This window comes from Chlorocebus sabaeus, chromosome 13 (genome assembly GCF_047675955.1).
Source record: "Chlorocebus sabaeus isolate Y175 chromosome 13, mChlSab1.0.hap1, whole genome shotgun sequence".
Taxonomy (NCBI): Eukaryota; Metazoa; Chordata; class Mammalia; order Primates; family Cercopithecidae; genus Chlorocebus; species Chlorocebus sabaeus.
The window spans coordinates 28,846,776-28,968,671 of record NC_132916.1 but is presented as its reverse complement, the minus strand read 5'-3'; the positions used below and the strand labels follow the sequence as shown (position 1 = coordinate 28,968,671).

General features: G+C 37.9%; 1 long non-coding RNA gene across 1 annotated transcript; it reads left to right on the top strand.

Annotated features, from left to right (window-relative positions):
- Positions 1 to 11,136: 11,136 nt before the first annotated feature.
- On the top strand, positions 11,137 to 66,066 carry LOC103240661 (uncharacterized). The gene is made up of 3 exons (XR_500072.3): positions 11,137 to 11,334; positions 21,807 to 21,884; positions 38,674 to 66,066. It is a non-coding gene; the product is annotated as an uncharacterized lncRNA (long non-coding RNA).
- The last annotated feature ends 55,830 nt before the right edge of the window (positions 66,067 to 121,896 follow it).

The window sequence follows — 121,896 nt, the reverse complement described above, 5'->3', positions numbered from 1 at the left end:
CATCTTCATGGATTTATTTACCTTTGGTCTTTGCTGTTGGTGACATTCGGATGGAGTCTTTGTGTGGTCGTCCTTTTTGTTGATGTTGATGCTATTGCTTTCTGTTTGTTAGTTTTCCTTCCAACAGTCAGGCCGCTCTTCTGTAGGTCTCCTGGAGATTGCTGGGTGTCCACTCCAGACCCTGTTTGCCTGGGTATCACCAGCAGAGCCTGCAGAACAGCAAAGATTGCTGCCTGCTCCTTTGTCTGGAAACTTGGTCCTGCCAGATGCCAGTGGGAACTCTCCTGTATGACATGTCTGTCGACCCCCCCTGGGACGTGTCTCCCCATCAGGAGGCACAGGGGTCAGGGACCCACTTGAGGAGGCAGTCTGTCTCTTAGCAGAGCTCGAGCCCTGTGCTGGGAGATCCACTGCTCTCTTCAGAGCCAGCAGGCAGGAATGTTTAAGTCTGCTGAAGCTGTGCCCACAGTTACCCCTTCCCCCAGGTGCTCTGTCCCAGGGAGATGGGAGTTTTATCTATAAGCCCCTGGCTGGGGCTGCTGCCTTTCTTTCAGAGATGTCCTGCCCAGAGAGGTGGAATCTGGAGAGGCAGTCTGGCTACAGCAACTTTGTGGCGCTGCAGTGGGCTCAGTCCAAATTTCCTGGTGGCTTTGTTTACACTGTGAGGGGAAAACTGCCTATTCAAGCCTCAGTAATGATGAATTTCCCTCTCCCCACCAATCTTGAACATTCCAGGTTGACTTCAGACTGCTGTGCTGGCAGTGAGAATTTCAAGCCAGTGGATCTTAACTTGCTGGGCTCCGTGGGGTCAGATCTGCTGAGTCAGACCATTTGGCTCCCTGGTTTCAGGCTCCTTTCCAGGGGAGTGAATGGCTCTGTCTCGCTGGTGTTCCAGGTGCCACTGGGATATGTTAAAAAAAAACAAAAAAAAAAAACAAAAAAAAACAAAAAAAAACTGCAGCTAACTCAGTGTCTGTCCAAACTGTCACCCAGTTTTGTGCTTGAAACCCAGGACCCTGGTGGTGTAGGTACCCGAGGGAATCTCCTGGTCTGTGGGTTTCAAAGATTGTGGGAAAAGCATAGTAACTGGGCCGGGTTGCACCATTCCTCATGGCACAGTCCCTCATGGCTTCCCTTGGGTTGGGGAGGGAGTTCCCCAACCCCTTGCACTTCCTGGGTGAGGCGATGCGCCACCCTGCTTCTGCTTGCCTTCTGTGGGCTGCACCCACTGTCTAACCAGTCCCAATGAGATGAGCTGGGTACCTCAGTTGGAAATGCAGAAATCACCTGCCTTCTGCATTGGTCTCTTTGGGAGCTGCAGACTGGAGCTCTTCCTATTTGGCCATCTTGCCCGGGAATCCCTGATTTATTTATTTACTTATTTATTTAGACAGAATCTCATTCTGTTGCCCAGGCTGAATCATGGCTCACTGCAGCCTCAAGTTTTCAGGCTCAGATGGTGATCCTCCTGCCTCGGCCTCCCGGGAAGCTGGGACTACAGGTCATACCACCATGTCTAGCAACTTTTTTTTTTTTTCCACAGAGATGGGGTCTCACCATGTTGCCAGGCTGGTCTTAAACTCCCAGGCTCAAGTGATCTGCCCACCTTGGCCTCCTGAAGTATTAGAATTACAGGCAAGAGTCACTGCTCCCAGCCTGTGATTTATTTTTTAAGGAATCATAGATGTTGAAATGTTATGCAGTAATTTGACAGGAATTGATAAACTACCAAGTAAAAGAGCAATGTATTAAATAAGATTCCAAATAACCAAACTCAGGCTTATCTCCATGGGATTTTTAAATATTTCTTTTAGGTGGAACTCAGCTATATGAAAATAAAAATATATCTATTTATTGATGTCTTTAAAGACTACAGAGAATCAAGAAGAGAATTGAGGCCACCACTTGCGGAAGCTTTTTCTCCAGCACACTAACCATTTTAACTATATTATGACCCTGTTGAGAAAATAAAATTTTTTTTAGGCAATTGAATTGATTTCTCATGCTAAAATAATAATTTTTTTTTTTTTTTTTTTTTTTTTTTTTTTTAGCTAAAAATTCTCTCTCTCTCTCTCTTTTTTTCTTAAAAGTCCAGCTTTTAAGTTCAGGGTTACCTGTGCAGGATGTGCAGATTTGTTATATAGGTAAATGTGTGCCATGGTGGTTTGCTGCACAGATCATCCCATCACCCAGGTATTAAGCCCAGCATTCATTAACTATTCTTCCTGATGCTCTCCCTCCTCCCACACACAACCGTCTGATAGTCCCCAGTGTGTGTTTTTCCCCGCCATGTGTCCACGTGTTCTCATCATTCAGAGGAATATGGAAGGACTAGACTGGCTAAGTCTTCTGGCCTCCATCTTTCTGCATTATTGGATGCTACCTGCTCTCAAACATTGGACTCCAGGTCTTCAGCTTTTGGACTCTTGGACCTACACCAGGGGTCTCAGGCCTTCAGCCACAGGTGGAAGGCTGCACTGTCGGCTTCCCTACTTTTGAGATTTTGGGACTCAAACTGGCTTCCTTGCTCTTCAGCTTGCAGACAGCTTACTGTGGAACTTCACCTTCTGATCATATGAGTCAATATTCCTTAAGAAACTCCATTTCATACATATTTCTTTCTCTTGTCTAATTGTCCTGACTGGAACTTCCAATACTATGTTGGATAGGAGTGGTGAGAGAGGGGATCCTTGTCTTGTGCTGGTTTTCAAGGGGAGTACTTCCAGCTTTTGCCCATTCAGTATGATATTGGCTATGGGTTGTCACAGATGGCTCTTATTATTTTGAGGTATGTTCCTTCAATACCTAGTTTATTGAGAGTTGTTAACATGAAGCGATGTTGAATTTTATCAAAGGCCTTTTCTGCATGTATTGAGATAATCATGTGGTTTTTGTCTTTAGTTCTGTTTATGTGGTGAATCATATTTATTGATTTGCATATGTTGAATCAGACTTGCATTCCAGGGATGAAGCCTACTTGATCGTGGTGGATAGGCTTTTTTATGTGCCGCTGGATTCGGTTTGCCAGCATATTGTTGAGGATTTTTGCATCAATGTACATCAAGGATATTGGCCTGAAGTTTTCGTTTTTTCATTGTATCTTTGCCAGGTTTCAGAATCAGGGTGGTGCTGGCCTCATAGAATGAATTAATGAGGAGTCCCTTCTCCTTGATTTTTTGGAATAGTTTCAGTAGGAATGGTAGCAGCTTTTCTTTGTACCTCTGGTAGAATTCAGTTGTGAATTCATCTTGTCCTGGGCTTTTTTTTGGCTGGTAGGCTGTTTATTGCTGCCTCATTTCAGAACTTGTTGTTGGCCTATTGAGGGGTATGATTTCTTTCTGCTTCAGTCTTGAGAGGGTGTATGTGTCCAGGAATTTATTAATTTCTTCTAGATTTTCTACTTTATGTGCATAGAGTTGTTTATAGTATTCTCTGATGGTTGTTTGTATTTTTATGGGGTCAGTGGTGATATCCCCCTTATCATTTTTGATTGTGTTTGTTTGAATCTTTTCTTTTTTCTTTTATGTTGGTCTAGTTAGCAGTCTATCTATTTTATTATTTTTTTCAAAAGTCCAGCTCCTGGATTTGTTAATTTTTTGATGGGGTTTTCATGTCCTTACCTCCTTCAATTCAGCTCTGATCTTGGCTATTTCTTGTCTTCTGTTACCTTTGGCATTTGTTTGCTCTTGGTTCTCTAGTTCTTTTAATTGTGATGTTAGGTTGTTCATTTGAGATCTTTCTAACTTTTTGATGTGGGCATTTAGTACTGTAAATTTCCCTCTTAATGTTGCTTTAGCTGTGTCCCAGATTCTGGTACATTGTATCATTGTTCTCATTAGTTTCAAATAACTTACTGATTTCTGCCTTAATTTTATTATTTACCTAAAAGTCATTCAGGAGCAGGTTGTTCAATTTCCATGTGGTTGTATGGTTTTGAGTGAATTTCTTAATCCTGAGTTCTAATTTGCTTGCTGTGGTCTGAGAACTGTTATGATTTCAGTTCTTTTGCATTTGCTGAGGAGTGTTTTACTTCCGATTATGTGATCAGTTTTAGAATAAATGACATTTAGTGATGAGAAGAATATATATTCTGTTGAATTTGGGTAGAGAGTTCTGTAGATATCTATCAGGTCCACTTGATCCAGCACTGAGTTCAGGTCCAGATTATCTTTGTTAATTTTCCGTCTCAATGATCTGTCTAATATTGTCAGTGGGGTGTTAAAATCTCCCACTATCATTGTGTGGGAGTCTAAGTCTCTTTGTAGGTCTCTAAGCCCTGGTTTTATGAATCTGGGTGCTCCTGTGTTGGGTAAATACATATTTATGATAGTTAGCTCTTCTTATTGAATTGAGCCCTTTATCACTTTGTAATGCCCTTTGTCTTTTTTAATCTTTGTTGGTTTAAAGTCTGTTTGGTCAGAAACTAGGATTGCAACCCCTGCTTTTTTTGTTTTTGGTTTGCTTGGTAAACTTTCCTCCTTTTCTTTATTTTGAGCCCATGTGTGCCTTTGCATGTGAGATGGGTTGCTTGAAGACAACATACCAATGGGCCTTGACTCTTTATCCAGCTTGCCATCCTGTGTCTTTTTTTATATTTTATTTTATTATTTCAATAGTTTCTCAGGAAGAGGTGGTGTTTGTTTTACATGAATAAGTTTTTAGTGGTGATTTTTGAGATTTTGGTGTTCTTATCACTTGAGCATGGTACACTGCACTTAATGTGTAGTCTTTTATCCCTGACCCCCTCCCACACTTCCCCCTGAGTCCCCAGAGTCCATTATATTATTCTTATGCCTTTGTTTTCTCATAGCTTAGCTTCCACTTATAAGTGAGAACATAGGATGTTTGGTTTTCCATTTTTGAGTTACTTCAGTTAGAATAATGGTCTCCACCCCCATCCAGGTTGCTGTTAATGCCATTATTTAATTCCTTTTTATGTCTGAGTAGAATTCCATGATGAATATATGCCACATTCTGTATCCACTCATTGGTTGACAGGCATTAAAGCTGGTTCCATAGTTTTGCAATTGCAAATTGTGCTGCTATAAATATGCATGTACAAGTTTCTTTTTCACATAATGATTTATTTTCCTCTGGGTAGATACCCAGTAGTGGGATTGCTGGATCAAATGATAGTCCTACTTTTAATTCTTTAAGGAACCTCCATACTCTTTTCCACAGTGGTTGTACTAGTTTACATCCCCACCAGCAGTGTAAAAGTGTTCTCTTTTCACCACATTCATGCCAACAGTTGTTATTTTTTGATTTTCTAATTATAGCCATTCTTGCAAGAGTAAGGTGGTATTACATTGTGGTTTTGATTTGCATTTCCCTGATAATTAGTGATGTTGCATATTTTTTCATATGTTTGTTTGCCATTTGTATATCTTCTTTTGTGAATTGTCTGTTCTTGTCTTAGTCCACTTTTTGATGGGATTTTCTGTTTTTTATTCTTGCTGATTTGTTTGAGTTCCTTGAGATTCTAGATATTAGTCCTTGTTTGGATGCATAGTTTGTGAATATTTTCTCGCACTCTTTGGGTTGTCTGTGTACTCCACTGATTATTTCTTTTGCTGTGCAGAAGCTTTTTAGATTAATTAAGTCTCATCTATTATATTTATCTTTGTTTCTGTTGCATTTGCTTTTGGGTTCTTGGTCATAAACTCTGCCTAAATCAGTGTCTACAAGAGTTTTCCTGATGTTATCTTCTAGAATTGTTATGGTTTCAGGTCTTAGATGTAAGTTTTTGATCCATCTCAAGTTGATGTTTTTATAAGATGAGAGATGAGAATCCAGTTTCATTCTTCTCTGTGCTTGCCAATTATCCCAGCACCATTTGTTGAGTAGGGTGCCCTTTTCCCACTTTATGGTTTTTGTTTGCTTTCTTAAAGATCAGTTGGCTGTATTTGGCTCTATTTCTGTGTTCTCTAATCTGTTCCATTGGTCTACGTGCCTGTTTTCATACCAGTGCCATGCTGTTTTGATAAATATAGCCTTGTAGTATAGTTTGAAGTGTGGTAATTTGATGCCTCCAGATTTGTACCTTTTTCTCAGTCTTGTTTTGGATATGTGGGCTCTTTTTTTGTTCTATATGAATTTTAGGATTGATTTTTCTAGCTCTGTGAAGAACAATGATGTTATTTTGATGAAAATTGCATTGAAATTATAGGTTGCTTTTGGCAATATGGTCATTTCCCCAAGTGATTCTACCCATCCATGAGCATGAACATGGGATGTGTTTCCATTTGTTTGTGTCTTCTATGATTTCTTTCAGCAGTGTTTTATAGTTCTTATAGAGGTCTTTCACCTCCTTGGTTAGGTGTATTCCTAAGTATTTTATTATTATTATTTTTTGCAGCTGTTGTAAAAGGGGTTGAGTTCTTGATTTGATTCTCAGCTTGGTCACTGTTAGAGAATAGCAATACTACTGGTTTGTGTACATTGATTTTGTATCTTCAAACTTTATTGAATTTGTTTTTCAGATCTAGGAGCTTTTTGGATGAGTCTTTAGGGTTTTCTAGGTATACAATCATATTACCAGTGAGCAGAGGACGGTTTGACTTCCTTTTTACTGATTTAATGCCTTTGTTTCTTTCTGTTGTTGATTGCTCTGGCTAGGACTTCCAGTACTATGTTGATGGAAGTGGTGAAAGTGGGTATCCTTGGCTTGTTTCAATTCTCAGGGGGAATGCTTTCAACTTTTCCCCTTTCAGCATAATGTTGGCTGTGTGTTTGTCATAGATGGCTTTTATTACTTCAAGGTATGCCCCTTCTATGCCAATTTAACTGAGGGTTTTAATCATAAAGATGCTGGATTTTGTCAAATGCTTTTCCTGCATATATTAAGATGATAATGTAATTTTTGTTTTTAATTGTTTATGTGGTGTATCACATTTATTGACTTGGATATGTTAAACCAATCCTGAGTCCCTGTTTGACCATGGTGTATTACCTTTTTGATATGATTTTGGATTTGGTTAACTAGTATTTTGTTGAGGATTTTTGCGTCTATGTTCATCAGGGAAATTGGCCTATAATTTTCTTTTATTTGTTATGTCCTTTCTTCATTTTGGTATTACGGTAATACACGCTTCATAGAATAATTTAGGGAGGATTCCCTATTTCTCTATCTTTTGGAATAGTATCAGTAGGATTGGAACAAATGCTTCTTTGAATGTCTGGTAGAATTCAGCTTTGAATCCATCTGGTCCTGGATATTTTTTTGTTGGCAATTTAAAAATTACTGCTTCAATCTTGCTGCTTGTCATTGGTCTGTTCAGGGTTTCTGTTGCTTCCTGGTTTAATCTAGAAGGGTTGTATATTTCCATGAATTTATCTGTCTCCTCTAGGTTTTCTCGTTTGTGCACATAAAGGTGTTTGTAGTAGCTTTGAATGATCTTTTGTATTTCTGTGGTATTGGTTGTAATATCTCCTGTTTCATTTCTAATTGAGGTTAATTGGACCTTTTCTCTTCTTTTTTTTTTTTTTTTGGTTAATCTTACTAATGGTCTACTGATATATTTATCTTTTCAAAGAATCAGCTTTTTGTTTCATTTATCTTTTATGTATTTTTTCCAATTTCATTTAGTTGTGCTCTGGCCTTGGTTATTTCTTTTCTTCTGCTGGGTTTGGATTTTATTTGTTCTTATTTCTCTAGTTCCTTGAGGTTGGAGCTCAGATTGTCTGTTTGTGCTCTTTAAGACTTTTTGATGTAGTCATTTAATGCTATGAGCTTTCCTTTTAGTATTGCTTTTACTGTATCCCAGTGGTTTTGGTAGGTTGTGCCACTATTAGCATTCATCTCAAAGAATTTTTTTTTTTTTTTTGAGACGGAGTCTCGCTCTGTAGCCCAGGCTGGAGTGCGGTGGCCGGATCTCAGCTCACTGCAAGCTCCGCCTCCCGGGCTTACACCATTCTCCAGCCTCAGCCTCCCAAGTAGCTGGGACTACAGGCGCCCGCCACCTTGCCCGGCTAGGTTTTTTTTGTATTTTTTAGTAGAGACGGGGTTTCACCGTATTATCCAGGATGGTCTCGATCTCTTGACCTCGTGATCCGCCCATCTCGGCCTCCCAAAGTGCTGGGATTACAGGCTTGAGCCACCGAGCCCGGCCCATCTCAAATAATTTTTAAATTTCCATCTTGATTTCACTGTTGACCCAAAGTTCATTCAGGAGCAGATTATTTAATTTCCATGTATTTGTATAGTTTTGAGGATTCCTTTTGGAGTTAATTTCCAATTTTATTCCACTATGATTTGAGAGAGTATTTGATAAAATTTTGATTTTTTAAAATTTATTGCCTAGTTTTGTGGCCTATCATATGGTCTGTCTTGGCGAGTATCCCATGTGCTGATGAAAAGAATGTATATTCTGCAGTTGTTGGATAGATTGTTCTATAAATATCTGTTAAGTCCATTTCTTCTAGGGGATAGTTTAAATTCATAGTTTCTTTGTTGGCTTTCTGTTTTGATGACCTCTCAAGTGCTGTCAGTGAAGTATTGAGGTCCGCCACTATTATTGTTGTGCTGTCTATCTTATTTCTTAGTTCTAATAGTAATTGTTTTATGAATTTGGGAGCTCCAATACTAGTTATATGTATATTTAGGATTATGATATTTTCCTGTTGGACTACTCCTTTTATCATTATATAACATCCCTCTTTGTCTTTTTAAACTGTTGTTGCTTTGAAGTCTGTTTAGTCTGACATAAGTATAGCTACATCTGCTCACTTTTGGTTTACATTTGCATAGACTATCTTTTTTCACCCCTTTATCTTAAATTTATGTGTGTCCTTATGTGTTAGGTGAGTCTCTTGAAGAATGCAGATACTTGGTTGGTGGGTTTTTATCCATTCTGCCATTCTGTATCTTTTAAGTGGAGCATTTAGGTCATTTACATTCAATATTAGTATTGAGGTGTGAGGTACTGTTCTATTCATCATGCTAGTTGTTGTTGTCTTTTTAAAATCTTGTGTTGTTGTTTTATAGGCCCTGTGAGATTTATGCTTTGAGTAGGTTTGAATTTAGTGTATTTCAAGATTTTGTTTCGATATTTAAAACCCCTTTTAGCATTTCTTGTAGTGCTGGCTTGGTAGTAACGAATTCTGTCAGCATTCGTTTGTCTGAAAAAGATTTTTATCTTTCCTTCATTTATGAAGCTTAGTTTCATTGGATAGAAAATTCTTGGCTGGTAATTATTTTGTTTCAGGAGGCTAAAAATAGGACCCCAATCCCTTCTGGCTTGTAGGGTTTCTGCTGAGAAATCTGCTGTTAATCTGATAGGTTTTCCTTTATAGGTTACCTGTTGCATTTGCCCCACAGTTCTTAAGATTCTTTTATTCATCTTGACTTTAGATAACCTGATGATTATGTGCCTAAGTGATGATCTTTTTGCAATGAATTTCCTGAGTGTTCTTTGAGCATTTTGTATTTGGATGTCTGGATCTCTAGCCAGATCAGAAAATTTTTCCTTGAATATTCCCTCAAATATTTTTTCCAAACTTTTATATTTCTCTTCTTCCTCAGGAACACCAATTATTCTTGTGTTTGGTAACTTAACATAATCCCAAATTTCTTGGAGGCTTTGTTCATTTTTTTACATTCTTTTTTCTTTGTCTTTGTCAGGTTGGGTTGATTCAAAAGCCTTGTCTTTGAGCTAGGAAGTTATTGTTTGATTCTATTAACTTTCCATTGTATTTTGCATTTCTCTAAGTGTGTCTTTCATTTCCAGAACTTGCAGTTGTCTTCTTTATGACATCTATTTCTCTGGAGACTTTTTAATGCATATCTTGTATTGTTTTTAAATTTTCTTTAAGTTGTTTTTCATCTTTCTCTGGTACCTCCTTGAATAGCTTAATAGTCAACCTTCTGAATCTTTTATCTGGCAATTCAGAGATTTTTTTCTTGGTTTGGATCCATTGCTGGAGAGCTAGTATGATCTTTTGCAGAGTTACAGAATCTTGTTTTCTCATATTACCAGAATTACTTTTCTGGTTCCATCTCATTTGGGTGGACTGTTTCAGTAGAAAGATATGGAACTCAAGGGCTGCTGTTCAGATTCTTTTGTCCTACAGAGTGATCCTTTGATGGGGTGCTCTCCCCCTTACCCCAGAGATAAGGCTTCCTGAGAGCCAGACTGCAGTGAGGGGGTTTGCTATTGCCCTTCTGGGTCTAGCCATTCATCGGGGCTACTAGGCTCCAGGCTGGTGCCAGGGCATGTATGCAAAGAATCCTGTGATATGATCTGTCTTTAGGTTTTTCAGCCATGGATACCAGCACCTGCTCCAGTGGAGGTTGTAAGGGAGTGAAGTGGAATCTGTGGAAGTCCTCGGTTGTAGTTTTGTTTAGTGCACTGGTTTTCTTGAATGCTGGTTATGCTAGCAGTGAAGTCACATGGACAGATTCAGGACCTCTGGTTAGTCAGGATGTTGCAGATGATGGAATTAGCTATTGTTTTCTCCTTTGGAGCAGGGTTGTTCTGTTATGAGTTGTCTGAGTTTGTTGACCTCCAGCCAGGAGTTGATGCTTTCAGGACACCAGCTGCAGTAGTTGAAGGGCGATATATTCTTGCCCTACATTAACCAGGTTAAATACTTGGGTTTCTCAGGTGATGGGTGGGGCCATAGAGCTCCCAAGAGTTTATGTCTTTTGTCTTTGGCTACCAGGGTTGGTAGCAAAAACCCATAGTGGGGGCAGAGTTAGGCAGGTCTGAGCTCTGACTCTCCTTGGGTGCGGCTTGCTGTGGCTACTGTGGGGGATAGGAGGTGGTTCTCGGGCCAGTAGAGTTATGTTTCCAGGGGATTATGGCTGGCTCTGCTATGTCATGCGGGTCACCAGGGAAGTAAGGGAAAGCTGGCAGTGAGAGGCCTCACTCAGCTGCCATGAAGCCAGCAAGGCGTCTCAGTCCCACCGTGCCCTATGAACAGCACAAAGTTCATACCCAGGCAGCTGGTCAGCACGGCTGAGATCTTGCCCTAGGTTATAAGCCTCCTGGCTGAGAAAGGAAGCAGAGCTCTCAGCCCCCACCCCTCTCCACCTGCCTGCACCTTTGGCTGTGGCTTCTGTGCTCATATCTGCACTTCCTGTTTGCCTCCTGAGTCCTGCTCAGAAAAATTCATGCTTAGTTGAAGTTATTATAAAGTTCAGCTAGAAGCTTCCTTCACCCTGTGGCCCCTCCCCAGTTCTACTGGTGGCCTTTCCTGAGGGTCCCTGTGAGATAAGGCAAGGGATGGCTTCGCTGGGTTCGAGCTGGGGACCAGGACTGCCTGCAGGGCTCTTGCCACTACTTCTTCTACTTTTATATTTTGCTTGGCTCCCTAAATCCATGTCAGCTCTAGGTAAGGTTAAATTCTTCTCTTGTGGTCTGGATTTTTAGGTTCCTCAGTGGGGACTGTGTTTGGAAGCAAACGTTTTCCCTCTCATACTTTGGGAACTCACAGTTTTTTGTGTAACGGAGTTTGCAGCAGCAAGTCACTGCTTTCAAAGGGGCCGTGAATTTTTTCCGTTTCCCTGGTATGTTCCTGCAGTGTTTCTTGGAGCAAAAGTTCACAGTGTGAGTCTCCACATGACCCTCCACAGTTCTATCTGTCCAAGTGGGAGCTGCAGGTTAGTCCTGTCTCCTATCTGCCATTTTTCTGGCTGTGATTTCTTCCATTCTGTGTCTTTTTATTGGGGGATTAAACCCATTTAGATTTAAGATTATAATTGTTATGTGTGGATTTGATCCTGTCATCACAATGCTAATTGGTTATTTTGCAAACTTTTTTATGTGGTTGCTTCATAGTGTCACTGGTCTGTGTACTTCATTGTCTTTTTGTAGTGGTTGGGAAAGGTTTTTCCTTTCCATATTTAGTGCTTCCTTCAGGAGCTCTTGTAAGGCAGGTCTAGTGGTAATGAATTCCCTCAGCATTTGCTTGTCTGAAAAGGATCTTATTTCTCCTTCACTTATGAAGCTTAGTTTGGCCAGATATGAAATTCTAGGTTGGAAAATCTTTTCTTTAAGAATGTTGAATATTGGCCCTCAATCTCTTTTGGCTTGTAGGGTTTCTGCTGAGAGGTCCACTGTTAGTCTGATGGACTCCCCTTTGTGGGTGACCTGGCCGTTCTCTGTGGCTGCCCTTAACAGTTATTCTTTCATTTTGACCTTGGAGAATGTGATGATTATGTGTCTTGGGAATGATATTGTGGTGCATCTTACTGGGGTTCTCTGCATTTCCTAAATTTGAATGTTGGCCTGCTTTGCTAGGTTGGGGAAGTTATCCTGGATGATATCCTGAAGTATGTTTTACAACTTGGTTCTGTTCTCCCTGTCTCTTTTAGGTACTACAATCAGTCATAGTTTCGGTCTCTTTACATGATCCCATATTTCTTGCAGGTTTTGTTCATTTCTTTTCATTCTTTTTTTTTTTTTTGAGACAGAGTCTCGCTCTGTCGCCTGAGCTTGAGTCTCGCTCTGTCACCCAGGCTGGAATGCAGTGGCGTGATCTCGGCTCACTGCAAGCTCCACCTCCTGGGTTCCCACCATTCTCCTGCCTCAGCCTCCTGACTAGCTGGGACTACAGGTGCCTGCCACCACGTCCGGCTAATTTTTTTTGTATTTTTAGTAGAGATGGGGTTTCACCATGTTAGCCAGTTTGCTCTCGATCTCCTGATCTCGTGATCCACCCACCTCAGCCTCCCAAAGTGCTGGGATTACAGGCATGAGTCACAACTCCTAGCCTCTTTTCATTCTTTTTTTGCCTATTGTTGTCTGCCTGTCTTATTTCAGAAAGATAGTCTTCAAGCTCTGAGGTTCTTTCCTCTGCTTGGTCTATTCTGCTATTAATACTTGTGATTGCATTGAAAGGTTCTTGTAGTATGTTTTTCAGCTCTATCAGGTCAGTTCTTTTCCTGTCTAAACTGGCATTTGACTGTCAGCTCCTGCATTGTTTATCTTAATTCTTAGCTTCTTTGCATTGGGTTACATCGTGTTCCTTTAGCTCAGGAAAGTTCATTTTTATCCACATTCCGAAGCCTACTTCTGTCATTTCAGCCTAGTTCTGAGCCCTTGCTGGAGAGGTATTGCAGTCATTTGGGGGAAAGGGAGCAGTCTGACGTTTTGAATTTTCAGGTTTTTGAGTTGATTCTTTTGTGGCCTTATCATCTAGCTTTGATCTTTGAAGTTGCTGACTTTTGGATGGAGTTTTTTTATTTTTTATTTTGGGTGTGTGTGTGTGTGTGTGTGTTTTGTTGTTGTTTTCTGTTTGTTTGCTTTTCTTTTAACAGTCTGGCCACTCTTCTGTAGGGCTGCTGTGGTTTGCTGGGAGTCCGCTCCAGACTGTAGTCACCTTGGTTTTTCCCACACCTGGAGGTATCACCAGTGAAGGCTGTGAAACAGCAAATATGGCAGCCTGCCACTTCCTCTGGAAGCTCTGTCCCGGGGGGGTACTGACCTGTTGCTGGCCCACACACACCTGTAGGAGGTATCTGGAGACCCTGGTTGGGAGGTCTCACCCAGTCAGGAGGAACTGGATTAGGGACCTGCCCAAAGACGCAATCTGGCTGCTTTTTTATAGAGCAACTGTGCTGTTTTCAGGGTCCATTCAGACCCTGATTAGTTTGAGCTCTCCAAGGCCCACAGGGTGGACTGGCTAAGATGCTCAAACAGCTAAGGTGGTGGCCTGCCCTGCTTTCTGGGCATTCCATCCCAGGGAGAAATTAGACATCTGTCGGCCATAGAACATGGGTGGAGGTGGCTGGAGGTCCCAACTGGGAGGACCTGCCCTGTGAGGAGGAGTGGATCAGAGTCCCATTCAAAGAAGCAGTCTGGCCACACCTTGACAAAACAGCTGGGGAACTGCCTCAGCTGTCATGCTGGGGAACTGCCTCTGCCTCTGTTGGCTTGGACTCTCCAAAGCCTGCAGACTGGAAAGCCTGAGTCCTCCAAACAACCAAGGTGGCAGCACCTCCTCCTGCACTCTGTCCCAGGGAGAGATCAGAGCTCTGACAATAGAATACTGGTGGGGCGGTGGCTGGAGGTCAGGGCTGGGAGGTCCTGCCCAGTGAGGAGAAATGAACCCGGGTCCCACTTAAAGAAGCAGTCTGGTCATGTTCTGGCAAAGTAGTGGTTCTGCTGAACTTGGTTTGCTCATATTTTTTTGTTGTTGTTGTTTTGTTTTTTGGGGACAGGGTCTCACTCTGTCACCCAGGCTAGAGTGCAGTGGTGTGATCATGACTCACTCCAGGCTCAGCCAACCTTTTTCTCTCAGCCTCCTGAGTAGCTGGGACTACAGGCACACACCATCACACCCAGCTAATTTTTTTATTTTTTGTAGAAACGGGGTTTAGCCACATTGCCCAGGCTGATCTCAAAATCCTGGGCTCAAGCAATCCTCCTGCCTTGGCCTCCCAAAGGGCTGGGATTATAGGCATGAGCCACTGTGCCTAGTCAGTTTGCTATTTTGTTGAGAGTTTTTGCACTGATGTTCATCAAGGATATTGGCCTGAAGTTTTCTTGTTTTGTTGTGTCTCTGCCAGATTTTGGTATCAGGATGATGCTGACCTCATATCATGAGTTAGGAAGGAGTGCCTCCTCCTCAGTTTTTTGAAATAGTTTCAGTAGGAATGATACCAGCTCTTCCTTAAACAACTGGTAGAATTTGGCTGTGAATCTATCTGATCCTGGGCTTTTTCTGTTTTTTATGATTGCTTATGTACCCTCCACCTGGACCCTCCAGATGTTTACATTTTGCATAGCTAAAGTACATTTATCAAAAGTCATTCAAATTGTCCTTAAAGAAAATAGTTTCTTTTTTAACTTAAGGAATAGCTCCATTCAGTTTCATATTAGGCTGTCTGCTAATCTTGTACTTTAGAGATCTCATGCCCACTTTCTAGCCTGTGTAAGACTGTTCTTTATCATATCTTCATAGTTATCTCTAAAAGTTCTAATCTCATCTCCCAAATTCTTCATTACAAGGAGCTAGAAAGACACTAAAAACATGAGAGGGTGGGTTCTGAGTAATTTGCTTTTGGATTAAGCTTAAGGTTTTGTTCTGGAGAACTCCCCTTAGAGCATAACACAGGGACAAAAAAATTAGTAAGGCACTTGTGTGACAAAATTGGCTCTAAACTTCAGAAATGAATGTTGACATCTCAGCTTTTTCACAGTTCGAATTTTTAAAAATAGCTATTGCCCAGGGATGCTTAAGAGATTATGGCCTTTACTTTTTCATTTAGGAGCTAAAAAGTCCTTAGAATAATTTATATTCAAACTGCTTATTTTTGTTACTTTTGACAGGAATATGTAATGTTTAAATAGTGTTGGGTAGTGGTGTCCCCTAAACTCCCTGCAACTATACTATACTGTTATATATTTCCTACATAAGCATTTCATTTTTATTTTAATATGATCCAGACTAAATAAGTCTAACGTCCTCAAGCAAAACATTTAAAGTCTAATTGTAATTAACCTTGACTTGTGTTATGATTTGTAATTAACACAGGCCTTTCAATTACTCTAGTTGATTTTATGAATTCTGACACTTGTCTTGATAAAGTTCACACAGAGAGACATTTGGAAGTGGTATTGATGAAAAGATGGCAGAAAATGTAGAAATTTTGGTAGGAAGTTATATAAATTCAATGTCATTCCTTTTTATTTTTATGTATACAATTTAATCATTTCAAAATTTAATAGAATATTTTTATATGAAGTTCACCATTATGTTCATCTTCCTTAGGGGATTAGTGAGATTTAGGGAATAATGTTAACTTAAAGCTAAGAAATTAAACTGTGAAAGCCAAACAGTCAGGCTTCGAGGAGTTGCTGTAATGAAAGTTTATGGAAAAAAAATTGAGATAAGAATTAGAAGGCTTCCACCTATAACTCATTTTTTTTCTTTCTCTTTATTTTAAATAGGGGAAAAGGATCTTTGGTTAAAATGAATGTGTTTGGCGATCAAAAAACACCACTGATTTTTCTATGGCCTTAGAAATATAATTTGTTCCCTATAGGTATAGTAATCACATATCTTTGATAAGGATACTTTCTTATAGTAGATTCCCAAGGTAAAATATAAAACATGAAGATAAATTTACGTCTACCACTGAGGAAAACTAACCTCTACCTATAAAAAAAAAGTCAGTAACAATGAAATTATGTTAAGAATATTTAAAATGTTGGCTGGGTGGAAGAAGAAAGGGGTAACAGAGAGAACTAATCTATATGTACCAGTTTGAATGAGTTTAGCTTATTCAAGCTTATTTTACCCTGACTCAAAATAACTTCAGCAATGAGGAAGATTTATTATCTAACGCAACAGGAAGTCTGAATGTGGAACAGCCCCAGATTGATTCAGTTGCTCATTACTAGCAGACCCCTAAATTCTTTGCATCTTCCTGTTTTGCCATGCTAGACCTGTTGACTTAGTTTCCCCACGTGGTTGCAAGATGGCTGCCACAGCTCTGGGAATCATATGGGCACAATGACATCATCAGCAGAGGATATTGATCTTCAATTATCCCTTTTTTTTGTTAGTAAAAGAGCCTTTCTTATATCTCCTATACAGTATCCAGAATTAAATCACATGCCCACATCCGAACAAATCCTTGGCAGTAGGAACAGGAAATCAGGGCATGGGAAGTGTGCCCCCCATCCCTGAGCACCAGGATATATGGAAGAGTGGGGACATCCAAACAGCACGGCCACTCTTAGCAAGAGGGAAGAGAGAACTTTTTGGGTTAGTAGTGTCTCTTCTGTTATGGGTAACTTCATTTTTCCCATCTCTAACAAAACGAATATTTGATATGAAGGAATTAGGAAGAACTATCAAATGAATTGGCCATATATGGGCCTACAGGTTAATGTTCTCAAATGAACTCAGCTTAAAGACATTGATGGAAAGAAAGAAATGGGAACTGATTCAGTCAGTGATTTTTAAAAGTTCAGCTGTGCTCTGAGGCTGAAGCACATCAGTGCTATGACCCACAAAAGAACGGTTAACCTTGTTCATCTCAAAATCTTTCTTTAGTTATCTCTAGAAGACATTTTCTATTTTAAGCTGCAAAGCCTTCTGCAAAATATCTGGCCATGGAGTTTATGAAAAGGACTCAGACAAAATGATGTGTTTGGTCTTATCTTAATAATACATACTATCCTGAGGCTCATTTGAAGTTGGTAAATAGAAATATGTATTTCCAAAAGAGATTTTGGTATATATACCTATATGAGAAATGTGGAAATTTTAAATACTTCTGAAGTATAAAATTATAGCTCATTACTTATCAAAGTATACTGAAGACAAGAAATGTGACTGATGCTTTTTACCCTTTACTTTGAAACTATATTGCATGGCTTGGCCCATACTTCTTGTTCTTCCACTTAATATAACAGTAACATAAATAATCTGATAGGACTCTTGACTTCACTGCCCATTCATGTATAATGAATCACATAATTTTGCTTAATTGCTTTTCCATCCCCACTAGACTCTAAGCTCTAATGATAGTTTCTGAATTTTTATATAGATGGGCTTGGGGACAGCAATCCATTTGAAGGGAAGGGGTGTGTACAGGCTTGAAGTTTTGTTTTCCCAATGCTAAAATAATTATGAAAAATCAAAATAATGAGAGGGTAGGTATGGGGTTAGTTGAGATTGGGGTTTAAAGTACCCCTCAAACTACACCTTAGCTTATGGTGAGCTCCTGAAAGGCAGGGTCTGTGTCAGCCTTGTTATCCCCAGTGCCAGGCAGTGTGATTCAGCTGTATTCTCTAAACACTTGCCGAATGACAGAATTACCAGAATCCATTCATATTTGCCAAAAGTAGACACTTAGTAACTTGCTACATGAAGAAGTGAGTGCTAATCTTTGTTTTCCTGATTGTAAACTTCCTAAAAGAGGAATGACAGATTTTTTTTTTCAACTTGAGAGACCCAATTGTGTAGACAGTCCCATTTCCCCCCTTTCTGGCATAAGCTTCATGCAGTTTTTTGTTGTTGTTGTTGTTGTTGTTATGTTTTTTTTTGAATCAATTTCCTCTCTGATTTTTTTATTTTTATTTTTTTTTGAGATGGAGTCTTGCTTTGTTGCCCAGGCTGGAGTGCATTGGCATGGTCTCTGCTCACTGCAACCTCAGCCTACCAAGTTCAAGCGATTCTCCTGCCTCAGCCTCCCGAGTAGCTTGGATTACAGGTGCTGACATAGTCGATGGAGACAAGAGTCTTCATAATGCAGGTTCAAAATCACAGGATAGAACAGGCAGTAGAGTTTAGTGGTTGTGAACATGACCTTTGGAGTCAGACAGACCTAGGTTTGGGCCTTAGTGTCCCTACTTCTTACTCACTGTGTTACCTTAGGAAATTACTTAATCTGTAAGTCTCAATGTCCTCATGCATAAAATGTAGGCGATAATTGTATCTATATCATAATCGTTGTGACAATTCAATGGGAGTGCTCAATAAGCCTTTAGCACATAAAAAACCCGCAGTAAAATGTAGCCATTATTCGTTGTTACTGTTATAATTAATAATGAGAATACTTACATAAATATCTTGATTAGAATTTATGAAGCAGCCCACCTATACAAGGAGCACATTTCTTTTTAAATTCTAAAAATGCATATGAACATTGAAGTAAAAATTCAGGCAGTATGAATGTGAATAAAATAAAAAGACTTTGTTGCCCTACAAACTTAACCAGAGGAAGCCACTAAAACTTGTTTTAAGATTAATTTTTATGCAAAGTATGTGCCAACATTCATTGAGATGATTTATCAACTTTAAGCATCAAGTGTTTTTATGGCTAGAGTCAGTTGACTTCATGCCATAAAAATTGGTGAATGTCACCTGCTTATACATATTCTTCTTTACCCTCACCCACACCCATTAGGGCTATTATATTTTAGCTTTTCAATTGATTACTTTTGTAGCTTTAAATTATTTACATAAGTCCTATTTATTTGTCTGTCAAACATTAGGCAAAAATCCTCTATCCCCGCTATACTAAGAGGAAATTAGCACTTCTGTCCTTCTTTCCGATTCCCCTTCCCCTACACCCAACTCCCAACTATCGTCAGCTATGTTATTACTTTTCTATTGTCAAGATATGTCAGATTTATATTCTGTCTGGTAATTCTCTTTATATCTTCTCTCTTTTATGGGTTGATTCTGAAAAAGGAAAATCAATAAATAATTTTTATAATGTTATGATTATATAAATATTCTCTGCAGTACCAAATTGTATGCTCGAACCTATAGAGAAGACAAAATCTTAATGTGGCAAAGCTTGTGTTGTTCAAAAAAACCATTCTAAGTATAAAACCCAAATAGATTTTAATGTTTAAAAATCTTATCAATTTTTCAAAATCATGCCACTGTTTCTTTGGTCAACAAACTTTTCTACATTTGTTTGTTTCTCCTGTTATTTCTAATTCTTTTTCTTTTCTTTTTTTTTTAAACATGAGAAAGACATCATATCTTAAGTGTGTTTAGCTGCTTAATCACAATATTTAATGTACACTAATCATATTAGGTACATATTAGGGCACAGGGGAAATAAGCTTTGTCAGTTATTTTATGTCTGAAAATATCTGTCTTCCCCCCACATTTTGTAGGATGCCTTAGTATTGGATTTCAGATTTAAAATTAATTCCTCTGAATTTGAGGCTATTGCTGGCTATCTTATAGTGTTGAGTGCAATAGATAATGGATCTGATGCCATTGTGGTTCTCATTCCTGTGTAAGAAATCTGTTTTTTGTTGGTTTGTTTTATCCCGAGGAAGGACTTTTGGAACTTTTGCTTTGTCTTTGGGATTTTTAATTTCCCAAGGATTTGTTCATGTCTTCTGTGTGGTTCTCTCTGGGACTCTCAGTATGAGGGCCCAGGTCTTTCTTCAGTTCTGGGAGATATTCTTCAGTTATTTATTTGATTATTTCATCTGCATTTCTTTTTCTGGTCTTTCTTCTCAGAACTTTTATTTGATGAAAGTGTGTTATTGAAGATTTATCTCCTATGTTTCAACTTTTCTTTCATATTTTTGGTATCTTTTTGTTTTGATTCTGCAATATGTATATATTTATTAAACATATTTTTACTTTTCAAGAGCACTTTGTTTTCTCTTTCCTTAGTGTTTTGGAGGGTGTGCTATCATCTATCATCTCAAATATCACTGGGAATATTAAGTAGTCTTCTTTCATATTGGGTAGATTGTTTTCCTTGCTCACGTTGGTCCTTCTCTTTTGGATTGTTGAGGCTCCACAGACACTGTTAATGCTTGATTGTTCAGATTTATGGATAAAGAGCAAAGTTGATCAGTATAGGTAGCCGATGTGGGTTTTCTTTATCACTGTGATGAGACACTGATTTTAAAAAAATCTTAAATTAAAAATTTTTTTTAGAGACAAGGATTTGCTCTGTTGCCAAGGCTGGAGTGCAGTGGTGCAATCATAGCTCACTGCAACTTCAGACTCCTGGGCTCAAGCATCCTCTTGTTTCAGCCTTCCAAGTAGTTGGGGCTACAGACATGTGCCACCATGTCTGACTAATTTTTATTTTACTTTATTGTGGAGATGGGGTCTTGCTATATTGCCCAGGCTGGTCTCAGATGCCTGGCCTCCAGTTATCCTCCTGCCTCAAACTCCCAAAATGTTGAGATTACATATATGAGCCACCACACCTGGCCAAAAAAATCTTTCTGTAATTAAAAAATTAATGTGAACCAAGATAAGAAAACTAAAAGTAAAAAGGATATATAATAAAAAGTAAATTTTTGTCTTATCCAAAATTACCAATTTGTCAGAAATCCAACTAAACCACTGTTACTAGTTTCCTTTGTCTTCTAGAATATCTCTAAGTAAATAGAGAAATATACATTTTCTTGTCTGTCTGCCTGCCTATCTATCTATAGCTATCTATCTATCTATCTATCTATCTATCTATCTATCTATCCATCCATCCATCCATCCATCTAAGTACGTACACATTTTGCAAAAAGTGGTAACATGCTGTATATATATTTTAATTTTTTTGTAAAACAGTTTATCTTGCAGAGCATTTTGTTTGTGGCTATATTATTCTTTATCATGGTTGCAGAGTTTTACACTGAGTGGATGTGCTAGAATTTATTGAACCATTCTCCTATTGGAGAGAAATTAGATCCCATCTAATCTTTTGTATTACAGACGTTACTGCACCAAATATCCTTATACAGACTTGTTGGCATTTATTTGTACATATATTTGAAAGAGAAATATCTGAGTCACAGGGTATGCATATTTGAAGAATAGGTTAAAAAACCTGCAATTCATATTATATTTAACTTCTTGAATATGTAATGCACACTTATTGGACAAAAACCTTGAATGTACAAAAGAATATAGTAAAAATTAAATATCCTTTTGAACACTTCTTTGACTATTTGCCCCCTCTGCTGCTCTTCTCAGTCTCAACTATTGTTATGTGTGTGAGTCTATGTGTGTGTGTGTGTGTGTGTGTTTGTGTGTGTGTCTATGTCTGTGTATTTCCTTTTTGGGTTAAATTCTTATAGCTGAGTGAAAGCCTTGGGAAGTGTTCCTTTTTAAAAGTGAGTACATATTTTCTGTGAAGGGTTTTCAAATTTGACTACTTTTAAATTGAGCTGTTTGACCTGCCAAGAGTGTGCCATGAGACGGGTCCTGAGAGTTCCTTCTATGCCTCCTTCCTTCACTGCAGCTGACTGAGCCCCACATTCTATCTGTATGCCAAGGATTTTTCCAGGGACACACTTTGTCCTTACCAGTATCAGAACAGAGCAGATACTTATGATTTTATAATCTCTACTTCTTCCTTCTAGTGTTGGAATCCATGGCACATGACAATAATAAAGAGATGACGCTTGGCTTCTTTGGTCCTCTCTTCAGCATTATAGAAGGTAAATAGTGCAGTTAGGTTTTTGCATGACAATATAAAGAGGCCAATGTTTGATGTTGGGCAGCTTTCTGTGCAGAACATTGTAATTGCTGAAAGCTGTTTGTCTTCCTACTTTTTCATTACTATCATTTTTGTTCAGTTCCAGTGCCTTTTACAAGCTTTCATTTCTCCGTCTTCAAATAGTCTTGGTATATCAAGTTTATAATAACACTGATCTACAGAGAGGCATATGCCCCTTATTATAGCTCTAAAAGAGAATGATGTCACCAAGGAAGCATAGCTTTTGCACTGAAATCCTCAAAGACGGGTAGTTTATTTTATTAATTTCCATTGTGAGCTTTGGTGAACAATGTGGAGGTTTACATTAGTAAATAAAGCATGACTGGGTAGTAAAATGTTATTGGGATTTTAAAATCAGAAGATCTGGGAGTGAAAACCATCTGTATTTGTGAAAAGTAGTTGAAAGAGATTTAGTTTTGATGGTATGATATGTGTGACCTTGGGAAAGTCAAAATAATATCCTTGGGCTTTGATTTCCTAATTTGCAAATGTTCACAGGATTGTTATATGGATTAAAGAGATAATATAAGCAAAGTACTTTGTCAAGTGCTATGAAGTGTTATGTAATATTATAATCATAATGTTAAAGTGAGAAATGGGCAGGCTTATTCAACTCAACAGGAATAATTTTCATTAAAGCTTCCAACATTGCACATCATACTGGAGTTGCAGCTTCAGAAATGTTGTGTTTTTATAACTCAGTAAGTGGAGAATAAGAAAGGCCGTACTCTTTTTTTCTGGATGGGGCATCTCAGTGATTCAGATTCTTCTTGGTCTTAATAAATGTTGCAAGCTGCCCATTAGGATTAGAGCATAGGGTAATGTATTGGTCTGTTCTCACACTGCTTATAAAGACATACTGGAGATTGGGCAATTTATAAAGGAAAGAGGTTTAATGGACTCACAGTTCCACATGGCTGGGGAGGTCTCACAATCATGGTGGAAAGCAAAGGAGAAGCTAAGGCACATCTTACATGGCAGCAGGCATGAGAGCTTGTGTAGGGGAAATTCCCTTTGTAAAACCATCAGATCTTGTGAGACTTAATCACTATTATGAGAGCAGCATGAGAAAGACCTGTCCCCATGATTCAGTTACCTCCCACCAGTTCCCTCCCATGACACGTGGGAATTATAGGAGCTTGAATTCAAAATAAGATTTAGGTGGGGACACAGCCAAACCATATCAGGTAGGTATACAGGTATAGAGGGAGACAAGGCCAGAAGGACTTATGAAGCCAAACTAGAAAGGTCTGGAATGCCAACCCAAAGGAGTGTGGGTCTTAATTGTTGGGTACTGCAGATCTATGGGGCTGTCACTTTGGGAGAGTGTTGTAGCATATAGAAAGATGACAGCAGATGTGGTGAGATGATAAAAAGTCCTTCAGAGGCAAAGGATCCACAAACATATCCATCTGGAAGTATAGTTCTCCTCAGTATCCATGGAGAATTGGTTCTAGGACCCCTGCAGACTCCAGAATCCACAGATGTACAAGTCCCTTGTATAAAATGGCATAATATTTGCATATAACCTACCAACATTCTTTCATATACTGTAAATCATCTCTAAATTACTTATAATACCTAATACAATGTAAATACTATGTACATAGCTGTTATACTGTAGTTTAAAATTGGTATTTTTTTAATTTTTAAAAATTATGTTTGATCCATGGTTGGTTGGATCTGTAGGTTCTGCATCCTAGGTACAGAGGGCTGATGATAGCTATGAAAGCAGGAGACTGTTTGGTGTGTTCCCCAGGTGGGGACATGGGTCTCCCTAAATTCATACAAAAGACACTTTGGATTCTCCTGGCTGAATTCTCACTCACAGAAATAGATTCAGCAGCAGCAGAGCCACTTCTGTGGGTGAGAATTCGGCCAGGAGGTAGAAGCTTACCCTTGCATTCTCAGGGGATTTTATAGCCTCCTGGCCACCTGCCTGACTGTTCAGAAGACTCTGGCTGTAGCCCCACTTGCTCAGCAGGCTCAAGAAACTATTGCCAAACAATCTCAGCACATCCCTGATTCTTTAATGGAGACACTGGGTGGTAGAGTGAGGTACCTCAGCAGACTCAGGCTGTAGGTCTCTAAGTCTATTCCTGTAGGGTGTGAGAAAGTTTGTAAGAATGAAAACAGACAATCCCAGAGCGCAATGCACTGATTGAGGAGGAGGCTGGGAGCAGGGAGATTGCTGAGAACCACTGCCATGGGCCAAGCATGAAGCAGCAATGTCTTAAGTTGGAAGGTGGTAGTGGACATAGGAAGACACAGGCAGATGGCAGAAACAGTGTGAGCACGAAGACCCACTATTATCTATAAAGGAGAAACTAGAGGGAGGAGTCAAGGATTGTGTCAGGATTTCCTACTTTAATGGGTGGGAGAATGAAAACATTGTTATACAGTAATGGAAAATGAGGGCAGTTGGACACACAGAAGTAAAGTTCGCAGGGTATGCAGAGTTAGGGAGATAGGAAACAGATTCGCAAGGTTTCCATTTAGAAGCCATAAGAAAAGTCTTGGTGGTAGGAAGTTCTTCACGTTATACTACAGTGAAATAAACATTTTACTTTCATGGAAAAGTTTATTTAAATGATCCAAGATACAATCTGAGAGAGGAACTTCAGCAACCTGTGCTGGCTCAGCCAGTTCCCATTCCTTCCTGTAGTCCCACCGCAAGCATACATCAGAGCACTCAACAATACTCGTTGAATGAGTCAGTGGAGCTGCCCTGGCTGGCAGACCTGGAAAGCAGCAATTCGCGTTAGGTGGAACACATCAATTTTGAGTAGTCACTTAGACAACATCTATACCAGTGGCACTCATCTTTGCTGCATGTTAAGAGTCACCTAAAGCCGGGCGCGGTGGCTCACACCTGTAATCCCGGCACTTTGAGAGGCCGAGGCGGGTGGATCACGAGGTCAGGAGATCGAGACCATCCTGGCTAACACGGTGAAACCCCGTCTCTACTAAAAAAAATGCAAAAAAATTAGCCAGGCGTGGTGGCGGGCGCCTGTAGTCCCAGCTACTCGGGAGGCTGAGGCAGGAGAATGGCGTGAACCTGGGAGGCGGAGCTTGCAGTGAGCCGAGATGGCGCCACTGCACTCCAGCCTAGGTGACAGAGTGAGACTCCACCTCAAAAAAAAAAAAAAAAAAAAAAAAAAAAAGTCACCTGAGGGGCTTTTAAATAATCCTGAGGCTAGGATATAGCTCAGACCAATTAAAACCCGACCCCTTTCCCAGATGATTTTATTGTGCATTCAAGGATCAGAAACACTGCCACATCTCTTCCTTTGCATGCAAAGTACTGTTGGTGCTTATCTTAAACAACATTGTCCTCTGAAAAGGTGCCCCCGTGGAGTTCGTTTTCCAGGCTTTCTCTCCATATGAACCTCCCACACGTGTGGCTGACTGCATCACCAAGGTAGTGTAGAAAGGTGCAGGAAGTAAAGAGGAGGAAGAGGAACTGGTGAAGGAATAGTCAACGAGGGAAGAAGAGAAACAGGAAAACACCATGTCCTGGAAACCAAGAGAGGGGACTTCTAGGAGTGTCAGTCACTGATGTGAAGTGCTATGGCAATTTGGGGATGGTAAGGACTGAGAAGGAGCCAGAGAGGGCTGCAGTGAGTTTCAGCATGGTGGTGTGACTGGAAGCTGGACTGCAAAGCAAGTAAGGAGTAGGACTCTGAGGACACGGAGGTAGCAAGGGTAGGCAGAGGCAACAGACTGGGTGACCACGGGCCTCACAGATGTGCTTTGATTGAGGTCCACAGAGTGTTCAAAGATTTTTAAAAATTAGTTATCAACATTTACAAATTGGGAGGTTTTATATAAACCACAACTTCCGATTTCTCTTGAAAAACTGGGAGATCTGACAAAACTAGGACTTTGTTCTGTCTTGGCACCAAAAGGAATTGGTTGTCCACCTTAGGAATGACATCCTTTCTCCCCACTCATCACACAATCTCCATGCCCGGAAGTTATCCTTTAAACCCAGTTCACGTATCTCACTTGCATGACCTCCATGGCTTCGGTAGGCAAGTGAATTTGAGACTTGGACTTGATCCAAATAGCTGTTAGGTGGTTTGTGAGAAAGGAAAAGAGAAGTCCTGATCACCTTTGTATGATGGGGGGAATAGGCAGAAGGGAAGATGGAATAAAGGAAAAGCTTCTCAAGGTTAATTTGGAACAGGAAGGACCCATAACTGGGGAAGAAGTAGAGAATGCATGAAGACATAAAGAGATTTTGGGGAGGAGAGAATGGAAATGAAAGCCTGTTAGTGGCAGTAAAATGAGTGAATCACTGCAAGTTAGGTGGGAGATAGCACTGAAGTCTGAGCAATATGAAAAATATTTGGAACAATCAGAATAGGAACTAATGAAAAGAAAAACTTGGGGGCAGTTGGTGGGGTGGAAGGAACTGAGTACTGAAGAGAACTGAGTACATAAAGATTTCAGATGACTTATTTAGAAGCAGATTTTTCTTATTTATTTGGAGACAAGAATTTTAAAGTAGAAAATTTTCTAGCTTTTGGAGTTATGTTATTTTTAAAACCAATCTTTTTCAAATATATAATTTCAAGGGCACTAAGGAATAAATCCCATATAAATCATTCATAGTATAATGAAGCTTAATTATCACTCAATTGTATGTTGCAAAGTTTTCTGTTTCATTATTTTTCCAATGGTAGTACAATTTTTATTAAATCATGCAAAGGAATGGTTTAAAAACACTTGTGCCAAAGTATTCAAGTGTTGTGGTTCAATGCCAGTATTTATGTTTGACTGACCCCTTTCAGATAACAGAAAAGCAATTTGTTTTTATTGAATGGAACAAATGTTTGTTTGTTTCTTAGAGAATTTTTTTTGTTGTTATTCAGGTCTACTTATTTTTAGAGATGGAAGGCATTATATATAGTTGAAATGGTGTTGCATTAAAATTATCCTTCATCAATTTGTTTTACATCACTTGTTTTTAATTGATGCTAGCAGCGCCTGGGTTGCTCCTGGGTAAATTTGTTTTGCTGATTTAAGTATTTGGAGATTGTTACATGGAGTCTGGAGAGCATTACAAATGCTAAGTCTGTAGTCAAGGAGGCTATCGTTTATAGAAAAACAGGATGGTCAAAAATTATATTGTTTTATCGAAGACTTTATAAGTTAGGGAGAAAACTGACTTTCATAGTATAAGTTTACATATCTACTTTTTTCTTCCCCTCAGAATGGTGTTACAAAGTGTACCATTTAACTTGCTTCATAAGGAGAGAGATTTTTCTATGATTTACAAGGCAGTCTCATAAATAGTTAGCTAAATTAAGTAATTTAAGGGATGTTGGGTTTGGGGATTTTGGGGGGTCAATTAGTCCATTCCATCTTTCCTGTGAGTTCTGAACCAGTTGACACAGGAAATAGATGTAGGAAATAGACACTGAGACTAGAACACAGAAATAGACATAGGAATTTTATGAAGACTAAAACTGAAGAATGTGGCTTTGATATGGGGCCAAAATGGGCTTCCTATTCCCCTTCCCCATAAGTTTAGTTGGTGGGATCCTCATGGGAGATGGGTTGGGTCTGCAGAGTGATATTCCTCTAGCCATCTTCTTGAAGGACTATGGCCTGACTCACACCCATTGTGCTCAGAGAACCTAAGTGAGAGGCCATTCATGGATAACCATCATGAGCCCCCAATTCACCTAACAGAGAAAAGTCGAACAATGGATGTCAGATTCTCAGCACAACACAGAAAAATTGCTCCTCCTGTGAGGAGGACCCAGGTAGTCGCAGTGTCCATGTAATCTTTCTGTTAGAGCAGAAGTTCTTAGCTTCTGAGCCAGCAGCAATGTGAGGATGTGAAAGGAAGTTTCACCTTACATTCTAGGAAACTCATCTACTTACCTCCAAACTAAGTACCTCCAAACTAACTGTGCCACACCGCACAGTTTTCCATTTAGACATGAATACCTTTGGGCTAAATATTGCCATTTTTATCCCTGTGATTCATTTAACATGAATGAATGGAGAGAAGGGCAGTCACAGATAAGAGTGAGAATCACCATACTGTGTGTTTGGTAGCTTTTTCACATGTTGGGAGAAGATAGTGTAGCGGGAGATATGGATTGTTTGCTCTTTTCTTTCCTTCCTATTTCCCACTCTTCTACTGCTCTTCTGGCTGTATTGCTGAGGCAGGTGCAAATCCACTACCTTCTGGGTCCCCTAGCCCTAATTCAAAACTCATTTCTGTGACCTGGTTATTGGGTCTTGTTATGGTGAGGCTTTTGATTCTTGCCCTGATTGAATAGTTGCCCATGATTTTAAAAAACAAAGAGGCGAAGACACTGGAAAAAACAAACAAAACAAAACTGTGATGAAAAAGTCATTTTATCAACTTATCTGTTGCCAACATTTTATTTAATGAAACACAATCTGGTGGCTACACAAAGCACTTATTCATGATAATGAGTCAAACTCAGACTTATCCTGTGTTTCCTAGCTGGTCCCCTGGCCCCCTTCAAATCTTCTTCCACAATCCACCAGGAAAAGCTACCAAATGATATGGGAAAGCAATCATAAAGTTCAGAATAGTGGTTACTTTGGGGTAGGTGAGTGAGTGTGGGCATTTGTAGAATTTGGGGAAGTCTTATGGGGACATCAGAGGCACTGGTAGATTTTTAAAAAAATTGGGTGGTGTATTAGGCCGTTCTTGGGCTGCTATAAAGAAATACATGAGACTGGGTAATTTATAAAGAAAAGACGCTTAATTGACTCATGGTTCTGCAGGCTGTCTAGGAAACATGGCTTCTGGTGAGGCTTCAGGAAGCTTTTACTCATGGCAGAAGGTGAGGTGGGAGCTTCTATGTCACATGGCAAAATCAGGAGCAAGAGATGGTGAGGGGGAGGTGCCACATACCTTTAAATGACCAGATCTTGTGTAAACTCAGAGGGAGAATTTTACTTGCACTAAGGGGATGGCCCAAACCATTCATGAGGAATCTGTTCCCATGATCCAAATCCTTCCCACCAGGCCCCACCTCCAACATTGGAGATTAAAATTCAGTATGAGATCTGGAGGGGACAAACGTCTAAACTATATTAGATAGTTAAGTATATACATTCATTCTACTGGTACTTTTCTACATTTCACAAGTATTATTTATATCTTTTATACATATTTTAAAATAAAAAAATTTATAATTTAAAATTATGAAAATGATTTTAGAAATAATCCAGATTGCTTTTCTTCTTGGCTCTCTGAAGCCTCTGTTCACCAGCCTCTGGAAGTATGAATTTAAAAACTTCCTTATTAATCCACATATGCCTAGCATATGAGGCTGTACCATTCAGTACTCTGGTTGCAAGTGACAGAAATCCAACTCAAATTATTTAAGCTCTCCGCCAACTCAAAGAGAAAAAGGAAAAAAGGAGAAATTGTTGACTTACGTAACAAAGAAGGACAGGTGTGTGGTTAATTTTGGATCTTGCCGCACTCAGGAGCTCAACAACAATGTTAGTTCTCTCTTTCTTTCTCTCAGCTATGTTTCTCTTTGCATGTTGGCTTTGATTTCTCTTACTATAGATGACTTAATCCATCTGGCTGGGCAAGATAGTCACATGCAACTCCAGCTCACATTATCCTTATAACTCGGGGTCCTAGAAGTAAATAAAGGATCTTTCATGACAGCCAGAGCCTTAGCAACATAAGTTGTGGGGTCCCATGTTCAAAAAGCAGGAAAATAGTGTGCTAAATATACTAAACTGGAAAGTTTTTTCTTTTGTTCTGTATTCTTTTAGTTTGTCACGGTGTTTAAAAAATTTCCCATTGAATGTCTATGTAAAGAAAAATTAAAAATTTAAATTATGAACATGAATCTTACCATTTATATTGTGCAGTGCCAGTTTCCAATGCAAATATAAGAGCCTTTAATTCATATATGGAATCACTGAAATTACACAATTTATATTTGGCATATGTATTTTGTTCTTATTAGAACAGTGGAAATGATTGCAAAACTAACTTAACTGTTTATATTTCAGTTCCTGATGCACTTACATCTACCTGTTCTCTTCAGCTTACTGATGAGTAAGGAAGGACTGAAAGGGAAAGGAACTATGGGTGGCCCTATCTTTCTCTCTTCTTCTATGCCATCATTTTCAGTGAGCTTGTCTAATAAAGAGAACTAACACAAGTGAGAAAAGGATATGATAAAGTTATTTGTAGTTGTTTCTGAAAACACCATTGCTTGTCTTCTGCATTGGAAGCAAGTTCTGGTTTGAATGGAAGACATGACCCTCTTGGGGCTGTCTGCACCACCATTTATTCAGTTTTAAATATAACATACTTATTTGCACTCACTTAGCATCTTGTGGTACTTCCATGCAAAGCGAGTCTACTGCTCTGCTGCACTCACAGGGTGTCATAAATGCTATATTACAAGTGAAGTGTGTATTTCCTTGCTCATGTGCCTTCCCTATTGTCCCATTGGACATCACTTACAAAACATAAGACCAAAGCTGAAATTATTGAGAATTTCAAAATGGCAACAGCAGAGCAGTAAACCAAGCGGAAGACTCTTCTAAGCATGGGGGCTTTGCAACTAACAGGTCACATGCATGAAACTGGACCTGCTGATAACACTGATGGGGATTCTGATTGTCCCAGTTTGGGTCATGCATCTATGCGTGATCCTATTACTTGATCTAAGTGTATATGGAGCACTCAGATTGGCCAGGCCTGGCTCACTTGCCCGCAGCTGGAGCTGAAAGGAGGGTGTTATCAGCCTCCTAACTAGGAGGAGTAGGGGAGTGCTTCCTCAAAAAAGTTAACAATGGGCAGACAACATATGTTTACTGTAAGGGGCCTTACATCTGCCCCTTCCTGCCCTTCACTTTCATTTCCTGCCAGTATTTTAATCCTCAAACATTTCACATGATTGTTTCAGGGACTCTTTCTTGATTGTTCCTAAGACAACCGGGTTCTTGTGTAACTGTGCTGTTGTACATGCTATTCCTTCTTGGAACATATTTCCTCATCTCCTGGAAGACTAACAATTCTCTGGCACTCAGTTCAAATTCAGTTCCTTTCTGGGGTCGTCTCTGACTTCCTCAGGCATAATAGTTACTCAGACCTTAAATACTTACAGTTAAAAATTTTTTTTTTGAGTTACAGCATTTATTGCTTCTATTTCAAAGTATCTGTTTTCTTGTCTACACCCCGGACCACCCCCCACTCCCACCACCACTGGTCTCTGGGCTCCTTGAGAGCAGGAACTGTGTCTTATCCTTTTTTAAAATCAATGCCCAGGGTAAAGCAAATGCCTGTTGCATGACAGGTACATGTCTGTTGAATAAAGAAATGAAAGAGTGTCATCCAATAGTGTTTTCGAGTTACCGTCTCTAACATTAATCCCGTACCTTAGATGAATTGCACATTTAGAATATCACTGGGAGCATCAGAGAATTTTCAGATTCTTCTTTCTCAAACACTGGACTGTCTTCTGATTAAACTGAAGTATTTCTTGGTTAAAACACTGAAAGGAAACTAATTAAATGTACAACTCAGAGAAGTAATATTTTGAATTCAAATAAATCTCCAAGAGTCTGTTTCCTAAGATGAAGCACACTGTCTAAGGGTTGGTCCTTGCATACTGGATGAGACGTCAGGATGTGTACTCTCTGCAGACAGGCAGACGAGGTTGTTTCCCACCTTGCCCACTGAGCAGATCAGCCTGGGCTTTCGGGAGCTCAGCAGCTACACTGTCATGAATATGAGACCTGCCATGTATCACTTTCTGTCTTGATGTTCATTCTCACATAATATGCTTTTTTTTTTTTTTTTTTTTTTTTTTTTTTTAATGGATCAGTGCCATCTAGGGGGTGTGAGAAAACACACATGAACTTGTGTTTACCTTGAGACCCTCTTTCCAGACACTGTATAGTTAGAAGCTCCAGTCCAGCACGTGCCAACATGAAAGAACTGCTCCTCAAAATTCTGCCTTTGGAAAATGTTCTTTAGGGAAGGAGCAGCCATTGGAACTATGGGAGCAATTTTCTTATGTGAGAAACGGGGTTAAGCTGGGAGTCTGGAAGATCTTCTGAAACTGACTGTATAATTCCTGGGTTCTAATAGAAAGGATTAAAACATGGATCTAAGGTGTGCAAGAAGAAAGAGGCAAAAAACAGAATGACATAAGAAATATGAATTGATTAGCCATAAGATAATGGTATATGTGTGAATTAGGCCGAAGAGTGAAAACAACAAAAAGAAATATGACAATTCAGAATTGTGGAAAGGAAGAAAAAATTTTTATTGTCACAGTATCTGTTCTGCTTCGCAAAATCTTGATCTATTTCTTTCTACTGTACTTTAGGTTTAATCTTTAAATCTTGACTGTTTTCTGAGGAAATGAAACATACAGATCATTTTATACAGTTCTACTTAAAATATTGTTTTCTCTGGATAAATCACACTACTAGCTATTGTTTGCAGTTTGACATCACGTTAAAGTGCAGAAAAAGCTCCACATTTTCAACTTATTTTTCAGTGCATAATAATGGTAAAAACAAGCTGATAAAAGAAACCCTTAAATATAAACTAAACCATGGAGTTCATAATTAAAAGATTGCCGGAATTTTAAAAACATTAAAATCAAGCTGGTCTTGTCTCTGCTCCCATATCTCTAGTCCTGAATACTTTTTTTTTTTTTTGCCAGTTTATTGATTCATAAACGGTTCACTATCCATCATACCTATAAGAAAACTGTAAACCATGATTAATGCATCCTGTAAACATTCCATTTGATTGGCCAGGATACTGTACCCTCATAGAAAAATTAATCACTTAAATCAATATCGAATTGAGATATATGGTTGGGATATTTTAAAAACCGCTGCCTCTAATCATTATTTGGTGATTTTTCTAGTCCTGAAAGAAGATGAATGTTGTATCAGCTAATGACATCTGATTCAGGGCATCTTGTAAATAACAGCCCCAAGGAGAGAAAGTCCACTAAAGGATGTTGTTTTAAAGGGAAAGGAATGAATATGACAAAAAAAATTTAGAGGTGCCAAAAAAAAAAAAAAAAAAGGCTGTAAATTGATAGTAATGAATGTAAAGTTTTCCTCTTACTTGGCAACAATAATCTATCACCTCCCAGACCCTTCTCAGATGAAAAGCCTAATTGGCCTTGGAGGTAACTTCCACTAAATGTAGTGTCAGAATAACAGGTGGTTAGAAATGTGTTAAATAGCACACTACTTCAATTGGTGCCCATTCATTTTCAAAAATTTAAAACTTACTATGAAATGAATGATTGCATACATTTGAAGAAATGCGTGGCTTTTTTTTTTTTTTTTTTTTTTTTTTTTTTTGAGACGGAGTTTTGCTCTGTCGCCCAGGCTGAAGTGCAGTGGCGTGATCTCAGTTCATTGCAACCTCTGCCTCTTGGGTTCAAGCAATTCTCCTGCCTCAGTCTCCTAAGCAGCTGGGACTACAGGCATGTGCCACTATGCCCGACTAATTTTGATATAGTAGAGATGGGGCTTCTCCATACTGGTTAGTCTGGTATTGAACTCCCGACCTCAAGTGATCTGCCTTCCTCAGCCTTCCAAAGTGTTGGGATTACAGGCATGAGCCACTGTGCCTGGCCTTTTTTTTTTCTTTTGTGTAAAATGGAGACACCCTAAATTCAAATACAATAAAAAATTCTCCATTCCTGACTTTATGCTGTTCAGAATACCTATCTGTATTCTTAAGTTGGTAATTAAAGTAAAACTCACTTTTTAACCTTTTGATACTTTATGACAATAAAAAGAATTCTTGGGTGAAAAAAAGTTGAGTTGAACCACTGAACACTCAAAGGCTTTGTGTATCCATGTGAATGTTGAGTACATACAATCAAGTTAATATTACGACATTGTCCTACTATGATTACATTTAGCATATACATGAACACCAGGCATGAGTAAACATTTTTTACTTTCAAGTTTGGCCATCATTTAGCCTGGTCTTTATGTTTTGGAATTCTATATTTCAAGTAATTCCTTCATTAATACAATAAAATGTGAGACCCTGCTGTGTATAAGACTATTCTTTTTCTAGAAAATATGTTTCAGAGGAGGATGAATTACCTAATTCCACTTGACTCTGAATGTAGAATTCTGGTTCCCAGGTATATTGATACTAACAGGAAAAAGGGTTCTGTCTGTACTGATTTTGCAAAAATACCTGGTAAAAACTAAGGTGAGATAAACATGTTTCTCTAACATATCACTTCTTAGAGGCTACAGTATGACTGGGGCACATTTTGACTCTCTGAGAAGGAGATATGGTACTTAGCATTGCCCTAAGTGTTTTGAACATGAAACTCTGCACAGTGGAATCCTTGACTGCAGGATGGAGGAACGTATTACCCAAAACCAATTTTCCTATTTGTCTCCCTCAGAGGAGGGTAAAACCTGAATTGTGAGTGAGGAAAGGGACACCTGCCTATTAAGCCAGCACCCCAGGCTGGACTCCAAAGTGTTTTCCTTACACATAGGATGATACACATGGATGATACAGATGGGTATTCTGAACAGCGCGAAGTCAGGAACAGAAGAGGCTGGGTGAGGTGGAAGGAGACCCTTCCTCCATGTTACAGTTTGAGCTGTCCTTTCAGTTTCATATAATTTATTCTGTAGTATTTACATTGTATCAATTCTTTATATTTATCTATCAACGATGATTAATACATAAAAGAAAGAATGGTGAGCACAAACCAGGGCCTGATCCTAATGGACGAGCTGATGGCCAATTCTTTGGTCTGAGGAGGTTGAAGAGCTGCCCCTAGAACAGTCTTCTCTTCATTCTGTGGGACTTCGATGCACCATCTACTCGGGGCTCCCTCGGCCAACTATATCACTCAGAAATACTTTGAACTGCTTTTCATTCATTGCTACCCATTTTTGTATCCCTTGTTAAGATCTCAAATGTTTTCCTATATTTCTCCAGTATTATTTCTACCTCCAGTGACACTATTTGTGGCAGTGATTTGTGTCATAGGATTATTTCTTAGTACATCTCCCACATTGGCCCCTAAAAGTGGCCCACCAAGGGCAGTGGTGGGAGCTGTTGGCCTCCGGTACAGTCAGTTAGCGGGTGCATTGTCTGCAGAAAATTTAAAAACAATAATAAAACCAGGTTGGTCTGCTTTTTATTGTCATAATGCTCCAGTGATTCTAAACAATGCCAGTATAAAAATATTCCTACCTGCAGGGGCAGATGCCCCCTCCCCACAAATGGCTCTCTATTAGAAACTTGTGTTGGAGAAATTAAGCATAATTTATATTTTATGCTTTCCCTTTACCTATGTCAAGGACAATTTAGTTTATCTTACTTGGTAAAAATGGAATTATTTAAAATTAGGAATCTTAGCCACACAAATCTAAACCCAGTTCGTCATTATGTTGTGTCTCTCCTTGATTACTTTTCTGAAGGAAAAAGAACTGATGTAATTAAAAAAAAACTAGGCTTGAAATTCATTAAATCCTAGGCTTTTTTTTTTCTTTCAAAGAGGCAGGGCTGGCACAGTGGCTTAGCTCTGTAATCCCAACACTTTGGGAGGCTGAGGTAGGAGGATTGCTAGAGCCAGGAGTTCGAGACCAGCCTGAGTGCCACGGCAATACTCTCTCTGCAAAAAGTTAAAAAATTAAAAATAAAAAAAATTAGCTGGGTGTGGTGGTGTGAACCTGTAGTCCCAGCTGCTTGGGAGGCTGAAGTGGGAAGATCATTTGAGCCTGGGAGTTTGAGGCTGCAGGGAGTTGTGATTGTGCCATTGCACTCCAGCTAGGTGACAGAGTGAAACCCTATCTCATATAAATTAAATAAATAAATAAAATAAAAGAGGCAGCATTATATAGTAGGATTTACTCTTGAATGCAAAGACCTTACTGATCCAGGGGATGGCATTAGATCTCTGGGTCTTAGTTTCCCTCTTTTAAAGTTAGGCTGATGTACTTAAAGGTCATTAGTGAAGGAAATAGCCAGATTGTTTAACAACATGGTCAATCCAACTGATTATGCCAAATTAAGGTAATTTTTAAATATCTGGATTGAAGGAATAATTGATTATATAGCCATTACAGCCTTGTCCATTTTCAGAAATATAAATATGTAAGGCCTACCAATTCTCAAATACTAAACTCTTGGCATTTGAAGATGGTCTGTCAGATTTCTTAAACTCTTAAATGGGAAGTGATATGGTTTGGCTGTGTCTCCACCCAAATCTCATTTTGAATTGTATTTCCCATAATCCTCACCTGTTATGGGAGGGACCTGGTGTGAGGTAATTTAATCATGGGGGCAGTTACCCTCATGCTGTTCTCATGATAGCGAGTGAATTCTCATCAGATCTGATAGTGTTGTAAGTGGCTTTCCCCCTTTTGCTTGGCACTTCACCTTCCTGTGGCCATGCGAAGAAGTACATGTTGGCTTCCCCTTCTGCCATGATTGTAAGTTTCCTGAGGCCTCCCCAGCCATGCTGAACTGTGAGTCAATTAAACCTCTTTCCTTTATAAATTACCCAGTCTCAGGCATGTTTTTATTAGCAGTATGAGAAGGGACTAATACAGGGAGAGAAGGAATTCCTTTATGACCCAGAAATTCTCTTGTAGACTTTAGGAGGTAAAAGCCCTCAGAAAGGCATGTTGTTGGCAGGTGGCAGATGCATTATAATCAGGCTGAAATTGGGCCACCATAAAGATTTTGCTACTCTTGCTGCCTCCGTATTTTGCCGTGTTGCTTTCTTTAAAGTTTCTCCCAGATCACTTCTCTATTTTAGAACCCTCCAGAGTATACAAATGTATTCAGAATTCATGGTGGACATCACTGAATCTTTCTAGTTTTCACCTGGGGAATGGAAGCTTTAGACATGGTTCCCAAGGATCCGTGAATGGTGGCTGCTTTTTTTTTCAGTGATTGAAAAGACTGATGTTTATTCACTCATTAAAAAGGAAATTGTTTGCTTAGTTTGTGCCAACACCACTGTAGGGGCTGCAATACAACAGGGAGCAAGATCTCTGCCTTTGAGGAACTTGCCTTCTCCTTATGGGATGGGTAGAGCAAAAAACAGATGGAGCCAAGATGTGCAAAGGTAGTTTTTAGATTCATTTAGAGTCCTTACACAATAAACCATACCCGCCTCCCCACCCAAACATTGAGCATAGCAATGTAAAAGTAATGTAGTTTTAGGGGTCAAAGTCCCTACAAACATTTCCAGATGTCAGTTGTACCTTATAGTTTTGACTTAAACTGAGCAGCCTCCCTGCCTACCTTTCAGGTCAGGCCAGTCCAAATTCCCTAGGTCTGGCCTTCATCACTTTCCCTAAGTCAATATGGTCAGAAGCTTTGTTTCTTGTTCTGTATCAGTGCTTCCCAAACTTGGCTATGCCTCAGAATTACATATAAAGTCACTTAACGTACCAGTTTTAAAAATATGTATTATAAATATATATGTGTTATATATTTAAATAATATGCATATTATTAATTTTTTAGGCATGTGAATTGGAATTTCTAGGAAAGAGGGACCTGGGATCTGTATTAGCCACAGTGCTCCAGGTGATTCTGATTAATCCAGTTGGCTTTCTTTTTTCTTTTTTCTTTTTTTTTTTGAGATGGAGTCTTGCTGTGTCGCCAGGCTGGAGTATAGTGGCACAATCTTGGCTCACTGAAACCTCCCTCTCCCAGGTTCAAGCAGTTCTCCTGCCTCAGCCTCCCGAGTAGCTGGGACTATAGGCATGCACTACCATGCCCAGCTAATTTTTTTTTTTGTATTTTTAGTAGAGACGGAGTTTCACCATGTTAGCCAGGATGGTCTCAATCTCCTGACCTCGTGATTTGCCCACCTCAGCCTCCCAAAGGGCTGAAATTACAAGTGTGAGCCACCATGCCTGGCTGGCTTTATTTTTCAAACCAGATTTTAGGAGCCAGTCACTACCAGATTAGTTTTTTCAATGCAAGGTTCCTCCAATATTCTCTTCTGAATGCTCAGGACTTTACTATGTAATAAGGGATGGGGTATTTGAGGAGTTCTGCCTACCCTTCTAATGCCGTCTCTCGTTGCTTCATTACTGGTGCCCTCTGCTTCAGGGAAATCCACTTGTTGACTTTTTTTTGGATGCCATCTGCCCTCCTGCTTTCAGAAAGTCTTCTTCATGCCTTTCCTCACATCCTCAACATCCTCTTCCGTCTTCTCTAGTCTCATCCATTTTTCAAGACCCACTCAAGTCTGACCTCTGAAATGATAACCTTGCCACCCTGCCAACCTGCATATCATTATTTGTGGATTTCCCTAACCTTTATCCTATGGGTCACTCACTTGTCATTATATTGTAGAAATCATGATCATGAGTTTTAGTTCAACCTTGGGAAGGCTTCTAAGTGGCGTACACACAGCATATCATTTCTAGCATATCATTAATTATAAAGGAGTAAAGAACGTTTATCAATACTCTTTAGAAATGAGTGATTCTATTTTGTATTTCAAAAAGCATTTTATAAATTCAGCAAAGGCATGCACTATCCCTGTCTTATTCACTAGAACGGTCTATAATTATTTGTTGAACTAAGTTAGGAAAAAGCCTGTATTATTGTTTCAAAATCTTTGGGGTTGCTTTTTGTTAATTTTGTGGTGCCTGCCATAATGAGAGTTTGAAGCTTTTCTTTCCACTCTTGTGTCGTTGTTATTTCCTTTTTAGCACCCGGCAGGAGTTGAAGCTGCCCACTTGACTCTATGCCTGGTCCCTGTCCCGGAATGATGCTGTTTATCATGACTTCAGAAGGTACAGAGAGTAACCTAAATTATCCTGTTATTAAAGTAATAGATAAACCTAGAGGCTACTCCACAATGAACATTCCATTAGCTCAAAAAACCCACTGTGCTCCATAAAACTGATCTTGTTGGCTATCTGGGCTTGTTTATTGTTATGGGATTTAAGGCAACTTTGAAGATCTGACTTTGATTCACTAGAGAAATTTCTGTTTTATATTCTTTCCAAGTACACTAACTTAAATTCTTCTGATTTTGATTTTGTTCATGCCTTGTACTCTATCTTCATTGGATTTGATCTTTCTGATAACTATCAGAAATAGCCCCGGGTATATTTGAAAGCAGACATTCCATCAATTCTCACAGAAAATTGCATAAGAAAAAAAAAAAAAAACACTTGGGAAAGCAGTAGCCTACACATACCTGGGTTTAGAGGGCATCTTTTGCCGTCAACTTTGTAGTTCTAAGTATTCTTCTGTTATACACATACCTCCTGTGAATGGCAGCCAGACTTTCCTTACTTCGGTGTGCATATTTACTGGAAGCAGAAAAGCGGTTTCTTGACATATGTTGCCTATTTGCTAAACTACACAATGACCACCGTTTGGTTCTACATGGACCCTTGAGATTCAGGCTGGTTAATGCAGAGCTGAAAGCATATACCCTGATACTTTACCTGATAGCAACTGAAGGTATCATTCATTAATTTATTCAATATTTATTTATGGGGTGCCTTTTCTAGGTCGGATACCATGGGAGGACCTATGATGCAAAGATGAACTAGACAGGTACATGTTTGTTCCAAGGAAGTTATAGTTTATCCACATAGACATGAAGCAGGGGATTATACTAGTGATAATTTAGTTACTCTTGTGGTAGTGGTATGAAGTTAAAAAGCTAGTGCATAATGAGAAAATATAATAAGAAGCCCCAACCTCATTGGAGATGGTGAGTTGCAGGGAGGAGTGAGAGTGGGAAGTGTTCAGAACAGCTTCCCAGAATGGGTATTATTTACTCTAGGGGTTGAAAAATAAGTAGGAAACAGCAAGGCGGAGAGAGGAGTTAGCAGCTCCACAAATGTGAGAATAACGAATGCTCAGAAAACCTACATTGTTATGATAAAATCTCAGTTATGCTTATCTAATCCTATATTTATTCTGTCACTGATACTAAGTGAGAAGGACTGTATGATCTGTAAAATCTGTTTAACCTGGTCAGAATAAATTATGAAGAACGAGAGTGGTGTTAAGGAAACTCTGAAGGTCAGGAGATGAGGCAGAGATTATAAATGTTTGTAAGAAAAAACTTCCTGTTATAGATATCCCGTGAGGGTTCTAACCCATTCCAAACAGAATTATTTACACTAAACAAATGAATTTTTTTGGATATAGTTGTTGACATATGTGGATTATAATATAATTTAGCACTATAGATCAAATTGAACCTAATATATTATCCAACTATAACAAAATACGTAGCATTTTGGGTGTTTAATAATGTAACTATTGCATTCTCTATATGTCTAAAATAATATAAGAAAGAAAAACAGAAAGAAGGAAAGTCAGATACAAAGGAAAGTCAGACAGAAGGAAAGAAATAAGCAAGATGGGTAGATTTAACATTTTATGAAAAATGTGTTTTAAATCAAGTAACGTCATTTTTAATTCTCCCACTGAAAGTTAAATACTCATTAAGAACTGGAATCATTTTACATTGACAAGAACAATAAACATATATTAACTGGAAAATAATGTGTACTTTTCTCTAGCCCTCACTTTGTAGCTACTAACCCTTTAGGTGAATCCAAAATACAGTTCCTATGTAAAATTCACTTGTGTTGCCTCTCAATTATGGATGCCTTACCCGACTTAAGGGCCAAGAGAGTGAAAAGGAAAATAGTATTGTAGTTGCAGTCAAATGTCGGCTAGAGCTGCAGTCATCTGAGCTAACTACTTTACTTATGTTATTGAACTTCATGATAATGGCAACTTCTTTTTTTTTACATGTGGGAAAACCAAAGGTCAGAGAGATTAACTAATTTGCTGAACATTTGAGCTAGAATTCAAATGCAGTCCAAAGCCCATTTTATATCTTCTAAATTAAAGAAAAAAATGTTTTTCCCCCTGGAGAAAGACTGCCTGATTTTCTTTATTATTTGGGGATTAGTGGCTGTCTATAAAATTCTGGAAGGTCTCATAAAGGTAAACTTACATCTGGTGTGTGGTTCAAAGAGAATTTTCTTAACTAGACGGTAAAATGTTCCTTCAAAGGGCTGAGCATAGAAACATTGCTAATGACTTTTTGTTCATATTTCCTCTTAAATTTTTATTTTATTACAATTATAAATATGTTTATTCTAGAAAATTAGAAATACATAAGTGCACAAAGAAAACCTCAACATGTCAAAGATAACCATTAAAAAAATTGATAACATTTTATCCTATCCTATTTCCTTTGAATACATATTTCTAAAGATGTATTAGATACTAAATGTAAAAGTTTGTATTATCTTTCACTTAATACCACAAGACTTTTTATCTATTGCCAGAAACTGTTTATAAATATAACTTTTAATTTGTGCATATTGTTTCATTGTATAACTTAGAAATATGGGAAATACTTTATAAATCAATTCTTATGACTTATGTTTAGAACTATTAAAGGAAATATAAAGTATAATTAGATTTAATATTTTCTTTGAGTGAAACCCTTCTAAAAATAATTAACTTGTTTCAGATTAGGTCATTTGCCAAATGGGTTGAATTTGCAGCAAACCTCCTCAGTCAGGCTGTGTATCTTTCATCCATGTTTTTGGAGAAAATTTTGCCTTTCAATTCTTTTTTTTTTTGGAACGGAGTCTCGCTCTGTCGCCCAGGCTGGAGTGCAGTGCCTTGGTCTTGGCTCACTGCATGCTCTGCCTTCTGGGTTCACGCCATTCTCCTGCCTCAGCCTCCCGAGTAGCTGGGACTACAGGTGACCGACGCCACGCCCGGCTAATTTTTTTTTTGTATTTTTAGTAGAGACGGGGTTTCACCATGTTAGCCAGGATGGTCTTGATCTCCTGACCTCGCGATCCAACCGCCTTGGCCTCCCAAAGTGCTGGGATTACAGGTATGAGCCACTGCGCCTGGCCATAACTTTCAATTCTTTAAACTTTACTGTGATTTGGGACAAGGCATTGCTCATTTTTTTCTGCTTCTTAAGATATATTGGGAAGCAATGCTTTTTATTTTTTGCTTTTTGCTTCCATAAAGCAAATAATTCAGTGATTATATTAACGGAAAATAAGAAGCATATCGTTTTCTTGACTTATAATCAGCAAATATTTTATCCAGGAATACCTGAAGCATTAAGATCCATTTCATATATATAGTTCTACCTATAGTCTGACATTTCCTTAACTGGCTACTGAGTAAAAGCTTGGATTCTAGAATAAGACAGCCTGGTTCTACCACCTAGGCATTGTGTGAATTTGAGCAAGTTACTCAAACTCTGACCTTATCTCCTCGCCTGTAATGTAAGTATAACAACCATTAGCTACCTCTGAGGGATCCTGTGAGGATTAAGTTAATACATGGAAAGGATTTCAAATAGCACCTGGTATTCCATAAGTGCACAATAAATATCAACTATTATTATTGTATGATGCCCTTATCTTTCGTTTGGTAATGAAAATTTTGTTATACTGATCTTTGGTTAACACACCATTTTCAGATTAAAGCCTGAGCCAGTCTGTAATGCCTTTGAGGGCACAGAATTTATATCCCTCAGATGGGCTATTCGTTGTTTAGCTCAGTACCTGGTGTTGGGTGACTATTTCTAGATGTTTCTTTCTGAGATTACTCTTAGGCTGAGTTGCTAATTTGATTATCTACAATACGATTTTAGCTTCTGGGACTCACTGTAATGGTGCAGAGACATCCCTTGAGTAATGGAGCTGATTCTCTAGCAGAACTGATTCTCCAGCAAAACTTCTGCCGGGCCCTATCTCCACCTGGGGGGAAAGGGGAAAGCATGAACTAAGGACAAGGATTATGCTAGTCTGGTTGGGGTAAAGGCTTTGTTATGGGGAAGGTGCGGTAGGGATTACGACTAGATGATAGAGGACCTTGACACTGCATGGGCAAAGCCATTGGATTCTGTTCTTTACAGTATGGAGAAAAATAAGGGAAAAGAGGGGCATCTTTCCGTAGGACCCAGAGTCTGAGTCCAATCTGTTTATACTCACAAGTCTCCTGATTCTTGTATTTTTAAATTTGATTCATTTCTTTCTGAGTTGCAGTATGTTGGAGGGCATTGTTTTCACATTTCCGCTAATAACCAAGAGGCCTGGTCATTGAGGAAAAAATGTGGGGGGCAGATAGTTCTTCTACAGTCCTGAAGTCATCATATACAGATGGTGGCCTCTTTTGTTCCTGTAGTGTTGGCCTTGGCCCCCAATGATTTTTTGTAAAATTTCTGTTCTTTAGGAGCCCCCACAATTGAGACTTGACTGTTACAGACACATGATTATGTAGATGATCATTATTCAATCCTTTAAGGATAGAAAATGTTATTTTTATGAGTAGTTATTTGCTAGGCTATACATACTACATACACATGCAAAACAGGTGCTCTGTATTTTCTAAGTACTGTCGTCAGAATCCCTGAGAGTTGTGCCTAGCAGTAAGTGGCCATAGTAGTCTAAAAGGTTAATTATTTTATCAGCTAAAGAAGTTCTCAAGCATCTTCCAGAACAGACATGTCCATATGACAATCTTGTTGGATAATGACGGGAAACATTTCCATTAATAATATAGTGTGGGAACTGGGAGGCAACTGAAATGAGGTTAAAGGATAAGGACAAAATGCCAGAAGGACGTAGTTAATCGAAAGGCTATCTAATTTTTATTGTGTTTGCAACAAATTCTGTGGAGATTTTATAAACCATCTCAGACAGAAAATGGCAGAAATTAATTATATCCAGCTCTGTATTTTCACAGTTTGTTCATGCCCTCTTTTTAGCCCTTCCATGTCATGTTACAATTTCATATCATGTCAATCAAGTTATATCTGTCTTCCCTACTAGATTGCTGATCCTTTACCTTGGAGATGGACCACTTGTTTTGTGGTCCCCAGCACCTGACATAAGAATGGCACATAGTAAGTGCTAAAATGCCTGATTCTTGCTGATTGAGAATCTGTACTTATGAAAGTTGATATAAAATAATAGATGTTTGCCACCAGTCAGTAGTGGCAGCAGCTTAAAAGAAAACAATCCTCATAACAGAGAGTCTGCTTTAGAGACTGAGTATTCCACAGGGGCATGGTCAGCAGTGACGGGGGCTGAAACTGACATGTGATCTATTCTCTGTGACTAAGAAGTAGATCTACTAGGTTACATCCACAAATTATGTCATGTGGCATTTTGGTGAAAAGTATGTATAAATGACATAAGAGGCTGACACAGGCTTAGGAGTGGATCAGGACTGCTCTTCCCATGGAGACTGACTGAGTTCCTTCACGAGACAGCAAAGAGGCAGCAGTTGGAGTAGAAATCGGCTGCAGCTTTGTCCCATGTCCAGAATTCCTGGGGTCCCTAGAACTACTAAATACAGGGTAGCGCTCTGCTGTCGCTGGACTGGACTGGAGGTGGTCTGGGAAGCCCACGTGAAAATGCTCCCCCAGGAGTTCTTGCCTCAGCTCATTCCTGTCATTCCACACATACTCTCGGACTCAGACAGTCTTTGGGTCCTGCCCTGCTCCATGGCGTGAGAATACATGTCCTGCCTACAGTTGTGCCCTGGGGTTAGGTATAGAAAACCTGTTGCAGGCAATGATAGGCAAAGGAAAGGGAACTAATCATTATAGCATGCTCTAACAGACTCAAACTGAGATTCACTCACATTCTGTCCACCATTTCCATCTTCACCACCAGCTCTAGTCTTATCCACCATCACCCATATGTTAATGGTGCTTGCTATGTGCTTAGGTGCTGTGTGATGTTCTTGATGGAGATTGCTGCATTGAATCCCGACAGGGACCTTGTGGAGGAGAAGGACCCCATCCATACCTCTAGGATCATGGCAAAATTGGTCGAGTCCAGAGAGCAAGTGTTCTATCAAAGAATAAAAAATTAGGCTGGGCGTGGTGGCTTATGCCTGTAATCCCAGCACTTTGGGAGGCTGAGGCGGGTGGATCACTTGAGGCTAGGAGTTTGAGACCAGCTGGCTATCAAGGTGAAACCCTGTCTCTACTAAAACTACAAAAATTAGCATGGTGTGGTAGCACATACCTGTAATCCCAGCTACTTGGGAGGCTGAAGGATGAGAATCACTTGAACCCGGAGGCAGAGGTTGCAATGAGCCATAATTGCACCACTGCAGTCCAGCCTGGGCCACAGGGTGAGACTCTGTCTCAAAAAAACAAAAACAAAAACAAAAACAAAACAACAACAACAAAAAAACCCAAAACCCAAAATTAATTAATTAAGAAACAATCTAGAATGGCCTACTCTTTGTACAGCTGGATGCTAATGGCAGAGTGCACTCTCGAAGCTCACTTGAGGTTTAGAAAGCAATGTAGCAGTAAGGGACATTTAAGCAGGAGAAAAATCTTATGATTTATGTGTTTTCCTCTTTTCATTTAAAAAGTGCAGATGCTGATAAGGATAAAAACCACACAAGCAAACTCTGGTCCAAAATGTCATTTTACTTCAGTCTCTTTAGTGTTATACAGTGTGGTTGCAAGATATGCTGAAATGGAAATTTAATGCTACTGTATCCTGAGATGTATTTACATGGTATTTTTGTAGTCTGTGCATGTACCTTCTGCTTATTACCAAATAAGCTGTATATTCATCATTGTTGGTTCAATCTAAGACTGATACTGACATTGAAAAGATGAAGCAAGATTGTATCTCAGAGTAAAAACATGCAGGGAAGAAAATGGAAACTCAGAAGTAAATACTGATATCTGTGAATAAAGAAGCAATTTTCAGTTTGCTTTACATGATTCTTAAGGATTGTATCATGTTTATATCTGTGTATGTTATTTATCACTACAAAACTCGTGAATGCTTGTTTAATACCTTCAGATAAAGGTGCAGTTTTAGTGAGGACTTGATTCTTCCAGAAAAGCAAAGAATAATAAGAAAAAAACCCAAACAAACAAATGCATCAAATGACTGCCTGTATTGATTGCAAATAGCTTTTTTCCTCAAAAGAAGGTTTCTGGTTGTTGCAAACCTAGTATCAAAGGAGTGATTTGTTCAGAGCTGTCATTTGTGGAATTTGCCTCTAAATTATGGGCTAAAGATATGTCAGGACATGAATAGAAATATTCTCTTCCTGAGAAACACATATTCATGTTCCATGTGTGATTTGAAACATGCCTATTTGCCCCATAGGTTCTTAATTTTCCTCCATTAACCTCTTCAACTTTTTGTCTCAGATTTACAAAGAAATGAAATAGAACTGAATTTTATATGAAAATGGTAGGAATTTCTTTCTTTCTTTTTCAGAGGTGAATTTTTTTTTTTTTTTTTTTCCCCCAGAGAGCTTTGCTGCCATCTGTATCTTTGGGCTTCACCTAGCTGATAAACAGCTCATGGATTATACAAACGTCACTGCATTTCCATTACTTACCCTCGACAAATTACAGCCTGCCAATAGAACTGCCATAGCGGAGAGCAGGCATTTGGTTTTAAACTGTCTTCTTTTTCTTAAATCCTTAAAACAAGACCATGATTCTTCATATTCAGTGGAAATAGAAAATGCTCAGGCTCAATGCACACAAGGAAATTGCAACCTCGCTCTCTCCCTCCCCGCCCCCTTTCGTTTGAAAGCGACTCTTTACTGCATTGCAGTCCTGCAGAGCTCTCAGGGAGCCGGAACCACAGGCTGTGGGTGGAACTGCACGACGAGCCCAGCCGCCTCTTTTATAGGCAAACCACAGATTCTCGCTGGAGGTCATCTTTTACATTGTATTTCGATTTTATAGAGCCGCTTTCGATAAAGAGAATACAGACACATTGCTGAGATGTGTGCAGCATGACAGTTTTATAAAAAGAAAAGAAAAACCCAAAGGTTATTGAGTTACCTACCAGTCTCATTCAATGCTGCATTTTGGAAGAGGTAGTGGGACAAAGAAAAGTTCTCATTTCAATATGTGATGGTAGATACGAGAAGCTGTTTTGGCCTGATTGATTTGGTAATTTTTCTTGAAGAAAATATTTAATAAAAGAGAATGTGTTAGCTATTCTGCTCCCTTTCTTCCTCTCAAAATTTAATTTTTGTTTTTTACCTGGTCTGTTTCTGACAATGTGCATTAGTAAGATATTCTTCCACTCTGCTTGGGTTTTCAGGATTGTGGGGTGGGCTGTTTCTCCATCTGGACCCCAGAGGGAAGCCTAATATCACATTTTCCAGGCTATTGAAGGAGGAGAGGCTTATCCTGGTTATGGGGAAGTTTCCCTGGGTTGGTGTCTCCTGCACCCATGTCACCTAGGCAGCCCAGCAAACCCTTGTCACCTGGGTGAGGGTGTATGACTGCACTGGGCCCCCTTCAATGGGGCTGTGCAAAGAAGGATGAATTGCCTAGGTGCAGGGACCTTAGTTAAGTCCTTTTACTCTCTGAGCCTTAGTTTCCTTGACTAAATAATTTGGATATTAAATATGAACCCACTTATCACCCAAAGGTTATTGTGAAAATTAAAAGCGTGTGGGACAATGCACGTGAAATACCTTCTGTCACAGAATGATCTCATCGAATAGCATTTTTTGAGTTATTTTTGCTGTTATTTGAGGAAATGAATGTTCCTCTCCTTACTTACCACACTGAATATATGTGAACCTCTTGTGTAGGCTGGCTCTGCATTCTGAAATTCTTCTTTCTAGCAGGTATCAGAAGGGTAAATAAAATATGTGGTTTGTTGCCTGTCCCACCTGCTAGGTGTGAACTACAGGAGGTGAAGCACAGCATCATTTTGTTTAGCAGAACTGTTTTCTTGTAGCCCAATGCCAGCACATGCTAGGCATTCAGCAAGTATTTGTGGAGTGAACTCAGAAAGTTCGTGAATCGTGAGTGTCAGGATGCCTTCTGTTTTGTTCCTCCACTTTCCCTTTCCTGTAAAGGCTGCCTTACCTTTACTACGGTAAGGGATTGGGAAGATGTACAGATATTTTGGGCAAGTTTGAGATATTGTCTGAAATAGCCTAATGATTTTGCATTTCACCAAAATATTCCCCAGTTCCACTATGGTTTGATTTTCTTAGCACCGACTTTCCTTTCAGGAAAGCAGGCCAAATGTCTGTAGTAAATCATGTGATTTTAAAAAATGCTTCAAGGAATTAAATAATTGAGTGTTTTTATACTCGTTCATTGAAACTAGACCTCTGGCTAAAAACGCTTGTTTCCTTGCTGACTTCTCATCTGAAGCTAGTTCAAGTGAAGCCTAGATTGTTTTTGAAGGTTACAATTAACCTCAAGTCATGAATGTGAGAAGAAAATGATACAAATGTTCATTTAATTTCTGTGCAAGCTTAGAACTTCTGGGGACCTGTGTAATAGACTGTGGTCTATAAGTGTAGGACATTTATGATTTGACGGATTTAAAAAGTAATTGTTTTCACTAATATGAGATTATGTTGAAATCTTAATAAAGTATACAACTTTTATGAACTGTGGAACTGCTGTAATGTTTTGAAAGTTGTTCCTTTTTCTGCGTTTCACTGACTGTGTGATACTGTGGAGAGCCTTGTGAGTTTTATATTTGGATATATAAAACTCAGATAATATGTAACACTTTTTAGCTGCCTGTTTGAAGGGCTGTAGAGCGAAAAAGACATGATACTTTGCCGCTTTATTGCAAACGTTAAATGTAGCCAAATGAATGACATCTCCTTTGTAGCACCCAGAAACAAGGCGTGGTAGGGTAACATTCTGTGTTGAAGGATGGTTAATGGGTTGGCTAATAACCTGGGCCCCTCCAGGCACAGGGTGAACCCCACTGTTAGTGTGGTCACTCCATCCAGAGACCAGGAAGGATTTGAAGACCGGGAGAGTTTCTTTAACTCAGGTTTAAGCCAATAAAGGCATTGATTGAGAATGATTGAATGTATAATGTGGAATATGAGTTGCGTAGACTTTATTTTACTGTTGGCTTATGTGTAATCATATTAAACAAAAATAACAAATGGTATACCAGTGCACTTAGCTATTCATTCCTGGTTCTTCCTGATAAGAAATTGATGCCTCATAATTTTGTATCTCTAATGATGATGCGAATTGTTTCTGTTCTGGTCTGGTTCCAGTTTCTCCTGTTTGGTAGTTCAGCTTCTCTGCATTCTCTTCTCTCTGTGGCATTCTGTTCTTTTTCCATTCATTTGTGCTGGAATCAGAATTTTCTTGTTATTAGAACTCTTTTCACTAATTGCAAAGAATTTTCATCGTCTGTATCAGCAGTTACCCTAAGTCTAGATTTGATCTCTTGTGACTTCGTCATCTGTATTGCTTCCATGGGTTACTTCCTCTAACATACTACAAAGTGTTTGTACCCATTATTATTTGAATATAACTTTTCTAACTATTTTCCCAATTCTTCATTTTCTCCACTTCCATTTGAGTCATTCCCTTGTTTACCTTTGTGCTAAAGTGGAGAGGGGTTTATGAATTCTTAGACTTTTTGGTAGGAAGAGTAATTTCTACACTGAGTTTGAGCTGACAATGGGTTTCTTCATTGGGCAGACATATAGATACCATTACACTTTGGCATAATTATGTTTCACTGTTTATTAAGGGATTATATAACATGTCTGCCAGTCACAAAAGCTTCAAAAATCTCATCAGTCAAGATACATATATTCATTCTGTATATAATATTTCCATGGAAATAGTGAACATAGGTAAGTTCAATATTTTGCTTTGTCCATGAATATAGATTTTTCACAATGTGTGAAAATGTGTGGTTTTTAAAATGCTTTACTATTTTGGAGAATTTTGTTCAAGAAATAACTGCTTTTGCTGCCTTTCTGTGATCAAAAATAGATGTTGATATACAGAGACTTTGAAAGGCCGTGGTCTAAATGAGAATACAAATATGTTGTGCTCGTGTTAGAATCCTGACTCTTTTGCTTTAATATGGTCTCTAGAACTATAAAATAGGCTTAATGTCAGAAGTCAATTGAGAACACATGTTCTGTTAATTGTGTGTTTATGAATAGACTCTAAATTAAATGTTAGATTTTTTTCTCCAATTGCCCATCTTAAATTGAAAGTCAAAGAGCAGTTTTTAAAAAAAACTTTTATTTTGAAATAATTTTAGATTTACAGAAGCCTTGCAAATACAGTACAAAATTTTTGTATTCCCTTCACCCAGCTTCACCCAATGGTAACATCTTACATAATAATGGTGTATTTATCAAACAAAGAAATTAACATTGGTACAATACTGTTAATTAAATGACAGACTTTATTTGGATTTTACAAGTTTTTCCTTCTGTAAAGGACAGGCTTTAAAATCATTTTTACTGATAGAATATAGAAAGAATCATTTTATTAAAAAATTCAATAAAATTGTACCTTTAAGAGATTTGACAGTCTAATGTACATAAATTTTGAGTAGCTTCTCAGAGAATGTTAATGATGCATTTAAATAATTTTATAAGATGAAATATATAAAAATATTGACATCTTAATTTTGATGTACAGAATTGATTATTCTAACCAGTGTAATGAATACAGTATCATTTATATGAATATTTTTTCAAATGAATGCAGTTTTGCTTTTCTTAAAAATTTGGCAGTGAGGATACAAGGAAATTTCTATAGCAATTTCTCCTTTCATTCTGCAGTCTTTAAATTCAGTGACTCTCACAAGCTTTTTCTTGTAAACTTAATAAATTTTGCACATTGTGGAAAATACTGCCAGTTTTGAGAAAAGCTGAAATAATTTTTATTTTTAAGAGTACATAAAAGGAACAACCAACAATCTGATGAATAAAAAAAGATAAATTCAATAGTTGGGAGGGCCAAGCGTGGTGGCTCACAGTTGTAATCCCAGCACTTTGGAGGCTGAGGTGGGCAGATCACCTGAGTTCGAGACCAGCCTGGCCGACATGGCGAAACCCCCATCTGTACTAAAAATACAAAAAAATTAGCCGGGCATGGTGGGCACCTGTAATCCCAGCTACTTGGGAGGCTAGGAATCGCTTGAACCCAGGAAGCAGAGGTTGCAGTGAACCAAGATTGCACCACTGCACTCCAGCCTGGGCAACAAGAGCAAAACTCTGTTTCAAACAAAACAAAACAAAACAAAACAAAACAAAACAAAACAAAACAAAACAACCTTCTAAAAAACCAAAGGTCTGGGAGGAAATAATGTATTATTTAATTTCATTTTCTTCATAAAAAGTCATATGAGCCCTGGAACCCATCTTTTTAAAAATTGTATTTGATTGCTTAGTAGCATTAATACATATAAAAAGATCACCATCTCTGCCTCACTTTGCGCTTTGGTGCTCCTTTGTGCTTGGTACAGGCATGATACCTTGAGATCACTGACTTTTCAAATGTTCTGTTTTCATAAATACCTGAGCACTAGGCTCAGTAGAACATAAAGCAACTATGTAAAGCTTTAAAAAAAAAAAAGAAAAATGAATTTCTAACTCTAAAAATCTCCTAATGACTCAATATATGAGGGAGTTGGAGGTTTAGTGTTTGGGGCTTCTGGTAAAATTTGAGGCTTTGCTCTCACCTTTTAACTACAAAGCAAATGCTATATAGCAATGTTGATATTAAAGTGAAATTTATATATATATATGTGTGTGTGTATATATATATTTAAAATACTTCCCAAACTTTAACCCTAGGAGAAACATGGTGATTTTCAATAAGAGAGAGATTTAAAATGTAAATGCTCAAAAGGATTCTCAGCAAGGTAAAAGTGAGGGTTATCAGTGCAAATCTAATGGGCATAGATTAAAAAGTAAATGCCTGAACTTTTATTGAATCTGGCAAAGGAAACTTTAAAATTGAAATTAGATTTCTTCTTTTGTAGATAAAATATATCAAGGAGAAGTTTACAGGAAAAGCATGTTTTTCCATTGCTTCCCACAAAGTTTCATTTGTGAAGGTAAATTTTAAACGATGGCAAGGATGATCGGTGTTGTTAGAGCCAAATTCTAATTTAGGTATTCTTACTTGGCATTCAGTGATTTCACAGCAGAGAGTTTGGCCTTAAATCTATAGCTGTTCCCGGAATGGAAGCCTATTTACAAGAACTGTTGATTATGAAAGGTTGGCTTATATATTGATTTTTATGTAGGCCAGTGTTGTGGAAAGATTTAAACAAAGAGCTGGAAGCAGGGGAGTTCTCCAAGGCTTCTCTCCTTTGGATTGGCTCTGTTGGACTGGTTCCCCTCACAGTGAGGCCACGGGGCAAGGGAGGAATGCTTTCCAAGGTCTTTTAAATGTACTTTTTGTTTTTATATTTGGAAGTTCTCCGTGGTACAGAACTGCCTGTTTGAATTTACAAAGGCTGATATCACTGGTGTTGCTGTGGTCAAGAAGACCTACTGTGTAATGCCTTGTTGCTGATAGCCAGTGACAGGTGTTATATAGGGGCTGTCTCTTTTGATTAGTATTGTATTTATTTTGGGATGGTAGGAGCAACCTTGTACAGGTGCTGGAGAAATTCCTTAGCTTTTCAACAATAAGCAAGCAGGGTTGTCTTAGTCCATTTTCTGTTGCTTATAATAGAATACCTGAAACAGGGTAATTTATAAAGAGAAGGAATGTATTTCTTGCAGATATGGTGGCTAAGTGCAAGATCGAGGTGGGTACGCGTGGTGAGGGCCTTCTTGCTGGTGGGGACTCTCTGCAGAGTCCTGAGCCAGTGCAGGGCATCACATGGAGAGGGGGCTGAGTGTGCTCTTCATGTCTCTCTTCCTGTTCTTATAAAGGACGAGTCCCATTCCCACGATAACCCATTAATCCATTAATGCATTAACCCATGAATGGACTAATCCATTCTTGAGGGCTCTATTCACCTCTTAAAGGGCCACCTCTCAACCTGTCAATACTGCCACACTGGGGATTAAGTTTCAAGGTGGATTTTAGAGGGGGCGTTCAAACCACAGCAAGCATGTTATTCATTTACATGCTTATAAGAATAGCTCCTTTTTGGTTCACCTGAACTTAAATTTATATTACAAATATGATGGTGTTTAATCCAAAAGTAATTCAGTTTGAATTACAAACTCTTAATGATAGTAATTGGTTTCATTCTCTTTCCTGGTATTAGTTGGGAGCTTATCATATTTTATTTGCTTCTCTGAGTGGTAAAGTCAAGTTGGGAACTTCAGGGGACCACCAAGAAAGAGCTGCTGCTGGAGAGATTGGCTGTAACACTCTGGGGCAGTGGCAGGATGGGGATTTGGTTCCCTTCTTTAGGTGGAGAGGGTGTGGTATCCCTTGGTTGCTTGAGCTTAGCGATGCCCAAACTAACCCCAGAAAAGAAGATCATCAAGATCTGACTGGTTAAGCAAATAATTAAAATTATAGACAATAGTCAGTTTGCTAGGGTTTTACCATGTGATACTGTTATGGGATTATATTAGGAATGAAATAGAATTTAATGACCTACTATTGTTATTATTCTGTAACTTGCCACCTTTGTTCCCAGTCCCACCTTGGTCCCAACCTTCAGCAGATCCTCAAGGAAGCATGGGAGAGACAGAATTTTACCCTATCAGCAGGACCTGGGGGAAAGCATAAAACACCAAAAGGATGAAACCATAACTTGAAAGTACTTTCAAGTGTATATTAGTTGTCTGTTGCACTGTAACATGTTACTCCAAAACTTAGCAGCTTAAAGCAACAAACATCTGTTATCTCACTGCATGGGTCAGGAATCCAGATGTGGCTTAGTAGGTACACCTGCCTCAGTTTCTCTCATGAGGCTGCTATCAAAGTACTGACTGGAAATGCAGTGCCGTCTAAAGTTAAACTGGGAGAAGATTCACTTCCAAACTCACTTAAGTGGTTGTTTAATGGGATTCAGTCTGATGTGGTTTGGCTGTGTCCGCACTCATATCTCACCTTGAATTGTAATAATCCCTGTGTGTCAAGGGCGGGGCCAGGTGGAGATAATTGAATCCCGGGGGCAGTTTCCCTCATACTGTTCTTGTGATAGTGAATAAATCTCACGAGATCTGATGGTTTTATAGATGGGAGTTCCCTTGCACAAGCTCTCTTGCCTACTGCCATGTAAGATATGTCTTTGCTTCTCCTTTGCCTTTCACCATGATTGTGAGGCCTCCCCAGCCATGTGGAACTGTGAGTCCATTCAACTTCTTTCGTTTATAAATTACCCAGTCTTGGGTATGTCTTTATTAGCAGCATGAGAACAGACTCATACACAGTCATTCCTCAATTTCTTGCCACATGGGCCTCTCTGGAAGGCAGCTCATAGCATGGCATCTGACTTCTCTGAGAGAAGCCACATTTTCTGTCTTTTATTTATTGAATCTGTCTCTAGGTCTAACCCACCCTTAGGAAAGTCAATTATATAAGGGAATACCAGGAGGAGGGGATCCCTGGGGGTCATCTTAGGCTGAACACTGCAGTAATCTACAGCTTGTCCTATTTCAAAAGAAAATGGAACGATTAGTTTACATAAGTTATCTATGTAAAAGTCACTAATTAAGAAAGTGTCGTGTCTGAAGTAAGGTTATTGGGGGAAATATGGCTAAATCTAGTGGAGTATGTGCTTATAATTGTGCTTGAACTATTTCTATCCCTTTCAGTAAGCAGTTTTCCCTGTTTTCTCCTTCCCCAAGGTCTAGGGCCTGATCTTTAGTCTGAATTCTGGGTCTCCAACCCATTGTATTCTTCCTTCCCCCTTATAATCTATTTTCTCTTCTTTTTCTTTGTTTTACACAGTTCTATAAGGTATTGGGAAAAAAATCTGAGAAATTAATTTGGAATGAGATTTTAGCAAATTACAATTTTTAAAAATGCTTTCACTCCCCAGGTCATAATTATAATTTGGGATGAACTTTCCTTATGAGTACCTGATTGTTCAAGTTTTAATTACTTCAGTGTCACCTCCTCAGAGTGGTGTTTTTTAACCATCCTCCTCAAATAGTTCCCCTATCCCTCTCCCATTTCTCTCTACACCATTCAGTTTATTAACTTCCTAGTGCTTCCTATTATTTGAGATTGTCTAGTTCATTTCTGTTTATCTATTGTCTATCTCTGCTCAGTATAATTTAAGCTCCATAAAGGTAAGGATATAGTCTCTTTTGTTTGTATTATATCATCAGTGCTTAGAACAGTGCCAAGCCCATAGTAGAGAGTCAAGAAATATTTGTTATGTGAATAAATATGGAATTTCAAGAACTGAAGCAGGAATAGGGAGAACCATTTTTGGTTAGGAAAGCCTTTAGGTACTCTTATCACATCTGTCTCTTTCAACCTTGTACTGGGTTTGTTTGACTCAAATAGTTCAAGAGTGGACAATAACGTGGTTGGCTGATATCACTGGACCCTTGGGTCTGGCAAGGTCATCTGCAACATGGTGCTAATAATAGCTACTCTCTTTGTAATCAGGAGGCTCATAAAGGTATACTTAGAACACCTTTCAGTTTTAAAGGCTATGAACCTATGAATATTTTTTTTACCACCACCACCACCACCACCGCTGCCACCACCACCACCACCGCTGCCACCACCACCACCACTAACAACAACAAAAGGACAATCAAAAAGAAAATAAAAGGAAAAAAGGCAATGTATAGCTTTGGCAGAAGGAGCCACTTAACCTTTGCCATCTAAGTGTCTTCTGTTTGTACGGTGATGGCTCTGGCTCTCAGATGTGATGACAGTATTCTGGGGACCCTTGAATAATTGTGAGACAACATGGAAAATGTCAGAGAATACAAGCAAATCATAAAAAAACATATTTCAATAAATCTGTGGAAGACAATTGCTTAAGATTGAGATTAAAAAAAAAAAAATCAGTGAGGATGGTCCTGCCCTGAACAGAATGGCAATTAAAAAAAAAAAACCAACAACTTATTATTTTCTTGCTTTGGTTTCATTTTCACCCAATGTGGAGCGTGACTTGATTGTTGTGTATTGTGGTTTAATACAGCTCATCATCGTGCTTCTTTTCCATAGCAGCAAAGTGGGCTGAAAGCTTGAGGGATTTCTTCTGCATTAATTCCCCAGATCTCATTCCTGGTCAGCACCGTGCAGCTCATTTCCATTAAGCAGATAGTCCTCCTTTCTCTTCTTTGCTTCCAGACTCATAATTCTGTGCTTATCTGCACTGAACTTCATTTGCATTTATTAGCTGGGTAGGTACTTGAAATATCTAAAACCCTTTTATCTGCCTGCTTTGTTTCTCATTATTTGCTGTCTCTTCCAATTTAGTATTAACTGCAAACTTGAAATGTTTCTTCTGAAACTGTTGTTCAAATTCTTTGCATACCAATGTAGCGCCTGGAACTGATGTCTGCAGGGATCCCAGTCAATAACCTGGTTCTGTCTTGAAAAGCTGTAACTTCTCACATTTTACTTTTCTCACTTGACTGACTGAGTGAACTGTTTATGTAGATTCGTGTAGTTCTCTGTTGAACATTTGAACTCTTGAGCTTCCCTACTGTGGTAGACCGTGTGCTAAGGCACACAGCAATGAACAAGAGAGGGGCTTCTTGCCCTCATGGAGTGCATAGCCTCTTCAGTGTAGAGAACTGTGTATGTTGTCCGTATTATTTTGTCCTCCACTCAATTCCCCCAATTTTCTTGAATTGCACTTTGTTAATGCTTTGGGACTTCACTGAAGAATATTATACAGAATGACATTATGCAACTCAGGATTATTTAAAAGATACTGTTTATTTCATTTTTTTCTTCACAAAGACTTATGGGAGAAATTTCTTTCAGATTTCAGCATCAGGAATGTTTCTCCTGAACCACTCATTTGTTTTAATATTACACTGTAATTCAAGAATAAATTATACCTGTTTTCTGTGAGTTTAAAAACAAATTTGTAACCTGCTCCTAGAAAACACACCAGATCTCATTATGGAGCTTATAATACTAACTTCACAGGGGTTTTGGCCTGTCTCTTTTTGACTTTCCTATTTTTGCCCCACTTCACAATCTCCATCTTCCAACATTGTATGATTCCTTTATTGGCTTTAAGAAAACTAATGTCATTTTAAGTATTTATTCAAACTGTCTTAAACCCTTTCTGTAACAAAATAGGGTATAAGTAAATAGATGACTTATATGAACTTGGAGTGGGATGTGTTCAAGTTTGAGACCTGGGTTCACATTACTTACCCTTCCCAAACTGCTGTTCTGGGATGGGCCTGGACTGCATGAATAACTGTATAAAGTTGAACAAGTCATTTGACCTCCCTAAGTATTAGGGGTTTCGTGTGCAAATGGAAAGTATTTGCTTGATTAGACTTGTAGTGTTGTCCTCAGCATTAACATTTTGTGTTTGTACAACAGATTTGTAATTGTGCCATCAACATGCCTACTTTTCATCTTAGAATCTAGTTGCCTTCTTAGTGGAGTTTTAGTTGTTGGGTGCCTGATGCTGGGTTGCAGAGAGACTCAATTCAGGAATTTGAGCCTACTAAGTAATACTGAGCAGCAAACCAGCAGTGAGGCTTCTCAGTGATAAGGACTAAAGCAAGGGCAGGCTTCAAGGGCCACCCAAAGGAGGGACCAAACTCAGACTTCAGGAGTTAGGGAAGACATGGGAAGATGGAGAGATGAGTAGCATTTAGAAGGGCAGGAAGGAGTTAGGAAGACATTTTTGGCTCCTGGAAACTGCATTTTCCAGCATGCTGAGATATGAACAACTAGTTTATATTGATGGCAGAAGTAGAAATTTTGTTCCTTTAGAGATTGGAGATGGTGGGAGGTAAGACTGTAGAGTCAGTAGAGACTGGATGTTGAAGGGTTGTCTCTGCTGAGATATTTGGATCTCACTCTAAAGATTATGGTGATCCGCCAGAGAATTTTATATGAGGTGAGGAGTGGTAGGCAGATTTGAAATTTAGCAAGACATCCTCTTATATGAGTATAGATGATAGATTCTAGAGGTTTGAAGGGCTATAAGGTTACTTATGTTGGGCTAACCCAGGTAATTTGAAATATAACAATAATAACAATAATAATTGTAGTAGCTAATATTTATTGAATATATATTAAGTGCCAGTTGCCTTATAGGTATGGTCTTATTTAATCCTTGCATTATCTTTATTATTCCATTTACAGATAAGAAAACTGAAGCTGGAAAGTTTAAGTAACTTGTCCAAGGCCATATAGCTGGCAAAGGGTGGAGCCAGCATAATCATCTCTACATCTTACTTTTAACTACAACCATGTACTGATTTGAGTTTAGGAGAGAGGTCTGGGATGGACATGTGCATTTGGCCTATTATATTGGTTGATGACATGAATGAAGATGGAAGCCTGGTGATATGGTTTGACTCAGTGTCCCCACCCAAATCTCATCTCGAATTGCAATCCCCACATGTTGAGGGAGAGACCTGGTGGGAGTGATTGGATCATTGGGGTGGTTTTCCCCATGCTCTTCTCATGATAGTGAGGAAATTCTCACAAGATCTGATGGTTTTAAAATAGCAGTTTCCTGTGGACTTTCTCTCTTTCCTGCTGTCATGTAAGATGTGCCTTGCTTCCTCTTTGCCTTTCTACATGATTGTACGTTTCCTGAGGCCTCCCCAGCCATGTGGAGTCGTGAGTCAATTAAACCTCCTTTCTTTATAAATTACCCAGTCTCAGGTAGTATTTTTTTTTTTTTTTGAGATGGAGTCTCATTCTGTCTTCCAGGCTGGAGTGCAGTGGCACAATCTCGGCTCATTGCAACCTCCACTTCCTGGGTTCAAGTGATTCTTGTGTCTCAGCCTCCTGAGTAGCTGGTACTACAGATGCACACCACCATGCCTGGCTAATTTTTAGTATTTTTAGTACAGACGGGGTTTCGCTGTGTTGGCCAGGATGGTCTTGAATTCCCGACCTCAGTTGATCTGCCTGCCTCAAGCCTCCAAAAATGCCGGGATTACAAGCATGAGCCACTGCACCCAGCCAGGCAGTATCTTTATAGCAGTGTGAGAATGGACTAATACACCCAGGAATCACCAACATACTGGAACCCACTGGAGTAAGAGGGGGCTGTGAATGAGGTTAAGAAATAGAGGAGATATAGGAAGAAAGAAAACCAAGAGAGACAGTATCATGTAGTGCTCAGGGACACTGTTGCCACCAGATACTAGCTATGTCATTGATGGCAATCTGTTTATTGTGTCTGAGCCTTCTGTGTTTTTCCTTGTAAAATGGGGATAATATTACTTTTTTCCTTTTTTAAATAGTGGGTGTATATTTTATACGAGATGCTTTGATACAGGCATGCAATGTGTAATAATCACATCATGAAAAATTGGGTATCCATCCCCTCAACCATTTATCCTTTGCATTACCAACAATCCAATTGTACTTATTTAGTTATTTTAAAATGTGCAATTAAATTATTATCGACACATGTTGTGCTATCAAATGTTAGGTCTTATTCTTTCTAACTATATTTTTTGTACCAATTAACCATCCTTACTTCCCTCTACCTCCCCATTACTCTTCCCAGCCTCTGGCAACTGGGGATAATATTATTTTAAAAACTTCTCTGAAGTAATTAATACAGATATCATTTATCAATCTGTTCTATATCTCACAGGAAGTGTTCAGTAAATGGTGGCTGCTGTTATTACTTCAAAGCAGAAAACAACAAAAGAGAGAGTTTTAAGAAGAGAGTAGCCACCACTTTCAAATGCTGCAAGAAAGTAGGTAGGCACGGGGGACAGTATAGCATATGTGTTAGAAACAAAAAGAACAGAGTCCAGAAGTTTTAATAACTATGAAAACAGCAGGAAAATGTTTCCCTCAGTCATGCATCTGCTATTAATTTTACATTACAGAGAACAAATATCCCTGGTATCAGTTTTCTTCAAAATCAATCACAGTGAATTCTATGAATTATGAATGCCAATACAAATGAAATGAAATGTCGATCATTTATAATTACTTGAAAATAACATTGCATTGAAAAAGTTTTAAGACACCTTATCATTTAGAACATTAAAACATACTGTACACTGATGACAAATGAGGGACTTTGGCAAATGACAAAAGAGAGTGTAATTTAAGATTTAAACTTTCCTATCCTCCAATCCGCACTTCCTGGTGTCATTTTTACAGAAGCAAGAGAGGCTCAGGAACCCCAAAATCAGAGAGGCCTTTAGATTTGAGTGGCTATTTTTCCCTTTATTGAGTCCTTGATGTTGGACAATTTCCTTTACCTCCTTGACACAAATTTTCTCGTCTGTGAAATCTGAAGGATGCATTTTGGATTTGATATAAAATCTCTCAGTATTAAAATCATGGCAAGTACTAAAAAGTCACCATGGGCTAAACAAATCATGCTGTGGGCAGAATTTGGTTTCCATACCACCAATTTGAAATCTCTGGCTCACATAGATTTTCAATATAAATCTGAAATTTTAGTTAGAAAGGATTGGGAGCACTCACTCTATGCTTGGCCCACAAAACTGCCAGGCTGACCAGAGGTTAGAGGAAGTTTTAGTCAAAGGTTTTGACCTTAATGGAGTTAAAATATTCTTGGAAAGATAAAATTTACCATTGGGAAACTCAGAATTCAGTGTTTTGGAAGAGTGGAATTATAAGGGGGTTGGAGATTAGTTAACCCAAATACCTCTTCTTATAGCTAAGAAATCTAAATCCGAGAAAGACCAAATTCACAAGGCTAGTGAGTAGCAGAGCTCATTCTTGAACAAGACTTTCTGAGTCCTAGTAAAGGTCTCTTTCTGGTCCTCCAGGTTGCACTCCACCCCCAGAGCTAGGCACGATAAGGCCAGCTCTGGGAGTCTGGGGAAAAAAAGCAAACGAGAACTACTACTGCAATTAGAACCAACGAATTGCCCCTTCCAGGTTGAAGTACTCTTCTGAATGCTGGCAGAAATAGGGAGCAAATTGGAAAGAACAAGCAAGATTCTTTTTCTCTCCCAGTCCTTCCCTTAATTCCCTTTATTGGTAGAGCCCACCTGGCAAGGCAGCCATAGGATTTGCAGAGCCCAATTCTAGTGCTACAAAGCCAAGTTGAGAAGAATGAAGGTGAGGCTTAGAGACAAAGTTTTCAATAATCAGCCCAATCAGCGTAGTGGGCAGCAGTGAGGAGCTTGCCTGGGGTGGGAGCCTCATGTGCAGCCATGGTGGGAGATCAGGCTGTAGAGCTTGGCTGGGACAGGTGTGGACAATTTAGAATGTTGGGAAGTGCCGTTTAGACTTGGATTTCATGAGGGACTTATAGACTAGTAAGAAAGGTGGCATTCTGAGTCGTGATTGTATTTTACTCATTCAGTTGGGTTGTCTTGACAAAGCTGTTTTTCTGTTTAAGTGACTAGATGGATAAATAGATGCTAGTTTTAAGAGAATGGATCTTTCTCAGGAATCAATTGAAGGAAGCACTAACAAGTCAAGTCTTGAAGCATGCAAGGAAGGCTTTATATAGCAGAAAGGCATAGCCAGAATTTACAAGGCAGAATTTAGCTACAATCTCCTATTACTCTACACATTGACATGTACACTTTCTCCACTTGTCTGTCGGCTTCCAAAGGGAAGAATTATCTCACATTTTACTTTTGTGTCTGCTTGGCGCAGAAGATTGTCTGAAACACCAAAAGTCCTAAATAAGTGTTAAGTAGTTCGACTTACATAGTGTTTTGTGAAACATAAGATCTCTACGACACAGCTCTGTATCTATCCAGATAAGAATCAGTCTCACTTTAGCTAATGTGAATTTATCATTGGCAGCATAAATAGATTGGATGCAATGCCATATACCAATCAAAATGTGGCAGGCTTCACAAAAGTGTCTTGAATTAATTAGCTTTTGCTGGAAATCTTTCTGTGTATCAAACACTCCTCAAAACTCAATGGTTTTGGGAATAAATAAGGGTTTATTTTTCCTCATGTTACATGTCAGTGACTGTATGTCAATGTCTTAGCTCTGTGCTTCAGCTCTGATCCAGGTTGGTGGTCAGATTTTGATTGATCTGCTCCACACACTGTATTAATTTTAGGACCAAGATAAAGGAGAAGCCCCTGTTTGGAACAAGAACCCATTCTCATAACAGTGGAGAACAGCCAGACTGAGCCAAATCAAACCACAAGGGGACACTGACAAAATTGTCTCAGAATTAGCACATGTCCCATTTGTCAAAGCAAGTCATGTTGTCAAATCACAGAGCAGGAAAGTTTATTTATCTTACTGGGTGTAGGAAGGAAAGAATGTTTGCACTCAATAATACCATCTTCCAGACTGGCTAGGCTGTGCTGCCCAGTTGTTTGGTTAAACATTAGTGTAGGTGTTGCTGTGAAGGTATTTTGTACGTATGATTCATATTTACAATCATTTGACTTTAAGTAAAGGAGATTGTTCTGGTTAATGTGGGTGGGTCTTATCCAATCAACTGAAGGTCTTAGAGCAAAAGTTGAGGTTTCTTGGAGAAGAATTCTGCCTCGAAATTGTGATATAGAAATCCTGCCCAAATTTCTAACTTGCCAACCTGCCTACAGATTTTAGACTGGCCAGCTCTCCCCACCCCCCGCCCCCCTCTCTCTCTCTTGGGTTCTATTTCTCTGGAGAACCCTGATGGTTACTCTCATAAGTTTAGGTATGCTTTTTTTCTGTTTGCCCAGTTTAAAGCAGAAGCAAAGTATAATCAATAATATTTCTCTTGTACTAGGATCACTTACCTTTAGAGAGTGAAATTTTAGTCATAACAGAATCAAGGATAGAGAAAATAGGCCAGATCCTGACCTAGGCTTAGGTATCAAAGCAGAGTGGAGAACGAGGTAGTTAGTAAATGTGTAAGCTCGGTGAAAAAGTCACCAGTTCTGAGCTGCAATCCGCTAGTAGGAACATGCTACAAACCTAAAAACCAAATATCTGAACTTGTGAATACTATTCTGATTATACTATTACAATACTATTAGTTCCCATCAAACCAAATTCGTATTTAATGAAGTAATATTAGGGTACCTTCGGATAATGACAGGTCAGGAGATCTGCCCTGTTCATCTCCTCTTGGTGCCTGACACTGTGAATGGGCCTTTTGTTTATATATTCATTAATTTATTGTTGAATCAATTAATATTCATTGAGCATTGTTATGTGCAAGGCACTGTCCTAAGGCTGGAGATAGTACATAGAAAATACACAGTTCCTTCTTTCATGGAGCTGATATTCTAGTGGAAGAGTTAGACATGTGACAATTGCACACATTATTAATTGCTGCAGAAAAAGTGGAGATGGCTGGGCCAGAGATGAGTTTCAGGCAGAGGGAATATGTGGAAAGCACCAGAGACAGAGCATGATATACTTTCTTTGAGGCACAGAAAACAGGCAGGTGCAGCTGGAGTTCATAGAACCGGAATGGAGGGGTGAGGAGTGAGGATGCAGGGCTGGCAAGAGCTTTGTTAGGCTCTGTGGACCCAGTAGGGACTGTTGTCTGTATCCTATGGCAACAAGAAAACCATTGCAGGATGTTAAGCAGGGGTGTGAAGTGTTTGTTAAGGAATGAATTAATTAGTGAGTAGGGGTTGTTTGAGTTACAGATATGGTAATTGTATTAAGCAACACAGGGAGACTGCAACTTTTGATGATTCTATACAATTGTCTAAATTTTTGAGAATTTTTTTTCCTGGTAGAATATAGTGTGTGTATACATAGCATAGTGGAGATATATGTCATATCTATATCTATGTAGACACTTATTTGTTGTTTTTGGCCTACTTCCAATAAACAGAAAGTCCTATATGAGCAAAAACAGAGGTCAAATTTATGATTTATCAAACATGAAGAATAGTACCACTAATCATAAATAAGGACCAATTATTAAAGAAACACAAGTTTAAATTTTTAGGAAAGTTTGATAACGAGGAAGAGTTTTTTTTCCAAAGCAATGATACAGATTTAATTATTGCAAATTAATAATGCAAGTAAGGATTCTTCTTTACCCAGCTTTATTGAGATACAACTGACCAATAAAAATGGTATATATTTAATGTATACAACGAGATGTTTGGGTATGCATATACATTATAAAATGATTACCACAATCAAACCAATTAACATATCCATCATCATGCAAGGATTCTTAAAAATCTTCTTCAAGGCTGTCAATTTTATTATAAATATTATAAGTCAACATAATGTCTGTACACCGTTCATAATGGATGGTTGAATCACATACAGTTATAGCTAATCAAAAACCATTACAAATGTATTTACTCTCCTTAAACACTTTCATATTTCATTACAAATGGCCGATTGAACACTTCCACATCCATTACAGTATTATATTTCCATTCAATTTACTATTAAGATTTCTTGAACAGCTACTGTGTAATAGTAGCTATTGTGCAGTATAAATATTTCATCACCTCTCTATGGTAATCCATTTCTCATTTGCTTGCCAAAAGTTATAAAGTGCTTATTAAACATTGATAAATAATATTAAAGCACATGATATGAAATATTGTCTTGCAAATCAGCTTATTGGTAAACCTTGAAGTTAGTGATACTTTAATCTGTATTATTCAGTCTTCATAATTCATTATAAACAATGATTATTGCTATGTCATTTGATTGTGGAGAAATGGATCATTGTCAGAGACAGTGTCACCAACTTGAGCAATTTTCTTATTATACAGAGTTAATTAGGTGTGTGCCTGTTAGCCTCTGAGGGAGGGCAAGGAGGGCAATGCTCTTTTCCATCTAGTCCTTTATTAGAATCATAGGGAATCTTCAGGCTTACTCTGGGCAGCTTTCACTATACATTTTCTTTATTTTGAGCCTCTTTTTTTGCCAAGTTGGGCATCATCCTGTTCAGTATTTCCAAAGCTGGTGGCTTAGACATTCTGCTCTGATTTGAGAGAGACATTTAACCATTTGTGGTAGGTCAAAATCCTGGACAAGAAAAAAAAAATCTGTTATATGTTATAGTTAATAGAATCACAGAATGTTACAGTGAAAGATAACTTTAAGAATCATTTAATGTGATAAATTTGTGTAGCAATGTTCCCACATTCCCCTTCCATGGCAGACGTTGCTAATTGAACACAGCACTCTTTCTGGCTGCATCTGGATTCAATTTGAAGTTGAAATACAGTCCTCCAGGCTCCTGGTATTAGTTTACTATCAGTGGGAAGTTAGGTGAAGTCTCTTTTCTGTCCTGGACCATGTCCAGCATCTCACTTTACAGGAAAGGAAGTGGATGTTCATAGAAGTGAAATGACTTGGCCAAAGTCACTCTTCTGGTTAGAGACGTAGCTGGGGTCCAAGCCCTTGTCTCCCAACTCCAGAACTAGCATTCAGCCTTTCATCATTGATAAAGCTTTTCTTACCTTCTACTTTTCCCTTCCTTAGGCCTTTCCAAATGACAATCTTTGTTTTCTTATGCAATTTCAATGGTGGAAATCATTCTTAGTTTCCTGAATTGCTTGAATTGTGTTGTCACTTTTGCTCCCATTTTTTTTTTTACTCCCAAACTTGGTGTTTTTTAGAGGAGGCTGTAGATGAATTATGGATGTTTAGCAATACCTATGGTAGGAGAAATATTTCTTCGTGTATTAAATGCATACATACCTGATATAAAAGTATGTAAGATGTCAATTTTATGTTACTACTTTTAGCACTAGAGCCACTTAATTCCAAATTCAAATTCATTTTCTAATGAACAATTGAATGAAGGTTTTGCTTTAATTAGTGAAAATATTTTAGGAAAGACAAGTGTGATAATTGTCTTGTTTATTTACAAGAACAAGGATGATAGGTAATATATAATTCCCTGAGAAAAATATGAGACTTTAGGGAGAAAGATGCTACCTTATCTTTAGTGGAGGATAATGAAGAAACCACTCTGATTTATTTCAATAGATGCCCAGTATGGTACCAACATTATGAGTCCTGAGAATTGTAATGGGCCTCTTATTAAAAATCACATTAACCCTCTATTGACTTTAATGACTTTTGTCTTTTGTAAGTTGGTATTCTTTCTTTATTCCGTATGGGACTCATTACCCTGAGGGAAAGTTAATAAGTTCTTTTCCAGACCTTCTTTGCCATGAAGCCTTGTTAAATTCCAAGACTAATAGGAAATGAATTGAGCCAATAAAAAGATACTTTAACACTTAAAAAACTGAAAAAAAAAAAAAAAAACGAAAAGGCAATTGGCAATAGCATTAAAGAATAACCTTAAACATTAGCTTCAGAGTTCATAATGATCTAGTTTTTTAAATATATAATCTGCTTGTCTTGATGATGTATGCATACTTCTACCTTATCTATATTAACTCCATGATTAACTATTTGGAATAACATTCATGGTAACTGGGAGCTAAGAGGTTGCTTGTCAGTTAGCACAAAGTGCTGGTAATTAGCTTCCTAAAGCACCTCTACTGTTCGGTAAAAAATAGGCTCGATAAATTTATACCATGTCATATGGTATGACAGAAGCTCATCCATCCTCTGATTTCAAACAAGGTTTTAGAAACAGGTTGAGTTTCTTGAGAAATATAACCCCAAATTGACATTTATATAAGACCAATTCATTTTATAACAGTGATGACTCACTTTGAAAAGGATGTATAGTAACAAACTTAGCAGGTATTTTGAGCTGACTAGAAGTGCAAATTCTTGTAATTTGACATTGTTTCCAGGAACTCTTGGGAAAGTGAAGTCTAAGTCACAGGAGGCCTAGGGACTTTCAGTTGCTATTTGTGGATGCCTGTGGAGCTCAGATGAAGGGAGAATGTCATTTCTGCAATTTGTAATGGGTTGGTTGGCACAAACAGCATGATAGGAATCAGAGGAAAATCAGAAAAAAGAGTTTCCTATCTTTTGAACTAAAAAGAAATAATTTGATGCTACAATGATTTTTTTAAGGAAAGTTAACAAAAGTAAACATAGAAACATTTCACCTATATCTCCTGTAAGAATGATATAGTCTATAAGCACAAACAAGTAAAAGTTAACATTTTTCTTTAAAAAGCAGACTTTACTGGTCCATTTCTATGGGTACTAAGGCTGTTTCTTGAATCATTGTATTTTCCTCTGAATACAGGTGGCTGAAGTTTTAAGTTGCTAAGTGTTCAGCATTGATATTGGTTTGGACATGTGACATAACCTCCCTAATTATCAGTTTTTCTCATCTTTTAACTGGAGTCGATAATACCTGCCCTTCTTGTTCCACAAGGCTAGTGTACCACATGAATCAAGATCTATAAAAATAATTGGTGATCAAGGAAGAAGGAGACAATTTTAACAAGAGAGAGAGTTCCAGCTGAATCTTATTTTTAGTTGAGGAAGTGCAGTGAGTTTCTCTATAAATTTTTTTCTAACCCATGTTTGTGAGATTCACTGTTCTTATTAAAATATTGCCTTGAAGAAGGGCTTAGCAGTTGTAAGATCTGAGACTCTAAATGATCCCATTGTCTATTTCAGATGGATTTCACGTATTCCTCCTTGGTTTTCTGCTATCTCTTTGTTATTTATGCTTCATTATAAACCATGTTTTAGATGAACCCACAAACACAGAAGAATCAATAATTCAATATCTTTGGGGAAGTGGGTAGGTTCATTTGTATCAATGAAAAATGTAGTAGGTATATTCCAGTTGTAAGGTCAGTTACATATTTCAAGTTTGTAGTTACTATAAATAGAAGCCAGAAGGAAAACGAAAACCCCATCTCCAAATCTCAGCATTCCAAAATGCAGTCTTGGTGACAACAGGGTTATTGTGGTAGAGGAAAGGGACCTGACTGATATTTTATACTCCTTCCTTTACTTATTGTTGAGTAGACATTGAGGACAGTGATAGAAACAGTAAGTAGCCCCATAGCAATGTCTCATGCCCCTCGTCAAGGGCATCCTAAGTGCCAGGCGCAGTGCTGGGTGTTTACAAGCATTTCACATTTGCTTTCCTAACATCCCTGTCAGATATTCCTACTCTATTTTACAGACTGGGCAATGAGCTTGGAGAGGTGAAATACCTTACCAAAAGACACACATCAGGCAAGTAGAGATGGCAGGATATGAAGCCAGATCAATTTGATTGCAAAATCCAAACAGTTTGAAGCTCTACATTGCACTGTCACCCTTCACCCCCCAAAAACTGTGGATGCCTTTTTAATTTGTATTTCAAAATACTAAATTCTTGTGTAGTTCACTGAAATCTCAGTTCTCTGCATTGTTTCAGGTTTATTTCTTTTTCACAAAAAGAAAGGAAAACAGGAAGGAGGGTAGGGAGAAAGAAAAGCTCACTTAGGTCAAATCAGTTTTTGAGGGTTTTAGTTCTTATTTCTCAACAGGATGATATACTTCTGTTTTAAAAATTATCTGTTCTCCTTCTGTAACCAATTCGTTAATCATGTTTTGGTGACTGACTTTTGGGCACGTTTCCCAGAAACTTTAAGGCAACCCTTTATAAACACTAATAAGTCTGCATGCAGAAGCAGCCTATTATTATTCATGGACAGTATTACGTAGAATTAAACTTTTGGAAACTGCACCAAACACATTCAGCTAGACATGAAAGTAAGCTGAATTTCCATTTGGTTTGCTTCTTGCTGAGCCTTCAAATTATAAAGTGAAGCAAAGCCAAAAGATTAATACAATGAAAACAAAGATTGGGAAATTAAATGACACGATGCAATTTTCTGCCTCATCGGGCTGGCACCAATAATATGCGAAGGAAAGTCTGCTTAGTGTTGGTTAGCTGCTGTATAAATGCAGGACAGTCAGTCTCCTTCTCGAGGGAGACTATTTTCTTGAATCATATAGCCATTGACTCTTCCAATTACCAGAGCCCCCACGCACAGTTCGGCTTTATCTATTTTTTTAACTTGCTGCTGTGCTCTGCCAAGGTATTATCATTATTAGCGTTTACACAGGTACATGCTTTTACCTTATCTGAAATATTTTAGCGATAGCTTCAGAGCGTATATAAAAACCTGGAGCCTACCGCCACAATTATAATTAAATAATAACAATATTTTGGAAAATGGGTCTTTATGGGCAGTTGGAGGTCATAATGGAGTATCTTTAAATCACAGCTATCAAAGGAACATTAGCTCATGGTTGATGTCTCACATTTGGGCCTCTGTTGACATGCCACTCATAATGTATCATTGCTGATCATTGTCAAGATTTGTTTTAAAGTGATCTGGGTAATAAGAAATGGCTCTAAGCCACCCCTAATGTTATTTGAAATTACTTTTATCACAGTTGTATTCAAAGGCTGTCATGTTTATACTACCAAAATTCTCCAGACCATTCAGAAGTCCTCTGGAGAATTAAATTGTGCATTAACTTTCAAATCTCCCTTTAACTCTGCCAGACAATATAAACCAGTCAACACTAATCCATCTTCTGCAAAGTGTGGTGCACCATATTTTATCTGAGGAAGGAAAATAAAGAACAGACAGCTGCAGGCCCCCAGCACCTTGGAGAGAGAGTGTTCTCTCTGATATCACTTCTGGGTTATCTGCAGACGACAAACTTGAGTCTAAAGGACTTGCCCCATGATCCAATGCCTTCAATAGGCTTCTTGTCCATTTTTTCCAAAGGCAAATTCTTTCTAAAGGGAAAAGTGTGTGTGTGTGTGTGTGTGTGTGTACATATTTGTTTTTATTCATTGTAGTAATAGAGGGAAAAATATGCAAAGGAAGTAATATTTACTACAGTTGATAATCAACTCTCTACTTGTTTGGTAGACTCTGCTTAGTTATTCCACTCTGGAATTTCTATAAAAACTCATTTTTAGAAATCAGTTTTAGACTTTTTTTTCCCCTTTGGATTTCTCAAGTGTCTCTGGAGATACTGATTTCAAATTTTCTATTTAAACAATCAAAATGCTGAAAAGAAGTGTAAAGTTCTTTCAAATAATGACAAATGAAAACTAAAGCTGCCCTGTGGTCAAACATCCAGAAATGGAAAGGAAACAATTGGGATGAATCATATGTACTAGAGCAGAGTGAAGAGAAAGGACCATTATAGTTGCCAGATTTTTTTTTCCTGTTTCCTTTTACTTTTGGCTGCTTTTTTTAAAAAAAATAAAAAGGTAGATATTAGAATTTTAGAATGATTAGCTTAACATTCACTCTATTTTTGTAAAACAATGTGCCTTGTTTTTTTCTGGCTGCCGTCCAATTTGTATCTTGCTTACCTCCCAAATATGGTTGGGATGAAGATAGTCAAAACCATCTGTATTTGAGACTCTCTGATGTGGTAATTTTGAAACATGATAGTCAGCCTTGAAAATAATGAAGCTGAAATATTGCATTTCTCATCCTGGCTCTTCTCATTATTATTATTTTTTCTTCTTAATGGAAATAAACCACCTTTACCCTAGAAAAAGAATACTTCACATTTTTTACAAAATTCTGAGATGAGTTTAGGAGCGACATTATTTCACTTGAGAGAAATGCACTGAAATGTGTAATCTCACCTTTTGGGGTCTTAATTGAGTGCACAGAGACTGAAGAATTTCTTTTTGGTTTATTATTCAAATGAAAGCTTCAGGTTTGCCTTTCTTGAGAGTTTGGCATGGGTAAGTGCGTGGGTTCTGGAGTATGATGGCCCTGACTCGAATCTGGCCTCCACCACTTAGAACTATTTGCCTTGGGTGAATTACTACATCTCTCTGTGCCTTGGTTTCTTCAGCTCTCAGATGGGGATAATAACAGAACCTTTATGACAAAGCCGTTGTGAGTACAAATTGAGTTAATACACTTAAAGTGCTTAGAACAGTGTCTGTCTCTTTTCTCAGATATTTTTCGTGGTCTGAATCTTCCTAAATAATAAAATAGTTCAAGAAAAATAAAGGTTAATAAAATGATGGCGACAAGCCCCTAATGATTAGTAACAGTTTTCTGGGCTGTAAACGTTCTTTTCTATTTTTCTTTATACAATATTTCAGGGGCTCTTGATGCTTTCATTACCTTGGTGGAAGAAAAAGAAGGAATGAAATGCAAAAGCATAATGGGCAAATTTTTAATAGAATGTCTTCCCAGATGAAGGAGCATTACAAGTGCTTCAGTCTTCAACATAATCTATGGTTGCTGAACTTAATAATAAAATGCATTTTGACTGCATCTACTTTTTTTGTTCATTTGAAGAGAAACATGATCCTTGGTGCACCATCAAGAAAAAAAGTTTTATAAAATTTCAAAGGACTAAAATGCTTCTACAGTGGTACAAATTTGTTATAAAAAGAATATAATCCCGAGAAGGGAAATAAAATATGGAAAGATTTTGAGACGTTTCTTCACTTTCTGGAGAATATCTATCTATGTCCTCTGGTTATTACTAAAAAGCTTTTGTATAGGACCAATGGTAGAAATTGCTATAATTTATTTGATTCCAGCTGAATTTTTGCTAAATCAATTATCTCTAATGTGTGTAACTTGATATGGATGTCTTTATTCTCAGTCCTCGTGAAACGTTTTTCTGTAATGTGTTGATTTTTCTGTTTCTATGACAATGATGAAATTATAAGGATTTTTTCCCCTTGAAAATGTAAAACTATTGGCAGAACCTAAAAGCCCCTAGGATTAATTTTTGTTTAAATTAAAATATGTTTTGATGATGACTGTAAATGACACTGGTAAAATCATCACTTGGCTTTTGGCTCATGAAACCATACTTTGAACTACAATTTCAGGATGCTGATGGTGGTTCAAAAAAGAGAATGCCTCCATTTCCACTTCATTCACATTCCATTGAGCTATAGAAACAGGAGTTAATCCTGCAAGAGTAGTAATTTTCAAGTAAATAACCCCAAGAACCCCGGTCAGACTACCCTAAGGTTTTTTAGTCATAGTTTATAAAGTTTAGACTTTTGCTTCAATCAGTCCATCAATTACTGAAGGGTTAAAGATGAGCTTTGGAAAAGGAAGAGGGGGAGTTTTGGTGGCCATTTCCTCAAGCTTTTAGCATTCCTGCATGGCAGGTTGAGTCACACCCGTCTTTATTAAATGATGCATAATTCAGTGATAAATTGGCTTAGCTCTGCCTGTTACAAGTTGGTCTTGAGGTGTTACAGGGGTCAGCATAGAGGCACCGTGGCTGTTTCATGTCATTAGTTTTCTATGAATTGCAATGTGTAACTACTCTAACACATGTCTTTCATTAGTGGCTACAATGCATGCTTTGTGTGTGAACATCCTTAGATGGTAAAAGCCAATTTAGAGTGTTCTCACCTTCCTTTTATGCCAGTGAATTCCATCAGCCTCACATGTGTGTGAAGCTAAAGGCTTTTGTGGTGGGGTCAGGTTCATTTCCCATTTGCATTGCATCCTGCCTGGCTGATCCAGGCTAGAAGCTCTCTCTGAAGTTAATGGGTGTTGAGCACTGAATAAGACCATAGTGTCAACTTGCCAAACTTCCTCTTCTGTGGAGTTCAGAAAGCTCTTATAATCCCACTTCCGTTATAAAGCTTTCTTTTGCTAAGTGGAAGACAGTGAATTATTTTCTTCCATTAACTCAGATATAAAACCCAGACTTTGGTTTTCTATCAACACATATACCCCTTGCCCGCCCCCCTACTGGTCCAGATACTACTAACAATGCAATTAGCTTTTGGTAAGGTCTCTGTGTGTGCAAGTAGTTACCTACATGTTAATATGTTCCTTTTGGGCAGATAGATCCTCCGTTACTACAAAGCTAGAACTTGTAAACTCATCTTGTAGAGTGTCTACAGTAATAGTGATCACATGTACATGTTATAAAATGATGAAGATCATGATTTCTCTGTCACTCAATCTCCACCTCTTCCTCAGACTTGTTTTCCTAGTTTAGATTAGATTTGTTTGGAAAAGGAGAAGTTTAGCTGAAATAGGGGAGTCTCTGTGAGAATATGGCTTTGAGTCGGACCAACAGGGGTTCGCACCCGGGCCCTATCCCTTCTTACCTATGTGGTAATCTCATGTCATTATCTGAGTCTCTGTTTTCTCAGTTGGAAAATGGATATTATAATATTCCTCTCCTGGAGTTGTTGTAACTGTTAAATGAGATATTATACAAAAATGTTCCCAGGGAGGTTCCTGACACACAGTCAGCACTCATTCATTCATTCATTTATCAAGTATTTTGAAGACCATGTTCCAGGCACTGCTCTAAGCAGGGAGGATAAAAGAGATAAAAAGAAAATTATCATAGTGAGATGAGAAAGATAATAAACATAGTAAATAAGTGTACTATATTATATATTAGACAGTAAGTGGTATGCAGACAAACAACATAGATTATGGGGTATGGCAGTTCTAATGCCATAGGAGGTTCAGGAAAGGCTTCTTTGGGGAAACAGCATTTGAGCACAGACTGAGAGGTTGGTAAACTGTGTGGATATGTGGGGGAAGAGCATTCAAGAAAGAGGGAGCAGCTAATGGAAGAAGTGTCCATTGAGGTTGGGGCAAGAGTGCAGGAGATGAGACAAAAGGGGTGGCTTCACTTAGGACCTTTAGGACACTGTGAGGACATGAGCTTTTATTTGAAATGGAGAGTCATTGGAGAGTTTTGACCAGAGGAATAACATGATTTGATTTCAGTGTGTTCAGTTGAGTTCTCCTAGACACAGACTCTGAGATGTATAGTTGCAGGCAGTAGATTTATTTTGGGAATGTCTTAGGAGCAATACCTCTGAGGGAGTGAGAACACAGGATGGAGCACAGGGAGAAGCTGAAATGGAATGCTGCTGCAACAGAGGCTTCCACCGATCCACAGGGAATCCTGTGGCAAAGTCCTCCAGAGTTGTCCCAAATAGAGGCAAAGGGATGGAGCTTTTGTATCATCACATTGACCAGTCATTGTTTACACCTCAGAAAAAGGCATTAACTTCAGGAGGCACCTCCCTTTGAGTGAGGACAATTCCCAGAAGGGGATTCAAATGTAAGCCATTGGCAGCCAATGCTTTTGGCTGCTGGGGTAGTGAGTGCCTCAGTCCTGAAAGGAGGAATCTGGGTGAGGCCCCACAGCATCAGGTTTTATCAAGACAAGGCTGGCTGCTACCATAGGGGGAAAGGGGGAAAGGAAGATGACCAGTTTATAGGCTATTGCAGAACTCCAGAAGAGAAGTGATAGTGGCTTGGACCAGTGTGGTGGTGTGGTGGAGATGAGATACAGGATTCTGAATACATTTTGAGTGGAGTGCTGACAGGATTTGCTGATGGATTAGATGAAGGGTATGAAAGCAAGAAAGGAGTCAAGGATAATTCCAAGGTTTTTGGCCTGAACAATTGTAAAGATAGTGTTTCCATCAAGGGGTGTGGGGAAGACTGAGAGAAGTAGGCTTGGGAGAGGGGGAATCGGGAGCTCAATTTTAGACAGGCTGAGTCAGACTTGCCTATTAGATATCCAAGTGGGTGTATTCAGTAGGCGTCTGGATAGATGAGTTTGATCTGGAGAGGTATTTTTGGAATCCTTGGCATATACATGGTATTTAAGACTATGAAACTGGATGAGATCACCAAATGCAGTGAATACATAAGACACATTCTAGGAATGCTCCCTGAGATCTAGATTCCTTTGGCTACCTTTATGATTAATAATAAGTTACCACCTTAGGAAAAGAAGATCCTTCCCCCAGCAAGCTATGGGGATCCACTTATAGAAAGATAGTGGTAGACGGAATAATGGTCCCCCCACCCCGCAAAATATTAACGTCCTAATCCCCAGAACTCCAGATTTTTTTTTGTTTTTGGTTTTGAGACAGGGTCTCACTTTGTCACCCAGGCTGGAGTGTAGTGGCATGATCTTTGCTTACTGCTTGCTGCCTTGACCTCCTGGGCTCAAGTAATCCAACTGCCTCAGCCCACCAAGTAACTGGGCCTACAGGTACACACCACAATGCCTGGCTAACCTTTTTTTTTTTTGTATTTTTTGTAGAGATGGGGTTTCACCATGTTGTCAAGGCTAGCCTCGAACTCCGGAGCTCAAGTGATCCTCCCACCTCGGCCTCTCAAAGTGCTAGGACTACAGGTGTGAGCCACCACACCTGGCTTTGATATTATTTTACATGGCAAAAGGGGCTTTGCAGATGTAGTTCAGTTAAGGATCTTGAGATAGGAAGATTATCCTGGATCATCAGTGCAATCATAAGGTTTCTTGAAGGAGGGCAAGAGGATCAGAGCCAGAGAAGGAAATGTGATGGAAGCAGAGGTTAAAGTGATGTGCTTTGAAGATGGAAGAAAAAGCCACAAAACAAGGAATGCAGACAGTTTCTCTAGGCTGGAAAAGGCTAGAGCTTCCAGAAGGTGGGCAGCTCTTTGAATACCTTGATTTTAGATTATAAAACTAATTTCAGACTTCCAGTCTCCCGAACTGTAGGATAATAAATTTGTATCATTTTAATGCAGTAAGTTGTTACAGCACAAATTGGAAACTATTGAGCTAAATACAATTGGCTTTGCCCTGTCTTGCCACAAAATTTAGGAGCAAAATTTTGTGTTGGGGAATTAGGAATAGGTAACTGTTATGGATCTAAAATACTGATGTTTGCTTGTAAATTAAAATTCCTTTCAAATGTTGTATCTCTGTATGTATGTATGTATGTATGTATGTATCTATCTATCTATCTATCTATCTGTTGACCTACCTGCCTACATACGTGTTTATCCTCCTATTATCTATCATCTTCCATCCATCCATCCATCCATCCATCCATCCATCCATCCATCTATATGTCTGATAAATTAAAAAAAACTTAAATAATTGTTACAAATTGCCTAGTTCTCTAGGATAGTAATACCACTTTGTGAATGTAATACTTACACCATATTGGCTAAAGATCACTACCTCCCTTTTAAATGTATTAGATAGATAAAACTTAAGATCTACAAACAGAGAGAAAATTTAATAACTTACTTTGTGTTTCCATTAGGTGTGCTTTATGATTTACTTACAAAATCTTCATTTGTGTGGGGGTCTTCTCTGAAAGATATCTAGTCAATTTGTGCTTGCCAACATTAATGATGCTAAAAGTGTAATGTAAAATTGGCAGACATTATTTTGCTTTGCATTTTAGTTTAAATTAGTGAGATTTAGTTCTATCGTTGGATTTTGGAAAAGTTTAAAAAAAAATTGTATTGGTAACTGCATTTCTTTGCCTTCTAAGAGACTTAGAATTTTTACCTTCCAATTATTCCGAATATGAGACTCAGTGGAGCAAGTGGTTAAGAGCGTAAGTTTTGGAATCAAGTACTACTAATTTTAGTGCATGATTTTGGCCGTGCACTGGCATAGGCAAGTTATTTTTCTGCCCTGAGGCTCAGTTTCCATGTCCATAAAATGGGAATCATAATTTCTTCCATATAGGCGCGTTCCTTATGGGTCAAGTAAGGGAATGTATGTAAGCCCAGTGCTTGGAACATAGTAAATACTTAAGCATGGTGGCTCTAATGATAGTTATTATTCTTCTTCTATAGTAGCTGAATTAGGAACAGAAGCCTCAAAATCTATCTGAGAATTTATGCCCCCTGTGCCCTTTAATTTTAACAATCCATATATCTGGCCATTGGTATTCTGCTGCCCACCAATTTTATAGGCTGGTTAACCCTGGTTGCTGGGCACTTCCAGCAGCATAACATTGTCATACATGTCACAGACAGTGCAGGGAAAGAAGAGTTCACCGCCTCCAGAGGCACATTATTCACCTGATCCTCTACCATAAAATTTGCTTCATCTCTGAAGGATCCCTTGGTTATATTTTTATTTTATAGCACCCTGCATTGACCATTTTGCAAAATAATGATGCTCTTCTTATCAGCTCATCTTCTGCCAGTGGGTAATTTATCTGAATGAGTTCTTTCAGCATCAATATATACAGTACAGGTGTAGGTGAGGCATTGGCTGTAATAACAGTGAGCCATGGTGCAGCCGGCAGGATTTAAAGTACCCATTGCTTACACCAGTGAAATGGATGCTAAGCAGAGTTTGCTATTTTCTAGAAGGGAAAACATCTGGAACTAGGTACAAATTGTTCCCAGAAGAAAACACCTTTGAATGCTGGTGCTCATTTGGAAGTCTGGCTGGTATCCATATTTAAGCCTGTGCTCTGTTTATATCCTTTATGCTTCATAGAAAGGCAGCTTGGTATAATATAATCAGTTGTGTTTAGTAATTTTAAGGGGGAAAATACCCTAAACTATAACTCTTTTCTACCGTTATCTTTTTTTTCCCCCATACTGAGAGAAGATAATACTATCAAGACTGCTTCAAGGAAAGGTTTAATTTTTATCCTACCCCCACCTTTCCATCCCCTTTCCAAGTTAAAATGATTTTAAAAGTCCTTTAGGAAGATGCTTAAAGATGATCCTTGTGTCCATTTTCCAGTAGTTAGTATAAAGCGAATATTTTTAAAAGCTCTACCTTCCACTGTCTTTGGGTGGGAGGGCAATACAAATTGTAAGGAGAGAAGGAAAGCATGTTGTTGAGGTTGGGGGAAGGTTGTCACTTCCCCAAATTTCTGCATTTCCTCTCTTCTATGGACAGTTGGAAAACCTCTGTTGTAGATGATAAATTGAACTTTATTTCTGCCTTTACATTTCTCCCCTACCTTTTATGTCTGCTTACTGTTAGCATGGAAAAAGTGAATGCATTTTAAGCTAAAAAAATGTGAATTTTAAGTGAAAAAAAGTGAATTTGAAGCTTCCATCTAAGCCTAAAATATTTGAACTCCTTGTGTCAACTTTGATGTCATTGGAGGCCATGCTGATCACCATCATATCTAATGAAAGTCATTTGGCTTCCAAATATTTCTACATAGGAACATTTTAGTGAAGCTTTATGCATAACATTTAAATTATCCTTTAACCAATTCCGATGATTTATTTTATCCTTCCAGTATTCTCAGTCCCCATCCCCCTTCCTACCCCCATTCCTGCCCTTCTGCCAGGTTTCCTAACATAGATACTCAGGAACAGCCAATCAAATATGTTACTTGGATCTCGATTTTTCTTAAGGAATTGATCTGCTCTTCTGTCTCACACCCTCTATGGCTACCTTTTGTTCTTCTTTGGCTCTGTAATCATGTTGAATAGAGCAGTAGATTCACAACTTATGATTGCGAGAGTTAAAGGACAGTGTCTCACTGTTAAGGCAAAGGATAATGACTTAAAGCATTTGCCAGTGTTTGTTGTGAATTACACAACAGCACTTGTACATGTGGAGGGTTGCAGTGCAACTGCAGAGAGTAATCAAGCTGAGTTTCCCATGGGACAAGACATCATGGGTGTATTTACTAATGAATGGATAGTTTCCTGTACTCCAAGGAGACTGTGACTTCCTTCCAAAGACCTATATGTGTGATCCTCATGGTGAAAAGGAATTTCCCAGAAATGGGAGTCTAGGGAAATAATAATTATTTCTTTATGCTGCAGAGACTTGGGTGAATATTCATCAGGCTTTTTAAAAATTCATAACTTGTGAGAAAAAGTTTTAAGGCAGTTTTTGTTCAGTTGTGAATATAATTATGCCTTCAACTAGCAATTGAGGTATAAATAATTCACTTTTGAACATTTTGTAATTAGTTGAGACATAAATGCTGGATCAAGGATTTCAATGATAGAGTTTTCATTAGACTTCATGCTTTGTATTGCTATTTTTCCTCTGATGCAATTAAAACACTCCTAAATATACTCAAACATATGTATGGGTATAAACACAAATGCTCACATAAGTAGGAGTATCATGTACTATGTCCAACCTCAAAAAGGCTAAAAATTTAATAAACAGGGCAACCCTGTCATGAATTCTAACTGTTTCCTGATGAGATAAACAATGACTCTTAATTAGAAGCTAAAATTTTTAATTAAGATGATTCTGCAGTAATTATCCCAGTTGTCTGCTTCACTGGATTTTAATGAAAAAGATTGATTAGGTATAAAACTAGTAGCATAATTAAACATTCAGGGTTGTGCTGGCCACTGAGGTGAGAGTAATATGATTAAACCCTAGCATACATTCCTTAACAAAGTATTTTAGACAGTCAAATCTGGTGTAGTGTCTGAAAGCTTCATTTTTATGTGTAGCTTCAACATCTTAAGGTAAAAACAGATTCAGCCACAACTGATTCATTTATGCAAAAATATTTATTGAGCACTTACTATGCGCTGAAGCCATGCAGTGGTGTGAGGCATGATCTTTGGAATTAGATACATCTGTTCAACGTCTCGGTTCTTTTGTTTAGAAGACTTGGGATATTGGAAAGGCTCTATAACCTCTGGGCACAATAGTTGTACTAGCTACAAAAGGAGATAATTAATACTTTATATGGCCATTGAGTTTGTAAATGAGTCAGCACATGTTCCTATCACAGTTCTGGTACTGGGTAGATGCCTATAAATAGAGGCTATTATTACTCTTTCCCTTATTTTAAAAAATGTTCTATAATTTCTTTCAATCAGTCACAGTAAATATGGTGTGCAGATTCCTACTGGTTTATAGAAAACTTAAGCAGAGGCGAAAATGATGTTGATAGGTGATGCTGAGGACTTAAAACATGATGATATTATCTATGCAACAGTAATAAACAGATGTTAGAAGTTCAACAAGTTAATATTTTCAAAATTTGAAGGAAATTATTTCTCTCTTTTTTGCCTTAGTAAGTCACTTCCTGGAAATGCAGGAAAACTGGCTTCTGGAATTGCTTCATTTTCTTATTTGCTTTAGACTGCAGGGTTTAATGAACAAATTTCTGCATTTGTAAGGATCAGTTCACATTATCTCAACTAGTCTCTGTTGGCTGGGGATACTTTGTTTGCCAGGAAGTAGGAATGAGTGAAGAATGTGTGTACAGTATTGGACAGATTAATCCAATCTAGCTTTGTAGGTGTATCCTAACTTTATAATCCTGGTCTCCTTGACCTTGTGCTGTAACTATCTGAGTTAGCCACCTACAGACAGAACAAACACTGTGTGACTAGGCATGAGTGAAGAGGAAATTCAGAATAATCGAGGTAGTTAGAGGTTAATCACCAAGTACTTCATAGAGTACAGAGGGAGTTGCAGGCAATGTGGACCATGAGGTGGTACAATTTCTGTGCCAGTGAGGTTCTAAGGCATCCTTAAATATTAAGATTACGAGCACTGCATTTATAGCCAGACCATCAAATCCAGCCTAGACCTAGATTTGAAACTCAGATCCTTGATTTACAAATATTATAAACTTGTGCAAGATAGTTTTCCTTTCTGAGACTTTCTTATCAAATGTAATAATCTATGTAAAAAATAACAAATCATGCAAAACATGATTCATTCATTCCTATATTTGTCAGTTTATTGACTACTATGTATATGGTAGTCAATATATACAATATATACAATTTATATATATATAAAAACAGTGACCAGCAGTGAAAATTCAAACATAAATGAGACACACCCATGCCTTCAAGGAGCTTTCGGCTGACTAGTATATAATTCAACAGAAAATTACCATGTAGAGTGGTAACAACTTGGTCTAACAAGTAGTTAGATCCACTATGGATGGCTTTGGGAGAGAGTGAAGAGCTGTCATTGGCAAGACTTGTTTATAAATGGACAATTAATTCTAAATCTGATAAGTTGTATGAATCTAGACCAGAGGATGGGGAATATTTTCCTTCTGGGCCTCCTGGGTCACCCAGTTCATGGTGCATAGTAAGCTCCACCAGAATTTCATAAGGATTCCACTAAACTTGAACCCGAGGCTACCACCTGCATATCTGGGGGCTCCTTATGCCACTAGGGGAATATATAAAAACGAGGAGTGTGGTTTTGGCTGTTTTGTTAATCTTACCAAGGAGAAATAATACTTCCTGCTTTTTGTAAAAATAAACAAACAAGTACCAGAATCTTAAATAAATATTTTCTAATAGATGTTGCTGTGGCCAGCTCCTTAATATTCTTTCACAATTGTATTATCAGCGTGGTGATAGTGGTTAGGTGACCATTTGGTCTAAAGGTTACAGAATGACAAAAAACAGGCGTGGATGATTTAATAAGAAACTTAGCGAAGAAATGGGTATCACCTAGAGACAGGTTTTTAAGACTGGCAGTCAGCTTCTGAAGAAGCCTGGCCAATTTATCATTGCTAAACTTGACATTAAGTTGCTATCTTCTTGGGGAACATTTGAGACTGTACATATGGTGGTTGAATTATATTAAGGGTGGGACTCTTAACCTTCAGAAACAAGATGAAGGTTGCTTGTGTCAAGCACATTGCATGTGCGACACAAAGGAAATCAGGCCATGAGCTAGGAGAGTCCACAAGGAGGTTCTCTTATGAGGTGGGCAGTTCAGTTGCCGTGACCTCTGTTACTGAGACAGCAAAGACAAGGAAGCTCAGCTCAGCCTTTTTCTTGTGTGGGCATCTGGACACAGGATGCTGCTGCCCTTTCCATTCTTCTCTCCCATTTTCTGGTATTTCATTTTCAGAAAAGACCATACTATATACTCATTCTACTTTCAAGGTTGCTGCCTGCAAAGCAGAATAGTGGAGGTCAGTAATGTTACTATCCTTTTAAAAAATGTTTTATTTTTATATTTAAGAGACAGAGCCTTGCTCTGTCACCCAGGCTGGAGTGCAGTGGTGCAATCATAGCTCGTTACAATCTTGAACTCCTGGGCTTAAGGGATCCTCCCACCTCAGCTAGGATTACTGGCATGCACCACCACACCCAACTATTTTTTTTTTTTTTTTTTGAGATGCAGTGTCTCACTATATTGCCTAAGCTTGAGTGATCCTCCCACCTTGGCCTCCCAAAGTGCTGCGATTTCCTGTGGGAGTCACCATGCCCAACTGTTACTATTTTATATGAACTTTTTTGGAGTAGGTATAGGAAAAGTAATTTAGGAAACCTACTTGAGATGGAAGGATCCCAACATTAGAAGATTCTCAGTAATTCATCAGTTTTGAACTCAAAAGCCACTTACTTTTTGTTATGTTAATATGGAAAAAAAGATGGTTCATAACCTGGTCATTTCTGCTCACAAAATTTTTTTAAATAAATATTCATATCACTTATTTTGCAAAACAGAATATTCCAGCTTGTGGCACTGAACAGTTAATTACTGATACTCCTCTCGTAGGTATCAGCAAATGGGATAACAGATGGGAAGTGAGTGACTGTTTTATATTAGTGCCTAATTAGAATGGAGTTTTTATTTATTAACATGAAAGATTACTAATGTGTAGTTATAAATTACAGACACAGGGATATTTTATTAAAGTGCAGAATTGAGGTGTTATTTATAAAAATGTATCTACCATTAATATAACTCTCATAATAACGTTACTGAATTGCAACTGGTTGGAATGTGTCTTTATTTCCTAGCAGTCTGTGAGCTCCCTGAGGCAAGAATAGACGTAGTAGACATTCAGTAAATTGTGTAGAAATGAATTGCTTTAAGTTATAATGATGTGCTCGTCATCACAGAATCACACTCAGAAACCTAATAATTTATATTTAAATTCCTCACATAATTTGTAGCCAGTCTGTTGTTACCTGGGTGGTTGGATAATATGGCATATGAATTTATGTTCTTTTCATATATGACTATGACTTTTTTCTTTGCTTCAAAATTTTAGCATTAGATATACTTTAATTAATAATATGCTTAACTTAAACATGCTTTATTTCTAATAGTCTCTCAATCTAAATTTACAGGTTTCAAGAAATTTGAATGTTTCATGATCCCTGGTTGCAGCGAATACTATTGATATTGTCAGTATACCTTTAAAAATGTGATTATACTGAATACATGAACTTTAATGACCTGCTATGTACAACTGCTTAAAGGAGTGGCTTTTGAGTGAAGTTAATGTGTATTTACCTTCTTTCCCTGATTATAGTTTTCTCCCATCAATCTAGTCTATAACCCAGTGAGGGCTGTGACTGGATTTATTACAAAAATAAGTAAAATTGTAAAAAATTCAGCTATAACTTGGAGCCACAGGTTAGACACACACACACACACACACACACACACACACACACACACACAGGCTTGAGGAAAATTAAAGGCTTCAGGCAAATTAAAGTTTGAAAACATAAACTATATGCTAAGCTAGTCTCTACATGCAGTGTAGCAAGTTCTGTAAGGATGGCTATGATATTTGGAAGAAACCATTGCTGTGATCTTTCTATGCATAATTAAAAGACCAGAAATATGATACATTTAGGAAAATAAATACCACAGAGACAAAAAATCTAATTTTCCTTACTGTATAAACAAAAGCAGAAATTAGGTGAATTTTTTTTCAGTATGATCTTAGATGCATATAGATTTTATGACTCATTAGTGGGTAGTGTTTATATGTCTGTTCTAAAGGTTTTTAAAAATTGAACTGATGGCTATTGTCTTTACTAAGCAAGCATGTTAGATAAAAATCAAGTTCTTGGGTTGGGTATGTTAGCTCATGCCTGTAGTCCTAGCACTTTGGAAGGTTAAGGTGTGAGGATTGCTTGAGGCCAGAAGTTTGAGATAAGCCTGGGCAACATAGGGAGACCTGGTCTCTACAAAAAGTAAAAAAGTCAGCTGGGCATGGTAAAAGTCAGCTACCAATCTGCAGTACCAGCTACTACGGAGGCAGAGGTGGGAGCATAGCTTGAGGCTGGGAAGTGAAGGTTGCAGTGAGGTGTGATTGTGCTACTGTACTCGTGCCTGGGTGACAGCACAAGACCTGTCTTGAAAAAAAAAAAAAATTCAAGTTGTCTTTAAAACAATCTTACTATATATGTTGGGATCAAAATTACTATTAAATCTGACAGAAAACCAAACCAGACCAAACCGACTTTCTTATTGGTGAAAAGAGAACATGTATATGTTTTATTTCTTATACTAGTAATAAGAAAGGTCTGGAGGTCTTGAAAATAACACAATAAATATGTAAATAAAATTGTGATACTTTGCAAACATCAGGAGACATTGTTCCACATTTTCACAAATCATTTCAATATGATCTTCAGTAAGCTATAGAGGTGCATTGAAATGACATGCTTCCCAACAGCCACTTGTGAGGTTTAAATGATTCTAGGGTTGTCAGGGAGGATTGACAGGAAGTGAGTACGCAGAAGGCACTTCCAAGCTCAGGAATGACTTGGACCTAATTTTAGTTGGTTTCTGTCCAGAAATAAATGAGAACGATCTTTGTGTAGAATGAAACCCCTTATCTTTGGGATTCAAAGAGGAAATTATAATAACTAGGATTAGACTTAATCTACAATCATCATAGTAATTACACCAATGAAACAAAATGTGGAGTGCAAGATATCATCCCCTTTATCCTTCCAGGCTTCTCAACTGCTAGCCCTTCAGATCCACCCTTGTGAAAATAACTCAGAGAGAAAGAAGTAATGATTGAACTAGAAGTCAAGTGCTTACTAAATCACTATTCAAAAGCAAGCAACCACCTAGGAAAATCATCACTTTTTGAGTTCCAAAACTAACCACATGGATCCTGAGAAAAATGGTACAATGGCAATACCATTAGACACATTACCCAGTGATGAAAACATTTGATTATTTCCGTCAGCAACTATTTAATGAGTGTACTTTATTCCACTCATTACTCTTGGGGCTGGGTTATTTAACAGTGTGAACCAGATAGCTCAGGTCCTGGCCCTCATGGAGCAGACAGTCTTGCTGGGGGAGAAATCAATAATGAAAAGCAATTATATTGTAATATCTTCAGAAGAGTACTGAAGTGGCATTTAATCTAGAACACAAAAGGGGTTCTAAAAGAAGTGTAGTATGTATGAATATCACACGTGGCAGTCACCATCATTAGAAGAACTGATTCTGTGTTGGCTGGGTGGAGGCAATTCACTAGATATACAGAAATAGGTGTGGGAGGAAGAAGGGGAAATAAAATTTTAAAAATCTTGCATAAAAATTAGCCGATGAACAAAAACTATAAAACTCATTTAAAAAATCTGATGTTAAGGAAGAAAGCCAAAATAAAGATGAACATAAACCAATCAGAACTCATTCTGATTAGTTAATTTGAGAGAAGTCTGAGAAAGAATTTGAAATAATTGTTTAAAAAATATAAAGTGTGAGACAAAACCAGAGAGGAATAAAATAATGTGCTGGTAGATAAAAATGATCCAACCAAATATGATGGAAATAAAAATTTAGTGAATGAGACAAAAATGCAATGTATGGGACATACTCTAGAATGAACATAGACAAAAAGAATATTAAACTTGAAGAGGAAGGAAGGACATCCACTATTCAGCACAAATAAAATATATGGGAGAGGAATTAAGAAACATGAAAGATGAGTTGAGTTGCTCCCATATTCAATGACTATGAGCTTCTGAGAGGGAGGGGGTATTAGAGAATGAATAAGTGAGAGATAATTGTTAATACCATTTCTAGAATTTAAGATTATCATTCACATATCAGAAGAATACTCTTGAGTATGAAACTATATAAATAAAAATAAATTCACTTTTAGACATATTATAAGGAACTACATTATTAAGAATAAAGGACACTCTTCAAAGCCATCAAGGAAAATATACAAATCATCTAAAAGTTAACAACAATTAGACAAACAGCAGCCTTTTCTTCTGAGAAAATTGATGCCAGAGAAAATGCCATCTCTTACAAGTGCTGAGGAAAGATATAAGTGTATTTAGAGTTCTATACACAAAAATCGTGCAAGAATAAGGACAAGGTAAAGAGAATCTGAGATGCACAGAAGGCAAGAGAAATTTGTCATTCATAGTTCCTAAAATCTTTTTCTTTGGCAAGAAAAAAGGTGAATGCAGGAATGCAGAGGGACAATGCCAAGCATGAGACACAACAGTGAACACAGAAATTAATAAAATATGTTGACCAATGTAATCAACTATCGATTACAAAAATGCTTTCTTTGTTTAAAAGATAAGTGAAGCTCTATATAAAAATAACCAGATGTGGAGCTGTTCCAGGGTTCAAAATGTGTTATACTCAATGTTTTAATTATAAATAGAATTGATGTACTAAATAATTCTAGATAGTGTTAGAAAACTTTTTGGTTAAGTTTCAATCTTAATATGCTAGAAGGAATCACCAAAACAATAGCAATATAATTTACAGCTTTTAAATTAACAGAAGGAAAAACTAAAGATATAAAAATAATCAATCCAACAATAGTCAGGACAGTGACTATTTATTATTTATTTCCTGGAAAGGACCAGGAAATAAATAAAAAGAAAGCACAAAATCAGATGGTGGAAACAAGTCCACCTGTACCAGCAATGCCATAATCTTAATAAACGTACATTGACTAAACTCTCACTTGTTAGAGTGCGGTGGCTTACGCCTGTAATCCCAGCACTTTGGGAGGCCGAGGTGGGTGGATCACAAAGTAAAGAGATCAAAACCATCCTCGCCAACATGGTGAAACCTCATCTCTACTAAAAGTACGAAAATTAGCCAGGCATGGTGGTGTGCGCCTGTAGTCCCAGCTACTTGGGAGGCTGAGGCAGGAGAAACGCTTGAACCTGGGAGGCAGAGGTTGCAGTGAGCTGAGATTGCGTCACTGCACTCCAACCTGGTGACAGATCGAGACTCTGTCTTAAAAAAAAATGGTTGTATTATCAACTTGGTACAAAATTCATTCTGCTTTACCTTGCATCCAAGAGAAATTCCAAAACCAAATGACTCTGAAAGGTTGAAATTCTAGGGATACCAAAAGATCTAATGTGCAATATGAATTACAGAAAGTTGGGGTCCTCAAATGAAACAGAGCTTAAAGTTTAAAAAAGGATAAAGGGCTACTCTAAAATAATTTTTAAAATAAATTATCTTCCAAGATGTCACAACAATCAATAAATGTGTATATATAACAGAGCACTCTCAAAAATACATAAAGCAAGAACTAAAAGGAATAACCAACAAACCCTCATTCATAACAAAACTGATAGATTAAGGATATAATCTATAATATATGTATCTCTATATGTCCATCTATATATCTATATATCATCTCCAATAATAGAGAATATATATTTTTCTTTTTTTGACCACAAGTCAGTTTAAAAAAAAGCTAGTTGAAAAATTTCCATGTATTTGGAAATATTAAAATGTATTTCCAAATAACTTATGGGTTAAGAAAGAAAACACAATTTAAAAGCTGTACAGAAGTAAGGGTACTATATATCAAAACTTGTAGGAGGCAACTAAGGCAGTATTTGAGGTAACTATTAAAAAGAAAAAATTGTGAAAATAAATAAGTCATGTTCCATTTTGGAAACTAGAAGAATAAAAACAGAATAAATTAAGATTAAAATGATCAAAAGGGATATTAAAAACGAGATCAAATATTACTGAAGTTAAAAAACCCCAAAACATAGATCAACATAATCCGAAACCTGTAATTTGAAAGAACAAATTCAATGCACAAACTTTTAGCAGGACTAATCAAGAAAAAAAAAAATACACAAATGAATATTTATGATGTTCATGATGCTTGCTGTCCCGTGGGTAAAAAGTCCTTTAATTCTGACCCTGGAGTCTCACATCTTTTGCTGGCACCCATGAAATTGTGGCAGGCTAAGCTGTTAACTTGTAAGTAGGTTAAAATACACCATGGAAAACTATGCAGCCATAAAAAGGATGAGTTCATGTCCTTTGCAGGGACATAGATGAAGCTGGAAACCATCGTTCTCAGCAAACTAACACAGGAGCAGAAAACTAAACACTACATGCTCTCACTCGTAAGTGGGAGTTGAACAATGAGAACACATGGACGCAGGTAGGGGAACAACACACACCAGGGCCTGTCAGGGGGTGGGGAGCTAGCGGAGGGATAGTATTAAGAGAAATACCTAATGTAGATGATGGGTTGATGGGTGCAGCAAACCACCATGGCAGGTGTATATCTATGTAACAAACCTGCACATTCTGCACATGTATCCCAGAACTTAAAGTAATTAAAAAAAAAATCTCACATCCTTTACTGTTCTTGACAAAACATAGGACTTTCATTGATAGCTGCGGATTTGGCAAGATCCAAAATTTACTCATCATAAATTTTTTTATAGCAAACTAGGAATCGAAAGGAACTACCTTAACCTACTAAAGCATATATAGAAAAAACCTACAGTAAACATATGTAATGATAAGATTTTAGAATTATTTCTACTTAGATGGGGATCAAGACAAAGAATTCTGCTATCATTACTTCTATTCAGGCTTATATTGGGTGTCTTAGACAACGAAATAAGACAAGACAAAGCAATTAGAGGTATAAGAATGAAAAAGAAATAGAGAAAACTGAGATTAAAGGGAAAAAAACTCAAGGTAGTCTACAGGCAGACTAATAAAATCAGTAAAAAGTTTCAGCAAGTGACCTAGCTTTATGAGCAACTTAGGGGAGAGAGAAAGATAGAAATCAGCTTTCCCCTGGGAATATTGTTTACCCTGACCCACACTTTAGCAAAATAGCATTCCAACCTTCCAGCCACTATAACTTCCCTTTTAAAACACATTCCAATTTAGTAGGAAAAGTGAAGATCCTTTATATCATGGAAATGCATTGTACTTACATGGCTTATGTGACATTTTAGAATTTTACTCCAAGTGAAAAATGATGTCAACAAGATTTAGATTCAAATCCTGTAGACATTAGTTGAATACCTACTGTGCCTTTGATCTGCAAGTATAAGCAGTATTTCTTTTTTTTTTTTTTTTTTTTTTTTTGAGATGGAGTCTTGCTCTGTCGCCCGGGCTGGAGTGCAGTGACCGGATCTCGGCTCACTGCAAGCTCCGCCTCCCGGGTTCACGCCATTCTCCTGCCTCAGCCTCCCGAGTAGCTGGGACTACAGGCGCCCGCCACCTCGCCCGGCTAGTTTTTTGTATTTTTTAGTAGAGACGGGGTTTCACCGTATTAGCCAGGATGGTCTCGATCTCCTGACCTCGTGATCCACCCGTCTCGGCCTCCCAAAGTGCTGGGATTACAGGCTTGAGCCACCGCGCCCGGCCTCAAATCCTGTAGACATTAGTTGAATACCTACTGTGCCTTTGATCTGCAAGTATAAGCAGTATTTCTTAAAAAGGAAATTCCATCATAAGATTTTGAATAGTCTTTATAATAATAATCAGTTACAGTAAGATATGACCTCTGTTAAGACATATGAGGTATCACTGGAATTGCACTTTTGGGTGACAACCTGTCAAGTTTTCATCCATTCTCTTAGGCAGAAAATTCCTTTGTAAAACAACTTCAGTGAGAAGCTACAATGGTATATAGACACAATAATATCTTCTAATGCCTTTGCCTGTAATAGTTATTACATTAAATTATTAACCATTTTGCCTGGTTAATAATTATTTTCAGTTAGATTTTATAGGGAATAAATAGAGAAATATTTTCTTTCTGAAACATTGTGAAATGTTATGGTAATATACAGCTTGAGTTTCTGAAGATCTTTACTGTCCTGGACTGGCTTGGTACCATGTCCAAGGCAACCATCTGTATACCATTGCCTCACTCATTTTAAGGGCTGCCAATTCTTCTGGCTGAGGATCCTTTCAACCTTTAAGATAGTTACTAATAAGTCCCAGCACTGGATAGAGGCCAAGACATGCTTTTTAATTTTTCTTCATTATTAGTTCTTTGGCAGAGGTAGGAAGGGCAGGGTAGAGTCTCTGGGGAATGAGTGGTTATGTTCAGTTTATTATTATTTTTCCATTCCATTATTTCTCCCTCTTTTTAGTTTGAATTTTTGTTTGCTCTCTGGAAAACAGCCTAAAATAGTATTGGATTGTACCTTCTGTTCTTGTAGATATATTTGCTTGTTCATATGAGATGAAAAATGTACAGTATTTTTGTCTCCTTTATACAATTCTAGATACTTGATAGTCAATTGAAATTTTAAAATTCAGAAAATTTTATCAGAACTAGAAAGATTGCTTTCTTTTAGCAACTTGTTTCTTTGTCAGACATGAGGTGTAGATGACCATAGCCTTTGTAATCTACTTCCTCTTCTCTTGTCTTTCATGACCATAGCCTTTGTAATCTACTTCCTCTTCTCTTGTCTTTCCTCTCCATGGAGCATTGGCCTGTTTTGTGATTGTTCCTCTTGCAGCTTGACACTTGGTGTGTTTCAGGTGTGTACACCTTAACTGAAGCCTCTTTTACCCTCTGCCCCTTCTTTGGTGCCTCCAATCTCTTGGTTTTAGAATTCTTAAAATATGCTCTGAGATCCATTTTTCCCTGTTAATTTTTATATCATGTGGGTACACTGATAAAGATGTCATTCTTATATAATCAGTTTTGTAGTGATTGAAATGCTAAATGTAATTATTAAGGTTCTGCTATGTGTCAAACCCCAGGCCTGGTGTGGAGGACACACAGATGACCCAGGCAGACGCTCTGCCCAGGGATTCACTAGTCCAATGGGAGAACCACGGAGCTGACAACGTGAAGCTGGGTTTCAGACCCAGTCTGTGAGGATAGGGAAACTTTTCTGCAGGGGTTAGACCTAAATTTTATCTTAAAGGGTGGGAAGAGGTTATTTTAAGTAGGGGAGAGGAGTTGGGTAGAGGGTACTATAGGCAGAGGGGACAGCTTGAGCAAAGTGGTGGGAGATACTTGCTATTTGAGACATGGCGTCTGGCTTAGTCTTCCTGGTTTCGAAGGAGCCTGAGGTGAAGCTGCAGAGCCAGAGGGGTACCAGTGGCTTGAATTTTATCCATATGCCGTAGTTCTCAAACTTTGATATACATCTGGCGTTTTACCACTAATGTACTATTCACAAGAACTCAGCCAGGAAGATCATGTCCCATAAGGAGAGCAGGGCATTCTTGATGAGAAATCACTGTGAGAACTCCCCTTTCTTTGGGACTTACCTTAGGAAATAGTCATGCTTTTTAGAGGAAAAAAAGAATTTTCAGAAAACCAAAATTTAAATGTAGACAAGAAAGGTTTCCCTTGTTGAACACAAGTAGATAGGCAGACATCATTCTTAGTTAAAACCAAATTTAACTTTCTCTTTAAGAAGCTTCATCCAATGTCATCTATGCAAAAAATTCCCACAAAGGGATACTTCCAATATAACTTTAATTAAAAAGTTTTGTTTACACACTTAATGAAATTTTGTTAAAACATAATTTTGTGAACTGTATTTACTTTTATGACTTATTTTTTTTACTATTTTTAAGACCTCAAGTTGGTTTCTAGGAATTAAGCATACACTAAAATTTGGCTTCACCTGTAGTATTTGGTCAAATCTGCTATTCAATTTTCACTATGAGATGAGCCTTTAAGGGTGGGTGAAGGGTTGCATACCTACTTCAATGTCATTTCTAGTATCTTTCAATTTGTCTGCATGGTTAATAATCAGGTGACTGCATTGGATAACATAAACTCTAAACTTGTAAAAATGTCAATAATATGAATAAAGAATATCTTTAAATTTGTAGTTATCTTTTATTTTTTATTTTTATTTATTTTAATGTATTTCTAATTCCTAGAAACAAACTTGATTCTTAAAAATGTTAAAATTTGTCATAAAAATGAACAATACAATTCAAAAAATTTAATTTGATCTTAATATTTAGAGACAGTGTCTTGCTCTGTCACATAGGCTGGAATGCAGTGGCACTGTCATAGCTCACTGTAATCTCAAATTCCTGGGTTCAAGGGATTCTCCTGCTTCAGCCTACAGAATAGCTGGGACTGCAAGGGAATGCCACCACACCTGGCTAATTACAGCTTTTTTCTGTAGAGATAGTCTCTCACTATGTTGCCTAGGCTGGTCTTGAACTCCTGGCCTCAAGTGACCTTCCTACCTTGGCCTCCCAAAGTGCTGGGATAATAAGCATAAGCCACCACACCTGGCCCAGTTAATATCTTAATATTCACTTTTCATCAACTAAGCAACCTAAATGTAACTTAGTGAAAGTATTCTTACATACTTCATATGTTGAACTCTATCAGTTACTTGAAAATATAAATATAAATCATAGTAGATTGTTATAGCTGTTAACTTTACATAAACAATTAAGATTATTCTTATGGTTGAATAGAGAGCAAATATATAGATTATGATCACGAGTTTATAGTGTATGATACCTAGATAACTTTAGGAAGAAGACTATATTATTTTTGACCCAAGATACATTTTAAACAATTAAATAATAAAGTATTAGAAATTATACCGTAATTCAAATCATTGTAGAATTCTTATATTTAAGTAGTATCTTTAAATAATATAACTTTTAAGAACTGTATTTAATATTTAGTTACTTAATTCCATTTAGGCAACAGGTCTTTCAATAAAAAGTCCTTATTGGCAATTTTTCATATCTTATAGGGATAAGTGAAAGCTATAATATGTCACTTTAAATTTCATGAATGAAGTAATTTCCAGAATATGAACAAAATTATCAGTGATCAATTATCTTTGTTCAGATTTAATAAAGAATATAGAGTGGTTGAAAAAAAAGAAGAAAGTGTGAGAGAGTAATGAGGTGCTTCAAAAATATCAGGTCAACCTTGGTTGAAAGTGAGCATCTTTTTGTTTTTACAATGTGCTGTAGTGAATGACCTCCGGGAAAAATCTAGTAGTTGACACAGTTGAAAAATTATTTTTTATTATTATACTGTAGTACTTAGAAAACTTAATTATATTTTTTCATAAAATTATAGTAATAACTTTTGGATATAAGTTAGGATTTATTTCCATATTCTAGAAGTTCATTTTTTGATGATGATATTCATCTTTGGCAAAATATTGATTTTAATACTCAGCCACTTGGTATCTGGACAAAATATATATTTGGTGCTCTTTACTTGGAATGTAACTAATTCAATTTATACCTATAGAGGTAGAATTTATAGAAGCTCAACTTTCAAATGCTACCCGTCAACAGACTGGGTCTTAAGTTGTGGGTTTCCTGTATCTATAATCCATATGAAAACCTCTCAAAGGGAATCTGACAGACTTTGAAACTGGGTCTCAGAGACATTAGGTGTTTTACTCAATGACACCCCTTGGTAAATAACAGGTTCACATGTAAGTCTATTAAATTTCAAAGATTGCATTCTTTTTCATTACACTGCATCTGTCTTCTACATATCTCTATTGTTGCTTATAAGTATTAATTGTATTGTAAATATTATAAGTGTTGTTAATATTTACTATATTAACTGTGCTATAACTATTGTTAACATGTCTGCATTTTCTGCTAAACTCAAGATGAGGATCATATCTTACTCATCTAGATATACCCAGTATCTAGCACAGTGTCTGGCACATAGGAGATATTGACTAAATTGTTGAATAAATAATGTATTGGATACCTAATATATGGGAATATGGATCCCTATACTTTCAATTTATACATGAGGATACTGAGACTCAGAGAGACTGAGTGGTATACTCAACCTTACATAGTCTATTATTAGTAGAGAAGATTCAGATAATTGAATCAAATTCCATCCTTTCTATATACCTATGTACTTACTACTTTTGATGCTAAAGTGACAGCTTTTTTGTAAATTAGAGAGGCTAATAATTATTTCATGTGTTCATAGTGCTGATCTGATTTAATAAAACAAAATAAGAACTTTGCATGAAAGACAATCTTTTGGGACTTTTCTCCTTTCTTTTGTCTCCTTTAGATGATGTGTTAACAGGCTAATGTAGTTTCCTTTTACTTTAATGTTGAAGACTGTCTTTAACTAGGCACAGTGCCTGGCCATCCATGGAAGGCATGTACTGTGTTGAATGAATTCTGGTATCAGCATATTCTTGCCCGAATCATCCCAAGTAATTAGTTTCATGGAATGTTGCCTGGTCGGCATATTCACACCCCTATCTTCTCATTGCTAGCATTTCCAGAAATGCTTGTCATAAAGGATAGGTAAATTAGGACAGAATAACATTTTAATACAATACTTGCTATGTTCAGTCAAACCTTTCCACATTCACGCCTCTGCATTTCTGATCCTGGGAATATCTGACAGTCTGCAAGATGGCCAGAGATAGTGAAAGTTATTCTATTCAGACTTCCTGCCCTGTATCACAGGCTCTTCTGCCTGTGGCTTCTGGTTAGGTTGACCCTATGTCCTTTTTCCTCCCACTTGACTCCAGCAGAAGATTAAGGCAGTCGATGCTCTATGCCTCTGCTGTCCAGTCCAGGAGCCACCACCACTTGTGGCTACTGAGCACTTGAAATGTGGCAAGTCCAAAATGAGATGTGCTGTGAATATAAAATATGCACTCAACTTTGAACACTGGATGTGAAAAAAAGACTGTAGAATATCTCATTAATACATTTTCTATCAATTAAATGTTGATGTGACATATTGGATTAAAATAGGTTATGAAAATTAATTTCCCTTGTTTATTTTTAGAAAATGTGGTTTCTAGAAAAGTTTCAATGAGTTTCAATGCCGTTTTTGGGCCTCATTATCTTTCTGTGAAACAGCACTGGTCTATAAATTCTTCCCCTGCTGGGCACTTGAAACTTGGCTCTCTCCTCATCCCTTCAGTCCTAGATGTGGTAGCAGCTCTCCTGCTGCTAGTTCTGGGTTCCTGCACTATCCTTAGCAGTTCCCCATAGCCTACCTACCCTTAATATTGTCATTAGCTATTTTGTAAATAATCCTTCCTGGAATTACACCTGATAACTCTGTTTCTGTTGGGATCCTGACTGATACAATGACTCTCGGACTCAGGCTGGGAGATGATCAAATTAATTACGGCCTCTACCTTTGGCTGCAGAAATTATTAGAAACAAAGCATTATCCATCTATTCTTATCTAATTTAAAATGACTATAAAAGATAATTATGTGAAAGTATTTTTATTATGTTGTTGTTTACATTATCATATTTATCTTCTTCCCCAGCCCTCACTTTGATTAAACCTATACCTTAATAAGAATAAAAAGATTTAAAACTGATGTTTTGCTGTATAGAAAACCATTAGCTCAAATGTTTTCTAAACATATAAAGCCTCCTTTGGTATTTGTCTACCCAATCATATCCAAAACATTGATAAGGCCAAGAAAATGGTTTGGGAGGATAATATAATAATACTAATGATAGTACTACCACTACTGATAATACTAACCACACTTTGCATATATGATATTTCCGATCATTGTAGTTCAGATCAGATCGTGTGTGTCATAGTAAACAGAAATATAAGAGGAAAAATAAGATGGAGGATTGGGATGAAATTAAATTATTTCTTTACCCATCCCTTCAGCAACAATAATACCACACATCGTGTTGTAGCTTTTGTGGAAGTAAGAGCCATTTGTGATTTAGTTCACAGTAGGAGATTAGAAATGGCGATTCTGGTAGCCTCAATATTTACTTCTTAAAATAGTTCTCGATTTATTTTTATCACAATAAAATTTGCCAGAGATACTTTTTTATTTCTAGGATCACCACATGTTTTTGTGGGGAATTTTTTTGTTGTTTTTCCAAGTTGACACAAGATGAAAAATTCTGGATGTGAAAATATCTTGCCTTTGTATAGGCGAGTCACTTTCCAGCTCTGTTCCCAGGAACTCCAGGGTTCCCTGGTTCAGGGGAATGCAGAGCGCGCAGGAAGGAGGCCACGCAGGTTGGGCCCCAGCCCCTTCACCTCACTGCCCTCTCCTTAGCCAGAGTACCTCTGATTTTACACACTTAAGACCCACATGTTTTAAAAAAGGTTAACTTTGCTCAAAAAAATTTAAATTCCCTGCTATGAGAACATTCCTCTACCTTCTCCTCGTTCTCTTCCTTCTTATTCTAGTAAAACATCACCTGGAATTTGGTAGGGCAGGAGCAATTTTCTCATTATAAATGAGGAAACATAAGTCCAGAAAGTTGAAGTGAGATTGTCCAAGGTCACAGAAAAAGAAAAGTAATTGGATGGACCTAGATCCAGATCTCGTACTCACATTCAGAGTTCTTGGCCATTTACCGCAGTGCCCCCACTTCTGGAGTGACACTGTTCTGTGTGAAACTGAGAAAACCATCAGAAAGGGGATCTAGATTAAGACATTTCTAAATGACACTACAGCAGGTAACTGAACGCAAACACAAATCAGGACTTAACTGCTTATGTTGTAAAGTACTGGATAGCCACTTCAAGGCACCTGCTGTATTAGGCCACATCCTTCCAAAAAGGTCTTATGCCTTGCAGGTCAAAGACTTCTCGTCTTGGAACAGGGTCACCTGCTGACAATTATAGCTGATTGGATTAGAGATGGGGGGTAGTCTGGCAAGGCAACTCTAACCACGTGGAGTTCTTCCTCTTGGTTGGGGAATGGCTGATTCAATCAGGTTCCTTCCCTTCAAGAGTTTGATTAATGAAACATGTGGACAGTGGCAAGAGAACTCACAGAAATAAGATAGTATGAAGAAACCATAAAGTAGAGAGAAGGAGATAACAGTTAACCCATTGAGCAGGAGAGCTGAGAAGCTGAGTCAGAGTTTTTGAGTCATTTGTAGTGGTACCCATATTGCTTGTGTCTCCCCATCTCTGTTCTGTGATAGTATGTTTTATCTTGAAATTGGTCATCATGGGGGATTTTTACACAATAGAAACTGGGAAAAACCTCAAATCAGGGATCACCCCTCACAGAATCTGTTGTTAAACCATGTATTAGCACACCACCATGCAAAGCACTTGAGTAGGCAGTGATGGATGCCTCTTAGGAGGGAGGGTTATAGGAGTTCCTGTTGGGTTGCTGGAGCTATCGCTGTGTATGCAGAGGCATCCTAATCTCTGCGAGCAGTATGGAACACGAACTGCTGGCTGTGTGGACATTATCTTCCTTTCTTTCAAGCTCTAACTCTCCATTTAAGGTAGCTCAAATATCTCTGCTTTTACAGCCTGAAAGAGCTTAACTGTCTTCATGGTGCTGAGCAACTGATTTAGCTGATATCCACACCTCTATTGGTGCTTTGGCATCATTTTTACCTGGGGATTCCAACCTTTTAAAACTCAGTGTGGATATACTGGTATACTGATCCAGTTAGAAAATTCACAGGATTTCCTTTGTCAAATATAAAAGCCAGCAGGGCTTTGTTTTTGAACGATCAGTGTTAGAAAGGTTCTTGCTGTGTTTATTCGCAACCTATGAAATAAACTTCAGCATGCCAATGTGTTTCCTGGGTTTGTTTCTGACAATTGTTACAATAGAAAAAATTACTAAGACCGTGTTGGTGGTGTTGGGAATCACATTTTTTATTAAGAAAGTCATGCCTATCAGTCTAAGTCAGGCTGTGAGTCTTCTCCCCCATGAGGGCCCCTTCCTTCTCTCTTTGGTTTGTCTTCCTCACCTTGTTAACATGTCTGACTCAAAAGCTCTCCTGTTCTAGGAAGCCTTCCCCAATATTGCATTAAATGCAGTGATCTCTATTTTTGTCTTTTCTCTGTTTCCTTAATGCATCCCCATTCATCTTTCTCAATGTATTCGTATTTAAGTGGTTCTTAAGTGTTTTTCATGTCTATAGTGTTTATTGCTCCAGTTAAATGACAAATTGCTTGGTGACAGAGAAACTACTTTTCCTTTCCTTTTGCTGCTGTCTATAGGTAATGACCAATTTGTGGTTATTAAATAATCATAAAAACATTTATAACTTTTTAAAGCATTTATTCAGTGCCTCATATAAGCAAGACATGTATTCTATATTACCTCAATAAATCTTTAGAGCAATTCTTGGAGGCGGATATTACTATCCCCATTTTACAGATGAAGACATTGAAATTCAGAATAGTTAACTAATTGCTTAAGGTTATATAGCCAATGCAACTGGGAATGTATCACCACTGTTCTAGCTTTGGGAAAAGATTGGTTTTCTTTAATTCTCTTCAAGTACAGATGGTTTTCCCTCCACAAAACCAGCATCCCATGTGAAAAAGAGACAATTATGATAGGAGACACAGAGTCTTGGCTATTAAATGATGTCATTCCCTGGTCAAGCCTCCTGTGTTTTTTCCATTCCTTTAGACTGGATGACACTTTGCTAGTATTTTCCTTTGATTACTGAAAGTAGGGTTTCTGCTCCAGAGTCTGTGCCTCTGGTGGCCCACCCTGCTTTGGGTACCTTCCACAAAAGTTTCTAAGTCCTTCTCTGAAGCCTGGGCCTGGCCAGGGCTGGCAATGCCAACTGAGCAGGGCACCTTGGGGCTAGAGTGGAATCTAAGTCGGCCTTGATCCTAGCTCTCTTTTGGGGTACTCTTTGACCCTCTCTGCTGCACAAGGATTCAGTCAAGGAGCTCTGGGATTCCTGCCTATGATGTTGCCCTAGGGCACCATGACTGAGCCCAGTCTTAGGACCGTAGCCTGCTGAGAAGATGGCTCCTGCTGCTTGGCATGGTATTTTTTTTTTTTTTCATGAAATTGCCAGGATGGTGCTGATGAATTGATTTTGGGTAATTTTCATGTCAAGCACAACATGGAGAATCTTTACATTCATTGATTAGATAATAAACAAATGTAAAAGTACCTCTTCTCTACCTATTATTGTAAATGTTTATTGATAAGTCACTATACTCACATGAGTCCATGAATTTTGTAATATATTTTAAGTCAGATTCTTATATAGGCAGAGCCACTTTACAAAATATTTGCCTGGGGCTCTGCATACTCTAGGCATAGCCTTACCCTTTAGGGAAGAGTAGCCTGGCTCTCCTCTCATTCTAAATAGAAAGCAGATTTCTATCCATCTATTGTGGCTTTAGCTTTTGAATTCCAAAATCTTTGGCTTTTGAAGATTCAAAAAGAAAACTCTGGCTTTTAAGAATATGGTTTCTGGAAGGGGAAGACAGAGTTGGGAAGGAAATATTGAAAGTCAAAAAACTTACACTGAAGTACATTGTATTACAGTATGCTATGGTTTGGATGTCCTTGCCAAAACTTATGTTGAAATTGAATTGCCATTGTGGCGGTATTGGGAGGTAGGACCTTTAAGAAGTGATGAGGTCAAGGAAGCGTCATCCTCGTGAATGGGTTAACTATAGTGGGAGCTTCTTTGTTATAAAAGCAAGGTTTCTTTCATGTGGGCTCCCTTGCCTTTGCACCCTTCAGCCATAGGATGACCCTTGCCAGATGTTGGTACCATGCTCAGACATCTCAGCCTCCAGAACCATGAGCCAAGTAAATCTCTGTTATTTATAAATTACTCAGTTTGTAGCATTCTGTTATAGCAGCAGAAAATGGACTAAGACACAGTATTACAGTGAAATACATCAACTCTTACATGCAGTGGAATGTATCAGGTTATTGCATTACAAACTAGGCTGGTGTGATTACAAAGACTGTGCTCCTTATGTCTCATGACACAGATACCAATTTTATTCTAAGACTTGTGATGTAACTTAGAGCAAATCGTGGAAGTTTTCTAAACCTCAGTTTCCTCACCCAAAATGGAGGATAAGAATAGTAGTTTTCTTATAGAGTTAAAAATTAAATTATTTTGTCTTACATTTGTAAAAGGAAGTTTTGATCAACACTGCATTTTTGGTAAGCACAGCTCTAGGCCTCACTTCAGTGCCACAGTAATCTTTGCACCTGGTGCTCAGTGCTGGGGTATGTGCAGTAGATACTCATTGTTGCTTCATAAATGAATGAGCAAGTCCATTGTTAAGGATGAGCCAGTGGGAAAGCACAAAGACAGAGAGATGAAATTTCTTAGCAGTCACTGCAGAGTATATGAAAATGACATGAAATTCCTATTCAGCTACCAATTTGCAGGAAATACAGGGGATGGGAGAACAGGTGAAACAACACTACAAGGAAGCAATCAGCAAGGTCCAGACTGTGAAAAACCCTATGGTTTGTTTAAAAAATGAATTCCAAGAAGGAAAAAAAGAATAGCAACCTGGACTAAAGAGACATGAGACCTATTGGCTAGTCACAATGTATGAAATATGCTGGAAAGTTTGTAAACATTTTATTTAATTACTTTTAATCAACAAATAAAAATTGCATATATTGGCTGGGCACAGTGCCTCGTGTCTATGATCCCAGCACTTTGAGAATCTGAAGTGGAATGATTGCTTGGGGTCAGGAGTTCAGGACCAGCCTGGACAAGATAGTGAGATCCCATCTCTACAAAAAATTTAAAAATTAGCCAGGCATGGTGGTACATGGATATAGTCCCAGCTACTCTAGAGGCTGAGGCAGGAGGATTGCTTGAACCCAAGGGTTTGAGGCTACAGTGAGCTATGATGGTACTACTGCACTCCAGCCTGGGTGACAGAGTGAGACCCCATCTCTATTTTTTTAAAACTTATACATTTGTTGTGTACAACATGATGTTTTGAAATATGTATACATTGTAGAATAGCTCAGTTGAGCTAATTGACATGTATTAATTTCAAATTAAAAAATTACGAATCAATTGGGGAAATTTGAACAGTAACTGGATATTTGTCGGTGTTAGGTAATGACTCTGAATTCTAATGTAATAATGGTATTGGGTAAAAATTTTTGGAACACTGCAATATTTATGGATGAATTGATGATATGAGATTTACTTCAGTAATCTGGAACTTGGAGCATTGGTGTGTTATAAATAAAACAAGATTGACCAGAATTATTGCAGCAAGGTGGTGCCTACATAGAGATTTATGCTATTCTTTCATCTTTTATGTGTTTGAAACTTTCCATAATAAAAAGTAAACATGTAAATTATAAAAAGCAAATAAAAAACAAAAATAGAAAGTTCTATTAAAAACAATTAAGCGTTCTTTCCACTTAGTGGTAATTATTCTTAAGGACTGTTTGGTCAGAAATTTTGATAAAATCTTATGATTACCAAATTTCTTTTTCATCATTCCTTCATATATTTTTCAACCTTTTTCCTCAGTCTTTTTCATCATTCCTTCATATATTTTTTCCCAAACTGAATTAGCTGATAAACTGTATAGTTCCTGTACTGATGTCTTAATATGCATCAAAAGAGAAAACTTGGAACTTTTCTACTTACCTTTCATATTAAATATAATGTAAATAAAGGAAATAAAAGAACATCAGACATTGCACTTCACAGAGGCAGATGAGTGTAAAGCTCCTGTTGGGGGTGACATTCCTCCCCACCACCCCACCAGGTTTTCCCCATCACCTACCCACAGAAGGTAGGTATAAACCCTTTACGCCCTGCCTCTCCATTCCTGAAAGACTGTGCCCAATGTCTGCTCTTGACCAGGGAACTTGCTGGTTGCAATGAGAGTGCCAGGTAGGTAAGCTGCTGGCCTTTGATCCCTTCCTCACCCTGTGACCACAGGCTTATGTATGGATCTGAGCTATTCCCTATGACTCTGACTGACCACTTGGGATTCCTGTGGTTGGGTTATCTGCAAAATCCCCATTCATTTTCCTTCTTTTTGTGTACGGGTGCTGCCACCTAAGATTTTCTCAGAGTGGACAGGGCCTGTGGCTGAGGCAAGAAATTGAGGGCCCAACTCTACTTGAAAACTTAGTGATTTTGGATGAGTCATCTGACCTCTGTCTTCAACTTCTTGTCTTAAAATCAGGTGTAATATTAACTTGTTCCCATGGTTGCTGAAGGGCCTAGTGACATAACTGATATATTAATAAAAGCCAAAAAGTGGTAGGATGGAATTTCACACCAAAACATGCTGTATAAAATGTTCACATGGGAAATGAATTTACTATTGAAAAAAATCTATGAATATTTCCTGCAGTTTTAAAGAGAATAAGGCCATCCTTCTAGGTTAATTATCTTGCTGAGAGGAAATAAATTATAGATCCCCAAGGCCCAAATGGTTTTGCCTAGATTAGAAGACTCTACCTACTCTCCCAAAAAAGATAAATTATGTTCTTAATAATTATGAATTATAATTAAAATTGAATTTTGCCAGAGGACTCTGGTGAAATGTTGGTCTTTTAGAAATGAATTTCTTCTTGAAGTCTTAGAGAATTAATAACTCTAACTAGCAGAGGAGTTAGAAGTTCTAAATATTTAATTGAAAATATTTATTGTATTTTGTTTTCATTAATGTTATATAAATTTGATAAAAGTGACTATTTTGGTTGAGCTTAGTTTATTTGCATATTAAATAGAAGGCAGAATTTTATTCTATTATTGACAAATTTTGACTACAGAATTAAAAAAAAAATACCATATCCCTTATTTTATTTTGTACTTGAGAAAATACAAAAGTACATTACTTTCAAATGCTGAGGTTTTTCTTATATATGCAGTGAAAACCTCTTCATACAAACTTCTTTACATTAGGTCTGAAAGACTTAAGTTTACATATAACTTAAAAGTTACTTCTTTTTAGTGTTGTTGATATTCCTTAAATAGTTCTTGACTTTTTCCACTGAAGTAGCATGCTCTAAATAAACACAAACATGCAAGTGGTGCCCTTTTTTCAGGCTTTGGTTTTCTTTTGACCTGGATCAAAGCCAAGCAAAAGGAAAGTGTAAAAGTTCTGACCTTTGATGGCGATGGACTATATAAGAATGTCATCTCTGACTGCGTATGAGGCTAGCCTTGGCTGCAAATTGGTGTCCACAAGAGTGGCCGAGGCTTTACTGTTAGTGGTTAGGTTTTAGGCAAAAAAGAGAAAATGGATCTGCAAGACAAAGAAAAAAAAAAAAAGAAATATTACCAGGTGGCACTGAAATTGCATCATGCTGCATATCTTTTACTAGATTTTTGTGGCTATCAAAATTCTGTAAGTGAGTATGATGCATCTGGTTAAGGTGTTCTGTAGGATGGCTGAATGTGCTGTGAGTCAGTATGATCGGCACATTTAGGATGTTTTGCTTACAGAATATCTCATGGGCTTTAGGGAAATGATGACGGTCAAAATCACTTTTGTGAGTGTTTTATGGGCACATACAATATTATCACTATCTAAAATCACCTTTTTTTGTTGCTGTTGTTGCTTAAGTGTTTGCCTCTTTTTCTTCCACTGTTGTGTAAACTTTAAGAGAGCAGGGACTTTTATCTACTGCTGGATGCCTGGTGCCTAAAACAGACTGGTTCAGTAAATATTTATTGACTGACTGCCACTAGGGGTAATTACATATTTGGACTGTATACTAGAGTGAGGTAGAGTGATGTAGGCATTACCAATAATACAGAGATAAACATAGGGTCAACTTAAAAAACAGGGTAAAACTTAAAATAATTCTTAGTGAACTATGAGACTATACTCAAGAAAGAAAGCAGAAGAGATTCTTTTAATGAGCTATGTTTGCAATAGACAAGTTCAGAGCTTGAAAATTTTCATAGTAGATGGATGATGAGAAGGACGAAGTTTGGAAGGAAGTGGTTTGGCAGATGAATAGACAACCCGTAATCAGATATACAGGGCAAAAAGGAAGTGTCTAAGGAGGAGGGAATGACTGGATAGTGGAAGAAGAGGAAAGCAGGACAGAAAGTTCAATCTGAGTTAAGGAAACATTGAAAGGCCAATTCCCAGAAGCACCACGATGCATGATGTTGACCAACCAGGTCAGAAACTCAATTTTGATTTTGAAGGCAATACAAAATCAAAGGAGAGCTTTAGATATGTAAAATCGTTACAGCAGAGGATTACTTTGTAGGCAATATTTGAAACTGATTTTAAAAGTGAGGGAGAAGACTGTGATTATCATCACAGAAAGTATGTTTTTTATGTGTAAGGACAACATTTACCTGTATTGCAAAGTTAGGTTATTATTTCAGTCCTGGTGTATCACCAGAAGCTCAAAAAATTGCTTCCACAACAAATGTGAAATGGCTGTGTTGGGCAACCACAGGTATTAAATCCAGGAAACAGAAATTGGCTATCTTTCAATATTTGTAATGAAAAATATAACTATTTTCCTTTACTTTTTCCAATCTTAATAAATCTTTACTCTAACTTCTTTTTAAGATATTTTTTATACATCTACTTCCTTTGCAAGTTTTCAATTCGTGTGTAAGACCGAAAGTATTTGAATTAAGTTTCTCTGGGGGATGATTTGAAAAAAGGAATCAAATACAACTGTTTTTTGGCAGTATACTACTTTGGTCCTCTGATAGTTTTGTATTATCCATTTTTTAGATTGAATTCCTTTTTAGACCAGGGACTGAGTGTAAAATCTAAATGAGGAAAAACATTTCTAAAGCATGATAGTGTATGCATTGTAAATATAATTCTATATTGTGAACCAAGACAATAGGCTTTTGATTATTTAACCTCTTTCAATGTGCAGCAATGAACTAAGAGCTACTATTTAATGGGTTCCTATATAGGAGGGTTTTGCATACCTAATTTCCAGTCCTCACAGCAGTTTAAGGAAGTATTCTGGGCCTCAGTGTTTGGACCTGTTTTCTCTTACCACCCTTTTCTTAGAATTTGGATAAACTGTGGGTGACATTAATACCTCTTAAATTATACTTTAGAATGTAAAAACCTAGTATACCATTCAGAGTCTACACTATGTACTATACATGTAAAATATTAACAACTATTATCATTTATTTAGCTACATGTACCATGCATTATGCTAAGTGCTTGACATGAATTATCAATTATCATCCCAATCTATGGGATGGTCAACATATTATGGGATGATGACAACTGGTTCTCTCAAGTTCATGCAGCTGGGTCCTGAAACCTCTCTGACTTCAGATTCATACTCTCAGTCCTAGGATAGATTGCTTTCCATCACAGCTGTTGTTCCACTTGATTTGTTTTGTAAAGGTTCTTTCTATCTAGAATCTTTTAATGGGAGCTGAGCCATCATCTAGTCTGAGCCTTTCATGTAGTAAATGAGAAAACAGTGATTTGGAGAGGATAGACAGCCACCAAATGTCACCTAGAGACAGCTCTGGGAATGACACAAAGGTTTTCTCACTTTCTGTCCTGACGTCTTCTGTCTCTATACTGTTTTTCTCCTGTCTTTAAGTTGGTTAGAAATGAAGCATTCTTAGGATTATCATTTTTTTCTTAAAATAATAAATCAGTGTAAAACTACAAGCGACCAGCATTATTTAAAGACTGTTAAACAAGGTCAACATGTCTAATTTTGCGTTCCAATCACAGAGGCATGGATTCAGTATGCAGTCCGAGGCCAGGCATTCAACCTGTACAGCAGCTCCCAAAGGGTGGAAAGTAAAGGGAGACCATCAACATCAGACAATTTGTACAGTATTTTCCCTGAATTTTGAGACATGGCAAGAGATTGGTTCTGTAGTTTTTCAGATTCCTGACTGCCCCCCATTAAGGCTTTAGCATTTGCTTCTGAATTAAGCAACCACTGAATGATGCTTTATTGACAAACGTGGCCAAAAAACAGAGGAGTGTAAAGGATATTAACAGCTGTGTGGATACAAGAGGGACTGTACACATGTGGGCATTCACTGTCCTTACCTTAGGCTGCTTTCACAGCTGCATACTACACATGTACAGAGTTGCAAAATATAACAGTTTAACACATATTTCAAGTAACGTTTTGTGTAGACTCAGCTAATTTCTTTTTATGTTGAATGGGGCTGTTGGCAAAATGTTATTACTAAAGAATGCTTTAAAAACAGGGTTAATGCAAAAACTCAAGAAAGGCAACTAAGGAGTATATTCATTAGTAATCTTCAGGAAGTATCACTACTACCGTATTCCTGCTGCATAGTGGGCATATTTTTCATTTTGCTTTTAACTCTAACTAAGAAAACATTCTTCTAGTAGTTGAGGATACAGAAAATGTAGAACAGATTCAGAGAGCATGGCATTGTGGACTCTGGGCATTCCTGAGTAAATAAGTGAAACACGCAGCATCTTATAGTTCTTTGTTCTTTAGCAATGCAGTGGCAGAGGTCTGCGCATTCGAGGCAACTTGTAACATATATGGAGAAGAAATCAATGTCAGCTTAGACCAACAACGGACAAACACAGTGTGTGACACACAGAGGAGGCTCAGCTAAGACAAAGAGAAAATATTAATTAATACCAAATCTGAACAGATATTTCCTTCAGCTACTCTTAAAGAATGGTTTTCACCAGGTTTTTATCTAGGATGATCAGGAAATGGATAGCAGATACTCACTGTAAACACTTTATTCATTTTTTGGTGTTAATTAGTGCTAAGACATAAGTGGGTATAATTCTTATAACTCTCTGGGCTCAATCTTTCTCAGCAAGGCTGTCAGCAGTCTACTGACTCTGTGAAAGGATCCCTGCAGGACAGGTGAGAGGCAGGCTTGTCTTGGTCCCTACTGGATTATTCAGGTCAAGACTCTAATGCCTAAAGTGGCAACCTAACCTAGGGTTGGCAATGACCCATATACAATTTATGTTTATGTGAATGTGCTACACATTATAAACATAAACATTTTGGATCCAAATAGCTTAAAATTTGTTTCGCAAGTAAAAAGATACAAGGATATTCTTATTGTCTTCATTATACTGGAGGGATATCCTTTATCGTTCTTTATTGCTTCATGTTTTCCCAGTTTTCTTATTTTCATCTGTGCATCTATATTTATATCACTTCTCATTATGGCTTTTACAGAGTCTTGACTCTAAATTATTCTTAAATAGTGTAGATATTTTAAAATATGTGTTATGTTACTCTTTAAGTACCTTCTTTTTCCTGAGTTTCACGGCAATCAAAGACAAAGAAAATGATATCTGACCTACTGTATATATCAAAACACAATATTCAATTGGATACAAATTCATTAGTACCTTCATTTACTTTTGAAAACATGACAGAGGTTTAAGTATAAGGCATTAGTATATTGTGGCTGATTGCTGTGCCTTCCATAGTTCACCCTGCTCTTCCTGGGCTCACAGCAGCCTAGCTAGAGAAGCTGGCAATGGTCACTTGACTAGGTTCTCACTGAAATGTGATTGAAAGATGTGTATGATTTCCATCCCACTTGCTTGGAAGGAAGTTGCTTGTCTTGAATGCTTTCCCTTTCCCATTCATGCAAGCTGGAATCTCGATGTAACTCTTCTTGACTCCAACTTGCAATGAGGACAATGGATAATGTTTTCAAATTTCCCATGGATATTAATGTTTGGGATTCAGGATGAAGTTACCTCAGGAATTCCCTGAGTCACAAGTTATTCTATATTTTTAAAATCACACTTTGTGTGTTTTAAAATTTAATGAGTGATCATAATAACAACCAAAAGTATATATTTTTAATGATAAGGTTATGCTAAAAGCTTCAGAGATTTTTTTTTGTTAAGAAGACATAATGATAAATACATGATTTATTATTACCATGAGCCAATATGTAGTGAAAAAATTATATACTTCTGTAGCTTATAGAAATAATCTTTACCTGATATAGACCCTGATAATGGAAAATGTTAAAAAAGGAAAATTAATACAATAATAATTCCAAATCAAATTATCAAAAAGAAAAGATATGATCACAAAAATTTGAGATTTAAAAATATTTTAAAACACACAGAGCACCAACTGTCCTGATAGTCTTACTGTTTGTCTTGTGATAATGAAATTACAAAAACTTTTCTTTCATATTGTGTTGACATTGTTTGAATGATTAAAATTTTGTTCAAAAGCATCTTCAGTTTGATTTTTAGGGTGCATGTGGCTTCACATAAGTTCATATGCTTTTTTTTTTAAATTATACTTTAAGTTCTGGGATACATGTACAGAACGCGCAGGTTTGTTACATAGGTATACACATGCCATGGTGGTTTGCTGCACCCGTCAACCTGTCATCTACATTAGGTATTTCTCCTAATGCTACCCCTCCCCTAGCCCCGCCACAATAGGCCCCCAGTGTGTGATGTTCCCCTCCTTGTGTCCATGTGTTCTCATTGTTCAACTCCCACTTAACTCATTTGCTTTTTTAAGTGATTAAAATATTTGGCGGCCTGCCCTGGTTTTAGTTTTGCTTTGAAACGGAGTTGCTTTTTCTAATTCAGACTTTAGATCAGTTTCTGATTTCATGTTGAAGTATTTCTTTTTTCTTTTTTTTTCTTTTTGAGACGGAGTCTTGCTCTGTCGCCCAGGCTGGAGTGCAGTGGCACGATCTCTGCTCACTGCAAGCTCCGCCTCCCGGGTTCACGCCATTCTCCTGCCTCAGCCTCCCAAGTAGCTGGGCCTACAGGCGCCTGCCACCACGCCCGGCTAATTTTTTGTATTTTTAGTAGAGACGGGGTTTCACCGTGTTAGCCGGGATGGTTTCCATCTCCTGACCTCATGATCAGCCTGCCTCGGCCTCCCAAAGTGCTGGGATTACAGGCGTGAGCCACCGCGCCCGGCCTCATGTTGGAGTATTTCACAACATTCATATCTTTTTCTCTTTGCATTTCTTCTGTTAACACAATTACAAAGAATTTTAGCCTATAAGGAAGACTCAAACACTGGCATATGCCAATGAACATTATATGAGTAGTATTAGAGTAAAATAACATTGAGCTTCTCCCTGCAAGCTTCAGAACTATACATTAAATCATATGTTGAAAATGCCAAATTAAGGAATTATTTTGCTACTAAAACTTGTTATTTCTTCTAATACCATCCATAAGATTTGTACTATATATATAAGCTGATTAATATTTATTTTATTTGCAGAAATGACTCATTAGCAGGCAGGGACAGGAATACACACTTATAACATGACAATGACTGTAAAAAAGATTGACGGGGAGCGGTGGCTCATGCCTGTAATCCCAGTACTCTGGGAGGCTGAGGCAGACGGATCATGAGGTCAGGGGATTGAGACCATCCTGGCTAACACGGTGAAACCCCGTCTCTACTAAAAATACAAAAAATTAACCGAGCGTGGTGGTGGGCGCCTGTAGTCCCAGCTACAGAGGAGGCTGAGGCAGGAGAATCGCTTGAACCCAGGAGGCAGAGCTTGCAGGGAGCTGAGACTGCGCCACTGCACTCCAGCCTGGGCGACAGAGCAAGACTCTCTCTCAAAAAAAAAAAAAAAAAAGACTGACTGATAGCCACCACTTTTCCTTTAGAGTCCTTCCAACCAATGATTACAAATGGTGGTATGTTTTAATTATTATGGGAAAATTATGGTACATTTTCCTGGTTTTCTCACTTCTCAACTGTTTTTTTTTTAAGGATTCACGATTTGGGAAAACATGCATATTCCCCAAGGAATGCTAGGCAGGAGTTCCCCTTGGAAACACCATCCTAGAGGGTAATGGAAGAACAAGTAACCAGAGTTCCTAAATGACGTCAGGATCAAGGCTCCCTTGCCAACCTACAGTGGCTGGACAGTTACCTGAGAGGGACAAGAACTCAAGTCTTATTTAAGCCTTTTTATTTTTAAGTCTCTCTTCCAAAACTTTGCTTTCTCTTAACTAATTAAGAAATACCGTAAATGTCTTATGCCAAGGACTACATGGATATTTCCCTCATAGCTCGTTCAGAGACTTTGTCTTATTATAACCTTGACTTGAAACATTTAGAGATGATCTAGTTCAACTGCTAAATTTTAGAGATAAGTTGAGTCCAAAAGCTAAGAAATGACTTGACCAAGGACACTGAATCTTTTTTTGGATTGATAAAGTGTAGTCGTTGTGGACAACAAGCCAGGTGTGGTGCATGCATGGGAGGCTGAGGCAGAGGATGGCTTCAGCCCAGCAGTTCGAGGCTGTGGTGAGTAATTGCACTACGATACTCCAGCCTAGGCTACAGAGCAAGACTGTCTCAAAAAGAAAAAAACAAAACAAAACAAAACAAAATTCTGTCAGTTAATGCATAGGAATATGCAAAATGTTTTAAAGTATAAAGGATAAAACTATAATTTTTTTTTGTAATATTAATATAGGTACACAGTAAATGTGATAATGTTTGTTCCCCTATATTAGTTCATTGTCTGTTGCTTATAATAGAATACCCTAACCTGGGCAATGTATGAAGGAAGAGAATTTATTTCTTATGGTTACAGAGGCTAAGGAGCTCAAGGTGGAGGGGTCGCATCTGCTGAGGGCCTTCTTGGTGGTGGGGACTCTCTGCAGAGTCCCTTGGTGGCACAGGGCCTCACATGATGAGGTGACTGAGCATCCTAGTTCAGGTCTCTCTTCTTGTAAAGCCACCAGTCCCACTTCCATGATAACAATCCATTAATTCATTGATTTATGAATGGATTAATCCGTTCATTCTGGCAGAGTTCTCATGACCCAATCTTTCAAACTGACTGCCACATTGGGAATTAAATTTCAACATGAGTTTTGGAGGTGGCAAATATTCAAACTGTAACATTCCCATTACAGTGTTAGAAGTCTTTATTGCTTAATCTTGGCTCAGAGTCTAGATATATTGGTGTAGAATGGAATGAGTGGCGTAAAAGTAGTCTAAACCATATGTTAAACCTTTTACATGTTATTTCACTTATTTAGTCCCCACAAAAATTGTGTGAAGTGTCATCAGCCCCATTTTACAGATGGGAAATTGAGAATCTGAGTAGCTAAGACACTATCCTTAGGTTGCACAAGACATGGCAGAGCTGGAATTTTTGGATAAATAGCTGAATATGTGCAGATGGGAAACTTTGAGAAAAAATATAATTAAAAAATTGTCCAGTAATTTTTCCATATTTTCTTATTATCATATTGGCTAATATTAGTACACACTGTAATCCCTTTCTCACTTAAAAGATACTGAACACACTAGAAAATGGGTGGATGTTTCTTGATATTTTAAGTAATTTATTGTTTTTCACCTTTGGACTCTGAATTTTTAAAGCACACAATAAAGAAATACAAGAATATTTTGGAATAGTTCTGTACAAACAAAGTTCAATGTAGTTTAGATGAAAATGGGAAATAGAACTATGAGAAACTACAATTGACTTTTAAACAAATATGAGACTATTATAAAGCAATATTGATGTCTTGAATCCTAAGTTCCATATTAAGGTCAGAGTAATAGCTTAGTGTTTTATGAGCTTATGTGGTATTAGTGATATCATATCTTTAATCTTAACTTTGCCTCAAGCAAAAATAAATCTTCATGTTATAAACTCTATGGTAACATAACTGCTTTTTTCAGTAGGTATCATTTTTCCCTTTAAATATTACTAATATCTTACTGTGGCTAAAAAAACGAAAAAGAAAAAGAAAAAAGAAATACCTATTCTATTTTGTTGGAGTGGTAAATATTTCTATTATTGTAGAATGACTTGTGGACAGAAACCCTTCTATTTTTGCTTGTGCATTAAATTCTTATGCATTGGTGCATAAACGAGTCAGGCAAAATATGCAAGACCAATTCTGCATATTTAGACCACCTAATTGTAGATTGCCAGTTAATGTTTAGATTTCACACTTACGCATTTTAAAGAGAAAGCAGTCTCAAGAGCTAGACCAGAAAAAGGCTCAGCATTTTTAGAAGAAACTCAAGGTTGAAGGAAAATGAGGAGCCTCCTGAGGTCATGGTTTACCAGGAGACATTAAGGGGCTGGTTCCTGTGAAGCTGTGCAAGGAAAGGTTTCAAACAGTTATGACCCAGAAAAGTCTCAGGTCGAAAAAACATAGTAGTCCTTCTCACTATATAAAGAAAAGTAAATGTTAAGCAAGCAGAATTTATTAAAGGGATAGGTTCTTGATTTGTAGTTAGAATTTGATATTTCATTTGGGTCTTGATCTAAATTACATGTCTTAGAATTAGAAATATGTGTGTCACTTTCTTAAGGAATTATATCTTTATAGGAAAAAGCTATATGAATTATAAATTTTATCCCCACTTTCCTCTGTACGTGCCTGAAGAAACTCTATGCACTAAGTCTAAGCTTTTGTGAACAGATTTAATTAACTGAGTGACAATTACTGAAATTGTAGGCATGGGTAGAATTCTTTTTCCAATTAGGCAAGAGACCTTAGACCTTTTGGTTTTGCCAACAGCCATAATTGTAAAGGAAAGATTTTCTAATCTTGCTGTCTTAATTGTCAGTATTCTTTTTGGCTTTAATGCCCATTAGGAAAAAATTTATTTTGTTGGATTTCAGTTAGAATATGGGTTTTTTTTAATGTTTTAAGTTCTTGTTTGTATGGGGCAATGATATCTTTCTCCCTTTAAATTTTAAGATGAAGAAAATAAGATTAACATAATTTTAAACTAGTAAAATCCACAAAAATATGACAGCAATTAGCTGCTCTGGAGAAAAAACTCCCTCAAACTCAAAGTGCTTTTTCTATTCTCTCACTCAGCAAGAATAATCACCAAAGAACACTTCTGTGATGCCAAAATATGTGGGAATTTCTCCCCACTAGCAAGCAAGCAATCAGTTCTGTAGCAGACACCAGCTGGGCGTTCTCCCATTTAATTCTGACACTATCCACCTGAAGATAATGTTAGATCCCACAGGCTGAGGCCTCAGTCCCCAAGATGGACCCCCAATCCAATGCCTATTTCAATCCCCAGGTTGTTTTTCCTGTTTCTGACCAACCGGCTATGAACTGGAGTTCCCACAACCCTCTCCTTGAATTTGATTAATTTGCTAGAGTGGTTCACAGAACTCAGAGAAACACGTTTACCAGTTTATTATAAAGGAGATTACAAAGGATACAGATGAAGAGATGCATAGGACAAGGAATGGGGGAAGGGGTGTGGAGCTTCCATGTCCTCTTGGGCATGCCACCTTCTAGGAACTTCCATGTGTTCAGCACCCAGAAGCTCTTGGAACCCAGTCCTCTTGGCTATTTGTAGAGGCTTCATTAGGTAGGCATGATTGATTAAACCATTGGCCATTGGTTATCAACTTATCTATCAGCCTCTCTCCCCTCCCTGGCGGCTAGTGAGTGAGGCTGAAAATCCTGATCCCTTTAATCAGGCCTTGGTCTTTCAGGTGACCAGCTCCATCCTGAAGTTACCGAGGAGCTGTCAGCCATTAATCAATCGTTACACACAAAAAGATACCACTTTGGAGATTCTAAGGATTTTAGAAGTTGTATTCCAGGAAATGGGGTCGAAGACCAAATACATATATTTCACAATATCGCAGTTGCATTTGATGATAAACCAAGAGGTTTCAATATTTGACTGAAGAGTTTAGAAACATCTCATATTCTATATAATAACACGTGAAATGTCAGAGAGGCAAGACTGGGGAAAACTGATTCTAATTCAGCATGAGAAAAGTAATCACCTATATTGTATCCTTTCTGGAGGAAGATACTGTGAACAAATCCAGGTTAGGGGCAGGAAGTCAGCAAAGCTCATAGAAAAAGGAGATCCCAAGAGCCAGAAGTTGGCAGTGCCTGTTCTGTAATATCCCAAAGAGAACCAGAGACAGAGAGATGCAGAATGGGGTGAGCACACTTACAGGAAAGGAGAGAGGTGCTCTTTTGTGGAGCTGTGATAATTGCTGATGCCTTACAATGACTTGTGTCTTTTGGGATTAGCCACTTCCTTTTGAGGTGCCTCTCAGTCAGGGTCCCAACAGAACAGAGATGATACACTCAAATCAGAATAATGCAAGGAGGCGTCTTTCAAAAAGACTAATTATAAAGATGTGAGTAGGGTATCAGGAAATGACAAAGGATGGTGCAGGTGCCCTGGGTTAGTAATGAAATTTTTACCACCTCTAGGCTTGAAGGATAGAGGGGAGGAAGAGTTTATGAGAATCTGGAAGAAGGGAGAGAGTCCTGTGGCTTGGGCTGCTTTGAGAGATGCAGTGACTTTGTCAAGAGTCGTAACCAGACAGAGGCAACCTCAAGGAGAGGGAGTAAGGGAATGAATACCCTAACCTCAATCTCCTCCTTTTCTTTGATCTCCTGCCAGGGCTCCTCAACCAGAATTCAGAGGGTCTGGGATCTACTGATAAACTCTATAGAGGTGAACCCCTACCAGCAGGGCAAAAAGGGAAAGAAAATAGGACATTATGTATGTTATGAGTGGAGGACATGAACATTCTGGTCAATGGAAAAAATGTCTCCTCTGAATACTTAACAATGGTTGATATCATTTATTTGTGAGTTTGGGAAGCGTGAGTCGTCTGGGTGAATCCCATCAGTTCTATATCTCTGATAAAGTTAGGTCAGATCACAGTAAATTTGCTAAGGCTCCTGGTCTGTCTTAGGAGATGGGTCATCAGGTCTTCTCTTGGTGACACTCAAATCTTAACATGGACCCCTTCCAAAATACAATAGGAGCAAGTTGGTAGAACTTACTTGACATTTCTACTCAAGACATCTCATACTGAACCTAGTTCTGTTCTGAAATTTTTAGTGTTCTTTGATCTAGGTGCCAATAAAGCCAGTGCATCAAAGTAAAGATAATAAATGATATATCTTTGAACTATAGTTTCCTGAATCCATAAAACATGAAGTTACTTCATAGATTTTTCCAATGTGCTTCTAAAAATTCAGAATGTGAATTGATTTTTATTACCACACTCTAAATGAGAAATTGAATAAAGAGCCCATTTCTTCGTAAAATACTTTCATAACCTTGTACTCTGCTTTAATGACATCATTTGTATATTAAAAAGCCCTGAAGACCCTCAGTGCCCTGCAACAGAAATATTCATTTGAAAATATCATTCTCAATATTCAATTAGATTCAGGTGGAAGATTTCCCTTGTGAGCCAAATTATTTCTCTACTTCTTAGAATTTATTTGATGATGGGTAGGTTTTCAAAAGAATTTGCCACTCTGATATTCTCTAGCAAATATGAAATAAACTAAAATTTCCAAAATTTGATGTTGTACATATCACCTAGGAAAGTACAGAAAGGAATCCGTACATGCACTTAACATGTATTGATTGCTCATCATGTGCATGGCACCGTATTGGGAACTGGGAATGCAGAGATGCAAAACATTATCTAATGAAGAACAAGGTTAAGAGGCAACCACTGCACACAGTGACCAAGGGTGTAAGAAACATGAGCAGAGGGAGCTCGTTCTCTCTCATTCTGGAACTTCAGTGACATGAAAGCTAGATTTTGATTATATTTTCACAGTTTTCTGAGGCTGTTCTCATTTTTTTTCCAACTATTTTTTCTCTGTTGCTCAGACTGGGTGATTTCCATGGTCCCAACCCCAGGTTTATTGATTATTTCTTCTTTCCTCTCCATTCTGCTTTTGAGCCCATGCCTTGAGTTTTTTTTTTTTAAACAATTTCGGTTACTGTATTTTTCAGTTATAAAATTTCTATTTGTTTCTTTTTTATAACTTAATCATATATGTATTTATGATATGTAACATGATGTTTTGAAATATGTATACATTGTGGAATGACTAAATCAAGGTAATTAACATATGCATTACCTCACATGCTTATCATTTATTTGAGAATACCTCAAATCTACTCTCTTAGCAATTTTCAAGTATACACATGGTTATTAGCTGTACTACCATGTTTACAATACATTTCTTGATTTTATTCCTCCTGTCTAACTGAAATTTTGTATTCTTTGACCAACAGCTCCCCAATATCTCCACCCTCCTGCCTCTGGTAACCACCATTGTACTCTCTGTTTCTATGAGTTCCACATTTTTAGGTCCATGTATAAGTGAGATGATACGGTAATTGTCTTTCTATGCCTGGTTTGTTTCACTTAACGTAATGTATTACAGCTTTATTCATATTGTTGCAAATGTCAGAATTTCCTTCTTTTTAAAGATTGAATAGTATTCCATTGTGTATATGTACCACATTTTCTTTATCCATTCATCTATTGGTGAACAGGTAGGTTGATTCCATGCCTCAGCTATTGTGAATATAGCTTCAATGAACATGGGAGTATAGCTATCTCTTTGACTACTGATTTCATTTCCTTTGGCTATATATCCAGCAGTGGACTTGCTGGATCATATGGTAGTTCTATTTTTAATTTTTTAAGGAACTTCTTCTTTTTTTTTTTATAATTGCTATACTGATATACATTCCCCCCAACAGGGTACAAGTGTTTCTTTTTCTCCACATCCTTGGAAGTACATATCTTTTGTCCTTTTGGTAATAACCATTCATACAGGTGTGAGGTGATATCTCATTATGGTTTGATTTGCATTTCTCTGATGATTACTTATGCTGAGTAATTTTTCATATACCTGTTGATCATTTGTATGTTTTCTTTTGAGAAATGTCTATTCAAGTCTGTTGCTCATTTTTAAATTGGATTATTTTCTTGTTATTGAGTTGTTTGAATTCTTTATAGATTTTGGAAATTAAACCCCTTATCAGATGTGTGGTTTGTAGATATTTTCTCTCATTCCATGGGTTGTCTCTTCACTCTGTTGCTTGTTTCCTTTGCTGTGCGGAAGCTTTTTACTTTGATGCAATTCCATTTGTCAATTTTTGCTTTTGTTGCCTGTGCTTTTAGGTTATATCCAAAAAAATCATTGCTTAGGCTAATTTCACAAAGCTTTCCCCCATATTATTTTCTAGTGGTTTTACAGTGTTAGTTCTTACACTTACGTATTTAATCCATTTGAGTTGATTTTTGTATATAGTGTGAGATAAGGGTCTAATTATATTATTATTCATATGAAAATTCAATTGTTCCCATACGATTACTGAAGATACTGTTCTTTCCCCCTTTGACATCAATGGGGGGACTGATTAAAGGGTCCCCATTAATGCCAGGTGGGTATAGTGGTTCAGACTCCATACTAGGCCACCATTGCCGTCACCTTAGCTGGGAGGAAAAGGGGCGCCTCATTACTTCTCTCCACTTGGCCTCCACTGACACAGTGGGGTTGGGCCTCATTACTATTGGAGGGTCACCTCCCTGTCACCTGGCGGGGGTGGAAGTTCAGTTTCTCCATGTGGCCTCCTATGAAACCATGGGGGAGGGACCTTGCTACTGCCAAATGAAGCTGGAAGTCCTGGCCCCCATTCAGCTTTCTCTGACACCACCTTGTAGGGATGTTGAGCACCTCACTATAGCCTGGCAAAGGTGGAAGGCTAGGCTCCCAGTTGATCTTTGCTGACAGGGCTATAAGTGGGGTTGCAGTTTTTTCCATGCTCTTTGGTTGGAGCAGGGCTATTTTTGTCTAAAAGTTTCCTGTCTTTCTTGGTTTCCTTTTCCTAGTCTTTTGGCTAGATGTTAGGTTGTATTATATATATAATAATGTGGGTCTCGGTTGTGGACTTATTTGTGTGAAGAAGTGACCACATTCTAATTTTTGTGTTTGTTTTGAAATAGTACTGGGGTAACTGTTGGTTTTCATCCTCATTTTTTCATCAGTAGTATGGTTACATTAAAGCTTTCTGTAGTTTCCAAAAATAGAGAAGTAAATAAGGGTGATTGGAAGTAGAAGGCACTACCCTAGCAGCTTGGAGACAGAGTCCAAGAGCCCATGCCTGCTTCTCCACTAATGATATGAGTGATCTAGGATAAGTCATTTGCTCTTTTTGTGCCTCAGTTTCTATTTCTGCAAGTTAGAGGGTTAGATATTTGACAGTTTGTTAAGTTTGCACTAACTCTCAAAATTTCTATGCTGGAAGAAACTGGGGCAAAACGTTTTACACTTGGTTTCTCTGTGATTTAGTGTAAAGAACCAGAAAATTAAAGTTGACATTATTTATTGCTACTTACCTTCACTTGGAATGCAAGAAAAGGTTTTTACTGTGCTAATACAATGGAGGGTGACATTTTCCTACAGAGTTGCAGTATAATCACAGCAACGAAAATATGTAAACAGGAGGTATCTTGGCCATCTAAGGTCTTGATCATGCAGTGATGGCATATGAAGGTTAAGAGTTGTTGAATGCATTGCTCTTTGAATCAAAGTTTAAAAAATTATACCAGAGACAATGTTTATTTAAATGATTTCATTATAGGGGGCAAATGATCAATACAGAGTGCTAGATAGGCATTTCTTATGCTATAATTATTCACAGCAATAATGACCTCACAAAAAGAGTTGCATTTTTCTTTTACTTTTGTATCATGTTATTTTGAATATTCTCTTTGATATCAATTTAAATCTCAACTTGTTTATTTGGTCCATATATATAGATAGAATATGTACTCAGTGGTGGAAGAAAATGTTTGTGAAGGGATTTCAGGAGAACATAATCTTGCCTCTTCTCCATCATGTCTCAGGGTAGAGCCAGGTGAGTGGGCGGGAGAGGAGTTCACTTGTCCACATGGCATTCCCATGTCCTGGTTTGGCCCAGGCACAATTCTGCAAGCCAGTATTGAATCTCAAGTCAGGAAATGAATTTTAGAATTTTTGAGAGAATGTGTTTTATGATGTCTCCTTTTCTCTTATTTCAAAGATAGCCAGAAAGGAGATAATAAAATCCATGGAATTTAAGGTGAAAAAAGCAGGCTTCCTCTGAATTTGTGGTGAGTTAGAATAGTTATTGTTGCAGTTAAAGCTGCCTGTCCTCATTTATAAATAAGTTTTTTTTTTTTTTCAAAGGAAGGGATTAATTTTTGAGTTAAGGAAAAATACAGCAGGAGTTTTTCCTTCTCAAAATAAGTCAGGGCAGTTGTATCACACCCGGGCAGCTTCGGATTGTTTTCTCAGATACTGTTTTCCGTGGCTGCCCAATCTGGTTGGCGTGATGCTCATTTCAGTTACAGAAATCTTTAAATGAAACACTCACCTGTTCTTTCCCTGCCTTTTTAACAGGCTGTCATTCAAGACTGAATGGTACAGACTGGATTTATCTTTTTTATTTATTAAAAATTTTGCAGTATAATAAATCTGCTCATTCAAAAGAGTTAAAAACAGCAACTTGATTATTTTACATTTTGGTCTTTAAAACTAAGATAGGCTTTTATGGCAATTACTGGATTGCAAAGACATGTAAATATGATGGCTAATGCATTTATGTTTTAAGTCATTTTATTCCTTATAATTATGCATTTGAAAGACAAGATTGCTAGCATCACAGTTGCCAATATGTTTTAGAAGGAAAGGCACAACCGAATAAGTGCTCCAAAGTGTTTTAAAATGTTTTAGGTGCCTTTTAGCTTTATTAGTACAAGTAACTGCATAATATTTGTATTTTACTATTCCTTCTCATAGAAAAGTAGAGAGTAGTATGTGAATAGGAAGTTATTTTGTTAAGAAGAATTCCAGGTGAATCACAACATCCATTTCTCATATTGTGATAGGGTCCTTCCTTCTTTGGACAACCCCTACCAAAGGCTGATTTATAAGTGCATGGCTGTTGTCTTCTCATTGGCATTAGCCTATCTGCAGTGACATGTGTGGCTTACAGCATCTCTGTTAAATGTCATTACAAGTGTTTCCTTCTGTGCACAAAAAAACTGAAGCAAGAATGAAGGTGATGGAGCTAATAAAGATTTGGGATTAATGATTTTTCAAGAAGTCATGGGTTAGTCTAACTGAAGTTAATAGTGTATGTGGAAATCAATGTTGTGAGACTTCAGGCAAGGGTATTCAAGCTATCTTTGATTTCAGAGGATTTGATTTTTTTTCATGATTAACTTGATAGTGAAGGAAGTACCTAGGATGTCAAATATGTTTTGGAATCTTTGTTTATTAACAAATATTTATTTTCTGTTTATTATTTCCTGAAATGGCCTCCCATTGTATCTATGTGCAATAAATTATGAAAGAGTGATATGCTGTATTGACTATCGAGTTTGGAAGGCAGAGAAACACAGAGGACATTCATGTGAGGACAGAAAAAATTTCAGACAGGACAGTAAGAAACAATGTGTTGGGAGGTATAAGAAGGCAAGTGACTGTAGGAGAGATTAGGGCCCTTAACCATATGAATCCAGATCTTGCCAATCCTTTGGTGAGTCATTTATCTCAGGAGGGGAGGAGACTCAGCCATCAGCATCTATCATGGGGCTGGTGGTTTGCTAGAAAGCAGAAGTGAACTAATCCCAAAGCAACCAGAAGTCTTTGTGGGTGAAGAGCAGGAAAAAATGGTGCGATTGGAAAAGGTTAGGGGTTGATCTTGGAGCCAAGCACAGCATGTACCCTATGAACCTTATGTGCAGGGAGGGATAAAAGTGTGGGCATTTGCAGGTGAGTTGAATGAACTTGTGGGCTACGTTGTTTCATTATTTATGGACCTTTCTATATGATTTATTCTCTTACTGTTTGATGTGTATACTTTTTGATACTTTCTATTTATTAGACAACTCAGTTGAACAATATGCAAGAGACTTTGTCCAGCATTTCTGATGTGACTATGGATACTAGGTCTGTATGACCTGGAAATCTAGGAATTTCTTGGAGAGGATTCAGGAAATACTGTATAGATCATGTATATATGTATTCGTTATATTTCTAAATTACATTCTATTTTCTCTCAAACACTTCATCCCAAACATGGCAAGTGACAAAATGATCATTGGATTTCCTTTCTTTTAGGGAAATAGTTAAATGTGTAAATGAAATACCACAAACTTATCTTTGGAAAGGTTTACAAATACTGTACATTCTTTTGCTGACAACTGTGGAAAAGTGTTGGAAATAACTATACTGTATTAATATAAAGGGAAAAAGGAAGGTCAAAACATGCCAGAATGATTCCATTGAATAAAGAAAACCCTTGTTTAAAATTGAACTATAACAGGAATCCTGCTTGTTCCATGAGAATGATTTGAGCCATTTTGCCACTGTCAGATTTGGAAACTGGAATTTTAGACAGCCAGAGGAGGGGGTGGCAGAGTATCTGTCCCTTTCCTTTCCATCCTGAGGATTGTCTTTCAATCCCTTCATAAGCTATTTTTACTTCTTCTGGGGATGGAGTAAAGAGAAAGTAATGAAAGTGAAACACAAAATGGTCAGCTTAACTAAAGGCTTTTCTTTAAACAACAACAACAACAACAACAACATAGGTTTTTAATGTATCTAGATTTTCTTTTGTCTCAAGTAGTAGATAATGAAGTGTAATGGTACACAGTTGGGCTCTAGCCATGAGATTATTTCCCCAGTTATATATAAAAATAAATTTCAGCAAATTACATTTATGTTTCTGTTTTCCCAAGGTGAAATAGAAAGACAACACTGAACATCAGGTATTCTAAATATTTTGCCATTGTTAGCAATCACTAGCTCATGTTGTGGGGCTTGTTGTCATCGTTTATGTGTTGTTATATTCTGTAGGATGAAGTTTTATTATTTGAATTTGAATGACTTGACCAAAATATCTGATCTGTATAATTATATTCATTCCCAAATAGTTTGATGTAAATGGTAAATATATATGAATAAAAAGCCTTGACAGATTTTATTAAGTTCCAGCTATGCACATGTTCAGGAAATTATTTATGCTTGCCTATCCCCAAACACCCACTCTTCTTTTTAAGAACAGTACCTGGTAACTAACAGATATTAACAGAGGCAATGGACAGAGTGGTAGTGTTCGTTCTTTTAAAAAACTGAGTGCATTTTTAAGCATTTATTTCTGTAAGCCAAGGCCTGAAACAAAAATTAAAAATCTACTGCTTCAGGGACCAGGGAGATAATGTATTAATTCTAATGTTTTACAGTAATAAAATTCACTAAATATTTCACTTTCAATGCTGGCGATGATAAGCAGCAGCTGATTCTGATCTCAGCAGAGAATGAACCATAGTCAGGGCCAAGCTGCGATGGAAGGAGGACAGTGGCTGCTTGTTTTCACAATTGGTGCCGCAAGGGAATGTGGGCTTCATGTTGCCGGATCTCCCAACTTTTCAAGAGGGGTCATAAATTTGGGTTTTTATATAAAATATTTCACATTTTACACACTGGCAATATAAAATGGATTTCAAAATCTTTTTGAACATTGCATGAGTCAGCGCTTAAGAGGGCAATCAAAACATATCTTCAGCCCGGATTTGGCCCATATCTGGCAGGCTCTGGTCTATATGCCAATTATGCTCAAAGCTATTTCTCCTGTCTTAAGCTTCAGTATCATATATAAATCTGTTGGGTAGACATTTTCCTGCATATCCCTTTAACTAATATGTTCAAAACAGCAGGCATGGGCTCCCCTGCTCTTGGCCAAGCCTGCTCTATCATCAGACTTCCTTCCCTTGGCCCAGTGTTCTGTTCAAAGTCAATGACACGACTATGGCCCATATGGATACTACTATCTTGCTCACCTCTCCTTCAATCAGCCACTAGATCCTCCCAGGTTCTCCTAAATATTCTTCTGTTCAATCTCAATTTCTGCTTATCATCTGTTTCTG